The 144,179-nt window shown below is 39.0% G+C and overlaps 3 protein-coding genes across 5 annotated transcripts in view; 2 read left to right on the forward strand and 1 right to left on the reverse strand.

The window, feature by feature from the left end:
* The first annotated feature begins 17,826 nt into the window (after positions 1 to 17,826).
* Positions 17,827 to 82,117, forward strand: LOC134579116 (sodium-coupled monocarboxylate transporter 2-like). 2 transcript variants are annotated; one of them, XM_063438289.1, is made up of 15 exons: positions 17,827 to 18,237; positions 49,217 to 49,282; positions 50,215 to 50,266; positions 51,756 to 51,823; positions 54,034 to 54,188; positions 55,398 to 55,538; positions 59,345 to 59,474; positions 72,029 to 72,117; positions 73,402 to 73,514; positions 74,675 to 74,742; positions 75,021 to 75,107; positions 77,108 to 77,313; positions 78,825 to 78,928; positions 79,983 to 80,110; positions 81,695 to 82,117. In XM_063438289.1, exons 1-15 carry the CDS (start codon positions 17,881 to 17,883, stop codon positions 81,857 to 81,859), a joined length of 1,929 nt encoding a protein of 642 aa, XP_063294359.1. In that variant the 5' UTR covers positions 17,827 to 17,880; the 3' UTR covers positions 81,860 to 82,117. The 2 variants fall into 2 exon arrangements, with proteins under 2 accessions (XP_063294359.1, XP_063294360.1); XM_063438290.1 differs by lacking the exon at positions 17,827 to 18,237 and adding an exon at positions 29,814 to 30,170.
* A 10,154-nt stretch (positions 82,118 to 92,271) lies between these two features.
* Positions 92,272 to 120,105, forward strand: LOC134578569 (sodium-coupled monocarboxylate transporter 2-like). Its single transcript, XM_063437540.1, has 15 exons — positions 92,272 to 92,628; positions 93,487 to 93,552; positions 94,196 to 94,247; positions 97,227 to 97,294; positions 97,557 to 97,711; positions 100,377 to 100,517; positions 112,610 to 112,739; positions 113,854 to 113,942; positions 115,020 to 115,132; positions 115,690 to 115,757; positions 116,101 to 116,187; positions 116,997 to 117,202; positions 118,171 to 118,272; positions 118,444 to 118,567; positions 119,941 to 120,105. The coding sequence occupies exons 1-15, from the start codon at positions 92,272 to 92,274 to the stop codon at positions 120,103 to 120,105; spliced, it is 1,923 nt and encodes a 640-aa protein (XP_063293610.1).
* Positions 120,106 to 140,046: 19,941 nt separating this feature from the next.
* Positions 140,047 to 144,179, reverse strand: part of ANO3 (anoctamin 3) — a 349,289-nt gene continuing 345,156 nt past the window's right edge. For both annotated transcript variants that reach the window (XM_063438288.1, XM_063438287.1), the window contains 3 exons: positions 143,726 to 143,806; positions 142,913 to 143,018; positions 140,047 to 141,328 (listed from right to left, as the gene is read on the reverse strand). In XM_063438288.1, coding sequence (XP_063294358.1) covers positions 141,146 to 141,328; positions 142,913 to 143,018; positions 143,726 to 143,806 — 370 coding nt within the window. In that variant the 3' untranslated portion in view covers positions 140,047 to 141,145. The remainder of the gene's footprint in view (positions 141,329 to 142,912; positions 143,019 to 143,725; positions 143,807 to 144,179) is intronic.

The raw sequence follows: 144,179 nt of genomic DNA on the forward strand, positions 1-144,179 counted from the left end.
TAAAGTTTAAAGGAGAACTGCCCTGTGACGAACTGAACCTCGTCACAAGTTCTTGCAGGGGCATGCTGGCCAGCCTTATACCTCAAGACCATGACCCCTGGTTCAGGACTGTTAAAAGGCTCTATTTGTGCCTTTCGGTATATCAGATGTACCGAACGGATTCAACTTGGGCTGTTCATATACCGAATTGACTCCCGAACACTTGGACCACCCGGGGAAGTCGTGTGTTGCCAATTGACCCTCTTGACCTTGTTATCCACAATGTTCTAAGTGGTTAGCTGGGTGGCCGTCGTTCATATGTGCGAACATGTGACGACGGACGTTTTTAGCTGCGAACACATAGAGCGGTGTTTGGCCGTCGAGTGCATGGAACTCAAATCAGACACTCGACGGTGCGAACACCGCTAGAACTTCCACTTCGATCGAAGTTCGGTAAAACACGTGGGAATTGAATGGCGTTCAGTGGGAGCTCCCGAACGAGGGGCATAGACTGAGCATAACCATGAACCGCTATGTTCGGATTACTTTACTTTTACGGTATTTTGTACTCCCGAAAGAGACCGACAGCACAGCCTGATTTCGTGGAACTCTTTTTGGCAGGAGCCCTGTGTGCGGTCCATCAAACTATGACTTCCATGGAAATCCCGATCCCCTGAACCGATCTGGGTGATTTTTGGATATGTTGGTCCCCCATATCTGGGCTATCATGGGATGTGACAAATATGAAAAAAAGGAAAAAAAAAAAACAATCAATTTGCTTCAACCAGGAGTAGATACCAACACCTAAAAATGTATGGTATATATGTATAGATATCCTACATTAGAAGGATTTAATTCTAGCAGAGATGGTGAGTCTGCTAAACATTGAGTTTGAAATCAAATAAATACATTTATTAGTAGACAGTTCAATGTCATGCAATCTAATACAGCATGAGTCAGTAGGGAAAAAGTTAGACATTAATGCAGAGGCATAGTGTTCTTCATATAAAATTGTATTCAACTAAAAAAATGTATATAATGGAAAAAGTTCAATTAAAGTCATTCACAAATAGCATAAGAGTAATGGAACCTTTCTCTGGAGTCTCTCTTCCAGAAGCCTGGATGCTCTAGAAATGCTGCCTTGTCAGAGCCGGCTTTGAAGACCGCTTCAGATTCCTGGGTGTCAGATGACTGAAGGGGAGATTCACCGCGTGCGTTCCACTTTGATTCAATATGCGTTCCACTGTATGTGAGTTGAGATGCAGCCTTACGCGTTTCGTGACTCTCGGTCACTTCATCAGAGGAATGCATCTTTCGTATACCGCTGGATACTTACACCCCTTCGGCAGTGACAAAGTTCAAATGGGGTTAACCCTTTAATTACTCAGTGTTATTAAACGAGGTTGTCACTTAGATATCACATAAATCTAGGCCTATAAAAGTAAAAGTAAAACTTATTAGAACTAATATAATTCAAATACAATATAAACCATTAGAAACACTATAGGGGATGTAACAGTTGTGAGGTTTCCATGGGTTTTGGGGGTACTTTCAGGTTATAGTAAAAGATATGTTTGCTGTGCCTGAAGATAATTGAGTTTAGTACAGTTCCTCAATTTTGTCTCAGGCACAAGGGAGGGATTATCCTGTTTTGTGTGGGAGTGTCCTGGACCTGAGAGCCAATGTAATTAAAGTGTGTACTTTGTCACAGTCCCGTCTCAGGTCCAATGGGAAATGCCCCTGGAATATGTTATGGAAACCCCCTTGCATGGGGACTTGAATTTAAACCGGCCAGTTGGCCTGAATAAATTCATTCCTGTTGTACCCTTCATCTAGTCTAGGCTGATGTTTGGGTATAGGTCCGAATGCTTGGGCAATTTACTTGGATGCTGCATTTTCTTCTTGAAAACGTTTGAATCAACACCTGAACGGCAAAATAATCACTCAAGCCTTTAGCAGTTCGGGAGGAACCAAAACTATCTGAAATACAAGCGTTCGTAACATGCCCGTTCCCTGGAAATAATTCCACTGTATAAAAACATGAATATCCCCTGTATCATACAGGTCTTAACCTTTTTCATTGCAAGACTCAATTTTCTTTATGTAAATTAAAAGATTTAGAAAAATTCCATCACACTCCAGTTCAAGCCAGGGTAACTATTGTGATGGAAGAAAAGAAATAGGAACGTTCTATATGCTGACTGCAAAGGTCAAGGCTATGAACTCATAAGCCACAACATTAAAAAGCCAGCAAACAGTGATGCACTGTGTGTTCTGATACATTTCTATCATGGCCAGCATTATGTATTTCAGTATTTTGAGCTACAGTAGCTCGACAGGCTTTCCACGTGCATCAATGAGCCTTGGGCACCCAAGACCATGATGCCAGTTCACCGGGGTCCTTCCTTGCACCACTCTCGGTAGGTACTAACCACTGCATATTGGGAACACCTCACTAGACTTGCCTTTTTGGAGATGCTCTGATCCCATTATCCCAAAAGATCACTAGTTGGCCCTTGTCAAACTTACGTAGTTTTTTTTGCTTACCCTTTTTTTTTTCTTCCAGTACATGACATTCTATAACTGACTGCTCACTTGTTGACTGATATATCCCACCCCTTGACAGGAGACATTGTAACCTTATAATCAATGTTGCTCACTTCACCTGTCAGTGAGTTTAACCCCTTAAGAACCAAACTTATGGTATACAAGGGAATCATGACATGTCACACTAAAGGGACACTATAGTCACCTAAACAACATTAGCTTAATGAAGCAGTTTTAGTGTATAGATCATGCCTCTCAGGTTTCACTGCTCAATTCACTGCCATTTAGGAGTTAAATCACTTTGTTTCTGTTTATGCCACCATTGCCACACCTCCCCTGGCTATGATTGACAGAGCCTGCATGAAAAAAAATTGATTTCACTTTCAATCTGATGTACCTTAAACAATTGTATCTCTTGCTCTGTAAATTGAACTTTAATCACATACAGGAGGCTCTTGCAGGGTCTAGTGAGCTATCAACATAGCAGGGGATAAGAACATCTAAATTAAACAGAACTCGCAATAAAGGAAGGATAAACATTAGATGACTTTTTACAGGAAGTGTTTATGGAAGGCTGTGAAAGTCACATGCAGGGAGGTGTGACTAGGGTTCATAAACAAAGGGATTTAACTCCTAAATTGCAGAGAATTGAGCAGTGAGTCTGCAGGGGCATGTTCTATACACCAAAACTGCTTCATTAAGCTGAAGTTGTTCAGGTGACTATAGTGTCCCTTTAATGTTGTGACTGATCAATGTACAAATGATTGATGGGGGCTAAGATGGAGAAGCAAAAGCTGCAAGAATAAAGAAGTGTAGATTTCTACTTTATTTCTATTTTTACTCTTTACAAACTATATATATTTGTTAAATATAGACATAACATTAAACAAAACATAAAACAAAACATAAAACGTAAGATTTAATGGGGAGTGGCATCTCACATTTAAGCGTGAGTTCTTTACTCTGCGGTGACCCTGGTATTTTTTCATTTAATAACGAACATAAGAAATACATTTATGTACTATAATATCTCTGAGTAAGTCATGTTGTATTTACAGAGACAACATGTAAAATTTTCCAAGTAAACAAAACAATAATAATAATGTCTTTAAGATAAACGGAGTTTCCATTCAATATTAGGTTTAAAGTCCTTTGACAATAGCTGTAGCCTTGAAGAATGCATATAAATATACCCTTAGAACATAAATATACCATAAAATGTAATAAATCTTACGGCCTGCACTTCTCTGATAATTTATCAGTTATTCCCTGACATGCAAATTGCTGGCAATTTACTGAGTTCTACTGGGTTTATTTGCTAAATTCCAAATTGTAGTAAATTAATTTTTTTATTGCAAAAGAGCTGATTTGGAAAAAACTCCACTAAGCTAAAATTACAGCGTGGCTCTTTTTCTCAGTTTTGTGATTTGAAATTCAGTTTATCAGAATTCTGTTTCCTCGGTTCCTGGTTCGGGTCATCACAAGCAGGATAAGTTCGTCAGTTGATGCTCTTACCAAATGATTCAGTTAATCTAATCCTGTATTTAAAAAAAAAATGCATCCTGGCTTTTTCAGATCTAAGGAGACCGAATACAGTGTGGGAGACCATATGGACCCAGGCAAGTATGAAATTAGGAATGCATCAGAGCACTCCTAGGGCCATAACCACTATAACTGGCACCCTAATTCTAAAAATATTTTTTTGAAAAGTTCAAAGCCTGTCACGGTGCCCATTCCTGGTATAAATTGGTATGAATAGAAGTAAATGTATAATATCTGCTTTAACCATACCTCCAATAGGGACTTAACTGTAAGAGGTCAGGGACCATTATTTATTGTTAAACTGCTTGAAAATAGTTATACACTGAAGAGGGGACAGTACTAGTGCACTCAATGCTCTATAATTTAATTCAATAAGATGACATGTTTGTAGGGTCCACAGTGACCCTTTAACATGGTATCTAATCATAAGTGGTGTTTCAACCTTAAAGATTGTAGCAGATATGCAATGCAGAGACTGAATATGTCTGCTGTAAATCAGGAGCTAAAAGGGAAGCGCCGGTTAGTGAACATAGCCCATTCCCCCAGTAACTGGACGACACACAGTTCTGGGAGTCCACACACAGTTTTTTATTTACCGACCCATAGTATGTGGTCTCAAGGACAAGTTACAGGGAATTTTCCCACTATGCACTGTGTCAGAGAGATAATTGAGCTGGGAATTTTTAATAACGCAATTATCTCTTAGTTACATGAAATACAGAACATTTTATAAAACACCTCAAAAACATAATAAAACAGTACAGGAACCCCACAATTCTTATATCCCCGAATAGTCTGAATCTGAGCGCACAACATATCCGAAAAGCGCTCAGATTGGTTCGGTGGAATGAGATCGTTATTTGGGAGAAGATTTCACCGGCCGGCCACAAGTTGATGCCCCAAAAGAGTTCCAGAGAATCCAGTGCTGAGCTGGTCTTGGTTCGGGAGTTCCTGCATGAACACAGACAAACCCTCCCCCTGGCTCTTAGGTTGGGAATGCTCCCCCCAGTCAGTAGATCATACCTACCAAACGGGTTTTGTGTAGTTGTTTGGGAACGTCTACAGGCAGCAGTACCATCTTGATCGAGGTTCGCGAGAACATGTAGCTGAAATTAGTTCCACGCACTCGACGACCAAGTACTGGTGCCTGAGTTCGGGAGACAAAATGGCATGAACCACATGTGTTTGGTTATACGAACGGTGGCCACCCAGGGAAAGCACTCAAGTACTTCTTAATTGCGGTTAACAGCCAGGGGTGGTTTGTGTTCTAAGTCAACAACAGGGGAGATCACATATGTTCTGTTTGGTTCCCGAACAGGTTCACAAACTCAAGTATTCTTTAATTGCGGATCACATACGTTCTGTTTTGGGAGAGATCTGCCACAGATGTCACAAGTTTTGAGAGAGTGTGCAATTGGCATGCTGACTGCAGGAATGTCCACCAGAGCTGTTGCCCGTGAATTGAATGTTCATTTCTCGACTAGCGATCTGTTCGCAAGAACTCAATATGGGTTTGGGCAACCCGAGGGACTGATGCCAGTTCCACCACAAAGATTTATTTTAATGCATTTAGCAAAAAAGAATTGCAGAAGGAATAGAAAGGTTAAAAAGGCAATTAATATACAAGTGGCACTTAACCATAATATGTGGGTATAAAATATTATCTTCATATACCATTGGCAAAATGCCCACTACAAGTGAAAAGTTCACAAGTGATCTTATTTTTTCCAATGTTTACATTTAGATTATTTTATTTAACCCTTTAAGACAGGAGGGCATACTATTACGCCCTATTTTAAGCGGCTCGAAACGCCGCTGGGCGTAATAGTACGCCCTCCGTTTTTTTCTTACTTACCCGGTCGCCGGCAATCCCACGCCGGCGATCGCGATTGGGGGGGACTCCCAGGGTGCCCCCCGCGGCAGATCCTCACTCCTGAGGGCCCCCCCCGGCCATGTGAGAGTGAGGTCCTTGCGAGGACCTCACAATCACATGGCCGGGTTAGCTTGCTCAGGCATTGCCAGCAGGGGGACTGCCTGTAATGACAGTTAATCCCCCTGCTGGCTGGAAATAAAATACAATTAAATTAAATAAGTGTAAAAAATATATATATACTTAGATCATATATATATATATATATATACATATATATATATATGATCTTAGTATATATATATACACATATACATATACACACATACACTGTCTAGGTGTATTTTACTATTAATATATATATAATTATATATATTAAGATCAAATTACACGTAGACTGATACTGATTATATATATATATATAATTATTGTTATATATATATATATATATTTATATATAATATAAAAAAATAAAATATGTAAATACGTAAAAAAATTTAATTAAAAAAATAATTAAAAATAAATAATTAAAAAATATATAGATGTGTGTTATTTCGTTCTAACTGTATTGTGTTATTATAATATATATATTTATATCAAAATACACGTAGAACAAAATAATATATATATATATATATATATACATAAATATATACGTATATATCACTATATGTATATCTATATATAAATAAAAATATTAAAAAAAAATTATATATATAGATATACATATATATATACACATATGTATATATATATACATATATTAATTCTACACATATATTTATGTAATATTTTTACATAATTAGGTATCCTAATTAATTACAATTAGCTGGGCCTGCCTGACAACCCATGCCAAAAGTATAGGGAATTTGCTAGCACTATATTTAACCCTATAACTTTCCAAGACACCATAAAATATGTACATGGGGGGTACTGTTTTACTCGGTAGACTTCGCTGAACACAAATATTAGTGTTTCAAAACAGTAAAATGTATTACAACGATGATATTGCCAGTAAAAGTGACGTTTTTGCATTTTTCACGCACAAACAGCACTTACACGAACAATATTATTGCTGTGATACTTTTTACTGTTTTGAAACACAAATATTTGTGTTCCCCCGAGTACAACAGTAACCCTCATGTACAGGTTTTATGGTGTTTTCAAAAGTTACAGAGTCAAATATAAGGCTTGTGTTTTATTTTTTTCACATTAAAATTCGCCAGATTGCTTACGTTGCCTTTGTGACCCTATGGTAGTCCAAGAATGAAAATTACCCCTATGATGGCATACCATTTGCAATAGTAGACAACCCAAGGTATTGCAAATGGGTTATGTCCAGTCTTTTTTAGTAGCCACTTAGTCACAAACACTGCCCAAAATTGGTGTTTTTTGCATTTTTCACACACAAACAAATACTAATGCTAACTTTGGCCAGTGTTTGTGACCAAATGGCTACTAAAAAAGACTGGACATACCCCATTTGCAATACCTTGGGTTGTCTACTATTGTAAATGGTATGCCATTATGGGTGTAAATTTATTTCCTGGGCTACTATACAGTCTTAAAAGCAACGTAACCAATCTGGCGAATTTCAATTTCAAATGTAACGTACTATATTTGACCCTGTAACTTCACAAAACACCATACAACCTTTACATAGGGGGTACTGTTTTACCCGTGAGACTTTGCTGAATACAAATATGTGTATTTTATTGCAGTAAAAGCAAATAGTATTATGACATTGACAGTTAAAATGTCAAGTAGAACTAAAAAAATAAAAACATTTCTTATTTTCTCCCATTTTTTTCATATTAAATTATGTTTCATAGCTAAATATTTGATATTAAATGAAAGCCCTGTTTCCCCTGAATAAAATGATATATAATAAGGGGGGGTGCATTCAATATGAAAGAGGTGAATTACGGTTGGACAGACATTTAGCGCAAATGCCAGGTTTTGTTTACGTTTTGTTCTGTTCACGTGTACATTTGGCTCAGTCCTTAAGGGGTTAAAAAACTATTTGAATACAAAAATGAGCCCTAAATGGGCACTTTCTCTCTTCGTTTGGTAATCAGAAACCCATACATAAATGATCTCTTTTATAACTCACTGTATTTGTAGTAAGGATATAGTCAGTGATTTGGAGGAGACATAATTAATGATAATTAATAATATCTTCTTGTGATTTATTTTTAAATCAAATTTGATATTTTTCATTGCAACTTTTTTTTTTATTTTTTATAATTAAACTAAATTGTCTATGTTGAAACCCATGAATCCAATAATACCTTAACTTCTCCCTGTTTGTACTTTGAAACAATTGACAGTATGCCTAACCATTTATATTAAAGGTTATATAGTCTATACACGTATATTCTATGTAATTATAAGTACACTGTGGTTATTAACCTCTTGACCTCAGTTGTAATTTTCCTTCTAAATATTTGTAAGACATCCAATACTTTTTGTTAATGATCATGTAGAGTTTTAGCATTAACAAGGATCAGAGTTCAGACACATTGCTAATAGAAGTTATTATTTAATACTATGGCTTTAAATTTAATGTTTAGTTAGCTGTATCCTTGGTGATACATTAACTTTGAAATCATTATACCAAAAATAAAGACATTCCGGCTCATGTTCTAAGGTATTCTTTGAAAACCGATGAGCCAGATGAAATCTAAGTATAATATTCACACATTAATTGAAGTGGTTGCTTTTGAGTCATAAACCTGGACCATATAACCCAGGCTTCCCCAAACTCCAGCCCTGCAGATGTTGCTGAACTACAACTCCCATGATTCTATAAATGTAATAGATAGGCTGAGCATCATGGGGGTTGTAGTTCAGCAACATCTGGAGGGCCGGAGTTTGGGGAAGCCTGATATAACTACATACAAAGGATTTGATTTACTTTTGGCTGTATGGATCGTAGATGCTTGTTTTACTTGTCAACATATTATTAGCAGGATTAAAAACAATGCAGTTGATTAAGATGCACTGATAGACAATGTATTAGATAAAACACAGAACAACAAACTGTCAAAGTACACTAAACAAAATTATAAACACAACACTTTTGTTTTTGCCCCCATTTTTCATGAGCTGAACTCAAAGATCTAAGACTTTTTCTATGTACACAAAAGGTCTTTATCTCTCAAATATTGTTCACAAATGTGTCTAAATCTGTGTTAGTGAGGACTTCTCCTTTGCTGAGATAATCCATCCACCTCACAGGTGTGGCATATCAAGATGCTGATTAGACAGTATGATTATTGCACAGGTGTGCCTTAGGCTGGCCACAATACAAGGCCACTATAAAATGTGGAGGTTTATCACACAGCACAATGCCACAGATGTCACAAGTTTTGAGAGAGTGTGCAATTGGCATGCTGACAGCAGGAATGTCCACCAGAGCTGTTTCCCGTGAATTGAATGTTCATTTCTCTACCATAAGCCATCTCCAAAGGCGTTTCAGAGTATTTGGCAGTACACTCAACCAGCCTCACAACTGCAGACCACGTGTAACCACACCAGCCAAGGACCTCCACATCCAGCAACTTCACCTCCAAGATTGTCTGAGACCAGTCATTCAGACAGCTGCTTCAACAATCTGCTTCCACAACCAAAGAATGTCTGCACGAGCTGTCAGAAACCGTCTCAGGGAAGCTCATCTACATGCTCGTCATCCTCATCAGGGTCTCGACCTGACTGCAGTTCGTTGTCGTAACTGACTTGAGTGGGCAAATGCTCACATTCTATGGCATCCGGCACCTTTCAAAGCTGTTCTCTTCGCGGATGAATCCCAGTTTTCACTGTACTGGGAAGATGGCAGACAGCGTGTATGGCATTGTATGGTTGAGCGGTTTGCTGATGCCAATGCTGTGCATCGATTGGCCCATGGTGGCGGTGGGGTTGTGGTATGGGCAGGCATATGTTATGGACAACGAACACAGGTGCCTTTTTATTGATGGCATTTAGAATGCACAGAGATACTGTGATAAGATCCTGAGGTCCATTCATCCACGACCATCACCTTATGTTGCAGCATGATAATGGATGGCCCCATGTTGCAAGGATCTGTACACAATTCCTGGAAGCTGAAAACATCCCAATTCTTGCATGGCCAGCATACTCACTGGACATGTTACCCATTGAGCATGTTTGGGATGCTCTGGATCAGCGTATTCGACAGCGTGTTCCAGGTCGTGCCAATTTCCAGCAACTTGGCACAGCCATTGAAGAGGAGTTGACCAGCATTCCACAGGCCACAATCAGCATCCTGATAAACTATACGAAGGAGATGTGTTGCACTGTGTGAGGCAAATGGTGGTCACACCAAATACTGACTGGTTTTCGGACACCCCGGATCCTCTCAATACAGTAAAACTGCACATTTTAGAGTGGCCTTTTATTGTGGCCAACCTAAGGCACACCTTTGCAATAATCATGCTGTCTAATTTAGACAGATCTGTGAACAGTATTTAAGAGAACAGGCCTTTTGTGCACATAGAAAAGGTCTTAGCTGTTTCAGTTCAGCTCATGAAAAATGGGGGCAAAAACAAAAATGTTAAGTTTATAATTTTGTTCAGTGTAAGAACCAGGGAGTTGTATGGGAGCTCCAAATACCATCCTTGAAACACACCAATTACCCAACACCCATTACATAAGATTACTGTGTGAAAAATGTTGTAGGGTGTTAGAGATATCAAGCATAATTCACCCAGTTTGTTCATTTTTTTTCAGATGTAGATCTATTATACTCAAACTCAAATATTACTGTATACATGATCAGATTTTTGTGGTTTTAAGAGCAAAATTGAGGAACACTTGTCTAGAATATAATTTTATTTATATACATTGAAAATTCAGAACGTCTGCAGAGGGTGAAACCAGCATAGGTGCATGTTAGAGTAGTACCATCAGAATTAAAGGAACACTTCAAGCATCGTAAACACTACAGATAGCTTTTGCTATGGTGCATGCAGTTCCTCTGGCATGTTTGCAGTCTCTAAAAATGATATTATTGCCCAGCATTGAGCTGGCTAACTCCAACCCAAGACAAACCATAGTGAATTAGTAGCCTGTAAGCCTTAAATACACATTTTACTTCCAACACTAAGAAAAGAAGCAAAGGTATATCCTCCTTCTGGCAGGAGATTTTAAATATACATTGGTGGGGGCACGGGCATACATACCGCGGTCGCAGTGGTTGCAGCTGCGACCGGGCCCGACCCATCAATTTTCGCACCGGGCCCCATGGGTCATATGTACACCACTGGGCTGAATATGGGCTGTTCTGGATGTTGGTAATACACTTTTTAAGTGCAATTATTTCAGAGTCCTAACTGACAAGTCAAGAGCTGAACTCAGATTCCAGATGGAAACGTTGGTTGTGATGCTATATGCATGTCATGGGGTCTGTTAATGCAAGTGTGGAGATACATTATTTATTGTCCTTCCTCTTTCAGCATGTCACTTCACCTAATAACAAAGAATGGCAACTGGGGGCTTGTTTATGATAAATTATGCAAGTGCTATCTCTCTACTGTATACAGATGTTTATGTATATGTGGGTGTGTGCGTGGAAAGCTAATTGTAGACAGTGGTGAAGATCTAGATTCCAAAAAGACTAGGGGCTCTAGTCCAAAGTAAAACTTGATGACCATCCCCTCAAACCCTTTTCTTCTTGACCATCCTCCACAACTCCACCCATTAACTTTGCATCTCTTGATCCCTTAGAATCTGCCCCAGTTGGTGTCTATTTAAGTTCAAAATCCATTGTACCTTCCTAGGATATTACACATAAAGTAATAAAGAAGATATTACCCATAAAGACAATGGAAGTAAAAACAACCAGTCACTACCTCCTCCTTCTCTAGTGTTAGCCAATCCTACCCCAACTCAACACCTTCATCTCCCAACCAAAAGTCACCCTCACCAAGGCTTATTTAACCATAATTGTGTGATAGCTTGCATAATAATTATCAGTAATAATAGAATAGGCCGTATAAGGCTGCATAACTAATTGTAAAAAAACAAAAAAGTGTTTTTTTTATTATAATTAAACTGTATTGATAAAATAGACAAACAGTTTAGTAGGTGAGGTGACATTAAAACAAATACGATAAGATATCATCTATGAACATGATCATGTGTGACAGTAACTGTGTTTTATGATGTTTATTATCTTTAACCTGATACTTACTAGTATATATTGTATGAGACTGTATAGCTATTAAAAAATAATAGATATACTCAATTGGTATATACTAAATATCCAAGTCTATTTATTCTAACTATGTTTCTATTGCATGTACTTTGATTTATACTTTTCAATGCTTGTGTGTATTTTGTTTTGTTTTTGTGCTCTTATATGTGATCATTTGTTATATTTGATCATTTGTTATATGTGATCATTTGTTATATTTGATCATTTGTTATATGTGATCATGCAGTTTGACATGTCAATGTTGGGTCATTAAGTGAGGAACCTGTAAGCGACCAAAAGCACGAGGCACGACTCCCTAATTTTGCAGTTTGGATCATTTGACAAGTCACAATAATGGAAAAGTGTCTTCGTTTCCAGTTTTTCAAGACTGACTTGCTTTTGGACCTCAGGATCTCATCACAGTATCTCTTACAGAGGCACTTTTTTTTCTCAGCATTTGGTGGGTTGGTGTAAACATTTTTTTACTATGTTAGGCATAACATTGGTTTGCTGTCCCATTCCCCCTGTTTATCTCACCATTACATTTTTCCTTTTAACTTTTCTGTATCTTCCCCTCTCCATTATTCAAACAGTGTGTGTATGTGTGTATGTGGGGGCGCTACAATGTTAGTGATGAAAAAAAACTGTCTATGGGAAGGCATCCTGTTGTGTTGTGTTGTGTTGGTGGGGAGGCTGTGGTTTGCAAATAGTGTTTCTGTATATGTGTTGTATGTGTGTAGGATGTATGTCATTGTGGTGACATTGTGTGTGTTGTGTTTGTGTGGGCATGAGCTGGCCGTGTGTACAGCGGTGACTGTGTGTGTTGTGTTTGTGTGGGCATGAGCTGGCCATGTGTATAGCGGTGACTGTGTGTGTTGTGTTTGAATGGGGTGGCCAAATGTGGATGGGTGTGTGTGGGTGGCTGTATGTGATATTTGTGGTGGGTATGTGTCATGTGTGTATTGTGGGTGAGAGCTGTTGTTGCATGTGATGTGTGGGTTATGGCTGTGCGTGGGTAGATGGCTGTGTGTGATAAGAGTCAATGGCCTGCTCGCACATAAAACACTATATTTGTTTCATAAAATGCTCCAGGTACCTGCCCAAGGTAAGATGCTTACTGTAGCATTGTTGCTTTCCCCAGGGAGGTACAGACCACTTTGACATTGGAAAGAGACATTAAGCAATATGAATTTTATTGTTCTTTATGCTATTTATGGTTTTGATAAAATATACAAACCAAAAACCATAGAAAGGTTCCCTCAGCTATCGATGGTGAAAGTATTACCTGTCATTGTTCAATCACATTGCTGGTGTATTTCCTTAAGGAATAGGTCAATCAGAGGCCTTTAACCCCTTAAGGACACATGACATGTGTGACATGTCATGATTCCCTTTTATTCCAGAAGTTTGGTCCTTAAGGGGTTAACCCTTTTTACAATCCAGATTCTATAACTGTTTCAAGCTGCTGGCTGACTTAGAGAGCTGGGAGTTGGAGTGCAAGACTAGCTCAATCTCAGAAGGTTTTTAAATCCTGCAGTATTATTCTGCTGACACTCGCTTTCCTTGTTGTGGAATGTGGCTGCTTATTTATTGCAGAACCAAATGATCTTTAGTCACGTCAGTTATCTGCACCAGTGTCTAACAAAATCATTAACTGTCTGAGCACTCAAAGCAAAGCAGAACAGTGACCTCTGATATCTGCAACTCGATGTACAAATCGTTTGTTAAACCACATGGCACCAATACAAAGTGTCAATTAAAAGAACACCGTTGGCACCATAACAACTTCAAAAGATTGAGTTGGTTATGCTGCCTGTTTGAATAAGATCCATGAACTTGTGGCAAAAATGGCAACTACGAATGTAGATTTAGTGGTTGTTACTGAGACATGGTATAATGAGAAAAATGACTGGGTCATAAACTGATAGATATATCATATATAGATATAATAGCCTTTGGTATTCACACAGTAACTCGTGTAGGTGTGATTTTTATAGGTCCCCAGGACAAATAGAAGAGTTAGAAAATCTGCTAGTTGAGGAAATAGCTAAAATGACATTGAATGGAAGTTATCATTATGGGTGACTTTAATCTTCCTGATGTGAAGTGGAAAACAAAAATAGCTACTTGTGCCAGGAGCACACATATTCTAAACTCCCTACTGGGATTGTCTCTAAAACAAGTCATTGAGGAGCCAACTCGTAAGGAGGCCATACTAGTTTTAGTGTTAACAAATGGAGATTTGGTATCAGATATTTCTATAGGTGAAAGTTTAGAATCTAGTGATCATCAGTCCGTGTGGTTTAATATAAAAACAGTGATTGAGTTACACAACACATAAACAAAAGTTTTAGATTTTAGAAAAACAGACTTTTCTTAAATTAGAATATGTGTAAAGGAGTCATTATCAGACTGAAGCAGTTTAACCCCCTAAGGACGAAACTTTTGGAATAAAAGGGAATCATGACATGTCACACATGTCATGTGTCCTTAAGGGGTTAAAGGGAGTCCAAGAGAAATGGGATTATTTAAAAGTTGCACTGCTGAAGGCAACAGAAGATTGCATTAGGCCTGTCAGTAAAAGCAAAAAATGTAAGAAACCACTGTGGTACACCGCAGAAGTGGTCATAATAGTAAAAAAAAAAAACGTTAGCATTTAGTAATTATAAAATACACAGATGAGGAAGATAGACAGATTTATAAAATTAGGCAAAAATAGGCAACACAAGTTATAAGAGTTTCCAAAGCACAAACAGTGTGGAAGATAGCCCAGTCAGTAAAAAACAGGTGGATACAAATATTTTTAGATACTTAAATGAGAAAAGTAAAGTAAAGTAAAACAAGTATTAGACTAAAACCAAAAGAAAGAAGTTATGTAGAAGATACATGTCTAGCTGACTGCCTCAATGAATATTTATGTTCAGTATTTACAGATGAAAATGAAGGAAAGGGACCTCAGTTAGAAAAAAAAGTAATTTGTTAGATGTGAGTTAACAGAATAAGGGGTTCTGTTTCAGGTGTCTAAAGTAAAGACAAATAAGTCAACGAGATATACGCAAAGTTATTAAAAGAACTTAGTGGTGTACTGTGAAAAGCATTAACAGGTTTATTTAACCAATAATTGTTAACAGGAGTAGTCCCAGAAGATTGGAAGTTAGTGGATGTTGTTGCCATTCACAAGAAAGGTAGTAAGGAGAAGTCGGGCAACTATAGTCTAGTAAGCCTTACTTCAGTAGTGGGGGAAGTAATGGAAACCATCTTAAAGGATAGGATTGTTAAACATCTAAAACCACATTGATTTTAAGATCAGAGACAAGATGAGATTACTTCAGGGAGGTCATGCCAAACTAATCTTATTGACATTTTTGTTTTGGTAACTAAAATTATAGATCAGGGTGGTGCAGTAGACATTGCTTACCTAGATTTCAGTAAGGCTTTTGGCACTGTTGCACATAGAAGGCTCATCAATAAACTGCAATCTTTAAGTTTGGATTCCAATATTTTAAAATGGGTTCGGCAGTGGCTGAGTGACAGACAACAGAGTGTTGTAGTCAATGGAGTATAGTCAAAGCAAGTTCTAGTTACCAGTAAGGTACCTCAGGGATATGTACTTGGACCCATTATCTTTAATATTTGTATTAGTGATATTGCAGAAGGTCTTGAAGGAAAGATGTGTCTTTTTGCTGATGATACTAAAATTTGCAACAAGGTTAATGTTCCAGGGGGGATAAGCCACATGATAAATGATTTAAGCAAACTAGAAAAATGGTCAGAGCTGTGGCAACTGACATTTAATGTGTTTAAGTGCAAGATAATGCATAGGAGGGCAGAATATAGAATATCTGTACAGTACTAACCTTAACATTTGAGGAAAGGGATTTAGGGGTAGTTGTTTTTGATGACTTAAAGGTAGGCAGACAGGAAATGCTAGCAGAATGCTTGGTTGTATAGGGAGAGGTATTAGCAGTAGAAAGAGGCAAGGGCTCATGCCATTGTACAGAACACTGGTGAGACCTCACTTGGAGTACTGTACACAGTACTGGAGACCGTATCTTCAGAAGGATATTGATACTTGGGAGGGAGTTCAGAGAAGGGCTACTAAACTGGTTCATGGATTGCAGGATAAAACTTACAAGGAAAGGTTAAAGGATCTTAACATGTATAGCTTGGAGGAAAGACGAGACAAGGGGGATATGATAGAAACATTTAAATACATAAAGGGAATCTACACAGTAATGGAGGAGACTATATCTAAAAGAAGAAAAACTACCACAACAAGAGGACATAGTCTTAAATTAGAGGAACAAAGGTTTAAAAATAATATCAGGAAGTATTACTTTACTGAGAGGGTAGTGGATGCATGGAATAGCCTTCCAGCTGAAGTGGTAGAGGTTAACACAGTGAGGGAGTTTAAGCATTTGTGGGATAGGTATAAGGCTATCCTAACTATAAGATAAGGCCAGGGATTAATGAAAGTATTTAGAAAATTGGGCAAACTAGATGGTCCGAATGGTTCTTATCTGCCGTCACATTCTGCGTTTCTATATTTCTATTTAAAGAGCCATGTGCAGTGTTGGGTTCAAGCGATGCAAGCAGCTCATCAAAAATGCGGGGCCACTAAAAATAGCACCTGCAAACAGAATTGAGTCCCAGGTATCTGCTGTGAGCAAGGATTTACCCTTGCTCACACCAAATATGCCGGGCATTCTATGCTGTCCTACAGTCTTGAAAACACACTTTATGTAGGACAGCTTAACGGCATTATGGGTTAAGCTAAAATTGTTTAGATGCCTGTAGTATACCTTTAAATTACCACAGGGATAACTGTAAGTGCTCCCTTATGGTTCTGGTGCTCAGAGTCCTGGGTACCCTATTAGTTCTTTGACTCACTGAATGAGCCGGAAAAAAGGTTTATGTGCTCTGCAACCACAAGAGGTGCATGCTGCATGCTCCTCCACTGTACCACCAGAGATGTGTGCAGTACCACAAGTATCACCAAGATTGATGGCCCTTGTCTGCAATGAGGAAAGAAGGAGGGGGTAAAACACATTTTTTATTGATAATAGCACAGTCAATTACACTTAACCAAACCCCACTACAGTCACATTCGGCCAACTGTTTTTTTTAACAGGTTGGATGTCGACTTTTGGGGAAAGAGTGTGGTTGACCCTGCAGTTAGCCCCATCTGCCATCCAGGCATAAGTTACGCAGACTTCTAGAGGGGAACATTTGCCTTGTGCTAATTGTAACTTTTAAAAACATGTCCATTATCCAATCCAGGGCACATACAAAGTCAAGATGGGCCACATATTAACAAAATAAACTTTACTATTAGAGCACAGTTCATAAATACGTTATTGGCTTGATTAGCAAAATATATTAAAATAAATATGAAGGATTTTAAACATTTAGAAATAAAAAAAACTTTTATCAAAGATGTGTGACAAATGGTAAATGTTTCTTAAAAACAAAAATAAAAAAATCTACAACTTTTTTTTTCTCCCTATGCCCACATGGTTAATTTTAGCCTTTGGTTTTCAATCAGAGATTTTGGAATACTGAGTAACATAAGGTAGTGTAATGGTTAACTCAACAAAGTAAAATGTATAAAAGGAAGTGGGATGTTGATGTTCATCATAAAGCAAATGGACACTGCCCTATCTCTTTTAAACAAGTTTATTTTTTTTTTTTTTTTTAGCTTTAACTAACATTGCAATTTGATAGAAAAATGTCCCAATTTATAACTCCAGAAATAAATATATTTTCTCCTTGGGACTATATTGTATTTGCAGCCCTTTTTCTCATATCTGGAGGAATTGGCATATTTTTTGCAATAAAAGAGCGCCATAAGACAACCTCTGCAGATTTTCTTGTTGGGGGTAAACAAATGACATGTGGACCCGTGGCATTGTCCCTAACAGCTAGCTTTATGTCAGCTGTGACAGTTCTAGGAGCACCAGCTGAGGTTTATCTCTTTGGAGCTTCTTTTAGCATTTTCTTTATTGCATACACATTTGTTGTTCTTTTTTCTGCCGAACTGTTTATACCGATCTTCTACAGGTCTGGGATTACCAGCACTTACGAGGTACGTTGCCTTATTTCTAATGTTTCACCTTTGCGATGTAGATTACCTACTTAAGTGTCAGCCTTGTGAGCACGAGTGAACAAATAATTATTCTGCAACTTCATCCAGATGAAAAATAGGTTTAATAAACAATATCATATTGGACCTAGCTTGGTCTATCACCAGAGGGTAAGTGATTCTCATGTTCTCTTGTATGGAGCTGAAGAACATGTATGTTTTACTACAGTCAAGGACATTGAGATGGAGTTATTTTTGCTGTCAATAGCCATTACATTTTCTAGACTATATTGTGGTGTTGATTTGCCAATTTTAAATGGACTGTTTTAAGAATAGTTTGGGTTTTTTTTATACTGCTTTCTGAATATATTATTACTAAGATCTGACATCATGTAATGTATCAGTTCTGGGCTTCTGTACGCAAGAGGAACACTTTAATCTTTGATAACAATCAAGTGACATTTATTACACAATTATTAAAAAGTATGAAAAGGATCCAGTAGAGTTCACTTTTTTAATTCAATGTATTAAAATAATAATAGTGCCATAACTTAGTTGATGAATACATTAATACTGCTTGAACATCAGGATTCGTCCCAACTGGATAAATACATACGTTCGTCTAAAAATGATAAAAATGAATGTTGATAAGTTTTATAATGGTAACATTTGATGGTTTGGTTCATGTGTCCACTTGGTATGAAATGCTTTTATATTATTTATAAAGTAGATATTAATATTAAACATGAGTTGGTTCTTTGTTTCAGAGAATTTAAAAATATTTCTTACATACATGTGCTTCTAGAAGAATTGTGCTTCTTGAAGGAGCAGGACTAAAACACGTTGTATTCCCCAGACATCAATATATCGGATTTCTTAAATTATCTGATATGTATTTCTGGAATGGATTCACTGACAACAAACTAAATACATTCACTACTTCTCTACTGTGTTATTTATTTTAAAGGGATGCTATAGTTCCTGGAATACAAAGCTGTATTCCTGGCACTATTGCTCTCCCTACCTCCACCCTCCCTCGCTTAGCCGGTAAATAAAGGGTTAAAAACCCTTTATTTACTTACCTTATCCCAGCGCCGATGTCCCTCGGGGCTGGGTTGATGCTCTGCCCCCTCCGATGTCCCGCTACGAGCGTGGTCTAATGCACATGCAAATGCAGTACGTGCATTGGCCCTCCCCATATGAAAGCATTGAATCAATGTATTCGCATAGGGAAAAATCTGATGCGGGAAGTCCTCATGCAGAGCATGAGGTCCGATCCGATCCAGGAAGCTCTCTAGTAGATAGCCACTTGAGGCAGACTTAGAGCTGCAGTATAAACATTCTAGTTTCTCTGGAATTGGAATGTTTAACATGGCAGCAGTAAGTGCAAACGGAACACTGCACCCAGACCACTTCAATTAGCTGAAGTGGTCTGGGTGCCTATAGTGTCCCTTTAACCCCTTAAGGACCAAACTTCTGGAATAAAAGGGAATCATGACATGTCACACTTGTCATGTGTCCTTAAGGGGTTTTAAAGGAAATGTCTAAGGCACTTCAGCTTGCTAAAGTGGTTTAGAGGTCAAAAGCATGTCCCCTCTTTTTTAGTTTATAAAAGTGCCAGTTTCCAGATTTATACAACTTCTGAGTTGCACCCTGCCAGAGGTCCGTGAGACAGCCAGGAGGCCGTGTATCCTTACTTGCTTTGAAGGCTTGCTCAAGTCAGAAACAAAGGCATTTATTTATAAAGCATATAATGGCATTTATTATAAAGTTCCGTTAAAATGTATTGTCGTTTATTTACAACAGGACTCATGGTAAGCACATACAAGTAAAAAAAAATATATATATATAATAAAGATCTGGAATGCTTAAGAAATACAGTTATGTAGATTGACCCACTTCTGACACAATTTGTTTTAAACAGGGATTCATTTTTTATACAAATTGGGTGGGGGGATAAAAACACATTTGAGCCAGAATCTAATTTTTTTTTATTTAGAAGCGGAAATATAATTTTATCACATGCACTGAATTCGAGAAAAAAGATACAAAACTGGTAGGAGATGCAACTTTTAACCCCTTAAGGACCGGCCTGTTTTTGCGATGTTTGTACGTTAAGGACCAGAGCAATTTTAACACTTTTGTGGTGTTTGTGTTTAGCTGTAATTTTCCGCTCTCTCATTTACGGTTCCCATACAAGTTATATATTGTTTTTTCAAGACAAGAAGGGCTTTCTTTACATACCATTATTTGTATTATGTCATATATTGTATTTCAAAAAAAAATTTAAATATGGTGAAAAATTTTAAAAAAAACATGTTTTTGGACTTTTACTTGAAAAATCTTTTACTTATCTACAAAAGCTAATGAAAAAAACTGCTAAATAGATTCAAAATTTTGTCCCGAGTTTAAAAACACCCAGTGTTTACGTGCTTTATTGCTTTTTTTTGCAAGTTATAGGCCTATAAATACAAGTAGGAAATTGCTGTTTCAATATATATATATTTTAAATGTATCAATAGTGACATTGTAACACCGTTATCTGTCATAAATCCCCGAAACACACCTAACATGTACATATTTTTTTAAAGTAGACAACCCATGGTATTCAAAATGGGGTATGTCCAGTCTTTTTTAGTAGCCACCTAGTCACAAACACTGGCCAAAGTTAGCATTTATATTTGTTTGTGTGTTAAAAATGCAAAAAACGCTAACTTTAGCCGGTGTTTGTGACTAAGTGGCTACTAAAAAAGGCTGAACATACCCCATTTGCAATACCTTTGGTTGTCTTCTTTTGCAAATAGTATGCCATCATGGGGCTAATTCACATTCCTTGGCTACCATACGCTCTCAAAGGCAACCTAACCAATCTGACAAATTTCCATAAAAAAAAAAGTAAAATTAAGCCTTATATTTGACCCTGTAACTTTCACAAACACTATAAAACCTCTACATGTGGGGTACTGTTATACTTAGGAGACTTCGCTGAACACAAATATTAGTGTATCAGAACAGTAAAATGTATCACAGCAATAATATCCTCAGTGAAAGTGCTGTTTGTGTGTGAAAAATGCAAAAAACTTCACTTTCACTGACAATATCGTCGCTGTAATATGTTTTACTGTTTTGAAACACTAATATTTGTGTTCAGCGAAGTCTCCAGAGTAAAACAGTACCCCCATGTACAGGTTTTAGGGTGTCATAGAAAGTTACAGGGTTAAACACAGGCCTGGGTTGGCAGGCAGGTCCCTCAAATTGCAATCATTAAAATTACTTAATTAGGTAAAAATATTACATAAATACGCACGTAGAATTTTAATATATATACATACTTATATATTTGACGTCTACGTGTATATTTATGAAATTATTTATGTAATTATGTATATGGACATATGTATATTTCGTATTATTGTTATTTATCGATTTATACATAGATATATATATCATTACATTCTAAGTGTATTTTGATATAAATATATATATATATATCAATATCAAAATGCTGTTATATATATATCATTTTTTGTAATTATTAAAAATTATTTTTATTTTTGTTATTTATTTTTATTAACATATTATTTGTATTTTATAATAATATATATATACCATATATATAGTAATTATATATATTGTATATATTCGTGTGTAATTTAAATATAAGTGTATTTTTATATTAATATACGTATATATAAATATAAAAATACACTTAGTATGACATTATATATATGATACATATACATATATTATATATAGATATAATACATGTATATATATATCATATATATAAACACATATTATTATTTTTTTACACTGATTGCTATTTTTTTAACTTTATTTTATGATTTTCCACTTGCAGGGAGACTGCCTGTCAGCACAGACAGTCCCCCTGCAGGCAGACACATGGACACCTATTGCGGTCATGTGATCGAGTGATCACATGGCCGTGGGGTCTTGATCTGCCGAGGGGAGACTGCCAGGGCAGACAGGCAGTCCCCCTGGACCGGGAGGAGCGCTGATCGCCGCCGTGGGACCGACAGCGATCAGGTAAGTAGCCCCAGACCGTTATGACGGTTCAGGACCGTTAGCGGTCCAAACGCACGTTTTACCGCTGACGGTCCTGAACCGTCAGCGGTCCTGAAGGGGTTAAGGAATGTTACGAGGATATTAACCCCTTAAGGACCGGTGACGGTTCAGGACCGTCATCGGCATTTTACCGTTGCCGACCGCTGACGGTCCTGAACCGTCACAGCGGTCTTATGTACTTACCCGATCGCCGTCGTTCCCCCGGCGCCGATCGGCGTTGGTCCCGGTGTGGGGAGACTGCCTGCAGCCCAGACAGTCTCCCCATGGCGGATTAGGACCCCTGTGGCCATGTGATCGCCCAACAGGGCGACCACATGGTCACAATAGGTGTCCTAGTCTTTGCCTGCAGGGGGACTGTCTGTGCTGACAGGCAGTCTCCCTGCTAGTGTAAAATCAAAAAAAAAATTAAAGTTAATGTTAATTAAAAAATATATATATTATATATTTGTATATATATATATATGACATATAGGCATATTATATCTATATAATATATGTCTATATATCATATATATAATGTCATGCCAAGTGTATTTTTATATTAATATGTACATATATTAATATAAAAATACACGTATAATTAAACTACACACGTATATATATAATATATATAATAACTATATATATTGTATATATATATTATTATAAAATACAAATAATAAGTAATTTAAATTAAATTAAAAAATTAAAAAATAATAATAAAAAATTAAAAAATTATTATATATCTATATGAAATTTTATTCTAATTGTATTTTGATATTAATATATATATATATATATATATTTATATCAAAATACACTTAGAACAAAATTGTATATATATCTATGTATATATAAATAAATAATAATAATACAAAATATACATATGTCCATATACAAAATTACATAAATAATTATATAAATATACACGTAGACTTCAAATATATAAATATGCATATGTATTTCAATTCTACATGCGTATTTATGTAATATTTTTACATAATTAAGTAATTTTATTGATTGCAATTTGAGGGACCTGGCTGCCAACCCAGGACGAAAGACCGGAGAATTTAATGTGCTAGCACTGTATTTTACCCTGTAACTTTCTATGACGCCCTAAAACCTGTACATGGGGGGTACTGTTTTACTCAGGAGACTTCGCTGAACACAAATATTAATGATTCAAAACAGTAAAAAATATCACAGCCATGATATTGTCAGTGAAAGTGACTTTTTTTGCATTTTTTACACCCAAACAGCACTTCTACTGATGATATAATTGTTGTGATACGCTTTCCTGTTTTGAAACATTAATATTTGTGTTCAGAAAAGTCTCCCGAGTATCACAGTACCCCCCATGTACAGGTTTTATAGCGTTTTTGAAAGTTACAGGGTCAAATATATGGGTCACATATTTTTACGTTGAAAATGGCCAGGTTGGTTACGTTGCCTTTGAGAGCGTATGGTAGCCCAGGAATGAGAATTACTCCCATGATGGCATACCATTTGCAAAAGAAGACAACCCAAGGTATTGCAAATGGGGTATGTCCAGTCTTTTTTAGTAGCCACTTAGTCACAAACACTGGCAAAAATTAGCGTTCAATTTAGTTTTTTACTTTTTTCACACACAAACAAATATGAACGCTAACTTTGGCCAGTGTTTGTGACTAAGTGGCTACTAAAAAACACTGGACATACCCCATATTGAATACCCTGGGTTGACTACTTTAAAAAAAATATGTACATGTGGGGTGTTTTTCAGAGATTTATGACAGATAATAGTGTTACAATGTCACTATTGATAAATTTAAAAATTGTATGTTTTGAAACCGCTATATCCCACTTGTACTTATTGCCCTATAACTTGCAAAAAAAAGCAAAAAAGCATGTAAACACTGGGTATTTTTAAACTCAGGACAACATTTTGAATCTATTTAGCAGTTTTTTTCATTCGCTTTTGCAGATGAGTAAATGATTTTTCAAGTAAAAGTAAAAAAACATGTATTTTTTTAAATTTTTTAGCATATTTTTTTATTTTATTTTAATTAAATTACATGAGATTATATAAATAATGGTATGTAAAGAAAGCCCTTTTTGTCCTGAAAAAAACAATATATAATTTGTATGGGAACAGTAAATGAGAGAGCGGAAAATTACAGCTAAACACAGACACCACAAAAGTGTAAAAAAAGACCTGGTCGCAAATGTACAACATTGCAAAAACAGTCCGGTCCTTAAGGGGTTAAAAAAACAACAACATTTGTGTGTTGATATAATGCCTACATTTAGTGAGCACTGTTACAACAACCAATCTACAATATGTTGCAGTCTTTAGTTACAGTCTCCCTGCACGGTGTTTGCTCAGTGCACTACCTGGTTGCTCGGCTGCAGCGATACCGTTTGCAGACAATAAACTTTATCGTAGGATGAGAAGTGGCTGTGTTTGCAGTCTCACTACAGAAATACAAACACCAGCACGGAATTAGAGCAAACACCCGTAAAACAATTTGATTGAGTGAGCATTACGTACGGAGGGATTTAAATCAAGTCAATTCAAAGTGCTAACCCATACCTATAAAGCACTGACCAATTCTAGCCCCTCGTATATCTCTTCACAGATCCATAGGTATGTGCTATATAAATGGCAATAATAACAGTAGCTGATTTACATTTCCCAGTATTTTAGTCTTAGATTTGAAATGTATTTTATATTCTCACTTTAGTGAATAACTCCGATAGGGTGCACTTGTCAAGCATTCAATATCCATTTGCAATAAATAAACTTGCACTATTTTTCTTATTTTTAATTTGACATCGGGTAGCTGCTTTTCAAAACAGCCAACTAATATAAAAAGAAAGAAGAGTAGTGTACTGTAGTATAGTGCTCTGCAAGGCTACTTAGCACAGTTTAGAGAGTGCTGCCCACAGGTGACTGTTGGGAGGGGAAAACAGAACTTTGCTGCACCCCTCTATTAGTTAGGTAGAGTAGCTTGATCACAAGACATCCTCCGGACAGTAGGGAAGTGGGATCATAACTGCTGCACATGGGGCCTTGCTAATAGTTAGATACATTGTTTCCATTGCTTCCAGATATTGGTGAGTTAATAAAAGGGGAGTAAGGGGTGGGTTTACCAGTTGGCAGCAAGAAAGTCTAGTGAAGCTGACCTATTTTCACCTCAGCTGTCTTCTGGGCCGTGGGGCAAACTGAGTTTTAGTGAGTGAAGTGTTGGCTTCTTTTTCCAAACCTTACTGAAGCTTAGGATTAATGGACACTACAGTTTCTAGAGAGGCTTTGGTTGCCATGCTAGCAGCTTAAAGGGTATCACATGAAGACTATTCATCACAGGACATTTTAGTTGCTGTGCCAAGCAGGCCCCCTTTACTGGAACACTCTTGGTCCACTATTCCGGTTACATGGAGGCAGGGCTAGACGGTCCCGGCCTCCTTCGTGTTTGTTGCCTAGTCCACCAGGGAGAAGAAGTAGTAAGAGGAGACTGATGAGAAGAGATGATCCAGCTGTGTGATGCAAGTCTAGATTGCGAGACGCACAGCTGTCGCGGCTGTTGTAGGAAGATTGGAAAATGATCCTAAGTGCCAACACCCGAAGCTGAAGTGATGTTGACGAAGGAGGTGGTCGGGTGCCCTTCTCCTTCATGACCTCAACGGGGCATGCATATGACATCATGACACAGTGACAGAGTGATGTGGCAACATCACAGGCCAGTGACGATCTTGTGAGATTTGGGAAGTGAATCTCTCCTATTGCAAGAACTTAGGTCAGCAATGGTTCTGAGTCACTGTGAAGTGCCTCTGGTTGAGAGGAGTATTCATAACCCACACAAGTTGGAGCGGGATAGGTCCCTGGAAGACAAGCTTTATCATCTCATCTTGGCCAAGGATTGATGTAGGATGGCAATGTATGGCTGTTGCAGATGACCCTGTGTCATACCAAGTCATTTCAGTAGGCAGTCGGTGGGCATCCTGCCATGTTGGCTGGATAAAAGGAGGGAGTCTTTTGGCTCCACCATCGCAGGTGGTGTAGATTTTAAAATTAGTTATGAATGCTTTTATTTCTGGGGATCTCATCTTGCTTTAAGAAAGTAAAGAACTGCTCAAGTCCGGGGGTAAGGGTGAGTCATGTAAAGTGGAGGCTGCCAGTGAGAAACCAAAGGACATGTCCATGATTAGAGGTGTATCATCAGCATAGAGCAGTGACAACATTGTGGGATGGGTTTACTGTGGGGTTTTGTATTCCATTAGTTCTGTTGAAATCTATAGTTTTCTCAGGAAACTTGTGTTCAGTTTTAGGAAAACAGGACATATTGGCAGCCAGGTTGTCAAGAGAGGCGGAGCTAGGCCACTTGGCAGGGCATTTCGATTACCCTCCATTTGTGAATTTGTGCATGTTCCCCCTCTGGATAGCACCTAGAGCAAACAATTATTTTTATTGCCCTCTCTCTGTCTTACATATCATTGTTTATTTCTATATTACTACTTGCTTATATTTCATTATATATATTATCTCTGTGGCGTCACCTGTTTCTCCTTCCTTGTACCTATAGGGTCTGTGAGGGAGCCCTATCCTTTAGCTGTGCTGCCTTTATTTAAGTTTTTAAGCACTGATCCTACTGTACACTTTACACCCAGACTCTGTCCAAATCTCTGACACATTTAGTTAGTGAAAAACTCCATATGCCAACAGTGAGGAAGTATATTCAACCAAATATCCAACAGGTGGGCCATGCAATCTTTCAGCCCTATAGTGTCTTTATCAAGGCAGATTTGATAAAGCTTGCCCTAGATATGTTTTTATTGTCAAAATAATGCTAGGCCAAACTGTTGGATGTTTGTTGAATACATTTCTTCACCGAGGTTGTATGCAGAATTCCTTTTTTTTATTAAATGTATTACGGCCTTAATGTAATAAAATATGCTTTTCCCAGCACCAGGAAATGCATATCTATGTTGTGTTGGTTACCTTCCTTGTCTGCTATTTACAAACCAAATGCCCCTTTCTTTTTACGATGGTCATAATGATAACTTTGGAATCTTGGTCAATGGTTGGTATGCCTCTGTCTTGACTGCTCTATGCAAGTAGGAAGATTGCACCAATATAAGATTTTCTTGATTTTTTTGGATGTAAAATATAATACAGAGTGGTCATGGATTAAATCAACTGTTGTGACAACCATTAGAACTGTTTTTGTGAATTATGGATTCCATCCACGTGTATTTCCATCAGATCCTATTCAAAACCATAATCCTGCCATCAAAGATAGACTCTGCAAGATTCAATCTCTTTTTAATAAATTGAAAACTAATCTTGAAAATTCTTTGATTTCTCATAAAAAATTCTCAGACGCCAAAAGGAGGCCTTCTCCGCCCTACAAAGTAAATTATCTGATTTGGCTTTGTTCAAAAAACATTACATCAAATCGTCTGTCGAAAAATTAAGCTCTCTCTACCTTGGGCCTTTCCCTATTGAAAGAATTATAACCTAATCTGTAGTCAAACTTACTCTTCCTCCTTCAGCTAAATTACATCCTGTATTCCATGTATCCTTATTCAAACCTCACAAGTCTGATCCTATCTTCAGAAACTTCCTAAGAAATCCTAATCCCATCTCCATTGATGGTCAAGATGAATATGAAGTCCAAAGAATTCTCGATTCACGTTGTCATCATGATTCATTACAGTTCCCGATTAGATGAAAGGGATATTCAAGTGAAGATGATACCTGGGAGAAATCAACCGATGTTCATGCCCATAGAAAGGTCTCCGCATTTCACAAACGTTATCCTCATAAACCCCATTATAGCAAACCCCTAAGGGTGCTCCCTTGAGAGGGGATCCTGTCATATAATTACCGTGACGCCGCTCCCCCGAAGTTACTTCCACGTTCAGAAGTAAGCTTCTCTCATCATGATGACGCTCTACTCACTTGCCTTATAGGCAAGCCGCGCCAAACTTAAATTATTTTGACCCGACCTCGGACTCCACGCTGAGCTCCTTTGTTTCACTGCTACAAACCTCATTCACCTCATTCTCTTCAGTATCTATAATCTACACGGACTCCTGTAATTAAAGGAACTTCACACATTCTACTTCTTGAAAATCTCTTTAATCTCTACTGCAAGTACAGGACGCTCAAGAGAAACCTTAAAGGGACTCTCCAGTGCCAGAAAAACAAACCATTTTCCTGGCACTGCAGGTCCCCTCTCCCTCCCACCCCGCATCCCAGGTTGCTGAAGGGGTTAAAACCCCTTAAGTAATTTACCTGTATCCAGAACCGATGTCCCTCGGTGCTGGTTCAGGGTCCGCTCACACTCCTCCCCCGCCGACATCCTCCGGTGGGGGAGACCTATTGCGCATGCGCGGCCGGCGGCGGGGGAGACATAACGCGCATTAGACCTCCCCATAGGAAAGCATTGAAAATGCTTTCAATGCTTTCCTATGTCCCCATACATAGCGTGAGGACGTCCAGCGACGCTATAGCACAAAAAATGTGTGCTATAAACCCGGAAGTGCCCTCTAGTGGCTGTCTAGTAGACAGCCACTAGAGGTGGAGTTAACCCTGCAAGGTAATTATTGCATTTTATAAAAAACTGCAATAATTACACTTGCAGGGTTAAGGGTAGTGGGAGTTGGCACCCAGACCACTCCAATGGGCAGAAGTGGTCTGGGTGCCTGGAGTGTCCCTTTAAGTATCACTTCTACCTAATCCATGTATTGCTGCAACTTTTCATATAAGGATAATCAATTTCATTGTGCAATTCATTCACTCTAATTATGAATTGATTCTAAAACCCTATTTGTATAAGTAACTGGAAGTAAGAGTTAAATTGTCTTTAACTTGATTCAATAAGAGATAATAAAACCTCTCATAGTACTACCAATTAATTCTGCAGTTGTCTTCCACAATTCTCTGTCCAACACTATTGAATCATAACAGTACCTAATATTCTTATCATTCAATATCTTATCTCTACATGTCGGAATAATATTCGAATATACCAGATTTTTGTATTTTAGCAATTATCCTGCCGTTATCTTTCTGATGTCATAGCATGAAAAAATGTAGGGGTTGTTGAGATTAATTTGGATGGTAAAACATGTTTAAGCTACTTGAGTAACTGTAAAGATAGAGATTAGCTCAGCTAGATGTAAGTCCATCGTCCAATTCATTTTCCTTTCACTTTAGTTGCGGTTCTGGTAATGGTTAACTAAATAATCATAAAATGTATCGAGATATAATGCGCAATGGAGCACTGTTATTGGTTACTTTTTATTCCTCCTCTCACCTGAGAACATTCTGAAGAAATTATTTAAATTATGATAAACCATCAATTCATCCTTTTTCAGATTTCCTCTTTAAGTTACAATTCTCCGTCAGATTTTAATTTGTATTTACCACAAGCTCTTACAGTCCAATGATTTTTTTAGACTGTTTTTTTTAAATATTATTTTTCTATTAAAATATTGGGCATTGAGCTCTTGGCACCAAATCTTGAGACATGTCGAGATTTGAAAAACCCGACATTAAGGGTTTTACAGTATGGGACTATGTTGTGTTTGCCGCACTATTAGTCATATCTGCGTCAATTGGCATCTTTTTTGCAATTAAAGAGAGAAAAAAGAAAACCTCCAGTGAATTTTTGGTAGGCGGAAAACAGATGACATGTGGACCAGTGGCACTTTCGTTGACGGCTAGCTTCATGTCTGCAATTACAGTTCTGGGGGCACCAGCAGAAGTTGTTCGTTTTGGAGCGCACTATCTATACTTCATTATTGCTTATACTTTTGTAATTGCATTTTCTGCTGAACTCTTTGTACCTGTATTCTACAGGTCGGGTATCACCAGTACATACGAGGTAAGTTACACCCATGTTTATCTGTTTACCTAAACATTATGTACGGAGGCAGTGAAAGATATGTACTATGTGTGTCATTAGTTCGTAGAGAGCTCCAAATTAATTTTTCCAGTCATGGTTTAAACTGCAGGTTTTTAATTATTGGTGTTTGATGAACATAGAGGTATAACACATCTACTTCATGCTACTGAACCCCTTCATTACAAATCCTTTTTTTTTTTTCTTATGACAGTCCTTATTATACATTTAGAAAAAAACTAGGAATGTTGTGGGAAAAAAGAAATAGACAACTGAAGTGCTAAGTTGAAGGGTAGATTGTTTTTAGAAAATTGCTCTAACCCTTTGTTGAATTACTTATTGAATTTGTATTTTGTAGAAGAAGTATTTTTGCTTCTGTGTATTATTCAAGGGACATTCTAAGCACCAGTATTACTACAGCTTAATGCAGTGGTTTTGGTCTAAAGAGCCTGTCCCTGCAGTCTGTGAACTGTGAACACTGCCTACTCTTTGAAAATGCATTGTTTACATTTATCCTTAAAGGGAAACTATAGTGCCAGGAAAACAAACTTGTTTTCCTGGCACTGTAGCTTCCCCTTCTGTTAAGGCCCACCCCGTGGTGCAGAAGGGGGAGACCTAATGCTCATGCGGGGCAGTGGCCACGCTCGCATTTTTATCTCCCCATAGGAAACCGTTATTCAATGCTTTCCTATGGACTGGAAGTCCTCATGCATAGCGTGAGGACGTTGAGTGTCGTTTAGATGACCAAAAGTCATCTAAGAACCCGGAAGTCCCTCTAGAGGGACTTAACCCTGCAAGGTAATGCTCAGGGTTAAGGGTGATGGGAGTAGGCACCCAGACCACTTCAATGGGCTGAAGTGGTCTGGGTGCCTATAGTGTCCCTTCAAGAACACCACGTATGACTGTCACACAGATAACCCCTAGAGTTGCTTCCTATCATGTTCCTTCTTTTTTGCATGAACATGTTGAATGCTCACCATAGAGAAGCATTAGTAAAATGTTTCTCTATAAGGAGATACTGATTGGTGCAGTGTAGTGATTCTCGTGTATTCACAGTAGGATCCCTAATGTTTCTCAATGGACAAGCATTGGATTGACTAAAATGATCATCCCTGAGAATCTCAGCAATGGGGGAGTGGTGACCATGGTGAGACCTGTGGGATGTGAGATGAAAAGTGATGGAAATTTCTTTATTTTACTCCTAAGACTCTTAAGGGGAGCCTATGTTTAAATATGTGATTGTATTAGAGTTTCCCTATCACAAAACATTGCAATAAGAATTCTCAAACATCATGATGTTCAGAATATGAAGATACTGCTGTAAGCTAAGGGAGTCTGAAAAAGATGCAAATGATGATCTCTTGTCCTACATACAGTCCTGTTAACGAACAGTTGACCAGACAGCTGTTTGTTTTGGCCCTGTGTATATATGTGCATGTCTATCTTATCCCTCTCACATGGGTTTCATTGTGACTCATCTCAATGTGCTCCTTCAGTGCAAATGAGGATCTGGGCCAAACACAAAAGTGCACGCCAACCCAACTTAAAAAAGAGACATACAATGGACGGGGGGAAAAATGGGATTGACTCACTTGCTACTTTCTTTCTTTGTCTCTGAGTTCAACAATTAAACAACATATTGATTTTGTTCTGAGTCGTTCCTCCCTCGGTTACATAAATCAATATTTTCTTGACATTCAATCATATGATTATTGTCTTTATCTGTTCAGTTTATAGATTCCTCAAATACAACTAACTGTATTCCTCACACTAATTAGTATATCACGTTGCTGCTATCTTCAGTCTATTATTTTTCTGCATATCACCTGGACAGAGTACATTTTTAGACTCATATTTATCTATTGAAAATGCTCTTTTAGCTTTAAAATACAGTATATAGAAAATAGGTCATGGTTAATGAGTATTTATTACTCAGTAGCATAGTAACTTAAGTTTGAGTTGAACCACTCAGTTAGTCTCTGCCTAAAATAAGACAAATACCTTTAAAAACACATTTAAGGAATTCCTACAAACATCCCTTGAAGATTACAAAATGGAAGCAGAATTTTCTCTGAAGCATAACACTATTAAAACAGGTCTGCCCAAAAGGTAGATCCCCAGATGTTGTAAAACTACAATTCCAATGATGCTTTGCATGCTGTTAGCATGCCTTTAGAATGACAAATAGTGATGTACCGAACTGTCCGCCGGCGAACAGTTCCCGGCGAACTTAGCGTGTTCGCGTTCGCCGCGGCGGGCGGACACATGCGCAGTTCGATCCGCCCCCTATTCGTCATCAGTGGGCAAACTTTGACCCTGTGCCTCTCGGTCAGCAGACACATTCCAGCCAATTAGCAGCACTCCCTTCCACACCCTCCAACCTCCCTCCCAGCATCCATTTTCGATTCATTCTGAAGCTGCATGCTTAGTGAGAGGAGGGAAAGTTTAGCTGCTGCTGCTTAGATAGGGAAATTGATAGCTAGGCTAGGGTATTCAGTGTCCACTACAATCCTGAAGGACTCATCTGATCTCTGCTGTAAGGACAGCACCCCAAAAAGCCCTTTTTAGGGCTATAACATCAGGCTGCTTTTTTTTTTTCCTGTGTAATGTAATTGCAGGTGCCTGCCTGCCAGCTTCCGTGTGAGGTTCACATTGGATACTGTGCCTACTTGCCCAGTGCCACCACTCATATCTGTTTTAACAATAGGTTAAGCTTTACATTTAAAATATTTTTTTTTTCACTGTAATAGAAGAGCAGTTGCCTGCCTGCCAGCTTCTGTGTGAAGTTCACATTGGATACTGTGCCCACTTGCCCAGTGCCACCACTCATATCTGTTTTAACAATTGGTTAAGCTTTAGATTTAAAATAAATAATTTGTTTTCACTGTAATAGAAGAGCAGTTGCCTGCCTGCCAGCTTCTGTGTCAGGTTGGATGCCTTGCCCATTTGCACAGTCAGTGCCACCACTCATATCTGTTTTAACAATAGGTTAAGCTTTACATTTAAAAGAAATAAAAAATTTTCACTGTAATAGAAGAGCAGTTGCCTGCCTGCCAGCTTCTGTGTCAGGTTGGATGCCTTGCCCATTTGCACAGTCAGTGCCACCACTCATATCTGTTTTAACAATAGGTTAAGCTTTACATTTAAAAGAAATAATTTTTTTTCACTGTAATAGAAGAGCAGTTGCCTGCCTGCCAGCTTCTGTGTCAGGTTGGATGCCTTGCCCATTTGCACAGTCAGTGCCACCACTCATATCTGTTTTAACAATAGGTTAAGCTTTACATTTAAAAGAAATAATTTTTTTTCACTGTAATAGAAGAGCAGTTGCCTGCCTGCCTGCCAGCTTCTGTGTAAGGTTGGATGCCTTGCCCATTTGCAAAGTCAGTGCCACCACTCATATCTGTTTTTACAATAGGTTAAGCTTTAGATTTAAAAGAAATAATTTTTTTTCACTGTAATAGAAGAGCAGTTAGTTGTCTGCAAGCGTCTGGGTGTCAGCCCTACTTCAGCGTGTGCTCTGCAGACCTGTGCCAGCGTGCTTTGACAGCTGCCAATCATATCTGGTGTCTCTTTAGCGTGCTTTTACAAAGAAAAAAGGTTTCCAGTGTAAGCTAATAGCAGCCAGTCAGTGTCCTTCAAGCGGCTCTGTCAGTCCTTCCTTCAGCGTGTGCTCTGCAGACCTGTGCCAGCGTGCTTTGACAGTTGCCAATCATATCTGGTGTCTCTATAGCGTGCTTTTACAAAGAAAAAAGGTTTCTAGTGTAAGCTAATAGCAGCCAGTCAGTGTCCTTCAAGCGGCTCTGTCAGTCCTTCCTTCAGCGTGTGCTCTCCAGAACTGTTCCAGTGCACATTGCCAATCATATCTGGTGTCTCTATAGCGTGCTTTTAAAACCCAAATTTTTTTTTCACTGTTATAGATTGAATAGCAGTTACTTGTCTTCAAGCGGGTGTGTCAGGCCTACAGTGTGTGCTCTGCAGAACTGTTCAAGTGCACATTGCCAATCATATCTGGTGTCTCTATAGCGTGCTTTTACAAAGAAAAAAGGTTTCTAGTGTAAGCTAATAGCAGCCAGTCAGTGTCCTTCAAGCGGCTCTGTCAGTCCTTCCTTCAGCGTGTGCTCTGCAGAACTGTGCCAGCGTGCTTTGACAGTTGCCAATCATATCTGGTGTCTCTATAGCGTGCTTTTACAAAGAAAAAAGGTTTCTAGTGTAAGCTAATAGCAGCCAGTCAGTGTCCTTCAAGCGGCTCTGTCAGGCCTTCCTTCAGCGTGTGCTCTGCAGACCTGTGCCAGCGTGCTTTGACAGTTGCCAATCATATCTGGTGTCTCTATAGCGTGCATTTACAAAGAAAAAAGGTTTCTAGTGTAAGCTAATAGCAGCCAGTCAGTGTCCTTCAAGCGGCTCTGTCAGTCCTTCCTTCAGCGTGTGCTCTCCAGAACTGTTCCAGTGCACATTGCCAATCATATCTGGTGTCTCTATAGCGTGCTTTTAAAACCAAAATTTGTTTTTCACTGTTATAGATTGAATAGCAGTTACTTGTCTTCAAGCGGGTGTGTCAGGCCTACAGTGTGTGCTCTGCAGAACTGTTCAAGTGCACATTGCCAATCATATCTGGTGTCTCTATAGCGTGCTTTTACAAAGAAAAAAGGTTTCTAGTGTAAGCTAATAGCAGCCAGTCAGTGTCCTTCAAGCGGCTCTGTCAGGCCTTCCTTCAGCGTGTGCTCTGCAGACCTGTGCCAGTGTGCTTTGACAGTTGCCAATCATATCTGGTGTCTCTATAGCGTGCATTTACAAAGAAAAAAGGTTTCTAGTGTAAGCTAATAGCAGCCAGTCAGTGTCCTTCAAGCGGCTCTGTCAGTCCTTCCTTCAGCGTGTGCTCTCCAGAACTGTTCCAGTGCACATTGCCAATCATATCTGGTGTCTCTATAGCGTGCTTTTAAAACCAAAATTTGTTTTTCACTGTTATAGATTGAATAGCAGTTACTTGTCTTCAAGCGTTTGTGTCAGGCCTACAGTGTGTGCTCTGCAGAACTGTTCCAGTGCACATTGCCAATCATATCTGGTGTCTCTATAGCATGCTTTTACAAAGAAAAAAGGTTTCTAGTGTAAGCTAATAGCAGCCAGTCAGTGTCCTTCAAGCGGCTCTGTCAGGCCTTCCTTCAGCGTGTGCTCTGCAGACCTGTGCCAGCGTGCTTTGACAGTTGCCAATCATATCTGGTGTCTCTATAGCATGCATTTACAAAGAAAAAAGGTTTCTAGTGTAAGCTAATAGCAGCCAGTCAGTGTCCTTCAAGCGGCTCTGTCAGTCCTTCCTTCAGCGTGTGCTCTCCAGAACTGTTCCAGTGCACATTGCCAATCATATCTGGTGTCTCTATAGCGTGCTTTTAAAACCAAAATTTTTTTTTCACTGTTATAGATTGAATAGCATTTACTTGTCTTCAAGCGGGTGTGTCAGGCCTACAGTGTGTGTTCTGCAGAACTGTTCCAGTGCACATTGCCAATCATATCTGGTGTCTCTATAGCGTGCTTTTATATAGAAAAAAGGTTTCTAGTGTAAGCTAATAGCAGCCAGTCAGTGTCCTTCAAGCGGCTCTCTCAGGCCTTCCTTCAGCGTGTGCTCTGCAGACCATTGGCACCCGGGGTCAGCCCGACAGCACGCCAATCAACGCATGCTGTGTCCACCACCAGAATGCCGTCATTGCAGAGCTCAGCAGTGTGGCTTTTTTTTTGTGTGTCTGCCTCGGACAACAGCGATGCCATTTGCAACCTGTGCCAAAGGAAACTGAGTCGTGGGAGGTCCAACACCCACCTAGGTACAACTGCTTTGCGTAGGCACATGATCTCACATCACAAACGCCTATGGGATCAACACATGAGTACAAGCAGCACGCCTACTCTAAGTCGCCATCCTCCTCCTGGTCTAGCATCTTCAGCCACGTCAACCACTGCTGTCCTTCTTGCCCCCTCTCAACCATCCGCCACTCCGTCTCCCGCCTTGAGCAGTTCCCGCTCATCTGCCCACAGTCATGTGTCTGTCAAGGACATGTTTGAGCGTAAGAAGCCAATGTCACCAAGTCACCCCCTTGCCCAGCGTCTGACAGCTGGCTTGTCCGAACTATTAGCCCGCCAGCTTTTACCATACAATCTGGTTGAGTCTGAGGCGTTCAAAAAATTTGTAGCTATTGGGACACCGCAGTGGAAGGTACCCGGCCGGAATTTATTTTCACAAAAGGCAATCCCCAACTTGTACTCGATTGTGCAAAAGGAAGTCATGGCATGTCTGGCACACAGTGTTGGGGCAAGGGTCCATCTGACCACTGATACCTGGTCTGCAAAGCATGGTCAGGGCAGGTATATCACCTACACTGCGCATTGGGTAAACCTGCTGATGGCTGACAAGCAAGGAATGCGTGGCATTGCAGAGGAGTTGGTGACACCGCCATGAATTGCAGGCAGTCCTGCTGCCACCTCCTCTACTCCTCCTACTCCATCCTCTTCCATAACCTCCTCGGCTGAGTCCTCTTGTGCTGCTGCGTCTTGTTCCACATCAACGGCACCCCCCCAGCTCCCCAGGTACTATTCCACATCCCGGATACGGCAGTGTCACGCCGTCTTGGGTTTGACTTGCTTGAAAGCAGAGAGTCACACCGGACAAGCACTCCTGTCCGCTCTGAACGCACAGGTGGAAAAGTGGCTGACTCCGCAGCAACTGGATATCGGCAAAGTGGTGTGTGACAACGGAAAAAATTTGATAGCGGCATTGAAGTTGGGCAAGTTGACACATGTGCCGTGCATGGCACATGTGTGTAATCTGATCGTACAACGCTTTGTGCATAAGTACACAGGCTTACAGGACGTCCTGAAGCAGGCCAGGAAGGTGTGTGGCCATTTCAGGCATTCCTACACGGCCATGGCTCACTTTGCCGATATCCAGCGGCGAAACAACATGCCAGTGAGGCGCTTGATTTGCGACAGCTCTACACGTTGGAATTCAACACTCCTAATGGTCGACCGCCTGCTCCAACAAGAAAAAGCTGTTAATGAATATTTGTATGACCGGGGTGCTAGGACAGCCTCTGGGGAGCTGGGAATTTTTTTGCCACGTTACTGGACACTCATGCGCAATGCCTGTAGGCTCATGGGTCCTTTTGAGGAGGTGACAAACCTAGTCAGTCGCAACGAAGGCACCATCAGCGACATCATACCATTTGTTTTCTTCCTGGAGCGTGCCCTGCGAAGAGTGCTGGATCAGGCTGTAGATGAGCGTGAAGAGGAAGAGGAAGAGTTGTGGTCACCATCACCACCAGAAACAGCCTTATCAGCAATGCTTGCTGGACCTGCGGCAACGCTGGAAGAGGATTGTGAGGAAGAGGAGTCAGAGGAGGATTGTAACTTTGAGGAGGAGGAGGAGGAGCAAGACCAAACACAACAGGCATCCCAGTGTGCTCGTTGTCACCTATCTGGTACCCGTGGTGTTGTACGTGGCTGGGGGGAAGAACATACCTTCAATGACATCAGTGAGGAGGAGGAACGGGAAATGAGTAGCTCGGCATCCAACCTTGTGCAAATGGGGTCTTTCATGCTGTCCTGCCTGTTGAGGGACCCTCGTATAAAAAGGCTGAAGGAGAACGACCTGTACTGGGTGTCCACGCTACTAGACCCCCGGTATAAGCAGAAAGTGGCGGAAATGTTACCGAATTACAACAAGTCGGAAAGGATGCAGCATTTGCAAAATAAATTAAAAAGTATGCTTTACACAGCGTATAAGGGTGATGTCACAGCACAACGGGAATCTAACAGGGGGAGAGGTGGAAGTCATCCTCCTCCTCCTCCTCCCACGACCACGCCGGCAAGGACAGGACGCTTTAAAGACGTGTTGTTGATGGAGGACATGCGGACCTTTTTAAGTCCTATGCATCGCCATAGCCCTTCGGGATCCACCCTCAGAGAGCGACTCGACCGACAGGTAGCAGACTACCTCGCCTTAACTGCAGATATCGACACTCTGAGGAGCGATGAACCCCTTGACTACTGGGTGTGCAGGCTTGACCTGTGGCCTGAGCTATCCCAATTTGCGATAGAACTTCTGGCCTGCCCCGCTTCAAGTGTCCTGTCAGAAAGAACCTTCAGTGCAGCAGGAGGTATTGTCACTGAGAAGAGAAGTCGCCTAGGTCAAAAAAGTCTAGATTACCTCACCTTTATTAAGATGAATGAGGGATGGATCCGAAAGGGACTGACACTGGGCGATAAATTCGATTAAAAAAGGCCTGATGAGATGAGCTGCCTTGGGCTAAAAATGGTCCACACGCTGCTGTATTTTAGCTCTGAATGACGTTTGACTTGCGTGACTTATCCGCCACCAACTAGGGTTCAAGCCGCCATGTTTTAGGGCACTTTCTGCCTGTGAAACAAACATCAATTTTTCTGGCCGCTGCTACAGCAGCGGCTGCAACAATACCAAATTTTTCAGGCATGTGTACATGCCTAATTTTTAGGCCCACTGGTGCAGCACTGTGGCTTCAAAAACCAAACCAAAAAAAAATCCTCCAAGATGGCACCAATATACCAGTGGTCTAAGCATCTTCCCACCTTGGCCTAAAAAGGGGAGGTGATTCAACAATTCAACCATTTACACGTCCACTGATAGGAGACGCGGAAGGTATTAAACTGATATGAACAATACTAAACTCACCACTCCTATCTGGTGGCACATTAGCTTGCCCGCGCAGTGCCCCAAATTTCAAGTAAGAGGACCGACCAAGCATCTTCTTCCATCTCCCTGTTACATAAATCAATGCCATATCAATAGAAATTGTAGAGAATATCCAGGATAGTTTTACAGGGCCAAATCATGTCGCCTGTTGAAAGAGGTGACCTTGCTCGGGTCCCAGGTGTGCGGTTCCTAAAATGGCTGCCATATACACGTCCACTGATAGGAGACGCGGAAGGTATTAAACTGATATGAACATTTACTAAACTCACCACTCCGAGTGCTGTTATTTATTTAATTTTTTTGTGGTGAGGCTTTACAGTACAGAGTGCTTCTCCACGGGACATGTTAACTCACGGGCAGCTGGCTCATCAAGGAACCAGAGCAGCTTGAACGAGGTGACCTTGCTCGGGTCCCAGGTGTGCGGTTCCTAAAATGGCTGCCATATACACGTCCACTGATAGGAGACGCGGAAGGTATTAAACTGATATGAACAATACTCCACTCCTATCAGTAGGTCCGTCCCATTGTGATTTATGCCCCCCACCCACCGCGCAGGGATGGGGGCCGGGGGGAGGAAAGTAGGCCCCCCCATTGTGATTTATGGCCCCCACCCACCGCGCAGGGGTGGGGGCCGAGGGGGGGAGGACAGTAGGTCCCCCCATTGTGATTTATGGCCCCCACCCACCGCGCAGGGGTTGGGGAGGACAGTAGCTCCCCCCAGTGTGTATCATGGGTTTTGAGGACAGGTGTCAATCCATACCTGCCAAGTGACCCTATGTAGGGGGGGCAGTCTCTATTCTGCTCTGTGTCAGTGTGTATCATGGTCTCTGTGGACGGTGAACAGTCTCTATTCTGCTCTGTGTCAGTGTGTATCATGGTCTCTGTGGACAGGGAACAGTCTCTATTCTGCTCTGTGTCAGTGTGTATCAGGGGCTTTGAGGACAGGTGTCAATCCATACCTGCCAAGTGACCCTATGTAGGGGGGACAGTCTCTATTCTGCTCTGTGTCAGTGTGTATCATGGTCTCTGTGGACAGGGAACAGTCTCTATTCTGCTCTGTGTCAGTGTGTATCAGGGGCTTTGAGGACAGGTGTCAATCCATACCTGCCAAGTGACCCTATGTAGGGGGGACAGTCTCTATTCTGCTCTGTGTCAGTGTGTATCATGGTCTCTGTGGACAGGGAACAGTCTCTATTCTGCTCTGTGTCAGTGTGTATCATGGTCTCTGTGGACAGGGAACAGTCTCTATTCTGCTCTGTGTCAGTGTGTATCAGGGGCTTTGAGGACAGGTGTCAATCCATACCTGCCAAGTGACCCTATGTAGGGGGGACAGTCTCTATTCTGCTCTGTGTCAGTGTGTATCATGGTCTCTGTGGACAGGGAACAGTCTCTATTCTGCTCTGTGTCAGTGTGTATCAGGGGCTTTGAGGACAGGTGTCAATCCATACCTGCCAAGTGACCCTATGTAGGGGGGACAGTCTCTATTCTGCTCTGTGTCAGTGTGTATCATGGTCTCTGTGGACAGGGAACAGTCTCTATTCTGCTCTGTGTCAGTGTGTATCATGGTCTCTGTGGACAGGGAACAGTCTCTATTCTGCTCTGTGTCAGTGTGTATCAGGGGCTTTGAGGACAGGTGTCAATCCATACCTGCCAAGTGACCCTATGTAGGGGGGACAGTCTCTATTCTGCTCTGTGTCAGTGTGTATCATGGTCTCTGTGGACAGGGAACAGTCTCTATTCTGCTCTGTGTCAGTGTGTATCAGGGGTTTTGAGGACAGGTGTCAATCCATATCTGCCAAGTGACCCTATGTAGGGGGAACAGTCCCTATCCTGCTCTGTGTCAGTGTGTATCAGGGGTTTTGAGGACAGGTGTCAATCCATATCTGCCAAGTGACCCTATGTAGGAGGAACAGTCCCTATTCTGCTCTGTGTCAGTGTGCATCAGGGGTTTTGAGGATAGGTGTCAATCCATATCTGCCAAGTGACCCTATGTAGGGGGAACAGTCCCTATTCTGCTCTGTGTCAGTGTGTATCAGGGGTTTTGAGGACAGGTGTCAATCCATATCTGCCAAGTGACCCTATGTAGGGGGAACAGTCTCTATTCTGCTCTGTGTCAGTGTGTATCAGGGATCATTAGGATAGGTGTCAATCCATATCTGCCAAGTGACCCTATGTAGGGGGAACAGTCCCTATTCTGCTCTGTGTCAGTGTGTATCAGGGATTTGACTATCTTTATTCAGATTCAAAAATTACAATTCCAGGAAAAAATTAACAAACATTTACAAGAACATGTTATGCACATCATAGAAACAACGTAAACCTCTTTAAAGCCACAAACTTAAGACAAAAAATACGTACACACAATGTGTAAGGGTTTGAAAGAATATTCTGAATCCTTACATGATTTTTGTGAACCATATATAAACTACAAGCAGCGTGAAAACTATAAAAACTCAAGTGGCCATGCTGATCAAATTAAATAGTATGCTTTACACAGCGTATAAGGGTGATGTCACAGCACAACGGGAATCTAACAGGGGAAGAGGTGAAAGTCACCTCCAAATCTTCCTTAATATAATGAACACATTATTTTTTTCGTACTTTTTTTTCAATACAATGAATTATGCCAATTTTAAGGTTATATATTGATGCTGACAGCCAGTGGCGTACACACACAATATGTTCATAAGAAATATTCCTAAAAAATTAGATAAAAGACCATAGGGTAATATAGTAAAAACTAATATTAAAACACCATATTATTGGTCAAACTCACATGTAGCTGATTCACTTTAAAAGCTGACTCAGACTATAAAGCGGAGAAAAGCATCTATGATGGTGGATATCTGCTGGAACCAGGATACTTCCTGTGGTGCCAAAAATAATATCTCCAGAGGACCCAGGATGCAGGATCACATTAAGGATAATTTATTGAACACAAATTACAAATTAAAATTAAAACAGAAAAAGTCCACCAAAATATTGCCACCTGACGAGTTTCGGCATTACAGCCTTCTTCAGAAGTGGTGATTCTGCTCTTCTCTGCTGATTCTCCTTTTAAACTTGTATGTTGGGACCGTTTTTTTCCCTCTCTTCCGGTTTTCACTTCCGTGTTCATCATAATTGTCCGTCTAGCACGCTCGGCGCATATGTTCAGCATCCTTGCGCCATGACGTCAGGACGTGGCCGTAATACCGGAAGTTACTAGGCGGCCATGTCTAAAAGTCCATTTACAATGCACTATTTGCCAATAACTTTCTATTGTGCAGTTATCTTAAACGGCATAAAATTACACATACACAAAATACACATAAAATTATGAACATATAATCTCAAGAGGATATTTCTAATCTTAAACCTATAAATACTAATTAAAAAGATGCAACACATGGGACACATACATTACATATCACAATAACATACTAAAAACAGGTGCACATAAAAATTATTTTCATTAGGTATAATAAACCTCACAATAATAATCAAAGGGATAAATAGAAGATAGAAAATAAATAAATAAAAAGGAAAAAGGAAAACATATTAAATAGGGATGCATAAAAAACATTTCATATACAGGAATTTATTTCAAAGTCGGCATTTAAGCCGTAAGGTATCAAAGTACCTATGTTAAAAATCCACCTCATCTTACTTTTACTAAGGAGGCTTTCAATGTCTCCTCCTCTCCAATGTGTTTTAACCCCTTATATTCCTATAAATTCTATTCCACTCACATTCCCACCATGGGCTTCCAAAAAATGTTTAGATACACTATGTTGTAAAAATTTGCGATTGATGTTATAAATATGTTCCCTGATACAAATTTTTAAAGCCCTTGATGTTTTACCAATGAATTGGTATCCACAGGGACATACAACCATATATATAATATTTTTAGAGTTGCAGGTTAAAAATGACTTAACATTATATTCTTGTTGATTGGTGAATGAGTATTGTCCTTATCTAAAAAACTCATAGTTAAAATTTGTTTAAAACTTTTTGCCCCTCTATTAATATTTCTAGGTTTCTTACGCAAATATTGGCAAATTTCTTTATCCTCCTCTAGGATATGCCAATTCCTTTGTATTATCTTACGCAAGGAATTACTATTTGAACTATAGTTAAAAATTATAGGCATTTCTTCATTCTCTTCTGTGAGTTTTTTATTTTTCCCTTTTAAAATATTAACCCTTGGTTCTGCTTCAATTTGTGCACATGTTGCTCTCAAGGAATCATAATTATAGCCTTTATCAACAAGTTGATAGATCAAAATTTTTGATTGATATTTAAATTGTTCCAATTCAGTGCAGTTATGTCTGAATCTTAAAAACTGGCCTTTTGGTATATTGGCCAACCACGGTTTAAAATGACAACTTCTAAGGTCAATAAAACTATTTACATTTACCGTTTAAAAAAATGTTTTACTTTTTATTTGATCATTCTCAACATAGATGCATAGGTCTAAAACATTTATTGAGTTTGAAATGATCTCATAAGTTAATTTTATACTCCAATCATTCAGGTTTAGGCTATTTAAAAAGTTTAAAAGCGATTCCTCCGTTCCTTTCCACACTATAAAAATATCGTCTATGTACCGTTTGTAGAGGACCAGATTTCCCCCGATGTCAGGTCTGGAGAAGACTTCCAATTCCTCCCTGTATGCCATAAAAAGGTTTGCATAACTCGGGGCAAATCTGGTCCCCATTGCGGTTCCTTTTGTCTGTAGACAAAATGTATTTTCAAACCAAAAGAAGTTATTCAAAGGGATGATTTTAATACCTTCAATTAAAAATTCTATTTGTTCCATCTTCAAAAAGGCAGCTTTTTAAAAAACATGTTCTGTAGCCTCACACCCCCTCTCATGGTTAATGATGGTGTAGAGGCTACTCACATCACAGGTTACCATAATCAAATATTTTTCCCATTTAAAATCATTAAGAATTTGCAATAAAGACATTGTATCTTTTAAATATGAAGGACGTTTTTTCACTGAATCTTGTAAAAATGTATCTAAAAATTGGTTTCCTACCTTTTAGGTGCAGTAGGGTCACTTTCCCTGGGGTCCAGTGGTGGCTCAGGTTGATGGGAGTCAGAGTTCCCACTCTGACTCCCTCTCCTTCCTCCCGCATGGCTCTCTCTGATACCTGGGAGGAGTGACCGGCGCAATCACTTCCTCCCAGCTGTGATGTCATCTCAAGGGGTCAGGTTGCGCAGTTAAATCGCCCAGCGCTGACAGGGCCCCCTGGAAATCAATACCCATTGGATGGCCCTAACAGCATGGGCCACCCGATGGGCCCCTTGAACGTGCGGCCCCGGCAGTTTGCTGCACGGGCCGGGGCCACAAAACATGGTGGCAGGTACCCGGCCGTAGGACGGCTGGGCCCCCTGGAGTGAGAGGCCTGGTCGCAACTGAAACCCCTGTGACCCCTATATGTACGCCACTGCTGACAACATAGTCAACATATTCAGTGTAGGTGTTGAATTTCAAGCTGTGTACATTCTATTTTTCAATGAAAAAGTACTGTTTGTAGTAGAATGTCCATATGGGTGACATTTACATAAACATTTATGAAAGAATAGGGTGTCAGCAATAGAACTCCTGTTGGTGTAGCTGGTGCGGCTGCACCATGTCCTGCACGCTAGGGGGCCGTTGGGTGGCCCATGCTCTTAAGGCCTCCAATGTGTATTGCTAAAAAGGGACCCAACCGGGCACTTTGGCCCTCTAACAGCATGACAGGGCCAGTGTAATATAGGCAGACTAGGAGGAGAAGTGAGAGACAATCCCTTTAATTGTTAAATAACTTTTTCTGTTTGTTACTCTGGTAGGACAGCTAGCCATCTGATAGTTCCATGTGCATGCGCATCTAACTTGTACTTTGCAATTGGTTCTGGAATGCTTTGCATTTGTCTGGTCAGGTGTACACACGTGAAACTTCTTTAAGCCCCAGGAACTAGCATAGTTAGATAGGGGCTTGAATGACTTTTGCAACCAGGCATGTAAGTTATGGATGCAGAATTGGCCCTGTAATTCTTCTCTATCACTAATGATCTCAGCCACAAGCAGAGCAGAGGCAGTGGTCAGACCGTCTAAGATACAGATTAAATGTGAGAAAACGTTTATTTTACTCTAAAATTGGAGGGCTCTACATGTAAATTGCATAGAAGAAACTCTAACATTAGAAATACATTCCCCTTTAAGTTAATTGTAAAGGATGTTTACAAATGTTAAATTATTCTATGTAATTGCATTTTCTGCTCTATACTTTATGTTAATGTCCTAAGGTTTACTATAGGAAAAGGAATGTGTATTGCTATTAGGGCAGTGCCAGATAAGACAGAGATATGCCTACTGAGGCAGAGGGCAATGTTTGAGAGCTTTTGAGTTTCACAAACTTGAATTAAACTTAAAAGCAAATAAACTATATTTCCTCTTTTAAAATATATGTTATTAATAATGTTTTTAAAACCTTGTCACCTTGAAGTGATATCTACAGTTGTGCTCAAAAATTTTGCTTAGCCTTGGAGAATTGGTAATATATGAACCATTTAGTATAGAAAGCATGAGTGAGCAGGCAAAACGCATGTCTTTTATTTCTTATGAGATTCATATTCAACTGTAGTTTATAACAGAATGGCACAATCATAAAACAAAACATAACAAAATAAATTTCACCTGTGAGGATGGGTCCAAAACTTGGAACCGTCTCACTGGTGGAGATACACCTTTATGGACACTCCAGGGGTGTCCTGGGGCTTAACCCCTACTCAATAGAGAAAACACAAAATACTCAAAGGGTTGGAATAATCCAAACTGGCTGAGTATAGTACTGGAAAATAAAAAGGAATATTAGATACTCAAATCAGTGTAATTTAGTAGTTGAATAATTTAGAAATAGAAATAGAACGAAATAGTGAAAAAAGTGCAATCTAGCCTTAGTGGCTCACCTCAAAGAAACCCAGTTATACCCTATTACCTACTTGGCTCAAAAATCGCAACTGACTAGAGACTTTATTAGGCAATGCATATGGTCAAGTCTAGTAGCTCTGAGCGTATAAGGTTGGTAAATGTCTGGGAAATGGTCACTGAGCGAAGCCCGAATGGTTTTAAGAGTGCCGTGTGGCTAATGATGACGCTAGTGTGATTAGTAGCATGTAATTTGCGCATACTAAAACACAATGGTCAACCATATCATAAAACCAAGCAGGCACAGTGGGACTGCATGTTGCTAATACCTTGTAGAATAGGCGTCTAGCATCTGTAAGGGATTGATTGTGTCCCTTTTAAAGATAGTGCTAAATAACTGTAACACTAGGCATACAGTGGTTACATACAATAGTTACAAGGAGACATGCATTATACATACTAAAGGTCCCAGATTTTTAGTCAAAGGGAATCACCCTTAGCAGACAAAATATTGTGACCAGTTGAAAGGTGAAAAACAGAGATTAGAGTGACTCTATGTGCAGAACCATACTTAGGATGTTGGTTACCTGCACATAGTAATAGATAGCCCTAGTGGAGAAAAAAGAAGGAATAGGAGCCCGACGCGCGTTTCGGTGCTTACTGTGATGCACCTGCGTCAGGGGCTGACTGGAGACTGATTCCCAGTCTCCTTATAAATGTATTCAGGTAACAGTATTATGGAGTCTGTCCAATCAAACGGCCGGTATCGTGCGCATTCTGGCGCCAACATATCCACGTGTTCATTATGCTAATATGCTGAACAGTGCCAACCAATCATACTGCTTGTGCTGTGACGTATCTCTCAGTGCATATTAACCAACTGTGTGACGAGGTATTCAGACCCGTGTGTGAAAATGTAATGTGATAAAGAAGTAGCTATAAATGCTTGAACAAACATACAGTAACTATACAATTGTATCAAATGATCAAACACACATCGGATCTCGGCTTAACTGGAAGCTATAAGCCATCCCGAGAGGGATGTGACTGGTGGATTTTCGGCTGGACGATAATAGTATAGATTTGGGATCTACAGATATGTGATAGTGTGGGCGCTTCCTAATTGGAATTACGATCTATATTTGTATCAATAGGAGTGATATGTATCACTTCTTAGTAGTAATTTATAGTGTGCCAGAAGCTGTGAGGTGTGTCAAGGTGTTGTCGGCATATTGTAACCAGACATTTTTGTGGCATTGGTGCAGTAAAGGCTTCTTTCTGGCAACTCGACCATGCAGCTCATTTTTGTTCAAGTATCATCACATTGTGCTCCTTGAAACAACCCCACTGTATTTTTCCAGAGCAGCCTGTATTGCTCCCGAGGTTACCTGTGGGTTTTTCTTTGTATCCCGAACAATTATTCTGGCAGTTGTGGCTGAAATTTTTCTTGGTCTAACTAACCTTGGCCTGACCTTCCACTTCTTAATAAGTGATCGAGCAGTACTGACTGACATTTTCAAGGCTTTGGATATCTTTTTATATCATTTTCCATCTTTATAAAGTTCCATTATCTTGTTACGCAGGTCTTTTGACAGTTCTTTTCGGCTCCCCATGGCTCAGTATCTAGCCTGCTCAATGCATTCACGTGAGTGCTAACAAACTCATTAACTATTGCAATTTTAAAAGCCACAGGTGTGGAAAATTAACCTTCAATAGCCATTTTAACCTGTGTGTGTCACCTTGTGTGTCTGTAACAAGGCAAAACATTCAAGGGTATAAACTTTTGATCAGGGCCATTTGGATGATTTGTGTTATCATTATGATTTAAAAAGGAGTCAAACAAATATGTGATAATAAATGGCTTCATATGATCACTATCCTTCAATGAAATATATGTTTTGCATGATCAGTCATATTTTTAAAGTCAGTGCCAAACTTTTGAGCACAGCTGTATTTCAGTTCCAGTGAGACGGTATAAGTTGTTGTCCATTCTTCTACCAACAGAGCTTAAAACAACTGTATCCACTGATAATACAAATTGTACTGTGAATGTTCAACAGGTTCTGTAACGGACCGTTTCATCAGACAAGGGGTTACAATCCGTTTAGGCGATATGCCCCTTTCTGAGAGACAGGCACAGCTACTGCAGAACACCCAACTCCCGAACTGGATACAAAATAGCACTCCAAACTGGAACCTCACTAATAGCTGCTAGCAGATGAACAGGAAAAGCAGACATCAGCTTACACTCCTAGCAATCAATCTCCAACAGCATACAGTGAATCCCCCCAAGAACGAGACAAGGCTCCGTGTTGAGGGTCAAGCAGTGGTCAGAGGTCTGGAACACCCAGCCTGCTTTTTATTACAGTTGTGCACATACAGGACACACCCAGGGGGAGGCATAACACAACCAATCAAGTAACAGTACAACCCACACATCCCCTCCCCTCAGATAAGCAATTAACATAATTATTACATACAGTAAAAATACAGTTTCCACACATACTCGGTAACTTTAAAACCACACATCACATTCACATAAAAATACATATCCACAATCAATCCATTCAGGGGAACAACATATTAAAAAATGGCATGAATCAGACCAGGGGTTCAAAAGTTAGTAAAGTATCTTTTAAAACCCCTGTCAGCATGGCTTTCCAGTTTAGACCGGTTTTACAGAGTCTTCTCTCCTGGAGACACAATGGAGAAGTAATCCAATTACCTCCCAGTACAGAGACAGACTCCATTGAGCACATGGGGAAACAAAGACAGTAAAACACTTTAAAATACATAAAGTCCCCTTTTACACATAACACACAGACATTTCACATATCTCCAGATAGCTGGGATCTGGGCGCACAAAACTACCGAATAGCGCGCAGATCCTATTCACACAGTTCAATTGCCATGGAGCTAAAGTCTTTCCCATAGTCTTTCATTATATGAATAGGCTCCATGGCATAGCTATCTGGGGTATCACCGCTCACACAGGGCAAGTACCGAATGGCCCCACTGTATTTAAAGGGCCAGAATGAGTGACATGCACTCTGTTAGGGCCGAATACTGTTTTTAAAGTGCCCAATCTCCCAGGGACCATAATCACATGGCAAGAGGCTGGCAAGCAGTCCTCTCCAGGCCCAAGTGGTGAAGGGCACTTCGTCACAGGTTCCGATTGAACTATTGATTCTCAAGCAAAAATAGATTTTAGTCGATTCAACTGTAAAGATTATAATTATATTTGCAAGCACTATTTATTTCTCTCTTGTTGAGTAATATAATATTCTTAAAAAATATTTGTTATATCTGTTTTTTTTTTGTGCAAATTTAAAATTGTTATATTGCAAATTCTCTATTAAATGCATTTCTCCCGAATTTAGGGTTTGTAACTTTTTTTTTCTTTGTCTCCTTAAGTATCTAGAGCTACGGTTTCACAAATTTGTCCGCTATGCCGCAACAATTATGTATATAATACAAACTGTAAGTACTGTTTAAACATTGTGTTAAAGTGATAATATCTTTCCTTTTTAACACCTATGTAATTTGTCTAAATAAGAGAATCATTCCAATTTGGCATGGGATCTTGAAAAACATTATAACAATATTATGCCATCACTGGTTTTTGGGTTAGGAAATTGTATCTGTGTGACCTAATGTACCTTTAGATTCTCCACCCTCAATTTCCTTACATTTCCCAAGATTTTCTGTTTGCTGCTCTACCAATATGCCCTGTTGTCTCTAGTGATTACGAGAGTCTGGCTTGGACATCATTACCCAACACTCCCGAACATTCTGCCTGTGATTGAATACTGAATGAGCGGCTTATATATAGAGTTGTGTACCATTGGAGGCGTGGACTGCCATGTCCCATGGTGCAAAAGCTCAATAATGATTCAGTACTAGTGTAAGCAATGCAATGAATATAGTTTATTGTAATTTACAACCAATGGGTTTTACAGCCCAAAAAAGGTTCTCTCAAACAATTACATTAGGTTTTTTAAGTAACAGTAATTTTTGTGAAGTAATGGTTGTAGAAAAATATGATTAGCAAACTATTTTGTTTAATAATGAGTATACACATATCCTATAGCATTTCATGTAGATTGTTCTATATTATGATTGTCACATGTCTTGGACAACCCAGTGAGTTTCCATAGTGTTTTAATCTTTATTTTATCTGTTGCCTTTCTTTGTGGGAGCAGCACTGCATATGTTGTTTTCAGTGCGGTGCCCATTGTACCCAAGTGACAATCCAACCCTTTGTACAACAATCACTTAATGTAGTCTTTACTATGTTAACCAACCTGCTTTAATTAGCATTAAGTGTTCTAATTGATGCCTGAATTGTTACTTAGTTCATTGTATAACTTTTTATACCCTATGTAAGATGTTCTATACATTTTGATCCACAGATTCTCTACACAGGTGTTGTGGTCTACGCGCCAGCCCTTGCGCTGAATCAAGGTACATTTCCAGTACAAACTTGAAAAAAAATCTAGGTATTCATTTTTCAGTTAAGGTAAGGTACAAGATCAGGAGAATAATCTAGTTAGCTGATCCAAAACCTTTATGGTTTTCTTAATTTCAACATCAAGTCTCCCACTCTATCAGCCAGATATACTTGTTCTATTGCAATAAAATTAAGATTATTATTAAAAAGGAGACACGTGTTGCAATGCGTTGAAACCGAATGTGTGGTAATAGTTTTACGAATATTATTGGTATGTTTCAGTCATCTTATATCATGTGATGTGCCTACAATCAATCATATGCTTGTGAGTGCATTCTAAAGCGTACTATTTCGAGATGTATTAACTGTACGACTCGATGAGTTTTTACTTCCTTCCACCGTAGATAATTTCTGTTTTTGTAGCATTTGTGTTAGGCCAGTTCTGTATGGCTTTGTGCTTGGAATTAGAGTTGTTGTAATAGTCCATACACATTACTGTAGACATTAGGTGGATTTTAAAAGTTATGGAACACAACTATCAGTGTCACACTCATCATGGAGATGAGGTAGGCAGGGAAGGATGAGCGAGGTTATCTAGGCTCCCGTTGCCAGCGTACCGATATCATACCATTTGAAAGGCATTTACATAATGACTATTTATAGCGTGATTTGCCATTTGAAGATACCAGTGGCATCACACTATCAATAGGCATTATGTAATTTACCAATAAGGATTACATGAGGACAATATGGCTGCAATTAGCAAGAAAAATACTGTAAAATGTTACGCAATGTTTATTTGCCCCATCATGTTGAAATACTGTGTAGAATGTTTGAACATTGGGAGATTTTATCACTAGCACAGATCTCCATGCATAATATGATGATCAGAGAAGTCCAAGCGAATGGCTATCTCAGGTCAAAAAGTTGACAAGTTAAACTCTCCCATAGATTCTCCTTAACCAAGGGACTTTACAAATAACTATACTTGTGCATTCAGTTTCAAATTAATTGCAGTTGGTCCAAATGTTGGCCAATCAGCAGATCATCTGATTTTCATAACTCCAAAGTACTATATAGACTTACAAACCAGGAATCAGCTAGACTCTTAAAATATGCAATTAAATGCTCAAAAGTAATTGAAGGCTCAAAATCACAAATATTGACTGAATGTGGAATGTATTTGATTTCCATTCCGATGGAATTTGGTCAGAATTCATCTATATATTTTGCAGTATAGTCACAGACTCATTTTTAACATCCTTTTGGATATCATTTCATAGATTATATTCAGATGAGCCAAACTGCAATGTCAACAAAATACAGTTAACCGAGTTAAAAAAAAATGTCCACTATGTAGAAATCTACAAATAAGTATCCTATTTCTCTGGCTCAAGCATAGCTTTGTTATAGCCAGAACCACTACAGTTATGATAAAATCAGTATTTGTTTTCTTATAATAATATGTGCTTCTTATTAATTAGTACCACCTTTGTTTTACAGTAACAGGATTTGATCTTTGGGGATCAGTATTCGCCACTGGTATTGTCTGTACCTTCTACTGTACTCTGGTATGTTATCCATCAACTTCAACCTATAACAAAAGAATAAAAATGTTTTTATTAACATCGAATAACCCCTTAAGGATGGCGGGTGTGCTATGCCTTAACTCTAAATGCCGGCGGGTGACATAGTACGTCCACGCCTTCCTACGTACTTACCTGCTCACTGGCAATCCCCCACTGGCGATTGCTATGGGGGGACTTCACCGGCATCCCAGGGAGTCCCCCTGTGTCTGATCCGGCCCTCCTGGGCCATCTGATCGCGAGGTCCTTGTGAGGACCTCACGATCACATGGATGGAATAGCCATCCATAGCAGTGCCAGCAGAGGGAGTGCCTGGAATGACAGGTAGTTCCCCTGCTGCCTGTAATCAAGATAAATACAAGTTAAAAACAGTTGAAAATTAAATAATATATACTTAGATCACACACATATATATACACTGTCTAAGTGTATTTTCATATTAATATATATATATATATATACATATATATATATATATATATATATATATATATATATATATATATGTATATATATATATATATATATATATATATATATATATATTAATATTGAAATACATGTAGAATGATATTAATGAATATATATATATATACATATATAAGTATGTTAAAAATAAAAGAACTATTTAAAAAAATATATATATGTGTGTCATTTTGTTCTAATATTGATATCAAAATACAATGTGTGTGTATATATGCATATATATATATATATATATATATTAATTCTATGTATATATTTATGTAATATTTTTACATAATTAAGTCATTTTATTAATTATAATTTGCGGGACCTGCCTGACAACCCAGGCAGAAAGTATAGAGAATTTTATTTGCTAGCACTATATTTAGCCCTGTAACTTTGCAAGATACCCTAAAACCTGTACATTGGGGATACTGTTTTACTCGGGAGACTTTGCAGAATACAGATATTAGTGTTTCAAAACAGTAAATGTATTACAACAATGATATTGGCACTAAAAATGAATCTTTTGCATTTTATTTACACACAAACGGCACGTACACTGACAATATAATTGTTGTGTAACGTTTTACGGTTTTGAAACACTAATATTTGTGTTCAGCGAAGTCTCCTGAGTGTAACAGTACCTCCCATGTACAGGTTTTATGGTGTTACAGAGTCAAATATAAGACTTGTGTTACAGTTTGTTCACATTGAAATTCGCCAGATTGGTTACGTTGCCTTTGAAACCGAATGGTAGGTCAGGAATGAGAATTACCCCCATGATGGCATACCAAAAGTAGACAACAACCCAAGGTCTTGCAAATGGGGTATGTTCAGTCTTTTTTAGTAGCCATTTAGTCACAAACACTGGACAAAATTGGCGTTTAAATTAGGGTTTTTTTGCATTTTTCACACACAAACAAATATTAACACTTTCTGGCCAGTGTTTGTGACTGTTAAATGAACTTTAAACACACATGAGGCTTCTAGCAGGATATTAAGAGCACATTGGATTAGAATTCTAAATGAAAGGTACTGCACAAGTTTAGAAATAATATCTCTCTTTACAGGAAGTGTAGGGAGGCTGTCTAAGTCACAGGCACAGGAGGTGTAGCTGGCTCCTTACAAAGTGCTTTAACTTCTAAGTGGAAGAAAATAGAGCAGTGAAACTGCAGTGCCATGGTCTATACACTAAAACCACTTCATTGTTCCAAAGTTGGCTTGGTACTTAAAGTGGCCTTTTAACACAAGTTTCTTTTATTCAAAGATGTAATTTCCAGTGAAGTGATAATTCCCCTTTCATCAAGGAAATAAAAATGATGAGATCATTAAACTCAGCACTGTACTCTTAAAACTAGTTTTAGTCAGGGCTAATTAGTGAAATGTTGTAGAACGGTTAGTGGTTGTTAAGGTAGGCGGTGATGTGCCAAAAGCCAGAATCACTAATTTTAAGGAGAACATCAATTAAAGAAAGTTAATTCTGTACAAATTCTGAGGAATTAACTCCATACTATCAGAGTACTAAATCATTAAAAGCACCATAAAAATAAAACATAAATTAAGGAAATGCCTTTCTATTCTATGTGTTTTTGGTTGTTTTTTATTAATTTTTTTTTAACGCTATCAATGTGTCACTGGTTTCCTGTGAACTTGCATAGAAAGTTATGAGAAAATAAAATGTCTTTGCTTTTTTTTTTTTTTTAAATAATTTTTCTATTTTCATTTAGGGAGGTTTGAAAGCCGTTGTGTGGACAGATGCATTTCAGATGATTGTTATGGTTGTAGGATTTTTATCTGTCCTCATTGAAGGAACGATTCAAAATGGAGGGCCATCTAAAGTCTGGGAAGCAGCAACAAATGGGTCACGACTGGACATTGTAAGGCAAGTCAGTGAATGGATAACACCTTCAGTCATTTTCATTTGCCAAAGGGGTGGACTGTGTGCAAAAGCAATGTTTAATAAAGAACAGTTTTTCAGGTTTTGACTTGAGATATGGCTATAAAATATTTGATGATATTTGTATTTATTAGAAGCAGAAAAAAAGACATTTTGAAGAATTTACTGTTACGAAGGCCAATTGTAGTCCACTATCAACTGGATTTAAAAGAAACACAAAGCATTATCTAAAACAAAGAACACAACACAATATAATACAAAATGAACAGCAAACATTAAACACTTACATGTAATGTACTTGAAGGGAATTCCTAATAAAACTCCCTGTGTGAGCTGGGTTTTAGAGTGATACATATAATGAATCTTATTCAGTGTTTGAAGACAGGTAGATAGATTTTAAAATAAATACCTGGTTTGGGTGCTGAGGTCAGATATTATGTCTATGACATACACTTTTTATAATTAACACTTGCCAATAAAGTTTATTTTTTATATATTTACTTCATTTAATTATAAAATATTTTACCAGGAAGGATACACTGAGATTTATCTCATTTTCAAATATCCTGGGGACTGCATACAATACATTGTTACATATATTATAGGAGACATAAAACAGTACAATTGTAGATACATTGTTACACATGCAGTATATAACTTTAAGTACAGTTGCTTTTTTTAACAGTGGTTTACGGATGTAGATATTTTGAGGGATTTCACATCGTTGTAATTTTTACGTGCCAGGACAGTTATTCAATTTATGTTAAGCTCTATAGGAGAAGACAGCATGACAAACTTCCTTTGTGAAGGGGGAAATTGAAAGTAAGAGTAGGAAGTGGATTGGAGAACATAGCTGTAGAATCAGCACAGATATTGCCCAGATAGCGTGGGAGTTTCCAGAGAAGTGGTTTTGATCCACAAACAAAAAGTCAAGAGTCCAGCTGAATTCAAGAGTTAAGACATCATGCATTTTTCAATAAAAAATAAAACTCCCAAAATTGACTAACACAAATATAAGCCCAACATATATAAATGTATCTGCTACACTTATCTTAACCCTTGACCTATTTTGTCCACGCTCCATGTTAATCAAACAAGTGTTCTGTCTCAAGAAACTACTACTTTGTTATTTGACAATAGTCATGCAAACATTGCATTTCATTATTACATTCCTTATTTTCCATTTCTTTGTAGTTTTGAGGTAGACCCTCTAAGAAGGCATACCTTTTGGACTATTGCGGTTGGAGGAACATTTACCTGGCTAGGAATCTATGGTGTAAACCAGTCAACAGTCCAGAGATGTATATCATGCAAATCGGAAAAACACGCAAAGTTGTAAGTTTTGGTAAATGATAATATCAATGGATATCCACAATGAGTTTTCAGAGAATACAATCAATTTCTAGATTTCGCAAGCTGAATTTCAGTCTAATATATGTATTATTAGGGGGGAAAAAGATTTTAATAACGATGCATATATATGCATAAAAGTACCAAATACATCAAAATAATAATTAATGTTTTGAAAATGTGTACTGGTCAACATATGCTCCAGAGTTGCATGCTTTGCACTCTTTTTCCAATATTTTATAATTACTTAACCCTGATTTGTAATGCTATTTAGTATCTAAGTTCATACGAAGAAACATTAAATACATGTATCTTCTGTAGCTATTCTGGTCTATTTAGGCTGTCTGCTATGTGGATCATGGTGCAAGTTTTGAAGAGTAAATATAAAATGCCACCCAAGAGGCCATGTTAAGCTCCTGTCTAATATTGGTAACATGTGACAATAATGCAACCTTACTCTGGCTTGACCCTAGTCCATTGAAAAGAAAATCATTTAGTGAAATTCATGAAAATGACCAATGCATTGTTTGTTGGGAGAAAAACAGTGAATGTCCAATATGTGCATTAGCATCCATTAAAACCTTCCCAGATAGCACCAAAAGTAATCTATTAAAGGACTATGTATTTCTTTGTGGACATGCCATGGGATATTCTCAGAATTTTATCTAGACATCCCACAATAAATGAGATAGGTCTGAGATAGGTCTGACAAATGACATTCCTACAAAAAAAAGGGATAATGGGATATCTATTAACATCTATATATGAGTGTATATTCTATATCCCTTGGTTTTCATTATTACTGTACAGGCTTCACTATGTATTGCTAAATTTATCTTTCATAGATTTTAAGAGAGGAAGCTGCCCCTAACTACAAGACACGATTGTCTGGAAGTATTTTTACTCTCTATAAGTGTCACATTGGGGGATGTAGACATGTGGTAGTATTATTATTACCGGTACCGTTCCAAATAAATCCAGATAATATAAATTATTGGGAGAAATTTCGGTACCCGAATAAAACAATAAATCCTGTAAACGTGATAACTTGTCCAGAACCTTATGGAGTTCTAATGTAAATTTCTACTAGCAAAGTAGGCCTTTTCCTTTCACTGATATAAACATAAGCCCCATTACAAAAACTATATAAAAAAATTTTTATATTTTGTTTGACAGGTTGAGTCAAGGTAAAGCCTGTGTCATCATCTCTCTCTGTTGTGTTTCATATATTGTTTCTTCTTTGTATTGCCTGTAACTTTCATAACTTCATCGGTTGTGACTTAAAATACACCAAACATAAGTTAAACAAATTCAGTTTCTAACATCTGTTACCTTCACCTTTAGCATTCTGTATTCTATGTATGTCATGTTTTTGAAGTGATGCACAGCAGTAATTATTGTAATTACTTTATGGCCATTCTGTTATCTATTTTGTCCTTATCTTGAACCATTAAAATACTAATGACATTTCATACATTTATCAAAACCTACCTCCTAAAGATCTTGGGCTAATTTGTAGTTTGTCTGTGAGCTAAAACCAGCTTGGATCTAAGTGGGGACCCACCAAAGATGGGCACTTGAGCTGCTGTCCATTCTCAGTATTCGCTTGCACCTTGTTTTGTTGCTATACCCAAGTTTAAAGGGTAATCCAGACGTGGATCTCTTGCTCACTGTGTCTATAGGGGTATTGGTTATACCTCACTGATGAGGTGTAGCAAGGCAGAAACAATCATCTAGGGTTGTTGTATCTCTAATTCAGAGAGAGTTGGCCTGCATTATGGACCTGGATAACTGTTTTGGGTGTGATCAGTCTTTCTATCTATCTGTCTGTCATTTACTACCCATCAAGTAATAAAGTGATCAAGTGATAAGGTGATGACAATGTAGTAACTAAAATGCTCTTTTAAAAAGTTCAGAAATATTGTGTTTGACCTTTCATTTATATTTTCTTATATCAAACACAGTGTGTTTGAAATTAAAAGAAAGAATTAAAAGAAGCAAAAGAAAAGCAAAATCATGTTGCATTTCTGTCTTTGTGCTATCACTTAAAATATTATATAAGTAGCATGCTAAATAATTATTAAACTATCTAGCAATAGAAAATGAATCCGTAATCTTTTGATATGAATGGTGTCACCCATGAACTAAGATGTATAATACAGGTTTGTAGGGGAAAATATAGCCTACTAGGGAGGTATGTGGAAAGGAATTACAAATGTCTTTGTGCTATATTGATTGATTCTGATTTATTTTGACAGCCACTTTAACCCTTTAAGGACACATGACATGTGTGACATGTCATGATCCCCTTTTATTCTAGAAGTTTGGTCCTTAAGGGGTTAAATTACACTGTAGTAAATATTCCTTCATACGTTATTCTTGTCAACTAACCCGAGATCAGGATTTATCTTTGTACCTTGTGTTGACAGATACTGAGTGAAGTAAAGTGAGTTCAGATAAAGTAAAGTCCATTCTAGACAAAAGGCAAGAACCTATAGTGAACCTCTCTTATCTGTTAACTGTGTATGACAATTCCACCTTTGAGTTTGTATAGATATTAAAATTATTCTATACATTGCAGGAACTTGGAAGTAAGTCACAAGTGAAAACTATGAGACTTAAAAAAAACATGTCGGACTGGAATAAAATGCAACTTAGAAAATAGGAATCAACAAGTACACTAGCTATGGCAGTGATACTTGAATTAGGTCATACCAGCTCGGTTTCCACCTTGACCACAGATTGAGCCCTTATACCTTGGCAGCCAATAGATTCTTGCTGCTAGCTTCTGTAGCCAATCAATAAAAAGGAGAAAAACTAAAATTATTTTGGCAGGACATATGACCCAGGGAGAACTCTGGATCTGACAATGCTGAGATAAATCAAGTAGGACAAAGGAATTACCCCAAAACTTTATTACGATATTTTTGTCCTCCAAATAAATGTCAGTAGCACTTGGTTTGTGCACACATCAACTATTTGCGCAGCCTCTATTTTCTCTATTTAGTTCTGTGAATTGCTCACTGCCTGAGCAATAGTGGGGAGCTTTATGTCGCATAGTGAGCACTATTTTACTTTGAAGTTCTAAGTACCTTCTCTGGAGTTTTTTTCCAGTTCCTCATATTTTTTCTTTTTTCTTTCTCCACAAATTCTGGGAGGGACAAAGTGCTAATTTGTAACAATATGGTTCTGATGAGATAATCTAATTTCATCATATTGTTGACACGTTGACATCTTACAATACTGATATTTGGTTGGAGCACATTCTAGGTTTTCTCACTTATGTAGTATTGTTGTTCTATACTGCAGGACAAACTGCTTGAATATTTTCAAAACCTGTAAGATAACATTTGAACAGCTTTTTATAAAAAAAAGTACATACATATCCGGTCACTAAAACATGTGCTCTAATAAGGTTAGCTCCTTATAGTCTTTGGGGTCTTTTCTTATTTCATAAACATGGTGTTTATGAGATAAGTAGTTATCCCCAAATAACAGTTCCACTCCTTACTTACAATCAGTGGGACTGCTCTAAAAGAAGATTAACCGCAGCTGTTGTTTAGTAAACCTGGCTGGGAGCAGTTATCAGAAGAGAGAAAGCGTAATCCAGATTGGACAAAATGAACAGAGTCAACCTTGGAAAGTTAGGCTTCTGGACTGCTTGATTTACAACTGTGATGTTTTGATGATGCTTGGAGTGACACTTTAAGTAAATCACCAATATGGTTTACAATAGCATTCCCGTAATAACTTTGTTTTCACTTTTTATTTTGTATTTTTCCTTTTTAAAGGGCTCTCTACCTCAATCTGCTTGGGCTGTGGATAATATTGGTGTGTGCTGTGTTCTCTGGATTGGTCATGTATGCACATTATCAGGACTGTGACCCTTGGACTGCTGAATTCATATCAGCTCCAGACCAGGTGAGAAATATTTGCAAATGTAATTCTGAAATGTATCTAGAGCTTAAAGTTCATAGTAACATTCTAAGCTTCTAAATTAAAGATTCTTATCTCCTCGCTCATGACCTAAATCTTGGTCTCTGTATTATTGTTTAAAGGGTCTTACTGGTTAGACCAGGCATAGCATATTCATCTGATCCCAGGCAACTGCTTTCTATTGGCACACTGACTTACCAAGTGTGTTTGATACCCCTGTAGAGACTTAGGTGTTAATTCCTGGCTCTCATACTCTACCATACCATAACATCAGGTGCACACGTGCAGTGTCATCATGGCCTTCCACAGTGAATCACTGCATGCAATGATGCTCTATGACACCTGTGGTGCCCAATGCTCCTCTGTGAGGAACATTGGATTGGACCATCATTCTGAACGACCTGCCTCTAGGAGGAGGCCACAGCAGCGCCAAGCATCAGTGAGTAAACAACTTAGTTTTGCTTTAGGTATTTATTAATTTTATTTGTTTTTAAATCAGCCATACTGTAACATTTGGAATACAGTCATGTCTTTTTTACTATACAGTGTCCCTTTAGTGAAGCAGTTCTGGTGTGATTTAGCTCCGAAAAGAGTGAATTGATGATAGGGGTGCCAGGGCATGCTCTGTACAGGATACTGACAGTATATGATGTATATGATCCTAACCGGATTTGTTTTTTTCAAAAGGGGACAAATTACAGGTTAGTTTTGGCATGTGTTCGTTTAGTTAGGTGTTTTTTGTGGTTGCAGATTTTTATAGTATTGGGGTCCCCTGATTTTTTTCATTTGTTGTTGATCTAAGGCAAGCAGCTAGCTGCAGACCCCCCACTAAGGAGAAATTACCTTTGCCAACATCTATCTGTTTAGTTGGTAAACCTAAAAAGTGCAAAACAAGAGGGGGCTAGTATGGTGTAATAAGAGTACTAGAAGTGCAAATACAGTATAACTAATGAAAACAGAAATTAAAGTTACATAATAATAAAACAAGGGCATTTCTTCTTTAACCCCTTAAAACCGGAGGGCGTACTACTACGCCCTATTCTAAGAGGCTCTTAACGCCGCAGGGCGTAATAGTTTTTTACTTACCCGGTCGCGGTTTGGGGGACTCACCTGGGATCCCAGGGAGTCCCCCGTGGCAGATCCTTCCTCCTGCGGCCCCCCCGGCCATGTGAGAGTGAGGTCCTTGCGAGGACGTCACAATCACATGGCCTGGGTTAGCTGGCTGCTGCATTGCCAGCAAGGGGACTGCCTGTAATGACAGTTAGTCCCCCTGCTGGCTGGAAATAAAATTAAATTAAAGTTAATCAGTGTAAAAATAAATAAATAATATACTTAGATCATGTAGCGGTACTTACCTTATCCGGGGGCCGGCCGCGGTCCTCTCTTCAAGCCGCGCGCGGTCCTGCGGCTGCACGAGCCGCGCGCGGCTCATCCGACTCTCCTAACAGGAGGACGGGCAGTGACCGCGAGATGCGGTCACGTGTCCCGCCTGCAGCTAAGAGCGCGCCGCGAGTCTCGGGCACGCTCTTAAAGAGACAGTGGGAGCCTAAATTGCAAAAAGGCTCCCATTGGCTCCTGTCATGCCAATCACCCCATACACTTACCTGTTGGGGGTGTGGAAGTGACAGGAGCCAATCACATTAGTTTGAAGGCTACTTATACTTACCCTTTTCCCTTAGTTCCTTGCCCTATCGTGGTTTCTGCTACAGTTCCCTTTAGTGCTTGTTGTGTTCAGTTGTGTTTCTCCGTATTTGACCTTGGCTTTGTATTCTGACTTCGTTTTCGCTTTATCCTTGTCTGTACTGTTTGCCGGCTTGCTGATTCCTGTGTACCAGACCCCGGCTAGTTTTCGTTTACGCTGTCTCTTTGTGCCCTTGACCTCGGAACGTTCCTGACTCTGTCTTCTCCTATTACGTCGAGTCCGGCCACTCTAAGGTCCGGTAGACGTATCTCTCCTCTGTGCTGTCTTCTGTTTGGCTGGATCCTGCGTGTAGGGGTATATACTCGTTACATTACGATAGGGCCATGGACCCCGCAGATTTAGCTCAACAGATGGCGTCACATGAGGCTAGATTTGTAGAGCAGGATCACCGTATGGATCAGATAGCTCAGGCTCTCCAGACGCTCTTAGCTAGAACCATTCCAGCAACCGCACCTAACCCTCCTACACCCCTGCTTCCTGAAGTATCGACTGTGCCTAATGCTACGGCCCATTTAACGCCTCCTCCTAGGTATGGAGGGGATTCTAAGACATGCAGAGGGTTCATTAACCAAATAGAGTTTCATTTTGAGATGTATCCACGTTAATTTCCCACAGAGAGGTCTAAAGTTGGGTTCTTTATGCACCAACTTACCGACAAAGCACTTGAATGGGCAAACCCTATTTGGGAGGCTAATGGACCTATGGTGCATGACTTTCACAGTTTCCTTACAGCTTTTCGCAGAACTTTTGATACTATGAAAAGGTCTAAGAATGCCGCAAGAGCATTAATGAGGGTTAAACAGGGTTCTAGGTCTGTGGCTGATTATGCTATACAGTTTCGTACCCTTGCCTCACAGGTCGATTGGACCAACAATGGGTTAACTACTGCCTTCATGGAAGGCTTATCAGACTCTATATTGGATGAGGTAGCAGCTAAGGAACTTCCTGTTGCCTTAGAGGACCTTATTGACTACCTCATCGATATAGATAATAGGATTCGTGACAGGCTCTATACCAAGAACAGGAATAGACGTTTTGTTACACCTATTCACCCCAGAGTTAATACACCGGAGAGTGTAAAAGTATCTGAAGAGGAACCCATGCAATTAGGGGTTGCCAAACTCTCTGATAATGAAAAATTACATAGGAGAAGGGAGGGACTCTGCCTATATTGTGGTAGGAGAGACCATATGGTAAAGGAGTGCCCTTTGCTCCCGGAAAACTCTCGCACCTAAGACCTTATAGGGGACTGGCCTTGGGTGTGATTTCTAAGTCTCCTACATTGCCTCCTAACCGACTGCTTCTCCCTGTTTCTTTACATATGGGAGAGAGTTGTATAGTTGAAAGTATATACGCCCTGGTTGACTCTGGGGCAGCTGAGAATTTTATAGACTCTGGTTTTGTAAAGAAAAACAATATTCCCATCAGGGAGAAGGAGATACCCTTGGCCGTTGAGGCCATAGATGGTAGACCATTGATATCTCCAGTTGTTACTCACGAGACTGCACCGCTACACATGTACACAGGGGTTCTACACTATGAAACCATTCGGTTCCAGGTCATCACCTCTCCCTCTTCACAGTTGGTGTTAGGGTATCCATGGTTACGTGCCCACAATCCCATTTTTGACTGGGAGACAGGGCAGATAAAATCATGGAGTGAAGCCTGCCATGAGTCATGTACTATTGAAGTCACGCCTGTGAATTCTATTAATGTTCCTACCATTCCTCCTTTGTCTACGGCTATACCCTCTCAGTATTTATCTTTAAAGACTGTCTTTGATAAAAGAGAGGCTGACAAATTACCGCCTCACAGACCCTACGATTGTGCTATTGACTTGTTGCCTGGCACTATACCTCCCAAGGGCAGGGTGTACCCTCTATCGGTTCAAGAAAACCGTGTCATGGAGGAGTACATTAAAGAATCATTAGACAAGGGATTTATTAGGAGATCCTCTTCTCCGGCTGGAGCGGGGTTCTTCTTTGTATCAAAGAAAGAAGGTGATTTAAGACCTTGCATTGATTATAGAGGTCTTAATAAAATCACCATCAAAAATGCTTACCCTATACCATTAATAACAGAATTGTTTGACAGGCTCAAACATGCTACGGTATTCACCAAATTAGATCTTAGAGGAGCATACAATTTGATACGTATAAAAAAGGACCACGAATGGAAGACAGCCTTTAACACTAGGTCAGGTCATTATGAGTATACCGTCATGCCATTTGGGCTTTGCAATGCCCCAGCAGTATTCCAAGAATTTATTAATGATGTCTTAAGGGACTTTATTCACTCATTTGTTATTGTGTACTTGGATGACATTTTAATATATTCTACAGACTTACACACTCATCACAGACATGTTACGACAGTTCTGAAGACCCTTCTTGCTAATGGTCTTTATTGCAAACTAGAAAAATGTCTATTCGACCAATCTGAGGTCCAGTTTTTAGGGTATTTGATTTCCGCTAAGGGTTTTCGGATGGATCCCCAGAAGCTCGCTGCGGTCATAGAATGGCCTCTGCCGCAAGGTCTGAAAGCCATCCAGCGTTTTCTGGGTTTCTCTAATTATTATAGACGTTTTATCAAAGGTTTTTCGTCTATCGTAGCACCTATTACTCGTATGACTAAAAAGGATGGCAATACACGTGCCTGGTCTACCGAGGCACTTCAGGCTTTTGACTTTCTTAAGACTACGTTCGCCTCTGCACCTATTTTACAGCATCCTGTCCCCTCATTGCCATATATACTTGAGGTTGATGCTTCCGATATAGGGGTAGGTGCTGTCTTATCCCAAAGAGAGTCTCCTGACAAGCCATTGCATCCTTGTGGCTTCTTTTCTAAACAAATGTCCAAAGCAGAAAGGAATTATGATGTGGGTAATCGCGAACTCCTTGCTATCATTTTAGCACTCAAAGAATGGAGACATTTGTTAGAGGGCACTAAGGATCCTATCCTCATATTTACGGATCATAAGAACCTATCCTACCTTAGCGAAGCTAAAAGATTGTCTTCAAGGCAGGCTAGGTGGTCACTGTTCTTGTCTCATTTTAATTATATAATCACCTATAGGCCAGGTGATCGGAACACTAAAGCGGACGCTCTGTCCAGACAATTCGAGACTATTGACAAACAGGAGATTGATGTCACTCCTGTCATTCCCCCAGACAGGATAATAGCAACTACTATATTGTCTATTTCCTCGTCCCTCTTGCAGGCCATACAAGCGAAACAAAGCATGGCACCTAGCGAGAGGCCTAATGATAAATTGTTCGTTGACGTTCCCGAGAGACGGGATATTCTGTCACTGTATCACGATACTAAGACTGCTGGACATCCTGGTATTTCCAAAACGGTGTCAGCCGTTTCTCGGTATTTCTGGTGGGATACCTTACGTAAGGATGTTACTGACTATATAAGTGCTTGTACTACTTGTGCATGTATGAAATCCTCTCGTAGAGTTCCTTGTGGGCTGTTGCATCCGTTACCCGTTCCCGAGAGACCTTGGTCTAATCTATCAATGGATTTTATTGTTGAATTACCCCCTTCGAATGGTAACACAGTCATCCTAATGATAGTAGATCGGTTTTCCAAAATGGCTCACTTTGTGTCTCTTCGCAAGTTGCCCACTTCCAAGGAACTGGCTCTTATCTTCGCTAGAGAAGTGTTTAGATTACATGGTATTCCCTTATCTATTGTATCCGATAGGGGTAGCCAATTTATTTCCAGATTCTGGAAAGCCTTTTGTTCGGAGATGGGTATTTCTCTCTCATTTTCTTCCGCTTACCATCCCCAGTCTAATGGAGCTGCTGAACGTGCCAACCAGTCTCTGGAGCAGTACCTCCGTTGTTTTGTGTCTCACCATCAGGACAATTGGTCTGACCTGCTTCCTTGGGCTGAATTTGCTCGGAATAACGCCACTCATGATTCTTCCGGCAAAAGCCCTTTTTATGTTGTCTATGGCCAGCATCCCGTGGTTCTTCCGGCTGCATTCTCCTCACAGGGCATGCCAGTTCTGGATGAGCATTTGGCTGGTCTGCGTAATACTTGGGAGCAGGTTCAGCGTTCTTTGGTGGACTCTGCTGCCCGCCAGAAGGCTCAGGCTGACAAGCATCGCAGAGCGGCTCCTTCCTATGTTGTGGGGGACAGGGTTTTGCTTTCCACACGGAATATTCGCCTCCGGGTGCCTTCTATGAAATTGGCTCCCCGCTTCATTGGTCCTTATCGCATTATACATAAGGTTAATCCCGTTTCTTATGCCTTGGGTCTGCCTAAGAATCTGCGTATACCTAATGTATTTCACACCTCGTTGTTGAAGCCTTACGTACGCAACCGCTATACCCGGCATACTCCCCCTCCCCCTCCTGTCTCTGTGGAGGGTCATGAGGAGTTCGAAGTGTCTGCTGTTATTGACTCTCGTTTCCTTAGGGGTCGGCTTCAGTACTTGGTACATTGGAAGGGTTATGGGCCTGAGGAGCGCAGTTGGATTTCTGCGGATGCTGTTCATGCTCCCCGCCTTGTACGTTCTTTCCATTCGCGTTTTCCTGCCAGGCCTTGTCCTGCCCGCCCGGAGGGCGTGTCCTCAGGGGGGGTACTGTAGCGGTACTTACCTTATCCGGGGACCGGCCGCGGTCCTCTCTTCAAGCCGCGCGCGGTCCTGCGGCTGCACAAGCCGCGCGCGGCTCATCCGACTCTCCTAACAGGAGGACGGGCAGTGACCGCGAGATGCGGTCACGTGTCCCGCCTGCAGCTAAGAGCGCGCCGCGAGTCTCGGGCACGCTCTTAAAGAGACAGTGGGAGCCTAAATTGCAAAAAGGCTCCCATTGGCTCCTGTCATGCCAATCACCCCATACACTTACCTGTTGGGGGTGTGGAAGTGACAGGAGCCAATCACATTAGTTTGAAGGCTACTTATACTTACCCTTTTCCCTTAGTTCCTTGCCCTATCGTGGTTTCTGCTACAGTTCCCTTTAGTGCTTGTTGTGTTCAGTTGTGTTTCTCCGTATTTGACCTTGGCTTTGTATTCTGACTTCGTTTTCGCTTTATCCTTGTCTGTACTGTTTGCCGGCTTGCTGATTCCTGTGTACCAGACCCCGGCTAGTTTTCGTTTACGCTGTCTCTTTGTGCCCTTGACCTCGGATCGTTCCTGACTCTGTCTTCTCCTATTACGTCGAGTCCGGCCACTCTAAGGTCCGGTAGACGTATCTCTCCTCTGTGCTGTCTTCTGTTTGGCTGGTTCCTGCGTGTAGGGGTATATACTCGTTACAGATCATATATATATATATATTATATATATATGAACTAAGTATATATATATACACATATACACACACACACACACACATACACTGTCTAGGTGTATTTTACTATTAATATATATATAATTATATATATATATATATATATATATATATATATATATATATATAAATATATAAATATATATATATATATAAATATATATTAATATCAAATTACACGTAGACTGATACTGATTAAATATATATAATTATTGTTATATATATATATTTATATATAATATAAAAAAATAAATATGTAAATACGTTAAAAAATGAAATTAAAAAAATAATTAAAAATAAATAATTAAAAATATATAGATGTGTGTTATTTCGTTCTAACTGTATTGTGATATTAATATATATATATATATATATTTATATCAAAATACATGTAGAACGAAATAATATATATCGATATACATAAATATATACGTATATATCACTATATATATATCTATATATTAATAAAAATCTTTGAAAAAATATATATATACATATATATATATATACACACACATATATATATATATATATATATATATATATATATATATATATATATATACATATATTAATGCTACATATATATTTATAGGTATCTTAATTAATTACAATTAGTGGGACCTGTCTGACAACCCATGCCGAAAGTAAAGGAAATTTAATTTGCTAGCACTATATTTAACCCTAAATAAAGAATGATAGCCAAATCCAGTCAAAAGGACAGAACAGGGGGTAACCCTAATGATGTTGATAAGAAACAAAAAGGAGAGAAATCTGTCCTACAAAGTATATAACAATATACGTTATGATAAAGAGAAATCAGTTAAAAGAGTATCCTTTATTCGATAAAAAAGAAAAAAGAAAACTTAAACCATATATAAAGGTAAGGGGAAGTGAGGTAAGACACACCTAATTACCTAATTACCTAATTACTAGAAGAACCCGATACCTACGGGAAATTATCTAGTGATCCATTGAATGGAATAAAGGACAGACTCAAAATTATGCTGGACAATGCCAGAGATATCGGTATTCTGAAAGAGTCCGAATATAGATTCCTCTCCATTCCCTTCCCAAGAACCCCCACTTTTTATTTCTTACCTAAGATCCATAAAGATCTCCAAGCACCACCTGGCCGGCCAATAATATCAGGGATCAACTCGATTACATCTAATTTGTCTCAGTACATAGACTCATTCTTGCAACCATATGTGTCCAAAGTAAGGTCACACCTTAAGGACACTACACAGATGATTAGGGAACTAGATTCCATCTCCTGGCAAGACAATTACATCCTTGTATCTACGGATGTAACTTCACTATATACGATCATTGATCACAAACAAGGCTGCGATTCCGTGAGTAATTCACTAAGAAAATATGGAGAACTGGAGGATAATCAAATCTCATTTATAATAGAGGGCATCACTTTTATTTTGAAGAACAATTATTTTCTGTTTGAAGATCAGTTTTACCTCCAAAAGAAGGGCACAGCCATGGGGACGAAATTTGCCCCCAGTTTCGCTAACTTATTCATGGGAAACTGGGAAGACAATTACATCTGGAATGAACATCCCTGGAATAACAATGTACACAAGTATAAAAGATACATCGATGATGTTTTCTTTATATGGGAAGGAGAAATGGAAGACCTACAAAAGTTTTTAGAATATATTAATAAGAACACATGGGGAGTTAAACTAAACACCACCTACAGTAAGACAGAGGTAGTATTCCTTGATCTTGTTATCTATGTTGATTCTGGTACACTTAAAACGAAAACGCACTTCAAAGAAGTTGACGTGAACAGCTTCATTCTGAAAGAGAGTTGTCATCTACCGTTATGGCTTAAGAATGTACCTTACAATGAATTTAGACGCTTGAGACGGAACTGTACAGACTCTGAAGTCTACATGGAACAAGCGGAAGAAGTAAAGAAAAAGTTTATGTCGAAAAAGTACCAAGAGATTGAAATAGATGAGGCATTAAGTAGAGTGGATCATTTAGACCGAACTAACCTATTGAAAATTAAGGATAAATCAAACGCAACAGAATCAGGAGAAGTATTTCCAGCAATAATTCTGAACTACAACAAAGAAAATTTACAACTAAAAAAGATACTCACAAGACACTGGCATCTATTGAAAAAAGATAAAATTCTGGCTAGTATGTTACCGGAAAGACCAAGGATCATCTTTAGGGGTGCACCGAACTTACGAAGGAAAATAACTAATAAACATGTAAAAAGAAAGAACACCATAACCACAACAAAGAAAAATGGATTCTTCTATTGTTTGGACTGTATAGCGTGTAAAGAAAGAAAGCACAAACACACAAAAGGAGTATTTGAAGTCACTAGCAAAACGGAATCCTTTAAAATAAAAGAACATATTACCTGTCAAAGCACTAACGTGATATATGTACTGGAGTGCCCATGTGGGCTCCAGTACGTAGGAAGAACAAAGAGGCAACTGTACATTAGAATTAGGGAACACATGCTGAATATAAAGAAGGGATATATGCAACATTCAGTATCGGCCCACTTTAAACAAACACACAATTCGGATATGAGCCTTTTGAACTTTAAGGGGATATGTAGAGTAAATAAAAACTGGAGAGGAGGAGACCATACCAAACAACTGGGCATCACTGAGATGAAATGGATATATCAACTTGATACGCTGCAGCCTAAGGGTTTGAATGCCGAATTTGAGCTGTGTCATTTTTTGGGATGAATCCCCCTTTAAATTTCCATTTTTTATTAAAATTAATGGCATATAATATCTTTAATCCCACATGCATTTATATCTAGAAGTGGTAGCAGAAGCGCAAATATAAGATTTTTTGCGTCTATTTAGATAATTTTTATTTTATTTTTATTTTTATTTTTGTTTTTATTTTTATTTTCTACATTAGTCTGCTATATAGAATCATCCTTTTTTTTTTTTTTATATATATATAAATAGAGATTTCTACTTTTATAGGGCACCTTTTTTAATTTTATTTCTCTTTTATATATTTTTATAAGTTGATAATGGGAGTTATGCTTTTATTCACTTGGGGATTGTTTATATAGCAACAAAGCATCCATTATACCGTTTAAAATTAATAGTATAAGTTTCAAGACATCATGTCTCGGTATATTTAGAGAATAGATTATGGGGGACCAATGATACTCACTTTTCTGATACAAAACAATAAAAAAACCTTAAGGTGATAACGGAAAGGTTCTCTTCACTTACCGAGTCAAGTGTTACCTTGGTAACACGAGTAAATAAAGTTAAGTAATCTTATGTGCCGAAATCTCCAGTTATGAAATTGGGATACACTGTAACCACCAGATTATGGAGGAGTTATATTTACAATCATTGACTTTCTGTTTAATTCAGAAAATCTTACGTTATTCTACTTTCTTTTTCATGCTTGTTAATATGAGAAACGGCAGTTGCATTTAAACCCGATCAGGCGGGGTTACTATGGCAACAGAAGTAAATAGAAAATAGAAATGGTTATATGCTGCCTATAATAAGTATCTATTTTTTGAGCAATTAGGCATGAACACTTAGTAACTAACTAGTTACATAGAAGTCAACTTTGCATTACACATTGGAGTTTTGGATTTGCTGTGTGCAAATGATTGTCGGCAAAAACTGCTATATAAAGAGAACACAGAGACACAGACCTCATCCATTGAAAAAGCCGCCGAAGCGGAGAAACGCGTTTGGAGAGGTCGGATATCAGCCAGCATCTGGATTATAAAGAGGACCGTTATTTGATATTTTTTTCAGCAGTATTCATCTTTGCTAACTCGGGACGCCGAGCATTCAAATAAGGTCTGGACTTTAATTTTATCATTTTTTATGTGGCTGATTTTTTAGCTATTTTTTCATAGACATATTTTTCATCCGCAAAAGTTATTTTCTTTTCTGTGATATATTTGTCTGTACTTTTTCAATAAATGTATTTTTTACTCTATTTGAGTGTATAAATAAGGTCAGTTCCAAGTCATTTTAAGAGAGGGGTTTATTTTATTTTTATACACCTAATTGATACCTAAAAAGGTAAGTATATGCACAATGAATACCGATGCCACAAAGTATCAAAAAGCAAGTCTATAACTATGAGCAATAACCAGTAGTTAGCTACATAGAAAAGACAAGTGATGATTGGCAACGGTATTGCAAAAATACTGAAAGGGCAATGCAGTCATCTGGTTGAAATGTCAGATTAAAACCACGTGATGATAAGACGGTCGTCAGACTACACATTCACTCACACCTAATCCCAGAAGCCCACGTTTAACAATGCGTGCACACCAACCAGCTAATAGTATGGGCGAAGATGTGCAAGAGATAATTAATTAGTGCGGTAGATTGATTCAATACCAAAGCCTGCACATTTCATTCACCGTAGCCCATATATAGAATTGATAGCAACCGCATAAGAGAGCTAAAGACAGAATTAAAGTAGACGGAATGGTGCCTTCATGGGTACCAGGTATAGTAAAGCGATGTGAGAAAAGGATGAAAAAGATATAACTATAAGTACGGTATGGTTATAATCAGCAAGTCCTGTACATTATAATAGTAGTGTGGAAGGTACCCTGATCGGTATTAGAGTTCCCGCTCAGATGTATGAAGTACCCTGATCGGTATTAAGGATCCCGTTCGACTCAGGCAACTATCTGCCGTCTGAATAGCTTCCAAATCCAGGTTGCTGTATGATAACGCAAACGGAGAGAGTGGTAATGATCGACAGGAGGATAGGGAAAATAATGCCTGAGGAACAGGGATAGCCAAAGGAAATCAGGTGGGTTAGACACCTACCCGATCTCGGGCTAGACACCCATCCGATTTCCTTTGGCTATCCCTGTTGCTATCAATTCTATATATGGGCTACGGTGAATGAAATGTGCAGCCTTTGGCTGGACTTCCCAAAACACCATAAAACCTGTACATAGGGGGTACTGTTTTACACGTGAGACTTTGCTGAGTACAAATATGTGTATTTTATTGCAGTAAAAGCAAACAGTATTATGACATTGACAGTTAGAATGTCATGTAGAACTAAAAAAATAACAACATTTATTATTTTCTCCCATTTTTATTCATATTAAATTATGTTTCATAGCTAAATATTTGATATTAAATGAAAGCCCTGTTTCCCCTGAATAAAATTATATATAATAGGGGGGTGCATTTAATATGAAAGAGGTGAAATACGGTTGGACAGACACATAGCGCAAATGCCAGGTTTTGTTTATGTTTTGTTTTGTTCACAACGTGTACATTTGGCTCAGTCCTTAAGGGGTTAAAGAAGGAACAGACTTTTTGGACATTTCAAATATCTTGGAGGATTTTTGAGTACAGTTTTGTGTATTTAGTTGGTTTCTAATCTACTGGTAATTTTAAACATCTATTAGAATGTTTATTTTGGTATTTATGCTGCTTTTCTACTGCCATAATACCAGGTTACTCCCATATTCTGACTTCTATCTACCGACATTTATTAACAAATATTGTTTGTGTTTTTAGATGATGCCTTATTTTGTAATGGACATATTTAAATCTATGCCCGGGCTGCCTGGTCTGTTTGTAGCCTGTGCTTTCAGTGGAACATTGAGGTAAATCGTTATTATCTGATAAAGAAAATTATAATTGTATAATTAAATGATTTGTGTTAATGCTAAGCTAGTAATATATAATCATCAGGACTTCAAGCATGAAATAGAAATGTAATCACATTTATTTTTTTTTTACTTAAAAAGGGTAATATATACATATAAGTAAATATCATGTTTCGGAGCATTTCTTTGCTCCGCAGTGGTAGCTCTCTGGATGGAAACATCACTTATCCAACCAAATAACATGCAGTTGCTTGTTCACAGGTGTAGATGGCATGCATAAGTGATGAACACCTATAATCAATAATCATGACCTATGTTGAAATAGCTCATGGTCCTGGCTGGCAGTTGGCAGGTACTTGGTGTTCAAGGCCAGGTTTAGAAACCAGCAGATAAGGTAGTTGCTGATAGGCGTCGTTCTGAAAGAATATTCCAGTATATATATTGTCCTGAGGACAGTTCCAAACAGGAACTAAAAACATCAACCATGATTGACTGATTGTGTAAATTTAAAAGAGAAATAACAAAAGCAACGTTTGAAAGACTGTGAGTGCAGGTAACCTTTCTTTGGATAGATAGTAATATGTATTTATATTTTAATTTTGCTACATGGACATTGTTTTTTTTTATTTGGATATAAAGTGAAATGAACAGGCTGACTCCCTAATGTGTGTTAAGATAATTTGTCAAACAATGTGAAATCTCATTTTTTTTTTTTGGGGGGGGGGGGGGGGGGGGGGAGGGGGAGATAGGGGGAAGGGTATGGAGATACCTGTGAATTCCATTCCTATAGACACTAGATATGTAAATCCCAGGCGTTGCTTCCAACCAAAGATTATATTAACTGGCATCAAGTGCTGGAATAATTGTACATAGGGTTATTCACTACAGTGAGAATTGGTGAGAGTTTTTAGTAAATTCAAAGGGAATTTCTAAGATTTGGTCAAAATAACCAAATTCGAAAAAGCCAGTTCTGTTTATAAGTTGGCTGTTTTGGCTTTCATTTTAAAATTCACTTTGAATACACAGCAGTTCTCAGTCTAGGTAATACCTCTGACAGAAATGTTTTTAAAAATACTCATGATAATTACAGTTTGTGCGTTAACAGTAAATTGAAGTGCAACAGATATGAAGTTGCAAGCCCTAAGTCAAAGTAGTTGAATAGGAGAAATTCCAAATGTCGATTTTCAAATTCACGACAATTTAACGTTTAATGAATAGGACCTCTTACTTTATTGTCACTCACTGCTGATTCATTTAAATTCTATGTTCTATGTGTTACAGCACAGTTGCTGCCAGCATTAACGCCCTCGCTACAGTTACCTATGAAGACATTGTGAAGAACATATTCAAAAATATCAGTGACAGAAAGGGCACTTGGATTAGCAAAGGGCTATGTGAGTGTTGGTTTTTCATTTTCTATATAGTATTATTATAGGATTATTCAATGTTCATTGTTGGAAATGGCCAAGTTTAAAAATAAAGTTCTGTAAGCTGCATTTGTTTTTTTCTTTTAAGCCAATTTATTAGGGGCTAAATATGCGTTTTCCCTTAGTACTTAGGAATTAGCAATGTATTCACAAAAATTGGTAACATTTAGCCTTATGTAAGTTAATGGACAATTTTATTGCATATCATAATAGTTAATATCATGCATTCATTATTTAGTAATGGTGTACAAAAAGATTATAATAATTTTCCTAAGTAAATACAGTAGAACCTTGGAACTGGCACTCTCCCTTACTTAAAGGGACACTGTAGGCACCCAGACCACATAAGCTCATTGAATTGGTCTGGGTGCCAACTCCCATCACCCTTAACCCTGGAGTGGTAATTATTGCAGTTTTTATAAACTGCAATAATAACCTGCAAGGGTTAACTCCTCCTCTAATGGCTGTTAACCACTGTAGGTATTTTTTATTGGACTTTGGCTCAAAATTCCATCACTTTTCAATGGGGATAAATGTTATGAAAAAAAAGTAACCTGCACTCTATACCAAATCACAATGAACACTTTTAAACAATATAGATTTTTAGTACAGCTGTAATGGATATTGATGTATAAGCTTACATGCCAACTTCAATGCAAGCTTTCTAGGTGCCTGCCCCTCTAAAATCCCCCACAATCTACAGCAAGCTTTGTAGGTCAAACTTTATGACTATACTGCACAAGACAGAAAGAAAGAGTGATGAAGAGATCTGAACATTCTAAGTACCCAATGCACTGATTGAATGTAACTGCCCTTACTGTATGTGGGCAACATGTAGATTATAGTAACATTTTAAAATATTAATTAAAATCAGTTCGCATTAACCATCTAGGTTCCTTACAAATATCATCATTTTCTTTTATCTTCAGGTATCCCTGAATGGAAATCTATACTGAAAATGTACTATTTTGTGCTGTGTTTATTTCAGTAACCATGCATCTCAGGTTCCAAGTAAATGTTATGCAAATGTTTCAAAAAATGTTTAATTTTTTTTAAAGTCATCTGTAGTGATTTTTTTTAAATAGAAAGAACTTGATGGACTCGTACGTTTGTATCCCGTTTACTAGGTGTAGTGTTTGGAGTGCTATGCACGGTGATGGCTGTTGTTGCATCGAAGATGGGAGGAGTCGTACAGGTTAGAATTATCTAAAGTACTTAATCTTTTCTTAATGGCTACAAAATGTATTAAAATATTTGGTATTTGGAACCCATAGTAGTTTATTTTATTTATTGAGATTAATAAAGGGTGCTATTGTAATTAAGTTATTGATAGAAATGAGAGGCACTGCTGCATTTCATCTAATTAAATGACAGATGTATTGCAATCATATAGCAGATAGAAGTATTGCAATCATATATTCTGAATACACACATATATATATATCATTTTAATGAAACACACTCTTTTCACAGGCTGCTCTGAGTATCCATGGGATGTGTGGAGGCCCCATGTTGGGATTATTCACTTTGGGCATTCTATTCCCATGTACAAACTGGAAGGTAAGCATAGCTTTTGCATCAGAAAAATACTCCATACCGTGACAGTACATTATCAAGTTGCCAAAATGTTGTCCAAATCCAACATTTCACAGTAGATAACATTTAATGGACTGCAAAATGCACTGGGAATAATATCTATAAAGTAGACAGTAACTAGCTGTACAGGCAGACAAACAGTTTAACTTCGAGTAAAAAAAACCTGCGCCCCCCCAGACAGGCTAGAAATAAGTAATCCTTGACCCAGCCTTGGATTCAACTAATGCCCTGTAGGGGCTGTTCACAGACCAGTATGAAGCTCACTTGCTGACTTGAGTAGTGGTGTTTGGTTGCTGTGTGGCAATTGGGTGAGGCCCATGTGGGTGTCAGGGTTCCCCTTGATGGCCCAAGGCCCAGCGTGCTGCTTGCATGCTGCTGGCCCCACATGGGGGACTGCATGGCAGAGGCCTCTATCACTGCGCTCACCCACAGTCCATGGGCTTTCAGTGCTTCTTTGATGCAGCGGGCCCTAGATGTGCCTCCAGATTAGCCACAAAGGACTTGAAAATGTCATTCAGGCAGTGTATGGCATAGTTGTGAATGGACTGGATGAATGAGCTGTGAATGAGCTGTGAATGGACTGGAGAAACATGCAGCACCTACCATCTTGTGTGCGCTTGAGTGCCAGCTACTCATTTAGCGGGAAAGCCGTGCACCATCAGCAGTGTAGGGGCCTGCAGAGAGGAATGAGATCACCACCACCAGTCCAAAGCAGGGGAGGAACACCAATCGACAGCACAGGATTGGCCCCTTCTCCACTCTCCCAGAGTCACCAGGCCGCCAAGGCAGCTCAGGTTTCTTTGGTAGAGTGGACATCCAGAGACATGAATACACATTCCAGTAACATCCTAATTAGTTCAGGAGCACCAGAGGAGTAGCGAGCGTTGTCAACGAGGGTATATTTTGCAGTAATAACTGCTCTTGTTAGAGGATCTCCTACTAGAAGCGTCTGTCCGGCATGGCAGTCAGGCCCCGCCCCAATGTTCATTTTATTTTATGGTGAATATATGTATTATACAGCTGCCATACAGATGACTGTGAATATTACAGACGCAGAAATGGTAGACTCCATTGTTGGAATAAGACATGCTCAGACTATCATAGCTGAAATACTGTCCCTGAGGCATGTTGCTAATGTGAAAGTCGCATTTTAGCATTTTCCGTGGCCTTGGAAGCAAAGCCTCAGGGATTCAATCCTTTTGAAGTTCACGAGGTGAGCTAGAAGAAGTTTGCGCATGCGATCCAAGGTCCAAACTGTTATGCCTTTGGTAACAGAGGCGCCAGGCCATATCGCTTTCAACTGAATCACCAGTGAAAAGAGACAATGCATTCGCCAGCTGGAAAAGTAAGGACTAATGCAAAGAATCCCACAGGTGATACTAGGCCTGAACTGGTCTACCTTCTGGGCCAGAGACCCCAGGGACGTATCGCCACAATGACCACAATGACCAAAACAGATCGATTTACTTTAGCCTGCTTTTCTCTGTCCCTATTAATATTATACAACTAGAGGACACCTGATGCTCTCAAAGCTATTGGGGCTAGAACATTCCCATTTCTCTGACCCTATCAATACTATATGGCCACATTTATTTTTACATTTCTACTGTTACATATACAGTAAGTACTAAAATCGATAAACTTATGCATAAATTATTCTGAACTGTTCAGCAGGATTGGATGTAGTGCCATTCATAATAATTTGCACCAAAATACTTTTTTGTAAATTAAGTAATAGCTTATTTCTGTAACTGTACTTAATTTTATTCTTTTTTTTGTTTTTTTTAAACATAAATCTGTATAAAAAGCTACTGTTTGTTTCCTTATTTCCTGTGCTAACTATACTTACAATTAATTGTTACCTCTTATTTTTCATATTTTGGACAGTTTCATACAAGGGTGTCTAATTTTCCATTTTAGAGCATTTTATGATTATTATACTCTTAATGTGCCGTGTATTGTAGGGTGCCTTGGGAGGTCTTTTTACTGGATACATCATGTCTTTTTGGGTTGGAATTGGAGGATTTATTTACCCTGCACCTCCATCCAAGACACTTCCCTTGCCATTAAGCACTGCTCAGTGTGTGCTTGCAAATCTAACATCTAACACCACAGCAATTACATCAACATTTCTACCAATAACCCTGTCTCCAGCCACAGCACCTGCAAGGTAAATATATTATTTAATTTTCTTTAGATATTATTTGTAAAGTTTCATTGAATAGTGTATAATAAGCATTAGATATGCAGGTTTCTGGGCTTCTGGATTACCACAGATCATAAAGTTAAAATCAGAAATCCTAAAATCCTTACACTAATTCTTAACACCATGCTTTACCATAAAATCGCCAACATAATCCCTAAAACCTTGTATCATATCTTTTACATCCTATACCCTAAAAACATTAAACCTAACCCTTTTCTAAAACATCAAAACTGTGACAAAAAAAATAGCATCCAGGTTGTTTGATGATACAGGTACTTCACACCTACCGACCGGGTTCCATTCCTACGACCCAATTGTAGAACTAAAACTAATTGGTCAGTAAGTGAGGAGTTAAGGGATTCCCTGCTTTGGTGCGCTTGTCTATGTTCAGGGAAATTTTACAGAACATAGACAAACGCATAAGAGCAGGGAATCCCTCTAATCTATGCTTGGGGAAATTTCTCCGAACATAGCTTAGAGGTATTCCCTGCTCTGTTGCGTTCATCTATGTTCAGGGAAATGTCCTCGAACATAGACAAACGCAACAGATCAGGTAATCCCTCTAATTCCCACATCTATGTTCAGGGAAATGTCCTCGAACATAGACAAACGCAACAGATCAGGTAATCCCTCTAATTCCCACGACGGCTCGCACTTACCACCCCGCGAGAGAGCTGGTCGTAAGTGCGAGCCATCGTAAAACAGGTAGGTCGTAAAAAGAGGACCACCTGTACAGAAATGGTCACTGAAACAGTGGTGCCAAAATGTTGAATTCTCGTATATTTGAACTGTTATGTGGTAAGCCAAGACATTACATCTTCTTCTAACACACTGCTGGGAGTCTTTCCTTTAATGTTTCACTTTCCATGAGACTTTTAAATAAGTGTCTATTAAAAAAGGTTTGATGGGTCTGCTCAATAGGTTTGATGGGTCTGCTGTAGCATGGAGTCAACACATACATATAGTGATATGTTTTGGGGAAAAAGGAATCCTTTGCTAAACTACAGAAACTTCATATTACCTGGTCATGAACCAATGTTTAAAATCATCTGTTGTTAGAAGCAAGGTTTTCCTCTGGGGAGGGCCTAATACATGTTTGGTGCTTGCCGTGCATGCACATTAATCCACCCCCCCCCCATATGTCAGAATATATTGGAGGAGGTGGATCGCTGACCCAGCGCTGAGGGAGATCATTGAGTATACACAAAGGGTTTTTTAATTATTTACAAATTATGATGTATGCCTTCACACTCTCTCGCGGGGTGGTAAGTGCGAGCCGTCGTGGGAATTAGAGGGATTACCTGATCTGTTGCGTTTGTCTATGTTCGAGGACATTTCCCCGAACATAGATGAACGCAACAGAGCAGGGACGTCTTGAAATTGACAAACACATCATGTCAACATAGATATTTTCCTTACTGTGAGTAATATATTGACTGACCGTATTGATATACTTTGAATCTTTCCTTACACAGATCTGTCCTTGAAGATAACTGGTATAGTATCTCATACCTTTACTACAGTGCTGTGGGTTGCTTGTCCTGCATTATTATTGGGCTCCTAATAAGTTTTGTAACAGGCAAGTATAATGTTGACTTTTATAATATATATTTTTATGTATATTAGTACTTATATGTTAGGTTTTTGGTATTTATTATTATGTATTTATAAATGTAATATTCTGGCAGTGGAGTACTGTAAAATCTGATTTTAGTGAATATGCAGTGGAGCAATCAGATATTTGAGAATGATACAATGCTAGGATCACTTATGGATAGTACTAGAGTCTCGATCCAGATTGAGCAGCTGTTGAATCTTTAATAGCCCGGCAGACAAGAGATCCCTTATTTTGGCAACTATACAGGTGATAACATTTCAACCAGGAGTCTGGTCTTCGTCATATCACCTAACACAGTGTTTTATATGCAAATATATAGTTATTTTAACCAAACACCAAAACCTCTTTCATCCACTTCATTTTCTATGTTCAAGATTTATACTAGAATCCATAGGAAATAGTGGAACATAGTTATCCCCCTTTCTTTAAAACAGGATAAAACTGCAATTAGTTACATAGCTCCAATATATTCTGCAGAGCTGTACAATAGTTAAACATGACCTACACTTAATTACAAAAAATTAAAAAAAATGCGTTACATATGGGAACAGCAGTTGAAGAGGGCCTTTTCCAAGTGAGCTTGCAATCTAAATAAACCCCTGATCGCCTTGCTGTAGTATTAGAAGAAAGCGCAGACGTCCAATATATCAAGAGGTTTGCGGTGGCTCACAATCGCACTCACCTTTTAATACTGGTGATCTTTTTACTTGTTAAAATCTAGGGTTAACATTGAACAAAGAAGTATTTAAACTTCATTCGTGTAAAGTTAACATTTGCTGTAGCTGAGAATGTCCTAATGCTCAGTAAAATGAGAGGCTAACCATTTTTGAGCTAAAGTTCACAGCGTCTGGAATGCCAAAAGTAAGCCATCACTAATCTGTATTTCACACACAATTCTCTTGTGGCTTATATGCTTCTATTTGCTGACTTCCTTTTTATTGCACTATTATATATTATTAAATATTGTATTCTTTATTATTAATTTAAAGAATAATTCTCAATGTAATTTATTTAGGGCGTGAGCATGGCCGGAACATTAAACCATTGTTAATCAGACCAGTTTGTAACCTCTTCTGTTTTTGGTCGGACAAATACAAAGCCAAGTGCTGGTGTGGAGTTCGTCATGATAGTGAAGAAGATTTTGTAAGTATCAACTTAATAATCAACCTACCAACCATTTCAGTTCCTGTTGCTATTAGTTAGATACCATATATGGTAACGTGAGATATCCAACATTTAAAATGAACTATTTTGTGTCACCAAAGAGCACATCTTGGGGAAATAGGCATCTTTCATTTTCTATTTAAAACTATACATTGATGATTGTATGTGCTATAGTTTTAGCTTTCTAGAAGGACTTTTACTCTGCTTAGGGGTCAACATGCTCTAGAATCTTTGTCCTGAATACATACTGTTTTAATTAGGTTAATCAGGTTTTAACAAATGATATTTGTTTCAAATGTACATTACAGAACTTTGAATCTTAGAAATATAGTTGTCATTCCTTATGTTAAAGGGACACTCTGGACCCCTAAAGTACTTTAGCTCGCTGACATGCTTTATGTGTGAAGAGTGAATCTTCTTTTCTTTAATTTACAAAAAGTGCAGATTTCAATAGAATTTAGCAGTTTCATAAATTAACCTGTTTGCTCTCCTTTGCTTTCAATCAGACAGCCGGTCCTGTAACTTCCTGGTTTGTTTAGCTTAGTGGATCTAAACTCCAGAGGCAGCAATTGCCCAGAGCATCTGCCTTGCAAAGACTTCTCATTGAACTGTATTGGGAAGTCTGTGATTGGACAGCCACAGAAAGTCTGGGCGGGGCTAGAGGGGGAGGGCTTGTAAAGCCATCGCACAAGAGAAATGCAAGTTTTAAAAGCTGTTTTTAGATATACCGCCAATGAAAAAATGCATAATTAAATACATACATTCTGTCATTTGAGGTAACTCTACTAAAGAGTGATTTTTATATTTTGTTTTTAATTTGGGCAATGGAGTAACCCTTTATTTTTAACCAATCTGCAGTATATATGTATCTAATTACATTAACAGCATGGCTAGTGTAATATGGGGAATAATGTGTGCTTATATATCACCTACTAAACTGGTTCATGGAGGAACCAGTTTAAGGAAAAAACTCATGGAGGAACCGTGCAGGAAAAAAACTTACCAGGAAAGGTTAAAGGATCTTAACATGTATAGTTTGGAGGGAAATGAGATGGGGGTATATGATAGAAACATTTAAATACATAAAGGGAATCAACACAGTAAAGGAGGAGACTATATTTAAAAGAAAAAAAACTACAAGAGGACATAGTCTTAAATTAGAGGGGCAAAGGATTAAAAATAATATCAGGAAGTATTACTTTACTAAGAGGATATTGGACGAATGGAATAGCATTCCAGCTGAAGTGGTAGAGGCTAACACAGTGAAGGAGTTTAAGCAAGTATAAGGCTATCCTAACTATAAGATAAGGCCAGGGACTAATGAAAGTATATAGAAAATTGGGCAGACTAGATTGTCCGAATGGTTCTTATCTGCCGTCATATTCTATGTTTCGATGTTTGCATTAGAAGATATCTACAGATGTCTAATAGGGAGGCCACTGAAAGACAGAATATTTGCTGTAACCCATATAATGGCAGTTTCCTACATCCTATAAAATAATAATAACAAAATTAGCCATGTTTACACATATTTAAATTATTTCATTCTATTTTATTTTTAAGGACCATCAAGAAAGTCTCCAAAAAGATGTTAAAATGGACGCAATAACAGATCAACCGACTGAGAACGGATTTGACAATGAGTCATCCAAGAAACCTCCACCAGGCTATAACACTGAAGAAAAATCATACACAAACTTAGACATTGACAAAGAATCTTACATGTAACTGCTAGTTAATATATGTAATGTAGTATTTGTAACATAAAAAATCGATGTATGCGTTTGTATATAGCCTCTTTGTGGTTATAGAAATATCCTATAGAAAATAGGATCATTCAGTTGTATAGTATTTATCCACTTTTATTTTTTTTATTTTTTTTCTTCTTCTATCCTATCTGTAAACTAAGATAAAAAAGGAAAACGTAATGAAGTGAAATGGTGCATGTGCTTTATGATAATAAATTCCACCGGTTTGAACAGGTACATCAAAGGTGCAAACAAAACTATAAACCATCAGACCCCTCTCATATCCACATATTCTATGGATACTTGACTGAGAAAGTTTGAAAACCACTACTATGGTGGTACATCTTTTCTAGAGATAATAAATCTATGACCTGAACAAAGTGTGTAGGATTACGAAGGATCTCTTTGGAATATGGATGTGGACTATGTAATTATTGTAGTGTTTTTTTTTTTTTTTTGCATTGTTCTACACTAAGTTTCACATCCTGTATTTATTTTGTGTTATATTTTTGTTCTTTTTTCTGTCACATACATTTTATACAGTATTGCACTCTTTGCTTTTTCTCATCATTCTCGGAGGGAATGACATTGTACAAATACGATTACCACCATTGAAGGACTTTCTCTGACTGTGACGGACTATTCAATCATGTGGGCTGTTGGTAGATTGTTAGCACTCTCCACTTTATACTGTACTTCCAATATTTTTTTAAATTTCATTTTATTTCAAACATACCTTGGTGTTTTTGTGTTGGGCGCAAACAAAGGATGGTATTTCCCTGGGAGATGCGATACACTGGAAGTATTATTTTGTATATTTTTAACACCATATATATTTCTCCTTCTTTATCTATCTTATAATGTAAAATAATAATTATAATAAAAAACAGAGCAGTGGTATTTGGGCTTAAATGAATTATAAAGCCCATTTTTATCCAAACCTATGTTCACAAAAATGCTATAATTTGGCAGTTTCTGTTATGATAAAATTGCAGTAAAAATATTTTAATTTTTTATGAATCTATGATAAAGTATTTCCAAATAACCATAAAATTTAAAGAACTGAAAGAATCTCATGAAAATCAGGTGGCAGCAAATATATTCTTTTCCTTTTGTGAGATTAGATTTTTGCTGTTCCGCAAGTCGAGTTGTCTTTAGTTAACTAGTTGTCCAATGTTATCTGGGAAATGTCACATTTATTGCAAACATTGTATTCCACTCTTTTTGGCTCTGTATATTTATGGTATACTATAATGAGATATAGAGAAGAATAGTTATGTTTTAAAAACAAAGAAGAACTCAATAAAAATATTTTGAGTACCAATGTGGCTCTGTATCTCTATGGTACATTATGTTTAAATAGAAAATTAAAGGGGGACTCTCAATTTCTTTATTTCATCAATGTAGCATTTAATTCGGAGTGTATGTACAACACAAGATAGCAGATAACTTTAATATAATCATTGAATTTTAGAGGTTTATAAATGTTCCTTGGGGCACCAAGATGAGTTTATTTTCCCCTGATACACTCTTCATCAATATGCAAGTGAACAAAATAAGAAAAGTGACTTACTGCACAAAAATATATATTTTACCGGTGTACGTGTTTCTTACATTCTTACATATAAATCTTTTATCTTTTTGTATGTATATATATATATATATATATATATATATATATATATATATATATATATATATATATATATACATACATAAAAACCAAAGCAACTGCACAATAGTGATTAATGTTAATATGGAATATGCAAATGTCTAAAATCACACTCACATATGTTAGAGCCATTTATTAGATCTGGTTTTAGGTATTCAAGCAGCAAGTGTATTACAAGTGACATGTAAACCAAGAGAAATAATCACATGATTTACTTTAAGTAAAGTAATGCTTTCTAAAATCTTTACATTTACAATTTCAATTATCTCCTCTTTTTAGTATTTATAATTGTGAAAATGCCATCTCTGTCAATTTATGTGATGTGATGATAACAGCATTGATTATCAACACCAAGTACTCACAAGCAACCAAGCCCTGCAGAAAAGCCTAACCAGAGATTGGGCCCCTGATAACAGCATTAATTATCAACACCCAGTACTCACAGCCAACCAAGCCCTGCAGGAAGTCGTAAGCAGATACTAAGCCCCTAATAACAGCATTATGTATCAACACCGATTACTTACAAGCAACCAAGCCCTGCAGAAAAGCCTAAGCAGAGACTGGGCCCCTAATAACAGCATTAATTATCAACACCCAGTACTCACAGCCAACCAAGCCCTGCAGAAAAGCCTAAGCAGAGACTGGGCCCCTAATAACAGCATTAATTATCAACACCCAGTACTCACAGCCAACCAAGCCCTGCAGGAATGCCTAATCAGAGACTGGGCCCCTAATAACAGCATTAATTATCACACCCAGTACTCACAGCCAACCAAGCCCTGCAGGAAAGCCTAAGCAGAGACTGGGCCCCTAATAACAGCATTATTTATCAACACCCAGTACTCACGAGCAGCCAAGCCCTGCAGAAAAGCCTAAGCAGAGCTATCATCTCTGGAAATCTGCCTACTCTCCCCGCACCACCCCACCCCACCCCATGGTCATTACCATACTTATAGAGAGTGAAAATCACACTAACTTCTCTCATTACTAAAATATCCCTATCCTTCTGCTCACCTGTCCCTGGCATTCATTACTTCCACTTTACTCCCCTCCCCTATTTCTTCCTCTCTACATATACCTTTCCAGCCTATCTTCTCCAACTCCTCCCAAACCCTCTATATACATACCCTCCTACAAAACTTTCAAATCCAACTCCCACCTCCACTTCCTTTCTATCCTTCTGCTCCTAGCAGCTGGTGATGTCTCTCAAAACCGCGGTCCCATCTCAGCAAACCCACCACATACTAACTCAAGGAACCACACCAATCTCATACCCATCTCATGTTACTCTTTCTCTAAATCCTCCTTTAATACTGCCCTCTGGAATGCACACACTGTTTGCAATATTACAAAATCCACTGCTGTCCACGACCTCTTCATCTCTCGTTCCCTAGATTTACTAGCCTTAACAGAAACATGGCTCTCCCCCTCTGACACTACTACCCCTGCATCTTTATCCTTTGGTGGTCTTCAACTTACAACCCAAGACACTCTGAATGTAAAGGTGGTGGTGTAGGGTTTCTCCTCTCACCTCACTGCTCCTTCAAACCTCTACCCACCCCCCTTCCCTCTCTTTCCCATCATTTAAAATTAATTCAATTCGCCTTTTCAAACCTTTCTCTGCTAACATTGCCGTTCCCCTCTCCTCTTCCTTGACCACTTTGCTGCCTGTCTACCCTACGTCCTCTCTTATAATATTCCATCCCTAATTCTCGGGGACTTCAAAATTCCCTTTAATGCACCTTTGACCTCAGCAGCCTCTAAACCCATGTTGCTGGCAATACCCTCGACCTCATTTTCTCTTATGCATGTACAGTATCTAATATCTGCAACACTCCATTTCCTCTCTCCGATCACCAGCTCTTATCGTTTGCTCTCAAGTACCCCCTGACCCAACAACCTCAGCCTAGCCCCCCTCAACTCAGAAGGAACCTTAATTCTATTGACCTCCAGCAGTTGTCAGCTGATATTGATTCACAACTGCTATCCATCCCTTACCTCTCCTGTCACTGGCCCTCTCCACCTATAACACTACCCTCACCTCTGCCTTGAACACTGCAGCCCCGTTCCTAACATGCACCTCGGGAAGGACATGCCCCCAACCATGGCATACAAAATCAACACGCTACCTGCAAAGATGCTACCGTTGTGCTGAATGCTCCTGGAGGAAGTCTCGCACCCAGGCAGACTATCTCCATAATAGATTTATATTGTGTACATGCAGCAAAGCCTTTGCCCTCGCCAAACAGTCTAGTTTTCCTCTTTCATTAGTTCATGCTCCCGCAATCCCAGGCATCTTTTTAACACCTTTAACTCTCTTCTTCGCCCTGCTGTGGCCACCCCCCAAACTAACCTTACAGTCGATAGGCTTGCATGCTACTTTACCGACAAGATTGAACAACTAAGGAAATAATTCTCCCCACCCTGCCTTTCTCTTTCTCAACCACATGCTGATCATGCCTTTCCTACCCTTCAGACTTTCTCCCCAGCTACTGAACAAGAGGTGACTGTGCTTCTCCTTTCCTCTCGCCCGACCACTTGCCCGCTCGATCCTGTCCCATCTCACCTTATCCGATCTCTCTCCCCCTGTCTTGTGCCTTTCTTAACACACATCTTCAACTGCTCTCTCTCTTCTGGCATTGGCCCTGCTGACCTTAAACATGCCACTGTAGTACCTATACTGAAAAAAACATCTCTTGACCCATCCTCCCCCTCTAACTATCGTCCAATATCCCTGCTCTCTTTTTCTTTAAAGCTTCTGGAAAGACTAGTCTTCACCTGTATGTCTCACTTTCTCAATACCAGCTGTCTCCTTGACCCTCTTTAATCTGGCTTCCGCCCTCTCCACTCTACTTAGACTGCTCTTATCAAAGTTACTTACAACCTAATCGCTCTAAATCCAAAGGCCACTACTCCATACTAATTCTTCTTGACCTCTCTGCTGCCTTTGACATCGTTGCTCTCCTTCTGCAAACTCTTCAATCAATCAGTCTTTGTACTGCCTCTCTTGGCAAACTTATTACCTCATTTGGATTCAACTACCACCTGTATGCTGATGACACCCAGATATATCTCTCCTCCCCGGACCACTCCCTTGCCATCCTGCAACTTGTCACTGCTTGCCTTTCTTCCATCTCTGACTGGCTTTCTGAAACTCAATCTCTCTAAAACTGAGCTCCTTGTCTTTCCTCCTCCTAATACGGATCCTCCTCTTTCGCTCTCTCTTCAAGTTAATAGTATTCACATAAGTCCATCCTTGCAAGCTCTTGGTGGCATACTTGATTCTGACCTCACCTTTGAGCCTCACATCCAGATTGTTGTTAATCTTGTAGAGTCCATCTTAAAAACATAGCCCACATCCACCCCTTTCTTACGCAAGATGCTACTAAGGAGCTTGTCCATGCTCTAGTAATTTCCAACATGGATTATTGGAGGTCTCTCCTAATTGGTCTTCCCAAAAGCTGTATTTTCCCGCTATAGTCTGTAATGAATGCTGCCGCCAAACTGACTTTCCTCTCTAGTCGGTCCTCTCACACCTCACCCCTTTGTCAGTCCTGTCTTTGGCTTTCTGTATCCTATAGGAGTCAATTCAAAGTGCTAACCCATGCCTATAAAGCACTGAACATTTCTAGCCCCTCATATCTCTTCACAGTTCAGTAGGTATGCCCCTTCTCGGCCTCTCCGCTCTGCCCGTGACCTTCTCCTGTTCACTGCTCGCACCTATACGGCCAACTCGCGCTTGCAGGACTTCTCGCGGGCGGCTCCCTTCCTATGGAATAGCCTGCCTACTGCCATAAGACTCTCCCCTGTGTCCTTAAGGACACAACTTATGGAATAAAAGGGAATCATGACGGAATATTTCTGTAATGTGTCCTTAAGGGGTTAAGAGGTGCCTTAAAACCCATCTCTTTAGGAAAGCTCATGGCCTCCCAGAGTAACCTCTACCTCACATACCTGTCTCTTGGTCTTTCCTAAAGAGCAGCACTTTACTCTGTCCTCCAGCTCTGCTTCATCGTATTTGATTGCTATTTCCTGACCTAATGTGTTTTATAACCCACCTCTTACAGACTGTAAGCTCGGTTGAGCAGTGTCTTCTTCAATCTATCATTCCTGTAAGTTTTCTTGTAATTGTCCTATTTATAGTTAAATCCTACCTCTCATAATATTGTAAAGTGCTACGGAATCTATTGATGCTATATAAATGGCAATAATAATAATAATAATAATAATAATAATAATAATAATAATGTATTTAGTATTATAGCTTGCCCAAATGCATTTCATAAAGTTGACACTAGATGGCAGTCTTGCAATGTGCAATTGTTGTTTTAAGCTAAAAGAGTATACACAATGGTTATTTTTTGAATTCTCATAGTTCAATGAACAGCAGGGAGAATTTGGGATAGTTTGCACTTGATGTTAGTAGCATATTTTATGTTCCATTCTTAAATTCTCTGGCAGAATCGAAAATTGAAGACAGGAAATGTTACCTGAAGCTAATGGAAATTAGTGGTTCATAGCATTAGAAAATAAAAATGTGACTATACTAAGTGACATGTGGCCATCAAAATGTCTACTAAATAGATTAAACAAAGCAAGGAAACGTTTCATGTGATATAATAATTTACCCTTCAATCCTATTGCCAGGATTTCCAAAGTTTTCATATTACAATACACTTATAGAGGCAGAAGGAAGTCATATGATACCTTTTGAATGTTAAGATTGTTAACTTGTTTTATTTCTTAGTTGCTTAAATTACTTTTGGGGAGTGCTGGACTGGCACTGGGAGATTTCTCACTGTGGGCTGGGGCGGGGATATGGCTGACAGGCAGATCTGATGAAGCCGTCATAGGCGAAATGTGTCATTGCGTTGTCGAATAGCTAGGACGCTAATTCCTGCCTCACAGGACTCACAAAGTGTGCCCCAAAACTGGAGGAATAAAACTACCAGCTTCCAGACAAAAGGTTCCTAGAATGCCTTCATTGGGAAGGAGTAAAGCATCCTTTAACCTGCAAAAATAAAGTGAGTTTTGTTTGTTATCAGGGCCGACGCGTCCATAATTTAAGGCAAACAATCCCTCCCCTCTGCCTGGAAGATAATTGGATCAGATACTGCATTAACCCAATTATCTCCAGGCAGAAAAAACATTAATTTCTAAATAGTCCAAAAAGTACCCCGAAACACATGATATCCCCACAAATCACATCCCCTGATAGCCCTGATCTGGGTGACCAACATATCCAACAATCACCCAGACCAGTTCAGGAATTCAGAAATTCTATTCTTATTTTGACCGACCGCAGGCATGGTCCCATGCCCAAAACAGTTTCAGAGAATCAGGGCTTGCGGTCGGTCTAGTTCGGTAGTTTGAAAATGAACAAACTACCGAACAGAGTCAATAGTCTTACCCTGGAGCTTGTTCCCTTCATCCAGACAAGTAATTCCCACCGAACAGTTCTCTTCTAACTTGTATAGAACCGAATGCAGGCTCCGATGGAAGTCCAGCAGTGTTCGGGAGTTTCTGTATCCGATTTTAGTTCCAGGAGATTCATGCCCAAACACTGCTGCCTGTGTTCATGCAAACAAGATTGCCGCCACCTTGCAGCCACCCAGACGAACAATTAGAACACTGCGATGAGAAACGTTCCACGTTTTTAATAGGTGTTAACAAGCTCCAGGGTGGTTCATGCGGTTGTTCGGTAAACAGACCATATAATCGCAATCGCACGAACAGAGCCTTTTACATTATTTTTCAAAAGGTCCATAGTCTGTGGGCAGGAGGCTGGCAAGCAGCCTTATGGCAAACTCAGGTAAAAAGGGGACTTTGTCAAACATCTTTCCCCTCCCGGGGAGACTATCCAGTCCCCAGACCTCCAATTGGTCTGGATCTGTGATAGTCTGGTGGCCTTTCACAAAAGGCGTAGTTGTCCAGACGGCCTCCTGCCACAAGTGCCCATTTGTAGATCCTGTATCCTCCGGGGAAACAACCCAGATACACTCCCCCCTGGTTGGATAAAGCTGTCGCTGGAGACGGCGGGTGCAGTTTCCTCTCCCAATAATACACTACGCTCCCTGTACTGCTCCCTGTACTGCATACTGCCACTGGTGAGTGAGACCAGTTGTCTCTACTCCCTTTAACACACTCTGCCGCTGGAGATGAAGGGCGACACACTTCTCTCCCTGGAATACACAAACAAAAACAGACACACACACTCACTGACAGACAAACAGGCAGACACACTCACTGACAGATACACCCTGACACACACAGACAGACACACTCACTGACAGACACACACAGACAGACACACACACACTGACTGACAGACACACTCACTCACTGACAGACATACAGACACTCACTGACAGACACAGACACACACACACACTCACTGACATGAACACACAAACACACACACTCACTCACTGACACACACTGACAGACACACTCACAAACTGGCAGACACACACACACTGACAGACCAGTCCAGTGGGTATCTTTTATCTGCTCCTCACTGCTCCCTCGCGCGGTTTAGTGATGCCAGGTGCTGGAATATGACGTCGTATTCCGGCGCCTGGCTTCACTACAGACGGCGCATGCGAGGGAGCTGTGAGGAGCAAGAACACTGAGCTCCCTCGCTGGCCCTCCTCCCCGGCCGGGTATGTTTTAGCAGAGTAGGCACCTGCAATGTAGGGAAAGCATGTGCCTACTCTGCTATAACACTAAGCAGGTACTCGCGGCTCCCCCGGCCGCAAACATGCCCTTTGTGGGCCACATGCGGCCCGCGAGTTTGACATGCTTGTTGTACATGTTTTACAGGTAAAATTCTTGAATAAATTAATCTTGTTGTTCATTGTTGTGAATCTCAAGCGCCATAAGATAAAACACCCTTATTAGATGCGGCTTCTTCTGTCATCAAAGTGTATGAAAAATAAGGCATAATATTATATAATGTTGTCATATCGACATCTATATTCCAGAGATTCTATAAATGTTATTGAAGTCATGGTGTGTATAATAAACAGGTTTTTGAGCTGTCTTTCAATTGTAAAAACAAAATATGTTTAAGCAGTTTCCCGTTCTATGTATGGATAGCACAACTGTCTATTTTGTATTGCTGACCTGCTATGATTTTATGTTTTATTATCACTATGGATTATAAAGACAGTAAATAACTAATTGTAATGTTTCCATTTGCAGAGTGCAATGATTTAGCATTGTATACATACAATATTATTTGCAGCAAACAAACAGCTACAAATCAGATCAGACTTTGTATCACACAGCCTGGTTACAATGCTGCTACCCATCCCATGTGTTCCCTATTAAGGGTTAATAAGTAAAGGGGTGTATATAAAAAATACCCCTTTCTGTCTCATTAGAGATATCTTTGCCAGAAGCTCAAGGAAGCAGGCTGAAGGGTCAGTGTTAGGACCCGCTTAGGGGGGTCTGCCTTGACGTTGGCAGGCGGGCATCCCTCCAATGGCCATTGGAGCAACTAAATGACCTCCATTTGTCTAAATATACATGGGGATTAAGGAGAAAGCGCAAGTAACATTTTCTTTTCTTTGGTTTTTACTATATATTGGGGCTGATGTGTGTTGTAGTCCTTGCTGCTTAAGCGCAGGACTTCTCTTTTTGTATTTGTATTTACTTTGTATCACACAGCCTGGTTACAATGCTGCTACCCATCCCATGTGTTCCCTATTAAGGGTTAATAAGTATAGGGGTGTATATAAAAAATACCCCTTTCTGTCTCATTAGAGATATCTTTGCCAGAAGCTCAAGGAAGCAGGCTGAAGGGTCAGTGTTAGGACCCGCTTAGGGGGGTCTGCCTTGACGTTGGCAGGCGGGCATCCCTCCAATGGCCATTGGAGCAACTAAATGACCTCCATTTGTCTAAATATACATAGGGATTAAGGAGAAAGCGCAAGTAACATTTTCTTTTCTTTGGTTTTTACAAATCAGACCAGTTAGTTATAATCTATTGAACAATCCACTTGCCTTTTACTTTCGTTGCCATTCTATTTTATAGCACATGAATGTCATAAGATAATTTAATTACCCAATGTAATGCTTAGCTATGTAATAATAAAGACATAAGACAGCTATAAAATGCAGTTGTGCACTTTTATCGGTTAGTTTTTTTTTCCTAAAGACAAACCTGAACATTTTTATAAATTTTCTATTATGCCAAATTATCACCATATTTTTTTTACTCTTCTTCATTTATTTCCCTAGGTTACAAGTTGCAAATTCATTTTAATTTTTTTTTTTATTAATACAGCAAACCTTTTAGATTTCTATTGTGAGTGTGTCTACCTTTATTTATTTTGCATCTAGTATATTGCAAAAACCATCTGCACTAGATTTGTTTTATGTTTTTATTTCTACCACTCGACATCGAGATTTATATTACCATCGAGAAGGGTAAGTTAATATCTGCCTGTCTATTACTCAGCGCTCCACCCACTGATTATAGGGTTTATCCTGTTAATCATTTTTCTCTATGTATTTATGGTGAGGGAAGAAAGGTATCCCCTCACTGGTGTTTAAGAGCAGCTATTCACACGTTGATATTGAAGTGCTACTTTCTGTTCACACTGAGCTTAATTGTGAGTCACTTCTGCTTTTAGAGTTTTATGATTAGTCTAGTTAAAATTTTATTTTTGTAGGAAAACATTGTGCCTCTAGCCTGCTTTATCAAAATTTTGGACATGTCAAAATTCGAGCTTCCTGAAATCCCAGATTTTGTCATATGGGACTATGCCGTGTTTGCTGTTCTTCTAATCATTTCTGCTTCAATTGGCATCTTCTTTGCAATTAAGGATAGAAAAAAGGAAACTTCCAATGAATTTTTGGTTGGTGGAAAGCAGATGACATGCGGGCCCGTGGCTCTATCGTTAACCGCGAGCTTCATGTCTGCAGTTACAGTTTTGGGAACTCCAGCAGAAGTTGTTCGTTATGGCGCCTTCTATCTATATTTCATTATTTCCTACACATTTGTAATTATTTTGTCTGCTAACATCTTTTTACCCGTATTCTATAGATCAGGAATTACAAGTACATATGAGGTAAGTCATAGCTTTTTGAATATCCTTGTTTCGTCGCTATGTGCAGGGCCTGTGAAGGTAATAGAAACTATCTTGATTATTAATAGATAGTAAAATGTAAAATGCAAACAAATGAGAAAAGAACCCTGTATGGGTTCAAATCTCAATAGATTACTATCAAGTTATAAAACACGTGTTAGAGGTAAAAATAAATACATTGTATTAATTCAATTCTTTTCTGTTTCTTCTTTATATTAAATTGAATTAATAAAGTTTATTTATTTTTGTAACTTGATGGTAATCTATTGAGATTTGAACCCATTTAGAGTTATGCTATCATCTGTTTGCAGTTACATAATTGGGGTTATCCCTGTTTTGATTACCAGTTAACCCTTTAGGCTTCGGTATACGTTTTGTGTTCGATTGCCCTCTTTTTGTAAAATTTAAAATGGATGATGTATTCTAGATTAAAAATAAATGTTTAAATTAATGGTGTCACAAACAAGAGTTCCATTTTTTAAAAAATAAATATGTTCCAAATACTTTCATGCCACAGGCTAGTGCAATGTGTTATCCATTTCTCTAATAATCAAGCCACTAAGCTATTCTATATACATAAGGTATATGACGTACTGATGATATGCAAAGGGCATCGACTATAATATTGATACTTATTTATTCATAAATTTACATGTTTCAATATGATTACAGTTCCAAATCGTCGGGGTTTTTTTACAACGTTGTTTGCATTTTACATCGTGTTTAAATAAAAATTTTGCTTATAAAAAAAAGTCAACCAATAAAAATATCAAATTCTTTATGTTTTGTATTTCTCAAGAGCTTAGTGATTTTAATGTTTTGTGTTCTTCTCCCTTTAAGTATTTAGAACTACGATTTAGTAAAATAGTTCGCAATGCTGCAACAGGTATCTACATCATACAAACGGTAAGCTTCGCTAAGATGGATGTTTAAATATCTTGTAAATGTTATTGTGTTGGGATGATATACAGCCCCTAGCTACATTGAGGACGGGAGTAGAAAGCGAAAGGAAGTAGAGACATTTCTGCCAATTCTGGTACCAATCTGATTTCTCCTTCTTCTCTTGTCTTCTTCATTTACCCATTGACGTATGGTGTCATAGCCCAGCACCCTCTGTTACCATCTGCCATTGAATGGTGACCTCAAGCAGATACATAGAAATATGTGCCATTGGCGGCAAGGAATGATCCAGTACTTTCAACCTGACCGCCATTAGGAATCAGGACTAATGCAGGAATAGCATAGAACATAGAGTATATAGTAAGCAACGTTACACTGTAAAAGGAAAGATATTTAATTTCAAATTGATTGCCATTTTAATTAAAAAGATAATATGAAACATAATGTTTTACACAATAACAATAGCCACTTATAATTAGTACTTTTTACAGTAGCAGGTCACACATTGTGTTTGTTAACAAAGTTTGCAACGTTATTTTAAGCGAATCTCTGATCACAACATGTGCTATTCCAAACTGTTACTTAATTGGAGTATATTTTGTTACCTGTTATAGCCGGTATAATCTTTTCCATATATTTTGATTCCCAGATTCTCTATACAGGGGTGGTAATCTATGCTCCAGCCCTAGCACTGAATCAAGGTATGTTTCCAATACAAAAATTAAAAGACTTAGTAAGTAATTCATTTCCTTTTTTTTTTTTAACATTGTTTATAAAGTATATCTAATGAACAAATCTTGGGCGCTGCAAACATTTTAATTTTGTCGAAATAAAAAAAAAAAGATGTTTTGCCGAACAGAATTCATATTGTTCATTCCTTTGCAGACAAAATGCAACCATCATTTTCATTCCAGAATTGTATTCAGACAAATGAAATTCTGATCCATCCTGTATCTTGCAACAATAACTCCATAATTGGTACTCTTGCGGGATTGCCCTATTTAGGAGGATAGTAGATAGTTCCCTCTTGGTATTCTTTTGGCAATCCAACATTTAGATCAGGAGATATCTACTAAACTAAAAGGTAAAAATTACAAAAAAAGCTCTTTCGGACACCTTTACTAATACCAAGAAAAGTGTTTGGGAGGTTAAGAAGAGAGTGACAGCAATAGAAGGAAAGGAGATTTAAAGAGGGAAGCAAACAGAACTGAGCGAAGAGGAGAGAAAGAGAGAGTAGAAGAAGATTTATCCGATCTTGTGGATGACCAGACTTACCTGTAGAATGACTTCCCAATGGTAGAGACTTTAAAGGCACATGCTGGGCACTTTTACTACTTTAATGCATTACATTTGAGGTTTGTGTCTCGTTATGTTGTAGTTTTGTGCAAGTTTAATACTTTACAGATTTTGCACAAAACAAAATAAATGATTTACAGAATGTTGAAGCTAAATTCTGCCACGTTAGCCATGACCTGTTAACCCAGAAAAAGACTACCTTATTGTCTGCAAACAGTTACACGTGGTACAGTAATGAATGAACTACAAAGTGACCTGCATTAGAAGAAGAGGACACCCGGGGAGACATATGGGAAGGGTATCACTGCCTGTTTGCAGCTTCTCTCTGACTGGCTGCGACCAGGATGTGAATTAAAACCATCTCACCCAGTGCTGTTGGGTCTGAGTCTGTGTGCATACCTTTGATAAAGAAGTATTTCTGGCAAGACCAAGGAGGCAGGTTTATGGTTCAGCATTCTGCACAACATTTAATTTTTTGTGCAAAAACTATAAAGATTTGAACATAAAAAACCAAATACAGCACATGAGGCCAAAATCTATTAAATGCATCAAGGTTGTGTTGGTGCCTGGAGTGTCCCTTTAAATGCCTTACGTATTTAAAAACTACCAATCAGTTATACTTCCAAGTGTGAATGTCTTCTGAGACTTTTGATCACAGATTTATTTCTTGATACGGTGTAGACACCATAAAACAAATAAATGCTGTACTTGGTATTGTGTAAATGGAAGATAAATTGTAAAATAATATAAAATGTGATGCCCAATGAGGCGAAAGGAGTGCTATGACCTCTGGGCATAATTTAAATAGAGTTGCTGTTTGTAGTGCGCTATTTGGTTGTAAACTGCTAAATTATTGGATAAGGTTTGCCAGTTCACACAACCTAATGTAACAGCTTGTGGGTTATCAGAGTCCAGAATGCCTATTGCCTATGTTTGTTTAGAGAATTTAGAGTGATATTAGAAAAGAATAAGTCCCACCATTGCAAAAAAAAAAACAAAGACAAAGGTCAAACATAGACTTCAAAACCTTAAAGAGGCATTCATATCAAACTATATTCAATGTCTATACCTGGCTTATGGTAAATTAGGTCTCTTGTCCCTTTTTTCCATTTCTCATTTTCTAACAATTGTGTTACTTATGCATGGCTGAGTATGTACAGTGTTTTCACAAACATTATTGCAAAACCAAATTAATGAATTTACTATTTGAACTCAACGCATATGAAAATTATTTAAAACCAATGAGGAACTCGTTTTTCAAATTTCATATAACCATGCCATAACGTGCCAGTTCTTCCCTTGCCTATAACTGAATCCAGTCTGAATAAAAGATACAGTGAACCAAATAGTGAGGGCTGCAGTTATTTGTTTATTTGCAGCACATACAAAACATGAAATAGACATGGATGCATGAGAAAAACAATAAGCTTTACAAGGAAGAGCACTTTTGTGGATGGGTTTAAGAGAACACTATAGCTACCAAAACAACGTTATGTTAATGAAGCAGTTTTGGTGTAGAGATAATGCTCCTGCATTCTCACTGCTGAATTCTCTGACATTCGTGCCTTTATGCCACCATGCACACAGTTGGAATTTAAGAAATTTAACGGCACAATGCATAGATTATGCTAAATAATTTACTTAGCCTTCTTAACTATCCACTGGCAACAACAAAATATCTAGTTTAAGAAAAATTAATAACATGCATTCTTGTAGTTGCTCAATCACATATTTTTTTGAAATTTATGATGTTCTACCTCTTCTCCTATGCAGTTTTTTTTAATGATGATTATTATAAAAGTTATACATAAGGAAAAGTATGACTAGTTGTCCGTATATATAACCAGCAGGTTGAGAAAAGTTGAGAAAGGCTGGAGCTTTGGTCAAGCTTCACGTCCTTTGTCAATTTTACCATTGGCTGTCAACCTTGTACTCACCTCTTCCAAAGAAGTGTGACGTCCATGAGTGTTGCGTCATCACTTCAACTTAGAGTCAATATAGTTCCACAGAAGCTGCCTTTGGTCCTCACCAGGTACCCCCTAAGAAGGGCAGAGGTGGATATTTCCAAAGATCGCATTCTTGGAAAACGCAGTGGTGGCACTGTGAATGCAGACCCAGTGGAACCAGCAAACAAATGTGAAATAAGGTAACTAGCACTCATCCCAAGTCTACTAAATGTTGTTGGGAGGGTTTGGGGAAGGGGGGGGGGGAGTCGGTTAGGGTTAGGTTTTCACGGGCTTGAGAAGTGGGAACTTAGGGACAGAACAGGGTTAAATATTAGAACTGTTTATCTATCAGTAGTACAACCATATAACCAAAAATCAATCAATCTTTGCTCTCTTTTAATAAGTATCTTACTAATGGAAACTACTTTATTTTTACAGTTACTAAATTTGATCTTTGGGCTTCGGTATTTACAACTGGTATTGTTTGTACCTTCTACTGCACTCTGGTATGTTATCAATCAAAAATATGACATCAACGACAAGCATCAGCAAAATGCTTTTATTGGAATCAAAATGCCATATAATCTCGCAAATTATAAGCTGCTAAAATGAGTTTTAATATTTCTTATTTATGAGTTTTCACGAGTGCAGCTAGATTACCTTTTTAGTCATGCACATGCTGTTACCTCACAAGTTGTGTGATCTTTAGTAGGATATGCAGTTGAAGAAATTCGTTTTTTTTATAATAAAATTTTTCCATTATTTTAGGGAGGATTGAAAGCTGTTGTGTGGTCAGATGCTTTTCAAATGGTAGTTATGGTCATTGGATTTTTGTCTGTCCTCATTCAAGGAACAATTATACATGGAGGACCTACTAATATCTGGGAAGCAGCAGTGAATGGGTCACGTCTGGACATATTACAGTGAGTTAATCAAAGAATCCTAAACACCAAAGTCAATTTAATTGTCAAAGACACTGCTTAGAAAAAGATATTACTTATTACCATTTTTTGATTACATGAATATATGCATGATACCCCAATAAAGTTCCACATAGTTATACGTAACTAATTAGTGCCATGGTAACATGATTTCAATAAGACATTTTATTTCTCTCAAGTAGAATAATTGACAGACTAGCATTGCTGCTATATAGCTTACGAACATGAATTCCCCAAACTTATCAAAACACCTTTTCACTGCAGCACGAATTTCTATATCAATGTGCATGGTACCCAGTCAGTACCCTAGTAATTCCTGCTCGACTGCAAAAGTGCTTTAATATATATTGCAAAATAGTCTTCAGTGTCTTAGTAACAATGCAAGGAACTGCAAGTTTGCAATCTCCATTTTTTCCCCCCGACTTGTATAGTTTATTGAGTTTTCAAAATCGTACACAAGCATACAGAGTTCACATTATTAGTTTATACAGTAAAAAGTGACATATTGCCTGAAATGTTGAACAGTCCACATACAGTCTGGGTTTTTCACCAGAATAAACTTCCACCATAGAGAACATTACAGGACTCAATAATAATAATAACTATACAATTAAACAATAGTGGGTGTATATCGAGGGAAAATGTGGAGTAGAAAAATGTGCATGATCTCACTTAAATTTCAATTGGTATTTCACCTATTAAGAACCTTAGTTTACACTATTCGGCTACCCAGTATTCTATGATTATTTAATGGGGTGTTTTCCACCTTTGTTAGTGCTGCGTATTAAGTATTTTGCTGTTATATATTTCTCGTATTTCTCCCTGCAATTGTTTTCCCCATAAAATCTTTTCACACCTCAACATGTCAGATGGCATATCTGGAGCCAAGACTTGAAATAGACCATGAAAGTACGTTGTCAGTGTTGTCGTTGACACATCCTCAGAGATGTCTCATTGTCTGAGATTATTTCTTCAGAAACAATCTTCGAGATCCACGATCTTCACCTCATATCTCTCTAACTGTGTTTCTAATTGGTCTACTCTACTCGATCTGTGAGGCTGCATCGGACTTGCCAGAAGCCTACATTTTGGAGATGCTTGTGGATTTCTCCCATCACTTTTTGTAGAGTAGTTTGTAATTTGCTGTACATGGTGTCCAGAAGCGATTGTATTATGGTTTGTGTAAACAGTTTGTCATGAGGAATTGATGGGATATGTGCCAATTCTATTCCTCTATCTCCTTCTTCTCCATCTTGGGCCAGCTGCTAGGTCTGCAAGCACGTTTTGTCTGATTGCAAACAAGGTGTTTTGAGATCTTCTTTCCACAGATTTCTTAACCAGTATTGTGCCATTTTCTGGTAAGTTTGGGCTGTAATCAAGTTTTGCTAGTTTCAGTCACTCCAACAGAGCTACTGCTTCACACCTCCATCTAGCTCAGGTCCCACCCACACCCATTTTCCCCCTTTTTGGGGGAATTACACTTTGAGGTAGATGAATATTAGTTTTTGTAGTGTTTACCTATGAAAATACATTGCTTGGAAAATTATGGAGTAAAAATTAGGACATTATATTTAGTTTTTTGTTTTGTTTTTTGTTTATTAGAATTATTCTTTTGAGTATTAATCATACTTCCATCTTGCTGCCCTCCCATTATTGGTTTTCATATAGGACATATTTTTTTTTGAAAATCAGTTTATTTATATAATTGTTTGCAGTGTCAACAAAAGCTGAATAGTAAGACTCGCAGGTCTAATCATGCATAATATACATATATAACATAAGTATGAGAACAAAATCAATGTTCTGAGAAAAACATACATCTTGCAAGCGTATTGGTCAGCTCGTTTACAAAATAAGTGGACACATAGGTCCGCATCAACTTTCCGGGGACTAGGTCCAATTAACCTCGTCCCACCTCAGGGAACATATACGCTTAATTCTATTATAGCCGTGAAATTGAAAGTAACAGCGACTATTGTAGGGAAACTCCACATACCAATCCCAAGTGGGAACTTGGCAGAACATGTAGCTTAAATGTAGTGCCCGAAGTCTAGAGTGTCCCCGTAACTGTTACCTATGGCAGAGCTCGTGCGTTGTTCAGGTATCCCTGCACCCCATCCGTGGTGCCTGAATCCTCGTCTATAGTTATTGTGTGATAAGTGTCGAAATTCCCCGCATATAGGACATATTAATACTATTTCTAACCATTTTGTCACCAGGCAATAAATAACCCTTTAGCCATAAAAAAACTGAGCTGAAGCATTTACTCAACATAAGGACGCAAATAATCTTTAAACTTATTTTGTTCTTTTTTGTTTTGATGCAATTCATACTTCACTATACTTCCAAATGTATTTTCTGATGCTTAACATCCCTAATGCCAGCTACACATTTTATGATCTAAGTCTGTATGGAAGTGTAAGAAGTGAACGTGTGTTCAGTCAACAAATACCACTAAATATTTATGTAGAGGGGAAATAAGTTATGAGATGCTCAAAATAACTTGTGATACACATCAAAATAAAACAAGGAAACTCGAAGATAATACATATATATTTAATATTATGAGAATTAAGGGAGAACAATTCCCGTTATGACAAAAATTCAACCCTAAATATTATTATTAAGATCTTTATCTTTTTTTTAGGTTTGATTTAGACCCTTTAAAAAGGTATTCATTCTGGACAGTTACAGTAGGAGGAACATTTACCTGGCTAGGAATCTATGGAGTAAACCAGTCACAAGTTCAAAGATGTATATCATGCAAATCGGAAAAACACGCAAAGCTGTAAGTTTTGGGGAATAATGCTTTGATTGGTCATCAGAAGTACAATGTTATTGACAGCATGAACACTATCCATTCATTTTGATAACAATATTTCAAACAATTACATTTGTGGAGGATTTGTTCTACTCACCACAACCACCTGATAATAGACGGATTTACTTTCTACTTGTCTCTGTTTTACAACCAACCTAGCTTTTTGCCTTCATTACAATATTATTTTTTCAGACAGCGACCTTGAAGTCGATTCAGTGTTGAAGTTCAATGAAGACTTAGCTATATAATGTTTTTCAGAGACATTATCCCTCTGCTATCCTTAGGTTATATGATTTAATTTCTATATTGTATATATTTCCTTGCTGTACTATCCTATATAGTATTATATTGTTTACATTCTCTGTGAGTATATTTTTTACTCACCACAACTGCATTGTAACCTATATACGATTAGGATTCCTTTAACAAGCAGCCTTCATTGCTCCTTCTACCCCATTTATTACTTAGAGCTTATAAGCTCCCCTTTTTTTATGTTTATAAGTTTCCTTTTTTTAGTGGGTTTTTTGTCTTTTTGGTTCAATTACTGTTCCTTTTTAAACATATATAAACAAATTTACTTTTAATTACATTATATTCATATAGGGACTTTACTTTGTCCTCTGGGTTTTATGTCCATTGGTCATTTCTTTGTGTTTTATATACACCAGATATCCCTCAAATGGCGAGGGAACTGAGATAGGCATTTAAAGTACCAGTTATGTAATGTTAGAGTTTGTGTTTGCTGTATACAAGAGCTTATATATAAATAGAGAGAGAGAGAGAAAAAGAGAGAGACCGTTTATTTGCTGGCCTATAGCTACCCCATCCCAGCTTCCTCCTCACATGATGCCAATGTTTTGGAACCTGGTTGCTAGTTTACCATACTCAACTTCCATCTCTTGGGCTTCCTAACTTAGACTAGAGTTCCTCCCCCAGTTCTCTTCTTTTAACATTGTATGATTGGCCTGTATTCGGCCGGGCTACATATTCTCTGTGGTTCAGTGTATTCAGTTTATGTTTGTCCATGCTACATATTCACTTTGTTCCAATACTTTCGGCCTACATTCGTACACTACATATTTATTGTGTTTCAGTACATCTGGCCTATCTTTGGCCATGTTACATATTCACTGTGTTTCAGTACATTCAGCGTCCTTTTGGCCACAGTACATATCCAATGTGTTTCAATACATTCGGCCTTTGTTTGGCCAAGTTGCATATTCACTGTGCTTTGGTGTATTTGGCATATGTTAGGCCACTCTACATATTCACTGTGTGTCAGGACATATGACCTACCTTTGGCCACACTACATATTCATGTGTTTTAGTACATATGTTGGACCATGCTACATATTCAATCTGTTTCAATACATTTGGCCATGTTACACATTCACTATGATTCAGTGTTTTTGTCCTGTGTTCGTCCACATTAAATATTCACTGTGGTTCGGTACATTTGGCCTACATTCAGCTACACTACATATTTACTTACTATTCACTGCACTTTCAGTACGGGTTTCATGTTTGGTCTACATTAGGCAATTCTACTTATTCACCATGGTGTTAGCATATTTGGCCCATGTTCAGCCAAGTTACATAGTCACTGTGTTTAAATATGTTCGGTCTTGCTGCATATTCACCATGTTTCTTTACTTTTAGCTAAGACACATATTCATGGTGCTTCAGTACATTTGGTCTATGTTTGGACACTACTTATTCATCATGGATTTAGTGCATTCCACCTACGTTTGGAGTTACTACATACAGTTACTACGCCCGCGGTCCCCCCTCCCCTTACCTGTCAGCGAGCGGAGTCCTCTCTTCTTGACACACCGCTCGCGTCCTCCTCTCCTCCTCCCAGCGGCAGAATGTATAACGCTGCATGCTGGGAGCCGGCACTAATATCTAAACGCCGGGGTCACTCACGTGACCCGGCGTGAAAGCTACAGCACAATAATCACGGTGGGAGGTATAGATACACCCCATGTGTGATTGTTAATTCTGATTGGAAGTTATCCAAGCAGAATTAAGCACAGGATTTAAATACTTACCTTTCCTGTCTCTCTGTGCCCTGTTGTGGTCTTTGATATCTGTATTGCTTTTTGCTCGTGTGTCTCTCTGGTTACCGTATTTTTGGCTTGTTATTCAGATTTTCCTGCTTTCTCCATTCTTTTGACCTCGGCTTGTTTCTCGTTCTCCTGTTTTCTGGCTCCCTTTACTTGGCTTGTCTCCTGACTATTCTTAGCCTGCTTAGCCCAGCCATTCTAAGGGCCGGTATTGCACCCTTTACTATCTGTGACCTGTTAGCGTGTTAGGTTCCCGAATCGTGACATTACAACAGGGCCATAATGGAACCTGCTGACATTCCACAACTATTAGTTAATCAGGAGGCTAGAATGGATGGTTTAGACCACCGTATGGATCAGTTTGCTCAAGCTTTACAAACCATACTGGCTCGTACTGCACACTTGCAACCTGCCGTTCAGGAGGCTGCTGCTGCTGTGCCCGAACCCATTCCCACTCCGGTACCCGTCCCTGCTCACGTAGTTCATATGATGCCGCCACAGCGCTATAGCGGTGATCCAGCATTGTGTCATGGTTTCCTCAACCAAATTGATATCCATTTGGTGATGAATCCATGTTCCTATCCCACTGACAGAACCAAAATTGCCTTTTTGATAAACCACTTGTCCGGGAAAGCTTTAGCATGGGCCAACCCCATGTGGGAGAATACGTCTCCTATGTCCTTTGCAGATTTTTTGACAGCTTTCAAATGCACGTTTTATCAACCCGGTAGGGTTGCTTTTGCTGGCAAAGCTCTGCTTAGGGTCCGACAGGGTAACAGATCTGTATCGAATTCCGCACTCTAGCAGCTGAAGTGGTTTGGAATAATGACGCCCTCGTAACAGCCTTTCAGGAGGGTTTGGCCGCTTACATACTGGATGAAATAGCATCCAGGGAATTGCCTGTTCTTCTGGATGATGTTATAGACTATATCATTCTTATTGACAACCGTATTAGAGAGAGGCGTAGTCAAAGACGGATGAATACACAGGTGTTACCTGCTCTACCCAGTACTGCATTACTAGCATTACCCGTTCCTAGTCAACCATCCCCCGAACCCATGCAATTGGGTGCTACGGGGTTAACTGAGGCTGAAAGAGCGTATCGTAGAAGGGAGGGGTTATGCCTTTATTGTGGAAAGAGGGGGCACCACTGTAATACCTGCCCTAAATTACAGGAAAACTTCAGCACCTAAGGCCTAGAGAGGGGTCGGCCTCGTGTGTTATGACTTCTCAGGTCCCCTCAGGTGTCCATCTCCAGACCGTTTATTACGGTTTCTCTTTTGGTCAATAAAACCGCTATAACAACCAAAGCCTTGATCGATTCAGGTGCGGCAGACAACCTTATGGATGAGAACTTTGCTAAAACCGCAGCCTTGACTTTGATCCAAAAGGCCACACCATTGGCCGTTGAGGCCATAGATGGTAGACCACTTCAGAAACCTCTGGTGACCCATGAAACCCAAGAAATTGTCATGTCTGTGGGTGCTTTGCACAAGGAAAGGTTAACCTCCCAAATAATTGACTCCCCTACTGCTTCCATCGTTCTGGGTTTTCCCTGGTTAGTTAAACACAGCCCAGTACTTGATTGGGGTTGTTTAGATATACTCTCCTGGGGGGAAACTTGTCAACGAGACTGTATGGCCCATGTACGTCCTGTTTGTTTACTCAACGTGCCCACGGCTAAACCACTTTCTGTTTCTGTCCCTACTGTGTATGCAGACCTTGCATTGTTTTTTGAAAAAAGGGAGGCAGATAAGCTACTTCCACATCGTGACTATGACTGTGCCATAAACCTGTTACCGGGTACTATGCCTCCTAGGGGTAAGGTCTACCCTCTTTCTGAGAAAGAAAACCAGGTCATGGAGGAGTACATACAGGAATCCTTAAGTAAAGGTTTTATTAGAAGGTCCTCCTCTCCTGCTGGTGCTGGTTTCTTTTTTGTGGCTAAGAAGGAGGGCGATTTGAAGCCATGTATAAACTACAGGGCTCTAAACAATATAACGATTAAAAATGCCTATCCGATCCCTCTCATCACTGAGTTATTTGATCGTGTTAAAGGTTCTAGATATTTTACTAAACTAGACCTCAGGGGGGCTTATAACCTTGTTCGTATAAAGGAGAATCATGAATGAAAAACGGCGTTCAATACACGTAGTGGGCATTACGAGTATCTAGTCATGCCTTTTGGATTGTGTAATGCTCCTGCTGTATTTCAGGATCTCATAAACGATGTCCTTAGAGATCTACTGCATGTCTGTGCCATAGTCTACCTTAATGACATACTTGTATATTCTCCGGATTTGAAGTCACACCATACTCATGTAAGGATGGTGCTTAAGAGGTTGTTGCAGAACGGTCTTTATTGTAAATTAGAGAAATGCTTATTCGACCAAACTTCTGTACAATTCCTAGGGTATGTCATTTCTGAACAAGGATTCAGCATGGATCCTTCTAAATTGGAAGCTATACTGTCCTGGACCCTTCCCCAAGGACTTAAGGCACTACAGCGGTTTATAGGGTTTGCCAATTATTACAGGAAATTTGTTAAAAACGTTTCATTCATCATTTCCCCTATCACTAAACTGACTAAAAAAGGTTTACACCCCAGGGTTTGGACTCCTAAAGCTATTGAGGCCTTCGAGACTCTTAAAAAGGCATTTGTCACTGCCCCTGTGTTACACCATCCTGATCCTTCCCTTCCCTTTGTAATGGAAGTAGACGCTTCTGAATCAGGTATAGGAGCAGTGTTGTCACAAAGACAATCGTATGACGAACCCCTCCTACCCTGTTGTTACTTTTCTAAACAGTTGTCTGAGTCTGAAAAGAATTACGATGTCGGGAACAGGGAATTATTAGCTATAGTGATGGCTTTTAAAGAATGGAAGTACTTATTAGAAGGAGCTAGACACAAAATCCTGGTTATAGCTGATCATAAGAATCTATCCTATATCGCAGATGCTAAAAGGTTGTCCTCTCGTCAGGCTAGATGGTCCTTATTTCTCTCACGCTTTCAGTACATCATCACTTACAGGCCTGGATATCGCAATGTCAAGGCTGATGCTATCTCCCGACAGTAAGAACCTTTAGATTCGATTGCCTCCACTCCTGAGCCCATTGTGCCTACATCTAATATAATCGTTGCTACCCGTTTGATGGTATCAAGACATACCAATCCCAAGCACCCTCTGAGAATCCTCCTTGGTAAGCTATACATGAAAGTGAAAGACAGAAAAAAGTTATTTATTTCACACCGCCAAAACTGATGGTCATCCAGGCGTTACCAAGACATACAAGGGTCTCCTTCAACAGTTTTGGTGGCCCTCACTTAAAAAAGACATGTTAGATTATGTGCGGGTTTGCCGTGTCTGCACCCAGTGTAAGTCCCCTAATGCTAACCCCCTGGGACTCTTAATGCCCCTATCTGTACCAAAGAAACCATGGACACACTTATCCATGGACTTTATTGTGGATCTTCCTTCATCTGATGGACAGACGGTAATTTTGACTGTAACTGATAGGTTCTCCAAAATGGCACACTTTATTCCACTTAAAAAGCTACCGTCTGGAGTTCAGTTGGCTCAGGTGTTTGCCAAAGAAGTGTTCCGCTTGCATGGTATACCACAAGATATCATCGTATCCGACAGGGGCCCTCAATTTGTCTCTCGGTTTTGGAGGGGCTTATGTGCTGAGATGGGGGTCTCCTTATCGTTTACTTCCTCCTATCATCCACAATCTAATGGAGCTGCCGAAAGGGCAAATCAGTCTGTGGAGTTATATTTACGCTGCTTCATGAATGCACACCAGGACAACTGGTCTCATCTCCTTCCCTGGGCTGAATTTGCCAGGAACACTGTGACTCATTCTTTTACTGGTGTAAGTCCTTTTATGGTGGCTTATGGGTTCCAACCCTCTGTCCTTCCCGGTGTGTTCTCCGACAAGGGAATTCCCGCTTTGGACGAGCACCTCGCCTCCTTATGGAAGATGTGGGATCAGGTCCATGCTGCTCTTTCTCGTGCTGCAGTTGCTCAGAAGAGGTTCGCTGATCGCCGTAGGTATGCGGCTCCTTCTCATGCTCTGGGTGATAGGGTTTGGTTGTCCTCTAGGAATATCCGCCTCAGGGTTCCCTCGATGAAATTTGCGCCCAGGTTCCTTAGCCCATATAAGGTATTGCGTAGGATTAATCCCGTGTCCTACTCCCTGGCATTGCCTCCTTCCATGCGTATACGCAACTCTTTTTACACCTCCCTTTTGAAGCCCTTGCTCTGTAATCGGTTCTCTGGGTCTCTCAGGCGTTCCGATGCCCTCTGCGCGGTCTCTAGTGACGTGTACGAGGTGGCTGCTCTCCTTGATTCTCGTTTCTCTCAAGGTCGGTTGCAGTATCTGGTTGATTGGAAGGGTTACGGCCCTGAGGAGCGGTCTTGGGTTTCTGTCTCTGATTTGGACGCGCCCTCTCTGATCCGCTCCTTTCATGCATGGTTTCCTTTGAAGCCATCGGTTTCCCGCCGGACGGTCCTCGAGGGGGGGGTTATGTCAGGGCTCCGCGGGCGGCTGTGAGGAGAGGCTGCAGTCCCCTCGCAGCACTCACCCTCAGTCCGTCGCCGCCCCCCCTCCCCTTACCTGTCAGCAAGCGGCGTCCTCTCTTCTTGACACGCCTCTCGCATCCTCCTCTCCTCCTCCCAGCGGCAGCATGTATAACGCTGCACGCTGGGAGCCGGCACTAATATCTGAACGCCGGGGTCACTCACGTGACCCGGCATTAAAGCTAAAGCACAATAATCACGGTGGGAGGTATAGATACCCCCCACGTGTGATTGTTAATTCTGATTGGAAGTTATCCAATCAGAATTAAGCACAGGATTTAAATACTTACCTTTCCTGTCTCTCTGTGCCCTGTTGTGGTCTTTGATACCTGTATTGCTTTTTGCTCGTGTGTCTCTCTGGCTACCGTATTTTTGGCTTGTTATTCCGATTTTCATGCTTTCTCCATTCCTTTGACCTCGGCTTGTTTCTCGTTCTCCTGTTTTCTGGCTCCCTTTACTTGGCTTGTCTCCTGACTATTCTTAGCGTGCTTAGCCCGGCCATTCTAAGGACCGGTATTGCACCCTTTACTATCTGTGACCTGTCAACGTGTTAGGTTCCCGAATCGTGACACATACTCACCTTGTTTATGCCTTTGTTTATCACCTTTCAGCCTACATTCGGCAATGCTACATATTCATGGCGCTTCAGTAGATCTATGTTCAGTCCTGCTACTTAGTCATGCTACTTATTCACCATGATATCAGTATATTCAACATACGTTTGGACACACTACATATTCACTATGGTTCAGTACATGTGGCCTATGTTTTTTCCCATCTACACACATTCGGCCTTGCTACATATATTTGACCTCCGTTCAGACACATAACATATATTCTGCATTCGTTCAGCCATGCTACATTTGTTTTTTGTATATTTAGCCTACATTCGGCCACGTTACATATTCACTGTTGTTCACTACGTTTCTTCTATGCTACATATTCACTGTGTTTCAGTATATCCAGTTTAGGTTCGGTCACACTACATATACACTGTATTTCAGAACATTCGCCCTATGTTCGGCCATGCTACATATTCAATATGTATCAATACATTCAGACTTCGCTCAGTCACATTAAATATTCACTGTGTTTCAGTATGTTTGGCCTACATTCGGCCATGCTACTGTTTCAATACATTCAGCTTTCATTCAACCACCTTACATATTCACTGTGGTTCTGTGCTTTCAACCTATGTTCTGCCAAGCTACATATTCACTGTGGTTCAGTACATTTGTCCTTCTTTTGGACACTCTACATATTCACTATGCTTTAGTACATCTGTTCTATGTCCAGTCTATCTATATTTCTTTGGCCACACTTCATATATTTAGCCTTTGTTAAGCTACACTACAGGTGTCCAGCCATGCTACATATGTTCAGCCACTTTACACGTTACATATTCACTGTGGTTCAGTACATTTGGCCTAAGCTCGGCCATGCTACATATTCAATGTGTTTCAGTAAATCCGGTTTAGGTTCGGCCACACTACATATTCACTGTGTTTCAGTACATTCGGCCTATGTTAAACCCTGCTACATATTCAATATTTCTTAATACATTTGGGCTTCGTTCAGCCACATTACATATTCACTGTGGTTCAGTGTATTCGACCTGTGTTCAGCCACACTACATAATCATTGTATTTCAGTAAATTTGGCCTATGTTTGGCTATGCTAAATATTCAATCTGTTTCAATACATTCAGCTTTTATTTGGCCACGTTACATATTCACTGTGGTTCAGTGTTTTCTACCTATGTTCAGCCACTTTATAATATATCAACTGTGGTTCAGTGTTTATTGGGCCTATGTTCCACCAAGCTTCATTGTGTTTCACTACATCGGGCCTACATTCAGCCAAGCTGCATATTCACTGTGCTTCAGTATGCTCGGCCTATGTTTATATTTATGTACCGAGCCGTAACCCTTTCAATCCACCAAATAAGACAACACACCTCTAGACATCCTGGAATCCAGTATGGAACAGACCTTGAATTCCTCCTGTCCACCAACAAACAGAGGAGGAGGAGGCAGGAATTGCTTTGTGTACCGGTTGCAAGTAAGCGGTTTCAATAAAGACACATGGAACATGTTTGATATCCGCAAATGAGCAGGAAGGGCAAGTGAGTACGTCACAGGATTAAAGCACCGAAGGACACGGAAAGGACCTATGAATTGAGGAGCCAGTTTCATGGAAGGTACTTTCAACTTGATATGACACGTGGAAAGCAAGACCCTGTCCGCAACTTGATAGACAGGATTGGTACCACGCCGCTTGTCAGCCTGAACTTGAGTACGTCTAGAAACCGATTGCAACATTTCATGTATGGAAGCCCAAGTGTCATGGATAGAGGACAACCGGAGGTCTAAAGCAGGAATGTCAATGTCTGAAAAATCAGAAGGCAATACAGTGGGGTGATAACCATTATTTACAAAAAAAGGACTGAAAGTAGAGGACTTGTGAGTTGCATTATTTCTAGCGAATTCAGCCATGGGTAGGAGTTCCGACCAGTTAGTCTGATTGGTATTGATAAAGCCATGTAAATAAGACTCTAAGGTTTGATTGGCTCTCTCCGCCGCCCCACTGGTCTGAGGGTGATACGAAGAGGAAAAAGAAAGCTCTATGCCAGACTGTTTGCAGAAAGCACGCCAAAATCTGGAGATAAATTTGGTACCTTCGGTAGAGAAATAAAAGCCAAATATAGTGCTCACTGTATATATTGTAAAACAAATCAATTGTGAAGGAATGCGAATGTGAGGATTTTATTCCTTCACAATTGATTTGTTTTACAATATATACAGTGAGCACTATATTTGGCTTTTATTTCTCTACATACCGAGGAGCTCTTCTGATTATCAACACCTATATCCTACCAGCGGGGGATCGACGCCACTGAATGCCAGAAATACTTGAGCTAGTCCATGCTCCTCAATAGGTGAGTGGATTACCTCCCTGTTATGTATTTTTTATATTTTTTTACTTGTCAGTTCGCAGTTTGCACTATTGGAGTACTTTTTGGCTTTTTATGTTCACATATCCAAATCTGAGTCAAGACAACTCTAGCACTTGAAGATCCAGTACCGTATTGGACTTAAAACATATCCAAGTCTCTACAGGTCAGCTGGACCTTTTAGCAGTCTACTAATTATTAGGACTATTAGAAAATATTTTTTTGCCTTTTTCATTTTATGTGAGTATATTACTACTACATATTATTTTTCTGTTATTGTAGCGCGACCTATTTCCAATTTTTTGACTGTCCTGACAGAGACGTCTCTTGGTCGGATATCTCATCTGTATCATACTGTCTAGATAATGCGTCTGTCTTAGTGTTCTTAGTCCCTGGTCTATAAATAATAACAAAATTAAAATGTGAAAGAAAAAGTGACCATCTAGCCTGTCTGGAAGACAATCTCTTAGCGTCCCCAATATAAGACAGATTCTTATGATCCGGGAAAATCAAAAGGGGCTCTATAGAACCTTCTAAGAGATGTCTCCATTCTCTAAAAGCTAGAATAATGACCAATAATTCCCTGTTTCCGATGTCGTAGTTTCTCTCAGCAGGAGATAACGTTTTGGGGGAAAAAAACACAGGGATGCAGAGGCTTATCAGGGTTTTAATGTTGAGACAGGATGGCCCCTACACCTGTTTCTGATGCATCAACCTCTGAATAATAAAAGGTTTGGCGGGATCTGGATGTGCTAAAACAGCTGCTGAAACATATAAAGATTTACATTTTTCAAACGCTTCCCTGGGCCATGAATTAAAGTTAGCTCCTTTTTGAGTAAGATTGGTGTACATCTAATGTACAGAGACATTTTAGGCATTGTAACTGCTTCATCTCATTGAAATGTTAAATCTGTACTGCTTCCTCATTAGGCAAAGCAGCAATGGGCGTTGGTGATTGGCTAAGTGTACCAGCAGACCAGACGCCAGCCTATCACATCGCTGGCATGAATTGCTATGACTAAGAAAGAGTGTAATCTCTGCCTTAGCCATACCTCCAGTGAGGACCTGGTCCTGGGTGGCATTATACACATTTAATAAAATTGAATTGGTTATATTATCTAGACACTAGGGGGTCTAGATAATATAACCAAATCAATTGAATTAAATGTGTATAATGCCTAGTGTCCCTATAACCCATAGGTGTTTTCTCAAGTCTGCAAAACATAATTGTAACTCTGAACACAATTTCAGAATAAGCTCGATCCCCATGGGGATAACTTTAAATTTGACCTATAGCCATAGGGATAACTACAACTATCTATGTACCTTGTGGATGTATCAGATGGTCTTCATCCAGATGTCTCTTCTGAGCCATGTTTTAAAATTAATATGTAATCCATGAACTCAGAAGATGTTTTCCTCACCTTCCTTTATGTACGTACACATTGACTAATACTGCACCAAATGATAGTAATTTAAGGCAGCATAAACACTGATTAATGATCAACCTCATGTATGTCAGCAGTGTTTTCGACATATGAAGACCTTTTCAGGTTCGCTAATTACCTTTCCACATACTGAACTTTGGAATCTAGCAGAGGTTTCTGTATATAACCAACAAGACAATTATATCTGATGGTGAACTGTACAAAAAGTGCAAGATAAACATATTGAAAAGAAAGGTTGCACATTTTCTGAAATTAATTTGCTGTTGTAGAGGACTCCCAAGCTATTGAACAGAATTGTTACCTATAAAGATATTACTTGGCCTTATTGAAATCGGGGCTCAGTACAAACCATTATTATTATTCTCCTCTTTGTAGAAGTACTGCAGCACTAGACAGTACATGTAATGACCACTACATAGCTTGTGTTAGATACAGAAAATATATATATTTTTTTAAATACAGGTACTAATTGAAACCATTAATTAAAATTCACCTCTAGTACAAATATCATCTTTACGTTTCAGTAAACTGGGTTAAACTAACACTGACTGGGACTTTTGAAAAAATGGATTTAGCGGCATAAAATAAACAGGTCTGCTTTAACCCCCTAAGGACCAAACTTCTGGAATAAAAGGGAATCATGACGTGTCACACACGTCATGTGTCCTTAAGGGGTTAAGGGGTTAAGGAACAGCAGCATGTAGGTTTTCCGCTCCGTGTATGTTCATATAAGCAGTGTATGTGGGTTCCACACTGTCTACATATCAATGTTTGCAACTTCTAAACCTCCTAGAATTGCCCTGAAAAGTCTGCGTAATATAACTGTTTCCATCAAATTATACGTTTCTGTTAAACAGCATCAAAACAATAGCTGCTGAAAAGAGAGTTTATATAAAATAAAAATCTTTTACAATGTTGTATTTATTTTTTTTTAAAAAAATTGAAATTACTCCTGTTTGCACTAGATGCAATCACAGCCAAAGTCACAAGTGTTTTGTTATTTTCGTTAAAGGGCTCTATATCTTAACCTGATAGGACTGTGGGTAATCACAGTGTGTGCCGTGTTTTCTGGATTGATATTTTATGTGCACTATAAGGACTGTGAGCCTTGGACTGCTGGATTCATATCAGCACCTGATCAGGTTGGTTCTTAGTTCAAACATAATCAAGAAATGTACCCAGTGCTTCAGTTTAGTGAATGGTTCTAAGCTAAGTGTACAGTGCTCACAGCTGTTGAAGTCAGAGGGAGCACTGGGATTTGCGTAGACCTCTCTGTCATTTATAGATTTCTGCAGAAACCCAGACAACAGATCTCTATCATTTCCTGAATGGGCATCCAGATAGGTTGATAATATCAGGGTTTTTCACTAACATGAGAGAGTTAAATTCAGCGTGAATTTCAAATTGTAGGTCAAAAGAACCGAACCAGGAAAGTTTGGTATGCTTTCCGTCCCTCTACTTCAGCCTTAAATTTGAAATTAAGTTAGAATTTTCACTTTGGTAAATAACCCTGTATGCATTTGTATTCAATTCACGACACTTGAATTGTAACAAATCTGAATTAATCCAAATCTAGCCGTGCATTTTTGGAACTTTATTTTTTCCCGATTGATAACGGGTCTATTACAAGTGTAATCTTCAATCAAAGGCAACACTTAATAATTATTATTTAGTATTGCTAATAAATAACAGCTAGAATTAAGGATTACATTGTCTATACTTGTGTTCAAATCTCTATATTTGGAGATTCAGAAAAAGAATAGCTACATCACTGTAAAAAATGTAAAATAAAAAAATTCTCGAAAATGAACTGTAATCTTGATATCCTAAAAACTACAAGACAATGATCCATGCAGTATAATTATTTTATTGATTGTGCTATTGACTGAATAAAAAAATCAGGAACCACACAAATATGTGTGGTGTAGTAAGACGCTCATTCGAGATGGCCGGTTGGAGAGAGTTTTTGATTCTCTATGACAGGGATAGGAAACCTTCGACACTGCAGATCTTTTTGACTACACCTTCCATGATGCTTTGCCAGCATTTTGGCTGTAAGAGCATTGTGGGAGATGTAGTTCACAACATCTGGAGTGCCGAAGGTTGCCTACCCCTGCCCAATGATATGTTGATGAATAGAACCGCATGTCCTATTAATGAACATTTCTAGTGGAAATATTTAGCAACAGGTATGAATTAGTCATTTTTCTTATCTTCTTCATAAGTAATTTTTGTTTACAATTATTTGTTTTTCAGATGATGCCATATTTCGTTATGGACATCTTTAAAAGCATGCCCGGACTACCTGGTCTGTTTGTAGCCTGTGCTTTCAGTGGAACATTAAGGTAACTCTTTCTTACATGAAACAATGCAACTTCTTTGGATTGGTTCCTGGTTTTACAGTTTAAAGAATCAGAACATTGTGTATCAACATAAAACCAATGTATATACAGTCCTGTGAAAAGCAGAAAACCATCACTGTTTTCAGGCAATATTTAAGTTTTTTTTCTTTATTACACTGTACAAAAGAAAATCAGAAAATTCAACATTTAAAAATGTAGAAGGGAATATAATTCAGTTTTTCTGTAGCTGTGTTTTGGATCTTTACTTCTCCTGTGGTTCTTCTGTACAATACATCTGCTTTTTGCCACCAAATTGATAATATTTCTCCCTTGGCTGTGGGAGCAGCCAAAGGAAATTAAAGGACAAAATTAGAATTTGTTCCCCAAAAAACATTCTTCATTTTTCGCCAGCCCTATCTCTTAAACTGCTTGTGTACTACAATCATTCCCTTTGTTTTTAATGATTTAATTGTTTGCCAAAGGACAGTTTAAAACACATGTTGGTGTAAAACTCAATGCAGAGTGTGGAAAATCTGAATGTTAGTGCTTATTGTGCAGTACCGACCCAGGAAGCACCTCTAGTGGCCATCTGAGTGACAGTAAAAAGCCTACCAGGACAAGCTATACACACCAGAGGAACTACATTATGCTGTAGTTGGTCTGGTGACTATAGAGTGCCTTTAAGGAGCACTAACGAACAGCCAACTGGCACGTATCTTCTTACCGAACAGCCAACTGGCACGTATCTTCTTATCAGAGCTAAATCAATTCCACAACTTCCATACTTAACTACAAGTGTTGACTTGGACCGATAATTGTCCGATGGTTTTGAATGAAGTTACAGTTTCATATCAAAAGACAGTTTACTTTAAATTATTGTAAAGCACTTTGTGGAATTAGTTGCCACTATATAAATATCAATAATAATAATAATAATAATAAAAGTAAACTTCAAATTTTGAATGATTCTGAACTGGTTGGTGAAATTGTGCGGGTTATAATTGCCTCTAAATATATATTAGAAATGTCTCCTCTCAATTTCATACAATTTATTACATTTAATGTTTCTGTTTGTTACAGCACAGTCGCTGCCAGCATTAACGCTCTAGCTACAGTTACATTAGAAGACATTGTGAAGAACATATGCAAAAATATCAGTGATAGAAGGACTACCTTAATAAGCAAAGGGCTATGTGAGTGCTGGTTTTAATTTTTCATATATTACGGTTGTTGAGGTTTTTGAAATCCCTTGACTACAAGGAAGTTGGAGTAAATATTGAAAATATAATAATCTATTTGTAAACATCCTTAAAGCAACACTCCTCACCATAATCACTATAGCTCACTTTCACGAGAGGGGTGGCAACTTGTGCCAGGGGGCCAAAAACTATTTACATAGTGCAATTTTACCAACCCACTAATTAACAGTAGTGATAGACACAGGTACACAAACAAAATAGATGTGTTGATAGACATAAGAGATAATTGAATAGAACGAATTAGAGTGTTATGCACTTGGGCATTTCGATATGAATAGTAGTTAGGGAGCATGTTGTCCCGAAAACTCACCCATTTCATTTTTCTATTGAAGATTCTAATTCTGCCATAGTTTAAGTTCCATGATAATCTCTCCATCCTTGTTTGTACAAACTAATGCCATCCACGGGCAAACATGTAATTTATCTAAATGTTAAAAAAAAATGTCATGCCAGCTTAATTATATGTGTCAAATATTTGATCTGTTATCTAGGTTTACTGTATGGAGTGTTATGCACCGCGATGGCTGTAGTTTCATCACAGATGGGAGGAATTATTCAGGTAAGGGAGGAGTTATTATAAGTAATGACGATGTCTTATTTAATATCACTGTACACCAATACAAAATATGTTGAAATAATAATGATACCAATAATAACAATATGTGTGTTACAAAGAATGTTTTGCTTTCTCCATTTCTGTCCACAGATGGCAATATTTTGTCAATTTAATCATGAATTAATAGTAACATGTTACAAGTCAATTTAACAAGGTTTCCACCTGATAACATTTCGAAGAATATTACGTATTGTTTAATTTGATCTAATGATCTCAATAAAGCTATTGTAATCATTGAGAAGATTTTCTTTTTAATTTTACGGTTTTACATTGTTTCTTTCCACAGGCTGCTGCAAGTATTCATGGGATGTGTGGAGGTCCCATGTTGGGAATATTTACTTTGGGCATTTTATTCCCATGTACAAACTGGAAGGTAAACACATATTTGCTTCAGATAAATATTGCCTACCCATAGAACTATAAAGGATGCAATTTATTTGCCAAGTGCTGCATTCCATGGTAGGTTATACTTAACCCCTTAAGGACACACGACATGTGTGACATGTCATGATTCCCTTTTATTCCAGAAGTTTGGTCCTTAAGGGGTTAAAGTGACATTTTAACACGTCACTTCAGCTTATTGTAATGGCTATGGTCCCAGGATACTGTCTATGTAGTCTTTCCTTTAACGAACTGACTAACAGGAAGAGTATGTTGCACTTCCAAGCACTCACTCTAGGGGGCAGCACCTGCAATCCTTCATGTTGGTATGAGTTGTTATGAGAGCTGGGAAATGTGAGTTCCATGTTCACGGTAAAGTGTTCCTTCCCAGGATATTTAATATCACATTTATTCATCTCCTATATTTATGTAACAAATATATATTTCTGAGATAAAAAAAAAACAACATAATAATTGTAAAAATCCAGAAACTGTGCATCTCCATCTTAGCTCCCTCTTAATAACGTTAAGCTCTGACCTTTTTATCTGGCTGTCAGCAAAGAAGACGTGAAATGAAACAAAGTTTGCGTTTCTCGTTCTCAGTTACAATGTGTTCCCAGGCTGTGTCTGGACAGAACCGGATTGTGATGTTATTTGCTATATATTTAAGATAAATGTAAATGAAAATGGCTTATTACATGAAAATGGCTAATACAAGTTCAGTGGTTTTGTTAATGGAAAAATTGTAATTTGCTGTTTGTTTCACAAATTCTAAGCGTCATTGAGCACTATATTTTGTAGGGTGCTTTCGGAGGGCTCCTGATTGGACTTATCATGTCTTTCTGGGTTGGAATTGGAGCATTCATTTATCCCCCACCTGCAACCAAGACTTACCCCCTTATGTTAAGCACAGCTCAGTGTGTATTAGCAAACATATCTTCTACCACTACGGACGTGGCATCAACCTTTCGTCCCGTTACTCTGACTCCGAATGCAGCTTCAACGAAGTAAAGATGTAATTATGTATCTTCCTGTATGAGTTCACATGTTATTCGCAAGATTTCAATACCCTCTTCTAGAAGTAATTTTATAATAAAATTAATAGTGAATTTTAAAGTTCCATGAAAAGACACATATATGGTCATCCAAGACATTACACAACCATGCCACACTGCTGGGCACAGGACAAAATCAAAATAACTGGAACGAATTTATATTACTCTTCATATTGGCTTCTGTAATAGTATTTCCAGGCAGTTTCAAAGACTATATAACTTCACATCAGTCCCTGGTTTAGAACTGAACGTGCATTAATAATTGATAGGATTGATGGGATTGATGGTGGCATAATTCCATAGTTATCTTCCACAGGAAGTGAAACAGGTATTTACCAACGATCAAGGTAATCCCATGGTTCCTTAGTTTTGGGTTCCATTTTCATATTCTAAATCATGACATGGCCTTAATGTTGATTAGAATATTTTACTTATTTTGGATCCATGGCATTGTCTAATTATTCTGTGTTCCTTTTTTATTTTTTTCACATTGAAATAAATAGGGCAATGGCAACTATCTGCATAGTTTTATACACGTTAAATGTGCTTTAACATATAGATTTCTCTCATATTCATGTATATCCTGAAAGTCTAATTTTTGTTGGGTAATTCTTGTAAAATCATTTGGAGCACACACACAATAACGCAGTACACCACTTTTGTGCCATTAGAACTAAGAACACAATAGTATTTTATGAAAGCATGGAAAAGGCCCCAAAATGCAAAAAATATACAATAAATGATATTACATAATATTAAATTAATGAATGACTTATTCAAAACTATGGCTCAAAACAAAAATTTACTTTCAAATATATAAACCTTAAAACTAGCACAAACAAATAGTAAAAGTCTCTCCCACACCGAGTAACCTATCAGTCAGTTTATTAATATATTTCCTGCTTGTATCTTCACAACAGATCTGTCCTTGAAGAAAACTTTTACAGCATGTCATACCTTTACTACAGTGCTGTGGGTTTCCTGGCATGCGCTATTTGTGGGCTCCTGATTAGCTTTGTAACAGGAAAGTAAATGGTCACGTTTGTAGCATTCAATAAGTCGTCATTGTTTTTACTATCATGAATGTATTCCTATATCTCTGTGATATTAAAATTAGATGTTGTTGTTTCACTAGTACATAGAATATTTCTCAAATTTATAAAATGACTCAAAATAGTCCACTTCATTTATTTAGGACGCGAGCATGGACAGAATATTAAGCCATCATTAATCAGACCAATTTGTGACATCTTCTGCTGTTGGTCGGACAAATACAAAACCGTGTGCTGGTGTGGAGTTCATCATGATAGTGATCTTGTAAGTGTATGTCTTATAATTAACCACATATTGATCGTGTATTTCAGTCCCACTGATAATTTTCAACAAAACAAACATTTGATTTTTTAAAACATCATATGTGCTTGACCAGGTGTGCAGAGACCTTTTTTTCTGCTTTACGTATCATAGTATTAAATTAAAGGAACACTATAGTCATCTAAATTACTTTAACTAAATAAAGCAGTTTTAGTGTGCAGATCATTCCCCTGCAATTTCACTGCTCAATTCACTGCCATTTAGGAGTTAAAGCACTTTGTTTCTGTTTATGCAGCCCTAGCCACATCTCCCCTGGCTATGATTGACAGAGCCTGCATGAAAAATAAACTGGTTTCACTTTCAAACCGATGTAATTTACCTTAAATAATTGTATCTCAATCTCTAAATTGAACTTTAATCCCATACAGGAGGCTCTTGCAGGGTCTAGCAAGCTATTAACATAGCAGGGGATAAGAAAATCTTAATTAAACAGAACTTGCAATAAAGAAAGCCTAAATAGGGCTCTCTTTACAGGAAGTGTTTATGGAAGGCTGTGCAAGTCACATGCAGGGAGGTGTGACTAGGGTTCATAAACAAAGGGATTTAACTCCTAAATGGCAGAGGATTGAGCAGTGAGGCTGCAGGGGCATGTTCTAAACACCAAAACTGCTTCATTAAGCTAAAGTTGTTCAGGTGACTATAGTGTCCCTTTAAGTAAGATGAGCACATTCAGATTAAACTTATTTTGTTTTATTACAGAAATAAATCTTAAGGGAAGAAACAAACTCTTTTCAACTTTTTAAACTGTTTGTGGATGTCTTCTAATTCTAGCTTTCTATAAAAGACCTTTATCCCCTTTAGAATATGATATCCCCCCATATAGTTTAAAACTCCAAGATGTATTGGACCTCTTTCCCTGAAGATAATTTTTTTAATGGTATGTATTCATTTATTTATTTAGTGTGTGTGTACATTATTTTACAAATTGGAATGTTTAGTGATGTAATAATGATCATAAGGAAACAACAATTAGAAACTAGAAATTTGTTTCTAGAAAACAGATATTCTAACAATTTAGGAAAGAGTCCTGTGGAAGGAAAGTCATAATCGCCCTAAGGGTCATATGCCTACCAAGTGTCCCATTTATAGTACTAATATGTTAATAGATATTATATACATTGAGCAGGTCACGCAGGAGGGAAGACTTGTCTGTCAGAGCCCTGTGATTTCTTGGTAGAAAATAAAAAAATATACAGAATATACAGACAAGACTAGATTGATTGCAGTCTCCAGTCTTGTATGCACACATTTTTGGAATGCACCATTAGTCAAATCCCTCGTGTCTAATAATGTTTCTTCCTATCTTGCTTTTAAAGGATCACAAAAATAGTCTCCAAAAGGATCCAAAGGTGGAAGCTGTAACAGAACAAACAATTCAAAATGGATTTGATGACGACTCAATCAAAATGCCTCCACAAGGTTTCAATCCTGACGAAAGATCTTACACAAACGTCGAAACACATCAAGTATCACGCATGTAGTGATACTGAATACTCGACTAGTTATACCTTAACAATACGGTGTATGGATTCATATATAGCTATTATATATACAAATGAGCTGTATAGTGTGTATCAGTTTTGGTTCTCTTCCTTTCATCTTATATGTGATATGATGTAAAAAATACAAACCCTCTGAATTAAAAAATAAAATATTGAAAATCCAAAATAACCAACAACTTCCAGATTGTCTTTATACCCACCTGCAAGTATATAGGGCAAGACCAAAAGTCACCCAATGAATTTGGTGATGTGCAAGCACTAGGCAAATACTGACCGTATTGGTTTATATCAATCACACTGAGTCTATTCATTGATTGCCAAATTTGTTATAGCAAATTCAGTCACATTCAATCTCTTTCATAAATACTAAAAATAACAAATTTTGTATCAGTTTCATATTATTATTATAAAATATTTTACCAGGAAGGATACATTGAGATTTCTCTCGTTTTCAAGTATCTCCTGGGTCCACAAAACATTGCATTGATACGATAGGGTACAATAATGTAGTATTCTGTACTTGCAGGTACATGTATTATTTAATAATGTGGCTGTTAGTATTTGATTGGCAAAATTCTAAATTATATACCACGTTAGGCCATCTTTGCAACAAGACTCTTTAATTCTACTCGACCCACCATCTTAAAACTTTACCAGCCTCTACAGGCTTTAACCCCTTCACTGCCAAGCAGTTTGCAGAAAAAAATCACTCCGAGATTCTGAGTATTTTGGGCGTGATGGAAAGAAATGTTTACACTTATTTTTATTTTTGGTATTCCTAGACAGCTCATTATTTAATGGAAACATAAATAAAAATTTTGTCTGAACGATCAATTAATGAGGTTACAGACAGGAAAAAAGAGTTGTTAATAATTAACATTTCTTAGTATTTTCTAACACAGTCTATAATCCTCTCAACTACACACTGTCCAATATGCACTCAGTTCTCAGTTTTGTGTGTGCGAGGTATGGGTGCAGTCCCTGGTAATCAATTACACACGAGTTCCGCATTGATTTACTATTTGATTTATTATTTACATAATACGCATATATAGGAATGCATTGTGTATGTGCACTACATAATAGTGACAGCTAGGTGGCAATCTTGTATTGCTTGCTAACTATCATTCAATTACAAACTAGGATGCAGAAACTGGCTGATATATTGCTTGGGTAAATATATTTAATAGCTGGCAGGATGAATTTGTGACCTTTTTTAGGTGACGTTTCTAGAATATTTCATGTTCTAATGAATGACCTAGTTGAGGGCAGGGACATGACTGTAGGTGTGTAGTGATGTCGCGAACATAAAATTTATGGTTCGTGAACGGCGAATGCGAATTTCCGCAAATGTTCGCGAACGGGCGAACCCGGCGAACCGCAATAGACTTCAATAGGCAGGCGAATTTTAAAACCCACAGGGACTCTTTCTGGCCACAATAGTGATGGAAAAGTTGTTTCAAGGGGACTAACACCTGGACTGTGGCATGCCGGAGGGGGATCCATGGCAAAACTCCCATGGAAAATTACATAGTTGATGCAGAGTCTGGTTTTAATCCATAAAGGGCAGAAATCACCTAACATTCCTAAATTGTTTGCAATAACGTGCTTTAAAACATCAGGTATGATGTTGTATCGATCAGGTAGTGTAAGGGTTACGCCCGCTTCACAGTGACAGACCAAACTCCCCGTTTAACGCACCGCAAACAACCGCAAACAGTCCATTTGCACAACCGCAAACTGCCCATTTGCACAAGGTTGGATACCAAGCTAGCCATGTCCGTTCCTTGTCCTCACTGATGTCATTGAAGGTCTCTTCCTCCACCCAGCCACGTACAACACCAAGGGTCCCCAAGGGTCATTCAAATTTCTAGTTTTTTTTTTTAATGTACACTACTGTTACACCAGTGATTGGCCCACGTCATGCCTACGCCCCCAAAACGTTCGTGTGTGGGGGTGCTGGAATGACGTGGGCCAATTGGAGCCTTGTAGCGGAGCGGCAGGGGTTAGTCCAAGGGCTCTCCGCTGGTAATCAGGATTCATCATACAGAAGGCAGGACACACAGCATAATTCCCATTCCCAAGGACCACACGACACATAGCCTGGGAGTCAACTGGCAATTTTTATTCACGGCTCCAGGAGTTAACTGTCAACTGTCAACTTTTAAATGTTCTGCAATGCAGTAATAGCAAGACATACACAAGGGAAAACCATCACAGTACATATTGGAGACACAAAATATAAAAAAAAACACCTCTGAATACTCAGGGGACATGGCACTTAGTGGCGATGTCCGGCCACATATCTCCCCCTTGTCCACTCCCGGCAGCCCCAGCCTGACTCACACGGGTCAGCTGGCTGTTGCCCGGAGTGGACACAGTCTTTTAGTGCAATGTCCCTCTCTATGTCTTCCTCCATTAATTCTATTATATCACATTTACTGCCCCCCTCTCCGTGTCTTCCTCCCTTAATTCTATTATATTACATTTACTGCCCCTCTCCAATAGTCCTTGTATTACACACAGTATCTCTGTATTACACACTGTATCGCTGTATTACACACAATATCCCTGTATTACACACTGTATCCCTGTATTACACTCAGTATCTCTGTATTACACACAGTATCCCTGTATTACACACAGTATCCCTGTATTACACTCAGTATCTCTGTATTACACACTGTATCCCTGTATTACACTCAGTATCTCCGTATTGCACACAGTATCTCTATATTACACACAGTATCCCTGTATTACATGCTGTATCCCTGTATTACACTCAGTATCTCTATATTACACACATTATCCCTGTATTACACTCAGAATCTCTGTATTAAACACAGTATCTCTATATTACACACAGTATCCCTGTATTACACTCAGCATATCTGTATTACACACTGTATCCCTGTATTACACGCTGTATCCCTGTATTACACACAGTATCTCTATATTACACACAGTATCCCTGTATTACACTCAGTATCTCTGTATTACACACAGTATCTCTATATTACACTCAGTATCCCTGTATTACACACAGTATCCCTGTATTACACTCAGTAGCTCTATATTACACACAGTTTCCCTGTATTACACTCAGTATCTCTGTATTACACACAGTATCTCTATATTACACTCAGTATCTCTGTATCACACACAAAATCTCTGTATTACACTCAGTATCTCTGTATTACACACTGTATCCCTGTATTACACTCAGTATCTCTATATTATACACAGTATCCATGTATTACACACAGTATCCCTGTATTACACTCAGTATCTCTGTATTACACACATTATCTCTATATTACACACAGTATCCCTGTATTACACTCAGTATCTCTGTATTACACACAGTATCTCTATATTACACTCAGTATCCCTGTATTACACACAGTATCCCTGTATTACACACAGTATCCCTGTATTACACTCAGTATCTCTATATTACACACAGTATCCCTGTATTACACTCAGTATATCTGTATTACACACTGTATCCCTGTATTACACACTGTATCCCTGTATTGCACTCAGTATCTCTATATTACACACAGTATCTCTATATTACACACAGTATCCCTGTATTACACTCAGTATCTCTGTATAAAAAACAGTAAGTCTATATTACACACAGTATCCCTGTATTACACTCAGTATCTCTATATTACACACAGTATCCCTGTATTACACTTAGTATCTCTGTATTACACACTGTATCCCTGTATTACACACTGTATCCCTGTATTACACTCAGTATCCCTGTATTACACTCAGTAGCTCTATATTACACACTGTTTCCCTGTATTACACTCGGTATCTCTGTATTACACACAATATCTCTATATTACACTCAGTATCTCTATATTACACACAGTATCCCTGTATTACACTCAATATCTCTGTAATACACACTGTATCCCTGTATTACACACTGTATCCCTGTATTACACTCAGTATCTCTATATTACACACAGTATCCCTGTATTACTCAGTATCCCTGTATTACACTCAGTATCTCTATATTACACACAGTATCCCTGTATTACACACAGTATCCCTATATTACACTCAGTATCTCTATATTACACTCAGTATCTCTGTATCACACACAGTCCACAATAGATTTTCATGTAGAGAGCTGCATTCTATTGTTCAGCACCAGAAATAATGCAGGATGTTGTGTGAGAATGTGTGTTTGGACAGAGACGTAGTTAGAATCTTACGTCATATCTCTGCCCCCACCAGTCACTGAGACATAGCTACACAGGAATTAGAGAACAGTCTGTTGTGAATAGGAGAGACAGCAGCCTCCCAGCTGACAATAACCATTTAGTTTATAAGGAATAGAAAGAGAGAGAGGGTAATGGGATAGAAAGAGAGAACACTGGGAGCAGAAAGAGCAACATGGAGAACATGATAGAGAAATAAAAGGGGGGAATATGACAAATTGAGATACATACAAGTAGGGAGGTAGGATGGAGAGACAGGTGGAAGAAAAGTGTTAAGATGAAGAGCACAAAGAAATGAAAGAAAAGTCACAAAGTGAAGTACATTAACCCCGTAAGGACACATGACGCAAATATTCCATTGTGATTCCCTTTTATTTCTGAAGTTGTGTCCTTAGGGGGTTAAAATATATCTGGGAGTTCACATACATTGACATGCATTACAAACCCACCTCAGCATTCAGACACTCCTCATACCACTTGCTCAAATACACTAATGCACTCACACACAGTGACATCCTTAAAAGTACTCCCAGACCGTCACACATACATTCATTTACATGCCTTACAAATGCAACCCTGTATTCACGCACACTCACTCCTACACCAATCAAATGGCCTGACAAATATACCCCGGCTTTCACATGCACTTTACACTACTACAACGATGTGTTCACACCCCCACACTGATATAAGTTTGTATCATATATTGCTGTATTTACAAATACATTGAGACTGCACAAAAATATACCTCTGTGTTCACATGCACACTCTTCAAGCACACACACCTGAATTCAAGCTTGTAACGGACCGTTTCACTTACAAGAGGATAAAACCCAGTTTAGGCGATAATCCCCTTTCCAGATGCACAGGCAGCTACTGCAAACACCATTCTCCCGACTGGAACCACACGAATACTGGAACAGCTGAACAAGAAAAGCAGACATCGGCTTACACTCTTGGCAGTCAGCATACAATCCCATTCCCCCAAAGACCGAGACGACACATCGCTTTGAGGGTTAAGCAAGAACTCTGGACTGGGACACCCAGTCTGGCTTTTATTACAAACAAGTACATATAGGACACTCCCAGGGGGAGGATGAAATTAACCAATCACATGGATGTACCTCCCACACATTTCCTCCCCTTAGATTAACACTTAACACAATTATACTGTACACCTTTTTCCCCAATTCCTGGATGTACCCCAAATACATATGATACACCTCCAAAACAGGTATCCCCTGATAGCCCTTATTCAGGGGGACAACATATGCAAGAATCAGCCCATTCGGATAAATGGTTCAGGAGTTATGGGACTTTAAAGTATTGACCGACCGCATGGGTAAAGTATCCGAAAACAGTTCCATGCATTTTGGCCCTGCGGTCGGTCACAAACAAGGGAATGAAAACAGACGAATTGCCTGTGTTATAGAGCCTGGAGAGGGTTTGAATGAATTCCCTTGTTTGTGGGGTTCTTTCTACCGAACGGCGGGTCATTCGGTAGTTTATATACGAATTCCTGGAAGTATGGAGGTCTCAGCGGTGTTTGCCTAGTCAAGTGTCCGATTTTAGTTCCAGACACTCGATGGCAAAACACCGCTGTTCGGTAGTTAAAGATGGCCGCCGCCACGTGGTTGTTTCCCGAATGGCGGCCACCCAGAGGACACATAGTACATTACATGGATTGCCAATTACCTGTTTGCAACATTGTTGCAAATGGTAATTGGAGGCACACTTAGTCCTGGGTGGTCTGGTTGTTCGGTAGTTTCCTCCATACAATGAATGGAGTGATTCTACCGAACAATCAGATGAATGCTGTACATATATATATATAACCCAGGTTAACTGCATACAACAATACATACATGACATTAAAGTATTAGAGGCAGGATTACTGTACTACGCTCCACAGTCTTAAAGGTACAGTAGTCCCAAAAGTTCCAATATGTCCCTCGCTGCTTTTAAAGGGCCAGCAGCAGCAATACAAATTATTACCTGCCCAAATGTAGTCTTTAAAGTGCAATATGTCCAGGGGCCATAGTCAGCGGGCAGGAGGCTAGCAGCCAGGCCTCTCCAGTTCCCAGTGGCGAAGCGGGTTTCGCCACATTTCTCCCCTTTGCCAATTAGACTAACAGGGTACCTGACTTTCTGCCGGTCAGTGCCCTGGTTAGTCCAGCAACCCACCCACGAAACAGAAATAACAGAGCAGCCCACCCACACTAACCGGTTACTACATCTGGGTGAGGAAGGATTTTGTCCAAGTTCTGGTGTTTCACCACTGCTGGGTGGGAGACGGGTAGGCTGCCTTGGTGGGTTGCTGAGGGGGCAGAGACCAGCGGTACTCTGTCCTGTTGCCAGCACTACCACAGGAGTAGTCTGGTGGGCGTCTGGTTGCTGGAGACTGGCTGTCTCCCCTTTAGGTGCGCAGCTCGACTGCCGGAGGGGGAGACCGACTGTCTCCCCTTTGGATTCATCACACTGAGGCTGGGGAACAGGACCGACCGTCCCTATCCCTTGTGCTGTAAGTGCAGAGACTACGGTCCCATCTGCACCGTTGTGGGGCTTAACATCTCCCCTGGGTGAGTTAGGCTGCCGCTGGAGAGAGGGTGTAACAAGCTCCTCTCTCTGGACGGTAAACTGCCGCTGGGGAGGGGGGTTAGCAGGCTCCTCTCCCTGCCACTCTCTCTGCTGGTGGAAAGGGGGACCAGCTGTCTCCCCTTTCATTCTCTTGTCCGGCTGCTGGGGTGCGAGACTGACTGTCTCTGCTCCCTGCAGGACACACTGCCGCTGGGGAGGATGGACGACACCATCAGCTCCCTGGGGCACACACTGCCGCTGGGGAGGGAGGACGCTGCTCTCCTCTCCCTTCGCTTCACACTGCCGTCTTGGCATCTCACTTTGCTGCTGGGGGGCAGGAACAACAACCTCTGCCCCCTGTAACTCAGCCTGCCGCTGGGGAGGAAGGACTGCACCTTCGGCTCCCTTGGACACACACGGCTGCTGGGGAGGATGGACGACACCATCAGCTCCCTGGGGCACACATTGCCGCTGAGGAGGGAGGACGCTGCTCTCCTCTCCCTTCCCTTCACACTGCCTTCTTGGCATATCACTTTGCTGCTGGGGGGCAGGAACAACAACCTCTGCCCCCTGGAACTCAGCCTGCCGCTGGGGAGGAAGGACGACACCTTCATCTCCCTGGGGTTGCCCACAGGACCAGTCTAGGAACTCTGCTACCTCGGGTACTGCTGGTTGCTGTTGGGCGGGAGGGCCGGTTGTCTCTTCCCAGGCCTCATTGATGAGTCGCAGGTAATCCCCCTCCAGGTTCCATTCCTGGTTAACCAAATATCGTAGGTCTGCCTCGAGGTCAATAGCGCCAAAGAGACCCAGCATGTTCTCTCGGATGCCGTACAGGTCCCAAAAACGATAGTCGGTATCTTCCCCAAAGTCCTCGTCACCACTATTATCCCAAAATAGACCGGGGCCAGTGTAATCTCCGCCTTCTGGGAACTCATACTCTGCCATCCTGGGGACACACTGAGCCGCGTACCACTGTAGCGCCTGGTATGCGTCGTCGAGCACCAGTTCTGCGTATACTAGAATCTCGAGTCTAGTCACCCACTTTTCTGTGGTCTGTTTTCTCACGAGGGGCATCCGCTCTGCCATTCTAGCCAGAATTCGCTGCCTTCTGCTGCGGCGCTGATCCCCTCGTGAATACTGTACTTCCTCTAGGGCTTCGTCCCACAATTCGGCTCTGGCAGACTCTCTGTACATCAACATGTGCTCCTCTGGGACTACTCCAGACCCCAGGCATACGTAACTGTACAATCTATCCTGCAACTTCTCCTCCATTTTCTGAGTTCCTTTGTAGATAGGGTCACTGTACGGATACTAGCGTTGCCCTCAATTTGTAATCCAGAAATGGTGTTGTCTGTAGCTGTCCCTCTGGTTGTAGGAACGATCCCGCCGCTTGCCACCAATTGTAACGGACCGTTTCACTTACAAGAGGATAAAACCCAGTTTAGGCGATAATCCCCTTTCCAGATGCACAGGCAGCTACTGCAAACACCATTCTCCCGACTGGAACCACACGAACACTGGAACAGCTGAACAAGAAAAGCAGACATCGGCTTACACTCTTGGCAGTCAGCATACAATCCCATTCCCCCAAAGACCGAGACGACACATCGCTTTGAGGGTTAAGCAAGAACTCTGGACTGGGACACCCAGTCTGGCTTTTATTACAAACAAGTACATATAGGACACTCCCAGGGGGAGGATGAAATTAACCAATCACATGGATGTACCTCCCACACATTTCCTCCCCTTAGATTAACACTTAACACAATTATACTGTACACCTTTTTCCCCAATTCCTGGATGTACCCCAAATACATATGATACACCTCCAAAACAGGTATCCCCTGATAGCCCTTATTCAGGGGGACAACATATGCAAGAATCAGCCCATTCGGATAAATGGTTCAGGAGTTATGGGACTTTAAAGTATTGACCGACCGCATGGGTAAAGTATCCGAAAACAGTTCCATGCATTTTGGCCCTGCGGTCGGTCACAAACAAGGGAATGAAAACAGACGAATTGCCTGTGTTATAGAGCCTGGAGAGGGTTTGAATGAATTCCCTTGTTTGTGGGGTTCTTTCTACCGAACGGCGGGTCATTCGGTAGTTTATATACGAATTCCTGGAAGTATGGAGGTCTCAGCGGTGTTTGCCTAGTCAAGTGTCCGATTTTAGTTCCAGACACTCGATGGCAAAACACCGCTGTTCGGTAGTTAAAGATGGCCGCCGCCACGTGGTTGTTTCCCGAATGGCGGCCACCCAGAGGACACATAGTACATTACATGGATTGCCAATTACCTGTTTGCAACATTGTTGCAAATGGTAATTGGAGGCACACTTAGTCCTGGGTGGTCTGGTTGTTCGGTAGTTTCCTCCATACAATGAATGGAGTGATTCTACCGAACAATCAGATGAATGCTGTACATATATATATAACCCAGGTTAACTGCATACAACAATACATACATGACATTAAAGTATTAGAGGCAGGATTACTGTACTACGCTCCACAGTCTTAAAGGTACAGTAGTCCCAAAAGTTCCAATATGTCCCTCGCTGCTTTTAAAGGGCCAGCAGCAGCAATACAAATTATTACCTGCCCAAATGTAGTCTTTAAAGTGCAATATGTCCAGGGGCCATAGTCAGCGGGCAGGAGGCTAGCAGCCAGGCCTCTCCAGTTCCCAGTGGCGAAGCTGGTTTCGCCACAAAGCTCACACTCCATATGAAAAGCATTTGAAATACACAGACACTGCAATCAAATATTCACCCAAATTCACATGCACACAGACAACTAGCATCTACATAGTCACTAGTATAATTTACTTCAAATTAATTTACTTTATACTAATGTTTGAATTCCTGACAATAAAAAAAGAATACAAGAATAATTCAGCATAAATGACCACGTTTTACCTTATTATGGAGTTTGAAATAAAACAACTTTGTTTCAACTCATGATAACTTGAAAGGAATATACTGTTCTCTAATGCAATGTACTCAGTTGGTGTATGCGATATAAGACTGTTGGAGTTTCTAGGTTGTGACATAATATTCAGTGGTGTCTTTGGGTTTTGTGCTGCCATAGGCATGATTACATTTGGGCACCTCCCTAGTCAAATAACCCTGCCTCCCCCCCCCCCTCCCCCAGCAGACACACACACAAACACACACTGATAAACAAATGCACTCACTGACAGGCACATTGACATACACACACACACTCACTGACAGACACACACTGACAGTCACACACATGCAGCTGACAAAGACTCTTACTGATTTGATAAAAACTCACAGACACACACACACACACACACATTCACTGACAGACACACACTCACTGACAGACAGACACACACACATTCTCTCAAACATTCACACATTATATATAAAAAAAAATTATGATTTATGTCCACCGAGCCTACCAACCTTTGGGAGAGGATCCTGTCCCTGGGGTCCAGTGTGGATCTTGTCCCTGGGGTCCAGTGTGGATCCTGTCCCTGGAATCCAGTGTGGATCCTGTCCCTGGGGTCCAGTGTGGATCCTGCCCCTGGGGTCCAGTGTGGATCCTGCCCCTGGGGTCCAGTGTGGATCCTGCCCCTGGGGTCCAGTGTGGATCTTGCCCCTGGGGTCCAGTATGGATCCTGTCCCTGGGGTCCAGTGTGGATCTTGTCCCTGGGGTCCAGTGTGGATCCTTTCTCTGGGGTCCAGTGTGGATCCTGTCTGTGGAGTCAAGTGTGAATAATTTACCTGTGGTCCAGGGTGGCTGCTGTGACCGCTGGGTGGCCATGTGCATAATCGAGGTGGCGAGGGAGCTGTAATCTTCTAGCTTTGCTCCCTCAAACGCCTTTAGTGATGCCTGGGCCAGTAAGACATCATATTCCAAGTCCTAGAATCACAGCAGGACACGCAAGGGAGCAGAGGAAGAAGATAACATTCCACTCGCCGCCTCCACTACCACGCCACCGCTGGGCTTAGGGGGAAGGGGGTGTGAGGGGTGGCTAAGGTGGCCTGGAGGCCAGCTCTTGGGCCTCTAATGACAGAGGGGAAGCATCTGAGCAGGAATTTGGGGGAAGCATTTTTTTGACTCCCCACTGGATAGTGCCACCCCAAGGCCTTGTTTGCCTTGGGAAGAATACAGCGCTGTAATTATTATCTTGGCATCCTTCATCAGTATAACCTGTTTAGAATGAGGAAGTATTCACTCGGTTTCTGGCAACCCTATTGCTGCAGTGATGACCTATATGGGTAATTCATATTTTAAGCACTGACTCATCTTGCCCTGCAGTAAGTCTCAAGCTCCTCCGCATCATACATACTCATTATAGTCTGGCAACCTGTGTGTTCCAAGCAGTCCACTGGGAATAATCTCGGTGGACCAGTTCAGGTCTGGAGAGAAATCAGTTTGTCAAACCATGTATGCTAGTGGCCTGGAGAGTAATTGCCTTCTGACCGCCTTGCTAGCCTTTCCATGACCATAACTTCAAAGCTACAAATCACACTGCTACAGTATATCTGTAGAATAAATGCTGTGTACCTGTTTTGAAAACAATTGGACAGTATCTGCATATATTAAGGTGTTTATTTTGGTTTTGACATATTGAACTAGTTAATTTAGCATATGCGTTTGAATCCTGGTGTTACTACTGCTTTGATATTTGACCTAGAAAATTTAAATGAGGTTGTTAGAACAAAGGAATCTATAACCTACATCATCTCTCTTCTAAATATTTTTTAGGGTGTGTGCTGTCACAAATAAAATTTCCTTCGTCACGGGTTTTGTTCGCTCACTAACTACAATTAAAGTTGATCAGTAGAGGAATGTTGTGCATCCACAATATTTCTTGACGTAGAGGTTGTATCTTGACGTATTTATAAAAGTATGTGTGATTTGTTCAGCCTGCGGGGTAGAGTGATGACAGGTCTCTTATTATAGCCAAACTAGCTATACTAATAGAATAAAAAAAGAAAATATTGCATACGCCAGCACTTAATCATGGTAATTCTGCTGGGAGGCACGAACTAATAAACTGAAAATAGATTAAATGGTTACTCCAACCACCATGACTACTTATGTTTTTAGTGGTCATGGTGGTAGGAGCCAGTATGTGTAAACGTTTCTGTTAAAAATGCTCCACATACCGAGATATTTGCACTTGTATGCAGGGTGCTGTTTGCACCCCCTAAAGCACACGTGGCTTAGGCAGTCCAGAACTCTGTTCCAGGCTGTCCATTGTAAATTCTGTGTAAAATATACTTCTGTCGTCAATGTGCACAGTCTGCTGGTGGCAGACATACCATCACTGCCTTTTTATACGCTCTGGTATTTATGCTGTGAGCCTGTTCAATGGTCCAATCAAATTCTTCTCTATGAGAGGCACTTGACTGCACCTTGCACTCCAATTATCAAGAAGGAATTAAAATAGTTGGCTCTTAATTGGAAATTCTCTGAACTAAATAGTGAATCAGGTTTGACAAAGTTCATATATTATATCTTATTTAACACTCTGAGTATATATTTGTTTCTTATCCAATAGAAGGAAGCAAACAAAATATATAGGAAATGATTTAAATGAACACTCCAATCACCATAACCACTACAGTATCCTGGTTCTATTCAACAGTGAGAAGTCAAACTGTTTTAACTTACTTGGGTGCCAAAACACATGCATTTGACCTTTTCCAAGAGCCTTATTATTCTTATTTATTTACATTTTTAAATTAACATATGCAATATTGATGTACAAAGAATACACATTAATAGATAGTAGACATTTAAAGAAACATATGGCAGATACTTTTTAAAGCCCCTGATTTTATTTTATTAGAAAATATAGGCCAACGAATTCATGACATGATAAAATACATATCCATTAACCAAAGACAAATGAACACGGAACAGTCGTTGGGAAACAAATTGTGACCTGGTGAGAGTTCGGCAAGAAACACAAATCCAGTATTTGCATATTTAAAGAGACATACACATGGAAAAATGCCTATTAGCCTTAATTATAAACATTGAAAACATTGCCTCAACACAAAATTGAAATGGCTTCATGATATGTGGATTTAGTGCTTTGACCATGCAAAGGATAATTACATTTAGACAAAATACATTGTACGCAGGACACACAGATATTTAACAAAGTTTTGTTTTTAGTTAAGGTGAATTCAGTGCCCAATGAAAATTAAAAGTTTTTTGCTAACTCGTACATTTTATTTATTACTCAGTGAGATATGCTGAGATGGCAAATGAGCTGCAAATTGCAGCCATATTAGTTGCAGTCTAAAGAGTTTCAAACATATAAATTATTCCTACTTGACTATTGTGCTTTAAATATTGCAACTTAAGTCTCTACAACTCACTATTTAAAGGTAACCTTTCATTTCCCGTGACATGCTCATTGAAGTGCTACTAGGTTCGGAGTATGTGCTTACCCAACCAAAATTGTTGATAAAATGAGATTAGTTTAAGAACAGAGAAAACAACAAAATGATAATAATATTTTCTCTTATGAAAGGCAGACTACAGACTAGATTTATACATCCATTTGATTGGTGTATATTTTAGATTGTAAGTTGTAAATACTCCGAATTTTCTATATTTACTAAAATCCAAAGAAATATGAATGGAACAGTATTCGACATCTAGTGTAGTGCTTGGACTTTAACATTTTGCTATGTTGCTTGAATTATATAGAGAGTATTAATCTATATTTATACACTGATTTCTATATTATTACAGTACATTCTCAAGTGTTTAAAAAATACCCCTAAACCTGTTTCCATGGAAGCATTGAGTAATTAATCTGATCGCAAAACCAATGTGTTAGACCCTTAATTGTATAAATCTGGAAAATTAAATAGTACTAATTATATAGCAGAAAAAAAATGAGATTTTGTTTTTGCATAATGATATCCATTCAGTGTCAGAGGTATATATTCAAAATGGCAAGCTGCATACACAAAACAGGGCACACGCTATAAAGGAATATAATCTTATTTAAACAAACACATACAATAAATGAAAACATGCACATACTTTTGGTATAAAATAATTACCTCTATAGATTGTGTTTTTTTATTTCCCAACAGAGCACATCATTGTTTCATCTGCATGCAACGGTGGGCATTTTATTGGGTTTATTGATGTACATCTTAAATAAAAGCTTAAATATTTAATATACAGGGAATAATTGAATCTCAAGATGTGTGAATGGTAAAGAGAGAGGCTGATGATTTCCAAGCTAACACAATAAATGTAAAGGAAAAAAATCTAATTTTCCCAAGCCTTCCTCAAAATGTCAACGGCAATTTCAAGTGTATCGAGTCGACCGGTGATTGTAATTTTATAATAAAATATAATTTGTTTGGTAGATATTCAGCTTTGACAGCTAATCCATTTTACACCTTATTTAGGGATTGGATGTGGTTAGATGTTGGTTGTATATAGTTTGGATCATTTTTGGTTTAGAATAGTTGAGATTCTTGATCAACTGGAAGACACAGGGTATGGATAATAAATATCTGGGCATTCAATAAACTACCGGAGCTTGGCTGGTTGCTTCATGTGATAAAAGAGTTATGAAAATACTTTTTAAGGGCTCTTATAGCCACTCACACCTCTTCATCTCAATGGAAGATAGTAGAAACAGCAATGTTTACATTGCAGGGTTAACAATCCTGGTAGCCACGAGAGATCCTTCTGACCAATAACCGAGTTATTCAATCAGATGGTCTCTTAGAGACAATTTCATTGGTGCGTTAGGTGTGTTTTCGAGTGCATGCACATTAGCCTCCAAATATTTCCCTATAGGGAAACATTGATGATCTCAAGCAAAGAGGCAGAACAGCATCATGGAGACCAGCTCAGCAAGGGCTGAAAAGTGATACCCAATCTTTTCTCACCTTCTCCACCTCTATTGGAAGTTTAAAAAACTATCTAGGAAAATGTCACGTCTTCCACTTCAAACACATTTATTAGTTTACTAAAAAAAAGTGAGTAGTTTCTTTGGAAAGCACAATAATAATAATTTATACTTAGAATTTCAAGTTTGGCATATGGCAAAGAAAATTTAACGCAGCACTGTAGTTTCTATATTCTTCCAGCTTTCCTTTCCTTTTGCACCTTGTATCTTAATGATAATACTCTACGGTCACCACTTGCCTTTATTTGCAGTGTGCCCTCTTGTTGGATATTTTCCACTGGATTCAATGGATTATGAATTAATTCCTTTGGCAACTGAAATGGAATCTTGCTTAGACTCCACTCATCGGAGATTGCCAAAGATAGAGATAAGAAATGCTAGTCTCTGCTTTGTCTCATGTATAGAATAAAATATTTTTTTAATAGTAAAGGAATAACGATGGATTAATTTAAAAAACTCTAAAGTGACTGTCCTGGTTTAAGCATAATGCCTAGTAGCTGGTTATGATATAGCAAAATATAATGTATAAGCTGGTTTTAAAGGGACTGTATAGACACCCAGATCACTTCACTTCAGTACCATGTCCCTGGCTATTTATCCTGAAAATTGAAGTATTGCTGTTTTGCACACCTGTACACATTTCGCACACCAGTCAGTAAGACAGCCACTAGGGCTGCTTTCACAGCTGTAACAGAGTAACTCTTGGTGCAATGCAGTGTTTTTGTCCCTGTGGGGAGATTATCAGTCTTGGCAGATGTAAGGTAAGGTTACCTTTTAAACCCCTAATGGGACACACACGCCAACAAAGGTAGGGGGCCACAATACGTGTTTTGATTCCTAACACTATAGGGTTCCTTTGTAATGTGGTGTTATTTTTATATTTTAAACAACCAATATCACATCACAATAAAAAAATAAACTCAATCAAGGTGAGCATTTGTTACACTTGGGAGAGAGCTTATGCGCCTTGTGCTTTCTTTCTTCTGGCATTAAAAGGGTTAACCGCCATTTTTATAAAAATTAGCAAGACACAGAGATGTGTTGTCTAAGAAAGAGACGTGTCCTAATCTAATAATAATAATAAAAAGAAGTAAAAGACTGTAAAAGGGATTAAATGACACATAAAAGTAAATAATGAATGGGGTCAGGATACAGAATGAAACTAAATCTTACTAAACCCAATGGTATTTGAAAAGAAAACGGGCAATTTGATCATGCTGGGTATCCAACCTGGAAAACATTTCTGTTTAAAAATCCAATTTCTCATAAATATTCAAATGCCTTATTGTTTCTTATATAAAAGCCAACATTATATCACAGTGCTTCCAGGACCAGTGCTACCATAAGGCTGCACAATGTCTGGGTGACAGGCAGGAGTGGGTGTACAGAGTATTGTGTAGCATGGCCTTGTATCCACCTGTGTCTCAATCTGATAGGGAGCTGCTTGCTGTGATTTGAGCTGGTGGGGAATGAGCAAGCTGTGTCTTGTCAGACCTGGTAGAGGATAAAGAAGATCCTCTGCCACAGTGCACAAGGACACGCTACAACAGAGGTAAAAGATAAGAAAGGGAATAGTACACAAGGTGATATACACAAAGGGGGAGTAAGACAAAGGGGAGGTAATAGACACAAAGTAGGAGAAAGAGGCAAAGAAGGTAGAGTAAAACACAAAGGGGTTTAGAGACACAATGGGTGAGTAACACACAATGGGGTTTAGAGACACAATGGGTGAGTAACACACAATGGGGTTTAGAGACACAATGGGTGAGTAACACACAATGGGGTTTAGAGACACAATGCGTGAGTAACACACAATGGGGTTTAGAGACACAATGGGTGAGTAACACATAATGGGGTTTAGAGACACAATGGGTGAGTAACACATAATGGGGTTTAGAGACACAATGGGTGAGTAACACAAAATGGGGTTTAGAGACACAATGGGTGAGTAACACATAATGGGGTTTAGAGACACAATGGGTGAGTAACACATAATGGGGTTTAGAGACACAATGGGTGAGTAACACATAATGGGGTTTAGACACACAATGGGTGAGTAACACACAATGGGGTTTAGAGACACAATGGGTGAGTAACACATAATGGGGTTTAGACACACAATGGGTGAGTAACACACAATGGGGTTTAGAGACACAATGGGTGAGTAACACATAATGGGGTTTAGAGACACAATGGGTGAGTAACACACAATGGGGTTTAGAGACACAATGGGTGAGTAACACACAATGGGGTTTAGAGACACAATGGGTGAGTAACACACAAGGGGGTTCGAGACACATAAAGGGGCGTATTAGACACAGAGTGTTAATAGAGAATGGGGTAAAAAACAAGAGGGTGTAAGAGACACAATAAAGGGGTTAAGGAGCGCAAAAGGCGGGTAAGATACACAAAAGGGGAGTAAGATATTCAAAAGGGGATAAGAGACAATGAGGGGGGGTTAGAGGTCTATTAGATGAAAAAGCGTTTTGGGGAGGTAAAATGAAAATATTGCACTGACCCTGAGTGTGGTACATGTAACATACATGACAGCTCCACTTCCTGGAAGCTCTGTGCGTCAATATGAAGCATGCAAGTTCGTCTGATCATGGCTGTCCATCTCTGTTCAAGATGTGAAGGACATTTAATGTCATATGTGATCAATAGCACAAATTCTAACCAGATTCTCATTTACCAATTCCATCTGACAATGAATGTCTCTCACAACAGAAACACTGATAGGAACAACCTCTTGGAAACCAATGTTAAGGTTATTATTTTTTTTTAGCTAAAAAGCCATATCTTCCCCTGTTGTATTGAGATGTTATTTCACTAAACAGTGGGATATTAGCTGACCCCCCTCCCCTAAATTTAATGCAAAAATAAGAGAATTAGAAAAAAAAAAAGAATATATTCTACACAAAACAGTTTTATTCTTGTATGAGACAGGTGTGTAAAAGGTCCTGTGATTATTTACTATAAATTCAATGTTAACATGTAAATTAACTGCAGGATGACATTTTCAAAATCCTTTTAAAGTGTATTTTATTTTAATAATTGTTAGTTAAGTGTTAGTTATTGGGTTCATTGTAATTGATGTTGCCGTTCAAATAACCTGCAGTATGCAGATAAAAGCATAGTATTAATTAGTAAGGGACAAGTTACATATACAAAGAGAGAGAAACCTATAAATGAAGGCATACATTAGTACGTAAAGTGGCATTGCACAGCCGTGAACAAAAAGTGGCATGCTACAGGAAGAATTAGTTATTACATCGTAATGAACATGCTATATATGGCTCATTAATACTTGGTGGAACTTAGATATTCCTGCAATTCATTGTTCATCGGTGTAAAGCATATATATCTATTGATACATATCTTTACATCATTTATGTATGTATTGTATATGTCGTGTAGGTAAGTTTTGTATTATTTTTTTTATATAAAAGGTTGCTTGCATAAATAATTTTGGGTTCAAATGTTCGCATTTAAAGACTGTACATTAACAGACAAATCAAAAATATACTGCTTATAAAAAAACGCTGCATGCTATACTGAAGCATAAAAATACATATTTTTTTCTGAAATTGTATGCATATATTTCATAAACGTATAAAATGTACAATTTATCCTAGCTACATTCAGATACTAGCATGACGTATGCAGTAGAAATGACATATGTTCAAGGAATATTTCTTTATACACTCCTTTATAAGTTTTTATTTTTTTTGGTCTTCAACTTTAGCTTTCTGCTCAAAACAACGATAGTTTCATCTTAAAGGGGAACCATGGCTAAAATAGAAGTTTCTTATTTAAGAAATGCTTGAAGTCTACTTGTTTATTCATTTTTTTATGCATTTATTATATATTGCCAACAAGTGCTAATGTTTCCGATTGTAATATATTATTTAATTCAGCAATATCCACTTAAATAGATTTTACCTGCTCATTCCACAATGCAGACCCAAGTAAGCCTTAATAATTCTCATTGTGTTCCTGTAACATTTAAAAATATATATTTTTGTGAATAATTTTATATAACATTCCATGTAAGCTACCAATTGATTTCAATGATGTGAGATTATTCAAGTCTGGTTTTATATTCCAGCTCTTAAAAAAATATAATTTAATTATGTCAATACAAACAAATGTTTTTGGGGGATAATGATGAAAATAATATTCAAGACGTGGACTAAAAATAGGTGGATTATTGAGAATAATTAACTGTCTAACAATGCATGTATAATCCAGCATACGTACGCATTCATAGATTAGGGTGTATAATCCTTGGGTCCTTGCCTTAGGCACATATGACAACCAAGAAACAAGAGAGTACTATGCAACACCTATATTTACTATGACTGCTTGGTTTCAATTCATCTACGTTGTTGACCTGGAATTGTTTTGAAATGTGGATATTTTTTTTTCTTGACTTGGACAATAATTAGGTAGATCTACCATTTAAACCATGGTCAATAGGTCGAAAAAACAAACAAAAGTTACTGTAAATTATAAAAGCAAAGTTATTTTGCATGATTTTAAAAATGATTCATTATGAAGCAGAGGGGTCACAAATGCCTTATGAATTTTAGGTCACAATGTCCATTGTCGTGGGGCATTGCTGCTGACATTTGTAATGTATTGGTTCAGTGTGGGGTAAATTTGCAATGGATTGCCTTATACTAAACCAGTGCCTAAAGAGGTCTTCAAAGGGACACTATAGGCACTTAACCCACTTCTGCTCATTGAAGTAGTCTAGGTGTAGTGACCCTGTCCCCATATCCCTGCAATGGTAATTATTGCAGATTCTGAGATACTGTAATAATTACCTTGCACAGCTAAGACTGCCTCTAGTGGCTGTCAATCAGACGTCCACTAGAGGCACTTCCTGGCGGTTAGGTAACTTTAGATGCCTAACTGACACTGGACATCCTCACATGCCGCATTAGGACATCAATCATCAGTCTATTCCCCAAAGGAGATTCTAAAAGGAAGCACAGTATAAAAAAGTGGATTGTGTAATTGATTGTGACACCATGTGACCTTTTATCCTCCACTCATAATGATATAAACAAATCTACAAATAAAGTAATGGTTGAATTGTATCTGATTTCCTAGTTTCACCTTCATATACTTAAAAACACATAAAAAGGCATTCACTGGAATTCTTTTTTTGAACTTGTGTTTTAGCCAGAGGTTCCATTTAAGTGATTGAATAACTGAATTATTCTGCATAGTTAATAATATTCCAACAGTGGTTTTCCTCTTGAAAAAGGTTGTTTCTGTTTGAAAACTCTTTTTTTAAGGAGACATTAACCTATAAAGTGCCATGGGTGAGGGGAACTCAATGTGTCAACCCGTTTTGTCATGGTTAAAAGCTTTGAAAAACAATTGTCTGACTTTATGTACAAGTTGTTTGGTTAAATATTGTAGGCAACAATACATCAAAAAATACTTCACACAGACTCCGAAGTGAAACAAGTTCCTATTGGCTGCTTGATTGATATGAATTACTGTTTCCATATTCCTGGGTGTTACATCGTTTTCCACCAGTCCTTCTTTATAAATGGAAGTATCACATATAAAACTGTCATTGGGAGAAAGTGTCGGTTCTTCTCAAATTTCACGCAGCGACTTGACATTGGTAATCGGATCAATGTGTTGTTCTTTCCTGGGTTAGTTCTGGATTTGTAATTTGTTAGATGGGTCATAGCAATACAAGTGTCTTCAGTATTCTGCATATTTGTTCCAGTTTATCTATTTTTGTTTCATTTGTAATGCTACACCCAACCTTACAAGGCAATCACACACACACACACACGCACACACACACACACACACACAAACTCATCCAATACACAGATATGCACATTCGCTTATAAAACATACACACGCTTATTTGCCGGCATATATAACACACACCATACAAATTATTAACACACACAGACACCTGTATATACACATACAGACATGCAGCATCATAAACATACATACAGGCATCAACAAAGGCACTCACATACATGCTGACATAGACACACACATGGCTGAACGTTCCCATTGTAAGTACAGTACTGCTAAAAGAGTCCAGTCATGATCTCTACATGCATCTCTGATCTCTCAGTACACATACAGTCACCACAATTAATTCAGGCACATACAATCACACATTTAATTGCACACCTTCTGTGTATCATATAAAGTATGTCCATCTCTTGTGTCTATATATGCTCCCTATGTAACAGATTCTTTGTGCAGGGGGGAAATTTTGTGCAACTAAGGCCATTCGTGGTTAAGGTGCTTCCCATTCTTTTTTCTTTCTCGTTGTAAGTGTTCCAGTTCGGCTTCATACATCATTTCCTGGACCAGGTACTTTTCTCGTCTCATTCGGTCACATAAATCTTTTGGCATATCGGGGATCAAGTAAGCAATAAATGACTTGATTCCAAATACAAGGTGCTAAAAAAAAAAAAAAAATCTATTTTATACACATAATTTTACGACCCTTTTACATCAACTATTCATCTCTCTTACTCTCTCGCTCTCCCTCCTGTGAATGTGTTAAACCCCCTATAATAATAGTTTATTATGCTTTTTGTGTCCATCAATGTACAATGCAAGTCATTATTTAAGAGGCCCGTTGGATAGAAGGTCTAGCACATAGCAGTGAGACTTGGCTTTTTCTGAACTTCTCACAAGTGGAGAAGTCCATGAATATCCCCCTGGGACTGTCTAAGGCTTCTAACCAAGTTGCCACCGTGCCAATGCAATCAGAAGACCTGTACATTAGGGCAGCTTTAGGGGCTGCAAGAACACCCGGTACATGCTGATCACAACTTGTAGCAAGCTATTTCTGGATTACTCAGTCTTGAGACATCCACCAATAGGTGCTCAGGGACTGCCAAAGCATTGGATCTTTGTGACAAGCTCTCTAAGTGTTCCAATGTCTGTCAGCCCATGTTAGAGGGTAGCAAGCAGTATCTGTGCTGGTACATGATGAGATCAGCCTCTACAGGGCTATTGACTAGCGAGTCAGCTGACAGATTAGATCACAGACTGCATGATAACCATGGTTGCTAATCACAGTAATCACTTGCATTACCGAACAACTAAACTCACACAGCAATCAGTGGGGTTAGTTAGGGTAAGGATTTGCATAAAATAGGGTTAAATAAGTAAGAAATAGCATCAAATGTCATCATTTAATTAATTAATGTTACTCTCAGCAGATCGCCAGCTGCTTGGTGGCAGAAATGGAAGAAGGCTGGGGGGGTGGGGAGGTAATGGTATCAGGTGCTCAAGCAAAAATATCAGGGTTAAACCACTGCTAAATGATGTAATCTCTGACGGTAAGGTGGTAACTTCTTCCTCAAAACATCTTAAATTAGATAAAATAACTGTGTTCCTATATAATAATATATGTTATAGTCATAACAGATCTATTTGTGCAAAGGGTTAGCTTTAAAGCTGCAATTCCCTTCTTCAACTATTCATCCAATAACTTCCAACAAATTTAATACATTTAAGGTATATTGGACATTTTAACAATCAAAACTACATGGTGTCATCTTTTTATTATTATAAATATAAATAATCAGAAGAAAGCCCTGCCTATCCTTTAAAAAACAGTATACAGTATGTACGGGTGTTTGCCCTAAACACATGGAATCTCAAAAAAACTTGTTAACCTTGGTTAATAATTTGTATGACTTTCTTTAGCTCTTCCTAATTTTACATTTACAGAACCATTTTTTATATTCTTTGGAAATACATATTTATCGAAATACATGAACACTCCCAGTGCTCCGGATTGAATCCAATACACTTCATAGAAACCTGAATAGAAAATATATGAACGGTCAAAGATTTCTCCTTATATTTATTTGTATTACTCTGTTGGACTTGTTCAGCCTGAGTGAATTGACATGGCTGATCAAGTCTAACCGTGGGGCCTATTTCTAAACATGTCTATGCTGCCATCCATTATACCAGGTATATATCTGATACATGCTCTTGTAAACATTCAATCCTTATAATACAAACCTCAAAAACTATAATGAAAGCTAAACGTGCAGCAAGAACATGCCAGAACTGCAAGGTAAATTCATATGGATTAGCACTCCATGGTGGTGCTCTGTAGTCTCTGTATCTATGAGTAAAAGAACAGAAAGTTAGTATACAGGTAAACTATGGCTGGATACCACATCGATGTAAGAACAACTTTACTGACTCACTTATAAAATCATTATGTGCTTTTCCAATGGAGAGACTCTATTCATCTCTTGCTAGGTGGAGAGCCCCCTGGTCTGGTCTTTTCCAATATCCGCCTCCCAACCTTACCGTTTTTCCTAAGGATTGTCCATTTCTACTTCTCAAACGACAAGGAAATTGGAGATCTTTTGGACAAGCACATTCCCAACAATGGCTTTGATTTAATATTTTTGAGGAAGCTTTTCAAATGATTATTATCAATGATAATCAAATGATTCAATACTATTAGAAAAACGTTCAAATGATTTATCTATAGATGTCTTAATTAAATGGAAATGTTTGTAGATAAATAAAAAAAACAGACCAGGGGACTTACCACCTAGCAAGAGATGCATAGAGTTTCTCCATTGGAAAAGCATATTATGATTTAATAAGAGTCCGTTAACGCATTGGTGTATACTCTCAATCATCAAGAAAGGGAAAAAAAATCAATAATTGTGGCAGATTCATAAGATACGCAGTTATTACCTTTAATTTCATACAAATTGAAACAACACGTTCACATCCCTGGTCATTGCACAATATGCAAATAAAATTGATACAATGAGAAATTAGCATAAAAATACTCTTATTATATACGTTTACCTGCAATACCCAGAATATTCAGGTCCCAGCTCACTTAGATCAAATATAGATAAACTGCTGTTTACATAACCTCTCAGACACCTTAAGAAAAAGGAAACATATGTTTTATTATGAGTATTGATTTGAAAACTATGTTCATATTTTTCTCTGTAAATTAAAAAAAACAAAAAACATGTAAAAATATTGAATTATTGCATTGTTACGTCAAGATACCTATTTATTTGATAACTTTGAAAAAAAAACTGTTCTGGCTTTAATCTTAAAAAAAAGAAGAAAATTATGCTTCTTATTTATTTTTTGTATTTTATTTTTTACATTTTTTTTAAAATAGGTTGATTGCAAAGTGTGGGTCCAAATAATATGCATAAACCGCTAACGTAATATACTATATTTACTAAGCCAGGAATGGGAAACCTTAAACCAGAGGTGTCTAAACGGTAGATCCCCATATTAA

This window comes from Pelobates fuscus, chromosome 12 (assembly GCF_036172605.1).
Source record: "Pelobates fuscus isolate aPelFus1 chromosome 12, aPelFus1.pri, whole genome shotgun sequence".
Lineage (NCBI taxonomy): Eukaryota > Metazoa > Chordata > Amphibia > Anura > Pelobatidae > Pelobates > Pelobates fuscus.

What these genes read in the sequence shown, in the direction of transcription:
- LOC134578569 (XM_063437540.1), top strand. Translation starts at nt 92,272, where the DNA reads ATGTCAAAATTCGAGCTTCCTGAAATCCCAGATTTTGTCATATGGGAC. An exon ending in GAATTACAAGTACATATGAG is followed by an intron (nt 92,629 to 93,486) that starts GTAAGTCATAGC and finishes TCTCCCTTTAAG; the next exon opens with TATTTAGAACTACGATTTAG. An exon ending in GTACCTTCTACTGCACTCTG is followed by an intron (nt 97,295 to 97,556) that starts GTATGTTATCAA and finishes CCATTATTTTAG; the next exon opens with GGAGGATTGAAAGCTGTTGT.
- LOC134579116 (XM_063438289.1), top strand. Translation starts at nt 17,881, where the DNA reads ATGTCCCAATTTATAACTCCAGAAATAAATATATTTTCTCCTTGGGAC. An exon ending in GTACCTTCTACTGTACTCTG is followed by an intron (nt 51,824 to 54,033) that starts GTATGTTATCCA and finishes ATTTTCATTTAG; the next exon opens with GGAGGTTTGAAAGCCGTTGT. An exon ending in TTGGATTAGCAAAGGGCTAT is followed by an intron (nt 73,515 to 74,674) that starts GTGAGTGTTGGT and finishes CCCGTTTACTAG; the next exon opens with GTGTAGTGTTTGGAGTGCTA.